Consider the following 142,391-nt stretch of genomic DNA (forward strand, 5'->3'; position numbering starts at 1 on the left):
CCCTAGCTATGGGCATTGCAGTCTGCCCCTAGCTATGGGCACTGCACTTGCTTCTGACTGTAGGCACAGCAGTCTGCCCATGGCTATGGGTGCAGTGGTCTCACCCTGGCTATGGCACTGCAACCTGCCCCCTGATAGGGGCACAGCACCCTTCCCTTGGCTATGGGCACAATGGCCTGGCCAGGGGCACCAAGGAGAAGGAAGAAAAGGAAGGAAGCAAACACTTCCACACATGCATGTTCCACTTCGTTCCCATTTTAAACACCACACTACTTTGGGAAGAGCTCTTGTGGTTTTATCCAAAGTGCCATCACTGACTTGGACTTCAGACACCTTCTCTGAGCAGTCTGAGGAACAACACCCACAATGCCCAGCAAGATGCAATGCCAGAGCACCCAGCACTCAATGGAGTGACAACATCCCCACCCCAACAGGCAGCACTGAGTAGGGCTGGTCTGGGGCAGCCTCAGCTCCCCCCTCACTGGGATCAGCCCTTCAGAGGAAATAGAGCTGAGCATCACCACCCTCCCCCACCTTCCTCCTACTCGGCTCTGGTCACCCTTGCTGTTGCCATCTGCGTGTGAAATCAGACAGGTTTACAGCTGCCTTTTGTACGACAACCCAGGTCCCACCTTCTCTTTGCTGGAAGCCTTAGCTGGAGTGAGAAGTGCCTTCTAATGTCAGCTCATGTCTTATCCTACACACAGATAGACAGGTTCAGGTGGGATTCTCAGCTTCATGCATATGAATGAGACTTGTGCTTCCAGGTCACGCTTGGAAATCCTGCCCTGAGTCCCTGCCTCACACATGCTCTCATTAGGAGGGTCCTGCACAGCAGCTCATGCTGCAGCCACCCAAGTTCACAGAGCAGAACAGGTGGGGAGCCAGGGAAAGTGGGCACACGCTGGGCTCCAGGCACCATGGGCTGGCAGCAGGGCAGCTTTACCCAGCCAAGAGAGCTCAGCTGTGCAGCTCTTGTGGCCGTGCTGTCTCACCTGTACAAACACCTCTCCCACCTGCGGTGCTCAGCGCACCCTGAGCTGCATTCTTTTGGGGATAAAAATACCAGGCCAGGTCCTCAGGAGCCCCACACATCCTTTCTCTCCACCACAGACAGCAAGAACTGGGGAAGTCTTTGATTTCAGCTGGACAAAGAAGACAGTGACAATTTCAGATCTGTCCTTGGTTTCTTTTTATAGCAACGAGACATGTGCAGCGATGATTCAGAGCTGTGGCTCAGGAGATTGCTAGCGCTGCTGTGTACCAGTCCCTCCCAGCTAACGGGCAGCCTCTGCAGACCCTCTCCCTCCCCCTTGCTGAGGAAGAAGAGATGCTCCAGGCCCCAGCTCTCATCTTGCTGGCTGCAGCCAGCAGCCCCGCTTCTGGAGGGCCGGCAGAAGCCCGCCGGTCACCCAGGGCGTTGCGGCTCCGCAAGGATGGTCAAAACATGTCAGCCGAGCTGACACGCAGCGCAGGCACTGCGGACAGGCGCTGCCGAGCCCTGCAGCTCCAGCTCTCCGGAGCACCGCGTTTGCTACGGCTGCAGGGGCTGCCAGCCAACGCCGCAGCGGCCAGCACGTCCAGCCCCTGGAAAAGTCCACCCCTGGCCTCAGAGTGTGTGAGGACATCTTCCCCTGGGGAACACAAGCACTCCTGCAGCCACCCTCTCAAGGAGGAACAAGCCGCAGGTTTCCCCTGCTCTAGGCTGGGTGGGGAGGCTTGAAGGAACCATGTGGCCCTTGATGGAACTGGGCCCTTCTGCTTGTCAAGTGAAGATGTTTGCACTCCATCTCTTCAGCCTCTGCAGACAATCCAGTCTGTGGTCTGCCCCACACTGCCCATCTGAGTGTAGTGGATGAAGGCTCTCCATGCCCCTTAGGGTGAGAGATGCATGGGTGTGCCAGAGCAGAGGGTCGCGTGGGTGTGTGTTGCTGTGCATTAAAGGCAGTGTCACTACAGCTAAAGGAGCTTGCAGTGCTGGGCAGGCAGCATGCACCCACACATACACAGCCTCAGAGCTCCCATCTCTGCCAGCACCAGCTTTAATTTCCATCAACCACAGATAGGGCAGGAGGAGCCCTCCCTGCCACCCAGGCACAGAAAATCCCAGGGCTGGTTTATGGCACTGTCACTTAGATGTTTGTGAAACAACTAAACAAAAACGCCAGCTTCTTGCAGAAAACAAAACAGATTTCCAACAGATCTACTCCACAAGACTGCCCAGGACCAGCCTTCCCTGTCACTGCTGTTGCCTAAGACCAACCTGCAGGGAAGCAACCCTCCTCTCTCTGGTCACAGAGAGACTCAGGGGACAGCTACTGCCTACAAACATCCAACATACTCCAAGTGGCTACTTCCTTGGCTGCACTTTTCCAGGATGTTTCTGGGTCACTTGCTACTGTATGAGGCATTACCTGGGCTCGTGTGAGTTGTGTCACCCCTAATCAGCCTCACAATGTGGCAATAAATAGAGTCCAAGTGGAGACACTTATTTTTCTGCCCCGAAGTCTGGGAGAGAAAGGGCTGCTGGAGCCAGAGCTGGAGCATCACCTGCCTCAGGCTCCCATGCAGCTTCCAGCAATGCAGAGAACTCCAGGTTGTAAGTTCAGAAGGGATATTAACCACCTAACAAATAAATCACTTAGGATGTTAGAAAATAAAAGCAAGGATGGAGAAAATAAAATGGAAGAGGGGTGCTGATGAGAAAAATCCCACAGAAGCTGTAGCAGAGAGGTACAACTGGGCTCTACCTCTGCCTCAACATCTTGTAACACCAGCACCAGAGCAGTTTCCTCCTTCTCTTTTCCCATGGTTTTCCACTCTGCAGCTGTGCAGAAACACAGGGGGCTGGCTGACACAGGAGCCCCCAGCCCCAGGTAGTGCAGGCTCAGGTTGGCTCTGCCAGTCCTGCAGCTTTCCGTGAGGGTATCCAGTGTGCCCAAACAGAGACCCAGGCTCCAAACTGCTCCAGAGCTTCCCTCTGGCTTGCTGCTCATGTTGCTGCTGGCACTGCTGGATGAGCTGCCAGACACCATTGCTCCAGCACAGCCCTAGTGGGACTGCTTCATCCTCATGCCATGTGCATCATCTGCTCCTCTCCAGGAGCTCTGCACTGAGCCCCTTTCCCCACGCAGCCAGGAGCAGGACCGGGCTGACTGCACAGCCAGGGGCCATGATATCCTGCTCTCTCATCAGACCCTGTGAACCACGCTGCTCTTCCCAGAGCTGCGGGAAACATTCCCATGAAATCACAGAAATGCTGGGCCCTGGGGGGAGGAAGGATTGCCCTTCCCTTCCCGTCCAGCCACCGCCGCCCAGGGAGAACTTGCCTTCTGTGCTTCGCTGCATGGCAGCCATGGGGCAGGTCCTGCCTGCCAGACTATGTGGGGCCACCACTGCCTGCCCTGTGGGGTGGCTGCATTGGGGATCCATGGTAAATGCTGGGAGCCTGGGGTAACCCTCAGAAGGTTGGATGAACTCCACTGTGCACAGAAGATGAGCCCAACCCAGGCAGGAGCTTGCACAGCACACATCCAGCCTGCACTCACTGGGATCTCTCCAAGGCTTTCCTTGGTCAAAGCTGCATGACAAAAGTGTCAAATCTGGAATTTTAACTCATAACAAACCCATCAAACCTCAGCTGCATTTCCATGAAGGCATCCAGCTCCTTCCCTGGGCTCACACTGCAGGATGCTGGTGCCTCAGTGCCAGTAGTAGCACCTCCAGCAGAGTCACAGGATTGTAACAACTGTTGCTAATGGGGCAATTTATCCAACCGGGCAGTCAGGTTCCAGGGTGGAAGGTACAGGTGGCTTGGTCCTTCCCACCACTCAGGAGCTTTCCCAAAGGTTTTTCCAGCCATCACACACACACAGAGAGGCATGCTGGCCCCTTTGTCTACAGAAGAATTATTTCTAACTTGAGCAGCATGGAGGTGGCCACAAGGTGAGAAATGCTCCAAATGGACACAGCTTCTGCAGAAAATCCACCATAGGAGATGGGCAGAGACCCTTCAATGGGGCAAAGCCACTCTGCAGATCACCCTCTTGCACCAACAAGGAAAGACTTTGGCATGAAATCATAGTATGTGAGACTACACTGCAGCTGGCCATGTAAATCGTGGAACAAAACCTCCAATAATTATTTTTCTCCCTTTAAAACCACTTTTTTAAATCGATTCAGAAAAAGCACAGTTGTAGTAACAGAAGAAAACTTTAATCTATTAATTATATCTCAAACCCCTTCCTGTAAAAGGAATTGTATGTAACAAGCATCTGGAGAACACCCTTTTTCTGTGCAAGCTCCAGGAAGAAGAGTGGCTCTGCACCTTGGGTGGGCTGCATGCAGCCCCACTCCCGGTCCTGCCCTGGCTGCAGCTCACTGCGGCAGCAGAAGAGCCCAGAGCTCTCCCAGTGCCACCAGTGGCAGCAGTAGCAGAGCCTAGAGTTCACCCAATGCCACCTACTGGGAGCAGCGGCAGAGCCCAGGCACACTCATCTCACCCACTCTGTTTCCCCAGTCAGGCAGTGAGGCTGCAGCGTGTCCTGGGAAGTGTGGCTCTGGGAGGAGGCAGCTCTGCTCTGATTTAAACAGCAGTGACATAGTGGCTTGGGGGGCTTGTCTGTGCCGACCCCTCACCCCCCACACCCTCCCCCCGTTCCCGTGATTCTGGAGGTTTTATTCGTGGTGCTGTGAGAAGAAAAGTTGCAGCCTCAGCCCAGCCATGGTGGGCAGGCAGACAGCCTGCAGAAGGCTCTTTTGTGGCCGCAGCCTCACAGCACAGAGAGGGCGAGCAGGAGCCCCAGAGATAATTTCCTCATTCTGATCAGGGATCAATTGACCACTTGCTCCCGTTTGTTCCCCCCAGGACCGAGGCCTCCAGCTCTGAATGCAGAGCAGTCACTCCTCATTTCCACATGCAGATGAGGGCTGTGAAAGGACTTGCTTTCAAACCAGTATTATTCCCCGGGGTCCCGACCCTCCCCGCCACGTCCCTCACCCCAGCCTCTGTCTGTGACTCTGGGCTCTGTCTTCCCATGGTAACAAAGGTTAGGGGAAATAAAAGCAGAGCAGTTGCCATCTGGGAATCATCAGCCGGAGCCCAGAGGGGAAGGAGCAAGCTGTGGAGATGGGGCTGACCCCACAGCCCACTGCCCGGGCATGCTTCAGTCCCACTGAGCCCAAACTGCACACCCAGAGCTGTAGGCATCCAGCTCCAGGGCACCCACCAGGGCAAGGCACGAAGGGCACTGAGCCACCAACCCTGTGTGGCATGGGCACAACACTTTGTGTCCCACTCGAAGGGGCCAGAGGGAGGCAGAGATGCCATTTGGCCCCTTTCAGCCTGGTGCAGCAGCACTGCATAGAGAGCAGGCACAGACAGCCTGGGATGGCAGTGTATAGTGATGGCTACAGCAGGACCAGACAGTGCCCAGCAGCTCTCACCCCCACCCATACTGCCCACTGCCAGTGCAGCTGCAGACCTGGGGCTGCAACTCAGCCCACATGCCCCACCAGCCTCAACACTGGGGATCCTCTGGCAACGATGGGAGTGGGAATGGTGGGAATGGGCTGAGAATGGAGGGAATGGGTAGGGGAATGGGTTGGGCAATGGAGGCAACGAGAAGAGTGGGGATAGAGATGAGGGCAGGGGTGGGATGAGGATGGGGACAAGAGTATGATGGGGATGAGGATGGGGGTGGGGATGGAGACGGGGGGGGGGGAACGGGGGGGACGGGGCGGGGGAGGAGGGAATGGAGATGGGGACATCCCACAGCTCCACCCTTCCCATGTCCCCTGGCAGGCGGCCGTGGCCCTGAATGGGGCAGCCACTCCTCCCACTCATCAATCAGTTCCTGCTCTGTCCACTTCGGAGCCTGGAAATAAACCCCCCCTGTAAATCTCGGCCGCAGCCGCTGTGTTTCAGTGGCGGAGGGCCCCGCATTCCTGAGTTTCAGGCTGCAGCCACGTCTTCAAGAGCAGAGCCACAAGAGCTTTCTGATGGTTAATTGCTGGCACACTTTCACTGAAAACATGAAACACCCCCTGACAAGCCGTGTGATTTATTACTGCCCACTGCAAAACGGAACAAAATCAATTGGCTATTACCTCACTTAGCGGAGGCTTGTCACCGCCTGGGAGCAGGGTGTTAGGAATAAAAGCCAGGCACGGCCCGGCAGCGAGCCCCGAGCTGGGCTGCTCCACCTGCTCGGGCAGCTAACCCCGGGCGATGCCGGAGCCCGGCCCGGCTGGCGCTGGCGGGTGCCGCTCCGGTGCAGCCACCGGCTCCTTCTCGCCGTGCGGTTATTAACGACCGAGGTGTCAGCGCCATGTGCAGTAAATTTCACGAGAGATGCAGAGCAGTGACAGAATATTTGTTTATGGCAGAAGCGTATCCTGTAATTAATCACCTTCATGCCACCCTTCCCCGCCCGGGCAGAGGAGACCCTCCCTGCCTGGGAAGCCACCCCGCACCAGCCATGGCACTGCTGGTTGGGGGCATGGCAGGGTCCAGTTCCCTCCAGCAGCAGGTAGAAAAGGGGCAGCCAAAGGCCCCGCATGTCTGCACGGACGGCCCTGGCTCTCCGTGGCCGTTAGCCTTGTCTGGGAGGAGGCAGACTTGGCGTGCCCGGTGCAGGCTGCCGAACACCCACGCTGTGGCAATGCTGCTGCAGCCCGCCTCCGCCTGGCATTTCCAACACAAACCAGCAGCTCCCAAAAGTGCGAGGAAGCCCACACACTGCCCTAGAAAACCTCCCGGGGAGGAAGCTGCTCTGACAGAAATCTGCCTGTATTTCCCCGCTGCCAGGTCTCCACTTGGCAGGGAAAGGCAGCAAGGCAGGACCCCACTGAGGGCAAGGAAGTCTCGCTGTGGCTCACCAGATAGGGCTGGCACGTCGGGCATGCTGCAGCTCACCAGACGGGGCCGGTACACCAGGGACGCTGCAGCTCACCAAACGGGGCCGGTACACCGGGGACGCTGCTGCTTGCTTTGCAGCTGGTGCCATGAGAACACAGCACAGCCGGGCAGCCCCAGTGCCACGGCGAAAGGCAGAGCCATGGGCAGGGCAAGGATCTGCTCCAACAGATGGTTTTGTGGTGGGTCAGTGCAGAGGAAGTGTCAGGGACTATGTTCTGGCGTGCGTGGGCACAGCCCACGGGCGGCTGGTGGCAGCACGAAGCTGGCCGTGAGCGGCAGGGGCAGGTCTGGAGGATGTTTCAGGACCTGCGTGGCCTCTCTCTTTGCGTTTCATCGCCTTTGTTTCTTTCCCGAATCACTTGCAGGCTCTTGCAGTCAGAGCGGAGAGATGCTCCTCCCATGGAGCTGGGAGCTGTGCAGAGCAGAACGAGGCTGCATTATTTATAGACTCCGGGTGGATATTTCACACGCGGCCGGCCCGTTCCCGGCATTCCCTCCATTCACAGATCATTAAGTAGCACTTGCTGACATATAAGGCAATGCGAGCGCAGTGCTTACCGGTGAATATTGCCATCCAGCCCGGTGGTCAATGAGATTCAGCAAGTAACCGTCCAGAGAGAGAGGGGACCGCTTTTGCCCTGCCAAAGAAAGCTCAGCTCCGAGCACCCGTGAACTAGTCCAGCAAGAATTTCAACGCAGGGCACCACCACGCCTGGCCCGTGAGCTGCCCTGTGCTGCCTGGTCACTGCTGCGGTGCCAAAGGGGACACAAAGGCCACCTAGGGCCATGAGTATCATTGCTGAGCCCCAAAGTGCTTTTCTTCCCACTGAGCTCACTGCTGTGAGGTGACCCTTGAGGACAAAAGTCCCCCAAAACCTTTAGAGAAGCAGCGTGCAGAGCAGCCTGCCCCAAAGAGCTGGAAGAGCAAAGACAAATCCCAGCTGGTTGAACACAAAGCCCAGCAGGTACAAGAAGGGCTCTCTGATGTGATGGCTTTGTTCAGGGATGCCTTTGATGGTCACTGAGGGGCCTGTGCCGCTCTGACTGCCCTATCCTCATCTCCACCCTGGGTGCCTGGGGCAGCCAGTGGCTCTCCTGGCAGCTGCAGACCTCCACTCTGGGTGCATGGGCACTCTTCCTGCCCACGCCTGGGGGGAAACCAGCGGGCATGGCAGCCTCCGCCTGCGCGGGCAGCGTGGAGTAGCCGAGCAGAGACAATGGCAGGACGTGACTGTGGGGACATCTGTGTCTGATCCAGGAAATGTTTTGGCATCAAAATAGAAGCAGTGGGTTGTCAAAAGGGAAGGGGGAAAAAGAAAAAGAGAGATGTGTGAGCATGAAAAAGATCTGGGATACATTCACAGCCTGCGGCAGAGAGTCGCCTTAGAAGAGGACAAGGCTGAGATTCAGGCTCCCAGGTGGCCTGACACCCTGTGCCCTGGCTGTGCCCCTGTCAGGAGCTAGTCACTCCACAGGAGGCTGCTGCTACCCCTCCAAGGGCTTGCCCCCTTGCCCAGGGACCATCGGTCAGGGCAGTTGCCCAGGTCGTTTGACCCAGCTAGAGCACGAAGGCTTTCCGGTGCACACAAGGTCTGCAGCAGCTCCTGCTCAGAGGGGAGCTGCAGCTGGTTCAGGTCCCAGCTCCAAGCCAGTCTGCACTGCAGCACTTCCATTTCAGTCCATGGCACGGTGGTGCTGCCGCGATGTGAACTGTGGGGCCAGTGGAAAATGGGGCTCTGAGCTCATGAGTCTTATTTTAGCTCCCCATCCTCTCTGGAAGCTATCTCAGGCATGTTTTGGGAATACAGCAGGTATTTTTATGAGTGGGATTTGCAAGGGTATTTTCATCTTAGACTTGGAGACAGCTGGGCCTGCTGCCAGGTTTAGGAAGTGCAGAGGCAAGAAACATAAAACTGGTAAGAGGTAGGCTTCCTACTGGGGCTTATATTTAGCTGAGAGAGGAGCAGGAGCACTCGAAAATGTCCTGCTGGTGCTCCCCATGCCAGACAGTTCCTGGGCTAGTTCACAGAGTCCAACCTCGACCAGAGCCAGGAAAGGCAGAGGGAACATATCTCAGCCCCATGGCACTTGTCTGGCCCACCTGGCACTGCTGAGACCCCAGCTGCCCTCCAGACCAGTGTTCACCAGTGCAGTGGGCATGGTGGTGAACCAGCTATCCCCCATGTGCTAGGGAGAGCTGAGCTATGCTCTCTGCACACTCCTGGGGCTGAGGAAAACATGGGATGGGCCACGGTGAGCAGGACCAGTGCACACCAGGAGAGCTCACCCCTGGCAGTGCAGCAGTACCACACCATATGCCAGCGTGGGCTGAGCCACTAAGCAAACCATGCACTCCTGCACCCTGCGTGCCCTGGGCAGAGGGTTCATCATGGCACTGGGGCAGGCTTGAGGATTAAGTGCACAACCAGTGGTCAACAGCCAGTGGAAACCCTTTGAGGGGCTTCCAAGGTGAGCCCTGCATCATGCACCAGCCTGGGTCTTTGGCCCACACTACAGCCAAGCCCCTGCACAGGCACAGTGTTGGCCCAGCGTAGGGTTGCTGCATGCTTGGGAGGAGCAGAGATGAGCTGCTGAGCTATGGAGGTGCAGGTTCAGCTCCACACTGGCCTCCAAGTCCAGGCTCTGGCTGAATCAGCAGCCAAAATGTGGGGTGCCCGAGGTGCTGTGGGGTGGCAGGACTACCAGCTTGGTGAGGGAACAACAGCTGAGGGCTGAGCCAGAGGGACTGGGGGCCACAGCACCAGGAAAAAGCTCGACCTTGCAGTGACACAGGGAGCATGGTGCCATGGCTGGGGAACATGAGCCGAGCAGCTGCGCTGCGTTTGGCCAGGGGCCGAGGGCCAGGGGCTGCCAGCGGCCAGAGCTGCTCCAAGTCACCCCACAAAGACCCCCTCGGCCAGCACAGCCAGCTTGCTGCAAATACAAAATGCCTTCCTGGGGAGAAAAAAGTGGGGAAAAAATAAAAAGAGAGACAGCTTCAACTAAGAAATAGCCACAGGCAGGTTTTGTTTTTAAAGCACTCATATTTTGTTGGGTTTGAATTGAATTTTGATGTGATTTGTTTCCCTGGAAATGGGCACCCTTGGAAATGCCACCAGCTCCTCCCTGCCCAGAGGGAGGGCGGCTGCTGGCCCACAGCAGGGAGCTGGAGGGCTGCTGTGGAGGGGGTCAGCCACAAGCTCTGCATTGTCTACAGAAGCTCTGCTCCTTTGCCAAAGCGAAGGGGCAGGCAGAAGCCTCCAGAGGAGCACCCACCCCACTCCTGTGCCCAGTGATGATTTTACTGTGCCTGATGGAGGCGAGGGGTAGGAGCTCTGAGAGGCAGAGGGAGAATACAAAGATCTCCTTCCACCTTTTCTCTTTGAAATAAAGCTAAGTGCAATGTCATAGAATCAGTCAGGGTTGGAAGGGACCACAAGGAGCAGCCAGTTCCAACCCCACTGCCATGCCCAGGGAAACCCTACCCTAGAGCAGGCTGCCCACAGCCTCAGCCAGCCTGGCCTGAAACACCTCCAGCCATGGGGTCTCAACCACCTCCCTGGGCAACCCATTCCAGCCTCTCACCACTCTCATGCTGAAGAATTTCCTCCTCACCTCCAGGCTGACTCTCCCCACCTCCAGCTTTGCTCCATTCCCCCCAGTCCTGTCATCCCCTGATGTGCTAAAAAGTCCCTCCCCAGCTTTTTTTCTAGCCCACTTCAGATAGTGGAAGGCCACAAGAAGGTCACCTGGGAGCCTCCTCTTCCAGCCTGTCCTCATAGGAGAGGTGTTCCAGCCCTCTGAGCATCCCTGTGGCCCTTCTCTGGACATGCTCCAGCACATCCACATCTTTCTTGTAATGGAGGCTCCAGAACTGGATGCAGGTATGTCATACCCAGGTCATACTCCAGGTAAGTCATGCCCAGGTCAAACGGGATCTATCCCCCCTCTAGGGCTCACAGACCAGCATTCACTGTGTCCTCCTGAGAGCCTCCTGAACCATCAATACCCACACCAGGCCCCCATGGACCTGACACAGGACCCTGCCAAGCTCCGGCTCCACCAGCACAGGTAGGGCTGCAAAAATGATCACCTGCTAGCCACACAGGTCAGCACCTCCAGCCAGCTCTGCTCTGTCACCCCTGGCCCCTCAAACACCAGCATGTGCCAACACACCACCATCTTGGCAGGCCCCCTGTGCACGTGAAATGGTGGCGGGCACAGCTGCAGCCACCGGCGGTGCCACCGCGCGTAGCTCTGCCGCTGATTGCATCTCGGTTGTCATGCCACTCAGCGCCAGGCGAAGCTAAATTAGAGCAACTAATTGCACCTCTCTCTGAAACAATCAGGATGACAAATCAGTGGTAATCTCTTCAGTTCTAGAGGGAAGCTACTGCGCTCCCTTACGAGGATTAATCAGCTTTTCATCAGTGTTATTACACCAAAGCTGCCTCGGGAGGAGCCCTCAGGCCACACTGGCTGGGATCACACCACGAGGGCACCACAGCTTGTGGCTGCTGGTAGGGAAGACAAGCATTGGCAGGCTGGTGGCACCCAGCCCTTGTCCACATCACCAGGCTGCCAGCTCGCAGGCCATCACACCTCTGCTCAGCACGGTGGAGGCTATGCCTGGTGGGCTGCTCAGCCAGCATCTGGATGCCTTCCAGGCAGAAGGTCCAGGGCTGGGCTCCAGGAGGACCAGCAAGGTGGCCAACACACAGGAGACATCAGGCCAAGGAACGGCACAAGGAGAGACAACAGGACAGCTCTAGCAGGAAGGAAACCAGCACAGCCACAGTTACACCAGGTGACCACTTTGTTTCCCACAGTCCCTAAACCCTTTGTTAGGTTTCTGCAAGCTAATGGCAAGCCCTGAGGCTCAGTCTTGAGAGCATCCCTACCAGAGGGACTCCCCAGTACACAAAATCATCTTGACTTTTGCAGTGGCACATTAGAGACCAGACAGGGACAAATACCTACACGTGTAACCTCTCTTCAGCCTCATGAATGGCAGGAGATACCCTGGCCCACCCTCTGCGAGGGTTTGCGCCACACCTCCCAGGGTTAGCACCACCAGCACTGCTCTGGGGCTGCTCTAGGGAAGTTGCACCACCCCGTTGAGATGCAGCTGTCAGCAAGTAGCACTGATGCCTTTCAACTCTTCATCACCTGCAGTCAGCAGAACAGCGCTCAGCAGCATCCTTCCTTGGCTGATGCTCAACATCCAGAGGACTTAAACCAGGCTCTCCCAGTTTCACCACTGCTGTCTGGCACGACTGTGTCCAAACAAGCCACCTTCTGTTTGTCCAAAGCTAAAAGAGCAGCACTACAGCCTCTTGGCAACCAATATATCAACTTCTGCACCTCCCCCACACTTTGTGTCAACCCCAGAGCGCTCTGCACCCCACAGATGTTAAGACCAATAGTGGTAAAGGTTTAAACATAAACGTTTGAGACCTTGTGCAGCATCAAGCTGTGGTGATCCTTGGCCAAGATACAGGAGGGGAGGACTCCTGAGGGAAGGTGAGCAGTTCACCATACAAATCCATGGACAAAACTAACCAACTTGCTTTTTGTAAACTCATTTCCTCACTCTGAGGCCTCACTCTGGTACACAAGGTCCCTCTGCTCAGCCAAGCAGGAACTAAACACACAAGCCTGAGTGTGGGGTGTGTGAGGAGGAGGGGAGAAAGCCATAGTGCTCGTGTGAAAGCCCCTGGAGACAAATTCCTGCTCTTTCATACACTCAGACCAACAACCCCTGGGCTCACATGGCTCTGCTGTGCCCTGGAAAAACTCTGCGGAGGGCATGTGGCATTTCAGTCCCCTGCTTCAGCTTACACAAGGACAGGTCACATCATTCCCTCCCCAGCACAGCCCTGCTCTCTGGCACAGTGGTTAGGGCAGGGGAGAAGAGAAGCCTGTGCCTGGCCTCTCCTGGGTAGCTGCACTGGGATGGATTTGCAGCACCTACACACTGGCCCTTGCCCAGGCAAGTGGCCATCTCGTAGACCTGCACTTCACATCCCCACCCCAGCAGTCTCTGTGACAGCAGCTGGCTAGTGGCATTCATGCAACTGAGTTAGCCCTTCCAATGTGGAACCAGGTCCCCCATACCAGCACACATCTTGCTCTCTGCACCAGCATGACCATGATGTACCCATCTATGGACAAAGGCTGGCTGAAACCCATGCCTATTCCACCTCCTGCTAGGAACATACCAGGTCTTGCAGTCAGTGGGCACAATCTTTACTCAGATGCAGGTCAGTGTTGCTGCCAGGGAGCCTGCCCAGTGCAGCAGCTCCAAGCAAGAAGCTGCACAGCCACATAGTAGGAGATGGCCCTTGGAGTCCAGGAGACAGCTGGCAACAAGGCTGGCGTGGGGAGCTCTGTTCAAGCAGATGTCCCTGTGGCTCTAGGGTGAATCACCACCTGCAAGGAATGGAGAGCAGATTGGATTAGCAAGACTCAGCCACAGTTATGGACACCCAGCAGCCCCAGTCCCTGCTCAGGCAGGAGAGAGGCTGATGTTTCCAGGGGAAAACACCAAAATTGCAGCCCATTGCTCATTGATGGGGCCTGGGAAGGGTCTGCCAGCTGTGCTGGGACCCCATGGCATGCACACCAAGACTCCAGCACCCACAGCAGCTCGCTCGTCACAGCTCTCCCGTCACAACCTCATGTTCAACAACTCTGTGCCAGCTCTGCCGTGCTACAGCTCTTGGACTCTGCCATAAAAATGCAATGATGCACTTGAGTTATATAAAGATCCAACTCTTGGAGGAGAAAGGGCTCTTGACGTTTCCCCATGGCTTTTTAGGGTGTGTTCTGAATGCTAAAAGCACGGATGGGAAGCGCAGGGGAGGTGAACCAGCCAGGAAACAGAGCTCTGCAAACTGTTAGACTTAAACTGCTGAGAAATGGAGGAGATGGAAAGCTGCAGCACCTGCCTGCCCCCAGAAGAGCCCTAGCACACATTTCCATACCATAAACACACGCTGGATGTGTCACAGCATCATTATTTCACTTTCCCACTGGCACACATGTGGCCACACACCAAGTGTAGCATGCACACAAAATACTACAGAGATATTTAGGTCATCTTTCTGTGTACATACAGAGAACATCCAGGCAGCAACTTTCTAGTGAAGCTCCAAGTGCTGTAGCAGGAGCTACCCTCAAAACCAGCACAGCCCTCTTCACTCAGACCCTCATGCAAGGACAAATGCCTTCCAGTCCTTGCTGTTTCCCCTCTAAGCACCAAACCTAAGTCACTAGAACTTGCCTTGGCATGCATGGTTAACCTGCAGCACGGTGAGCTGCCCACCAAAGACAGCATGGTGAAGAAGTTGGGTGACAAAGCTGTGCCTGCTCTGCTCCAGGTGGACTCACTGCAGATCCTCACAGCTTTACTCGGGACAAGTCAGTTGGGAGCATGTGAAACCAGAGCATGGCTCCTGTGTGATCTCCGGGAGCTTCCCAGTGCATTCCCTGTTCACAAACACAACTCTCCCCTCCTGTGCTGCTGCTGCTGCCCATAACAAAGAGCTTTTCGACCAAAGGAAAGGGTTAACCCCCACGCAGCCATCGCATTGAGTCTTGGAGGTCTGAGTGCTGCCAACTCCTGAAAAATGGCCACCAGGCAAGCTGCTGAGAATCATCAGAATAAGATTGGAAGGTGTCCACATCAATCAATCACTTGTTGACAGATGACTGGAAGCCCCTACTGTGACCGTGGACAGCTGACCAACTCTCAGCTTAACCTGAAGTCTAACATTAGCCTGTTTGTTTCGTGTGGGTGGCTTCTGCGTTATGACCTTAATAGTCAATCAATCTTGCAGTGAGGAGCCTGGCTGGCAGAAGCATTAATTATCCACACTGCTCATGCATTGAAAAGCTTTATCTTCAAAAACTCAGCATCACTTAGGGAGGAATAACAGAACCCAGAACAAGGAAAATAAGCCCTGCCCCAGACCCTCAGTAGGGAACCTCAGTTCCCGGGGCTGCCGCAGTGCCCACTACAGCCTGGGATGGGGGCGCTCAGGGCAGGGTTTGGTCTGGCTGTAATTCCAGGTACTCATTCAGGCAGCACAGAGGCTGCTGCTCCTGCACCAGCAACTGATGGAATCCGTGCCAAGAGGAAGACGAGGGGGAGAGATATAAAAGGACAACAAACACACATCAATTAAACCTTGCAAGCTGTTAGTCACACTAGTTAATAAGTTCTTTCTATCCGTAAAGTGCTCTTAGTGACAAATCCTCTAACTGGCACTCAGCGTTATTATGGCTTTCAAGATGCCTCCGTCTTTCATGTGCAGCTTCTTGTACACATGTGAGTGCTCCCCGTTGCGCAGTCTGTTTACACTGGTTGTGAGAAGACATCATCAAAGCAAACTGAAAGCAACACTAAATGCTTGGGGAAAGCAGAATTCATTCACTGCCGCCTGCTCGGCAATCGCCTTCAGCCTGGTGAGAGGCAGCGGTCGCTGCAGACCGCAGAGGGAAGGAGGGAAATGGGAGCCCGGCAGGCACAGCCTGTTTGGCCTCTGCAGGGCATCCCCACCCACACCTCCAAAAGCCAACATCTCTCTGCCAGCCTTCCACAGCTGCTGCTCTCCTGTGTCACCCATCACCCGCTGCAGTTGGTGCAAACCCTGTGCACCCCAGGGTGCCAAGCAGGCATGCACAGCACCCATCTTCACAGAATGCCAGAGGCTGGAAGGGACCTCCAAAGCTCATCCAGTCCAACCACCCTGCCAGAGCGGGATCACCTAGACCAGATCACACAGGAACACATCAAGGTAGGTTTTGAATATCTCCAGAGAGGGAGACACCACAACCCCCCTGGGAAGCCTGTTTCAGTGCTCTCTCACCCTCACAGGGAAAAAAATCCTCCTCGTGTTTAAATGAAACTTCCTATGCCTCAGTTCCACCCATTGCCCCTTGTCCTGTCATTGGGCATCACCCAGCAGAGCCTGGCTCCACGTTGAGCAGCCAGACTGGAAGCAGAGGCCCCACTGCCATGAACCTGCAGCAGAGGTTAGGTTGCTCCAGAGAGCTGTGCCCAGGGACGGGCAATATGCACGCAACCTGGAGCAGGACTCTGCTCCAGCAGCAGATAGAGCCAGAGAGCCCAGCTGTAACCCCAGCTTGGCTGTGCCATACTCTGCTTTGGCCAGATCTGCTCAACCACCACCCAGCAGCTCTACTGCCCATGCTTTCAGCTCCAAATCTCAATTTCAGCTTCCTTACACAGTGGCCACATCATTGTCCCAGCACTCCTGAGGCTGTGCTGATGGTGAACATGGTCTGGAGTCTTCCAAAACGCAGCACAGCTCAGTGCCTCACTGGGCACAGCTGCCCCTGCTCTGTGCCCCCTCTGTCAGTGTGCCCTGGGGACAGAGGGGTCTGTGCAGCTGAGGATTGAGGTCGAGGTGGCAGCAGTGGCTGGGAGGCCACCAAGCTATCAGTTGCAGGCAACAGTGTTAGATCTCCTGCCCCAGAAGGTCCTCGGTGCAACCTGGCCTCCTCCGGCTGGCTCAGGGCTTCACGGTCGGTGTCAAGTGGCAGCGTTCTGGATTCTGACCTTGTTGGAATTTGCTCCTGGGGGGGCACACACACACCAGTCCATAAAGTTCCCATTAGTGCAAAAGCAGATGTAAGCACTTTGTTGGCAGAGTTCAGCAGCAGGGAAGCCTGCACTTGATCAGTTCTGCCTCACTGGTCACTGCAGTCAACAGGAATTACCACAGAGGCTTTCTGTGCCCCCTCTCCCCCAGCCTACCCCTCTCCAAAATAAGAAGATTTAGAGAAGCCAGCCAAGCTGGGGCACAGCTCCAACATAAGGCAATAAATCTGCATGTGCTGCTGAGGGGAGCCAGCCCCATCCCAGAGCAGGCATCAGGAGAGCAGCGTGGAGTTGCTTGTTGTACGAAACAAATCTGACCAAAGGGATGCTCAGAATGGGGAGTGAGTAGCTCTGTGACAAGGGACTTCATGGAGGTGGGTGGCAGCTGAGATTGGCTTTTGCCACTGTCCTATAAGGACATTAGGTACCTGGCATTCCTGTGTCTTCCATAGCTAAGGACTCTCAGCCTCACCTTCCCACAACCATTGAGCAAGAGGACAGCCAGGCCCAGGCTAGGAACTTGAGCACAGCTCTCCTCAGAATCTGGCCACCCCTCCCTGGGTCTGGGGCCATAACGCCCAGCTGGAGGGAGAGGAGAGGGCAGCAGGAAGGATGGTGCTGGCACGCTGCAGCTGGCTGGGGCCACGCTGCTTGCCGACACAGAGCGGGCTCGCCGGTGCCGCGGGGGGCTGGGGCTCACGGCTCCCCCTCAGCCCCCCGCCTCCATCGCCTCACACCGACATCCACCACCGGCTGACCTGGTTTCAGCCAGTTTTCCTTCATGATTAACACTCTCTGGGCCCCTGCTCACTCTGTTATTCTCACCAAATTAAAGAGCAGCCCCGGATCCTCGTTAGATTTGCTCACACTTGAGCAGTGTCATGTGGTCAGTAGCCCATGGCAATACACTAAATTAAAGGTCTAATGCAGAATCCACCTACAAGCCTGACAACTAATGAATCGAGGGCTTCAGGCCCCAGAGGACCCGCGCTGGGATGAAGCCACTTCACACCGAGCTGGAGCAGAAGTGCAGTCCCTGGGCTGTCATTCAGAAATAAAGAGTTGTTTAATTTTATTCACCGCAGGACACAAACCGCATCGCTGTAACTACAGCTGCTGCGCCGGGGAGCCAGGAGCCACCAATCCTCCCAGCACCAGGCTCCAGTGCAGCTCCTGCCCATGCACCAAAGGTCCTGGCAAACAAACCCCCTGCTTGGGTTCACCGAACTGGGTTTGAGTCCCCAGAATGGATAGGCTGACTCTTGCGCCTAGGGTCAGATCAAACACCTCCACCCATTCCTCCAAACCAGCACTGGCTGCTCCAGACCACACAACTCATCGACCTGCCAACAGCCCTGCCATGGCACAGCTCTTCCTCCACACCAGCACCCTCTGCTTCCCAACCAAGGGCCCAGGAGGACACAACTGCCCAGCACAGCACCCAGCCCTCGTGTTAAGCACCACTGCCTGTGGGCATAAGGCTACACGTGAGAAAAGAGTGATTTGCCATTGGAATGGGCTGCCCAGGGAGGTGGTGAAGACACTGTCCCTGGAGGTGTCCAAGAAAAGGCTGGGTGAGGCACTTAGTGCCATGGACTGGTTGATTGGATAGGGCTGAGTGGCGGGTTGGACTGGATGATCTCTTCCAACCTGACTGATTCTATTCTAAAAAGATGCTGGGTTCCACTTTGGGCTTTGAGGCCCCTCTCTGTCCTCTGGCCATGGCTGGGTGAGCACTGGATGTAAACAGTGGGGCCAACACAGCAGCCACTGGCTCTGCTCTGAAGCATTTCCACTTGGAGCAGTAGTCTGGAAAGGTTCAGGCTGCGTTAGGCAGCTTCAGTCTCACAAAGGTCAGCACTGCTTTGGCAAGGGAGTGTATGCTGAAGCCTTCCCCCTCCCAGAGCCCTGCTCTGTCTCTCACTCACCCCTCACTGTGCCCAGGCCCATGGAGGCTGCACAGAAGGCCACTGCTCTTCACAGTGTATGCCTGTCCCCACACCAGGGGCTGAGAAGCATCCCCAAGGCATGTGGCACAGGGAGGTTCTGAGCATCAGGGTTGGTAGCACTTCTTCAGGCTGTCTCACACTCTAGAGAGCAGGTCTGTCTCCCAGGGAACAGTCAAGTAAGTCAAGAGCAAAACCAGTGAAGGACCACTCAAATTCCCTTTGGTACCCTCTGCACACCGGCACCACCAGGAACCATGGCTGCCCCAGCAGCATGTCAGTGAGCTTCTGAGTGTAGAAGCAAATTCAGACCCCAGCAGAGCAGACTCACCACAGATCCCACAGGAGCATGACTGGAAATACCTATCCAGAGGACACCCCTCTCTCATGATGGAGTCAATCCAAGATCTCTGCTGTGTTTCTCTCAGGTCATCCCAAAGCCAGGAGGATAGACAGCAACAAGCAGCCTGATCTCCAGCAGAAGGGTCACCCAGCAGGCATCACCCACAGCTCTGCAGTCAGTGCCACACAGGGGTGCTCCGGTCTTGCATCTGGAAACAGTTGGCCATGGACCACCTCAGCATAGCCACCAAAAGGCAGAAAAGTTGAGAGCAGCACAGACCCCAGCGGTGGGTCAGAGGGGAAACATCACACCAGTGGCTCTCATAACAGTCACGATGGTGCCCAGGCAGGACAGGGAAGGTCAAGAGGCACCAACACAGCAATGGGCTCAGTCCAGCAATGGGCAAAGGGCTGCAACCCAGCCAGGCACTGCCAGCACCCAGGCCATGTGTGTGGGCATAGATCTGTACTGGAAGCTATTCGAGTCCAGTCTGCCTCAAATCCTTCAATTACTCCAAATGCTAAGACTGTCCAAAATTTGAGTATCCTGGGCTCACCTCTGGAGCTCCATCGTGCCTTTGGATGGGGATGGCCAGAGCCCAATTCAGCCACAGCTGCTGCAATGAGCTCTGGAGGGGAACACCAGTGAGTGTCACCAGTGGAGGTGGCCATCTCCTCATTGCTGGGGACTCTCCAATGCCCAAAGATGCAAATAACTTGACAAGAGGCAGCTCCACTGAAGGTTCCTCACTGACAAATGCAGCTGTTTCTATGACACTTACAAATGTGCACACAATGGACTCCAAGCTTTGTGCCTAAATACTGTCAGCACTGACAACATTTCCATTATACTGGTAAATAATCTGTTTTGCTGCTGCTTAATTGGGAATCAATACAGTGTCTATGTTTAATTACATTTCCCATTCCAGAGTGGTTGGGATCAGTTGGGCTTCTTCTCTCCCTACAGCGATAAGGGACTTTGTATCTTGGTGTTCAGAGAGCATGGGGGCTGGCTGCTGGAGAGAGCATCCCTGAAAGGAAGTGGGGGGAATTAGCAGGATCCTTATGAACCCATGTGAGGGGAGGCCAGGAACACCCTTACCTTTTCCCATCTGCAAGCATCCAATTACTCAGCTCGTCAAACAGCCTGTGTGTGCCACACAGAGGGCTGGGTGCCCAGGTGGAGCAAACCCCATCACAGAGGTGTGTCGAGATTCGGGCAGTGCCTTGGCACAGGTGTGACTGATGATGCCCGTTCCCCCAGGAGCAGTGCCCTCTCCCCAGGGAAGGTGCCAATTCCCTGGCACAGCCAGGCTGGCACGGTGACAAGGTGCTTGCTGGTGGCAGCAGGGTCCCTGCTTGGGGAGGGCCGTGGTGAGCAGCGCAGGAGCGAGCGGTGGGATATAAATAACAATCTCTGCGCTGTCTGGGAGACAGCTGGGTGGGAACTCCTGCAATTACTTGCTTGTAAATGGCAACCTTTACATGTGCTTGACTCGTGACATCTTTACGTGCTGTCTCTGGAGAGCTCCCAGCTCGGCTGCTGGAGTTGCCTCCACTGTGGGGTCGGCGCTCCCACTGCCTCACCAAGACCGCCCCAGCCAGGAGCATGCTGCTATGGATCCTACCTCCCCACCCTGCTGCAGGGCAAGGCTCTGTGCCCACCTCTCCTGCCCTGGTTGCAGCCAGGTTAGCCCCCAGCTCTGGTTGAGAGTAGCCTCTAGCCAGGTGCATGCTGCCACTATCCACTGCATGGTTCAGGCACACACAGCCATGGACCCAAACCTCCCTCCCTGTCTCCAAAGCACAGGCAGACCTGCAGCACATGGAGGAATCACTGTCTCCACTGTCTGTGGCTGGTCTGAAATGCTTCAGTGCATCCCCACAAAGGAGCAGCCACCTGAGAACCCACCCCAGGAGTCACTGAGCTGCAGATTCAGGATGCAGATCTCCAGCCTTTGAGCGAGCAGGAGAACACTCACCAGGGACCCTGCAACAGGAGGACGCTCCCTAGGGACCCTGGAACAACCATACCAGGAGGCTTTGCAGCCACATGGCTCAGCCACCCAGAGCAGCTGCGCAGTGCTGGGAGCAGCCAGCAGGCACTGGGAAGGCTGGAAGAGACAGCGATGGGCTGTACCATAGCCACCCCTGCCAGCCAGGCTGGGGTGAAAGCTTCCTTCTGCTCTTTGCCATGGATTCCCCTCTATGTGTTGGGTGAGGAGGAGCCCCCAAGGCTGAGCCACGTTTGGCTGCTGCTGGTACACAGCCCACCCACCCATATTGCTCCATCAGGGCAAAGCACAACCTTCCACTGCAGGTTTTCTATCCCTAGCTCTGTATTTTAGCCTGACTTTTTTTTTTCCTAGGCAGACTTCAATCTCATTAATTTTAAGACACTCTAAGCTCTCTTTAGCAGCCTCTAACATAATTCTCCTAACTTAAGATACACCAGATAGAAGCAGCCAATCCCATTCGTAATTGTATCTATGGCCAGCAATTCAAATCCACTTCCCCTGATTTAGTGTCCTATTTGTATTCTATCAATAAATGAAGTTCTCAGGACCATATTCCAATGGAAGCAGCACTATGCTCTGGTAGCCAAAGCCAGCAGAGGGAGGAAAAAAAAAATCCATTGCTAAACCAAAATGTCTTGTAGTATATGATTCCTTGACTTATTGTTCTCTCCTCTTCACTGCACTTGAATATTAAATGTTGTATTAATAGCTCACTCTTAATTATCCATGAGTAATGTACTACAGACAGAAAATTAATGGAGGGAAGCACCACAAAAATTGAAAAAGCCTCTCACTATCCCCGACATGTTTTCAAGCTGCCTGTGAGAGGAAGGGAGGCTCAACAGACTGCCACAGGCACAGTCAAGGACCAGTGCTGGGGAAGGGTCTCCTCACCCCTCTGGATGTTGGTTGCTGGGGGAAGGAGATGGTGAGCAGGAGTATGGCAATGACCATGTAGACCTGGAGGCCTAGAGAGGAGAAGGCAGGGGTGATGCTGCCTCTGTCCTGGGGCTCAACATGGAGATGAGTGAGACCAGAGTGAGAAATTTAAGGCTCTTAAGGAGACTTCTCCATAAACACAATTCAGCTCCTGGACTCCACTGCTTAGGAAGGTGTTGAATCATAGAAACACAAAACTGACAAGGATGGAAGGCACCTCAAGGATCATGTAGCTCCAATCATCCTGCCATGGGCAGGGACAGCTCACACTATATCAGGTTGCTCAGAGCCTCATGAAGCTGGCCTTAAAATCTCCCAGGGATGGGAAGTTGAGACCCCAGCTTGAGAAGACTGCCATGGGACTGGGTGGTTGTATGGATTCAGTGGATTCTCAGAGTTAAATGTGACAGCTGACATGGTTTGAAGTGTTCTCCCTCCGGCACCCAAAAGGGAGGACCTCTCAGCTCTGCTGGGACATCTTCCCCTCCCCAGGATCAAGGTCCTAGCTCTGACCCTGAGCTCAGTGGGCAGCAGGACAGACCCACAGCACTCAGTGGCTCCCCAGTTTCATGCAGGTTCACATCCCATGGACACGGACTGGATCAGCCAGGCAGGATTTACCTGGAAATACATCTCAGCATTCACCCAGCTAAATCTCTCCCATGGTGCTCAGCTTCCTGACAGGTCATCCACCCCTAGAAACTGAGCCCTCTAAGATGCTGCCATTGGCACAGACATATGACATGGACCATATGTGTCACCATTCTCAAGGTACTGCCCTGCTCTCAGTGTCTTTGCCTCTGTAGGTGAGAACAGCCACATGCCACGCAGAGGGCAACACCTATTCCTCTCCCACCACAATCTCCATCCATTGGACCATCTCAGGGTCTGCGGAAGCAAACCTCAGCTTTCCAAATCACACTCTTGGCAATACCACTGCCAGCAACAGACACCATGGGGACAGACCCAGCAGATGGACTAACAGACCCTTAAACAGGGAGCCTGCTCTTTAAGCCAAACCAGCAGCCTGCTCCCTGTGTCAGCACTCTTCAGCTGGGCTGTGAAGCTGCCTCCTGCGAGCAGATGACAATTGGCACTTAAGGAAAAGTTACAGCTTGGGTTCTCTTACCTCCATCACCAGAAACACTGCCTGGAGAAGCACTGCACTAGTTGTCTGTGCCCTCATGGGATGCACAGGATTTGAAAGCTCTGAACTTTGTAGAGCTTGTTTATAGAGCTGCTCAGCGCAGGGAATGCTCAACATGGTGTTCAAAACCCAACAGGCATTGCCAAGTTCTCCTTGCATGTCGCAATGTCACTTAACCACTGCCCTGAGCTCCTGGTGCCACTCACAGGGAAGGCACCAGGGCACAGAGGTGAACTGCAACAGGCCCCTACAAGGTCACCCCAAGAGCTGAAGCTGGGAGTCCTCTGAGAACAGCCCAGTTTGAACTGCTCCACCACGGCTTGTGTCATCTCGTGGACTGTACTACACTGAGGGCTACACTGCTGGACATGCCTGCAAAACCACCACAGAGTGCTTCTGTGCCCGAGCTGAGCAAGCACAGCTCCTGCAAGACAGCCAGGGGCTGCAGCAGGCAGGGCCACCGCAGCATCCACCTCTGCGGGTGCAGCCCCAGGGCTGCTCCAGAGGAGTGACAAGGTGAGGTGTCCAATTAAATATCTGCCTCCCATTGCTGGGGCCCTGCAGCAGCCATGAATTATGCAGCAGCTCGCTCCCATGTCAGCAGGATCACAATATTGATGAGTTATCCCGTGTGTAATCTGATCAAACCCAAGATAAACTCAGCAAAAATGGAGTGCAACATGAGCCTCTCCTCTCAATAACCCATCTCCAGCCCAGCCCTGGGAGGGTCTCCCCACTCTCCTGGCCTCCACCAGCCCAGCCCTGGCAGCTCCTCACCATGGGTTGGCCCCGTGTGAAGGCACGGCCAAGTCGGCGGCACTCACCGAGAGCTGTGACCTGCGCTGGGCAGTCGCTGGTGCTACCTGGGGACACTCCTGTGCCATCTGGAGCTGGGGGCTGGTGGTCTCCCGGCGCATTCCACACGTCTGCGTTTTGGCATTTAGATTAATGCTGGAGACAGGGAGGAAGGAGCTGCCCTGTCTCGGGCTGACTCCCTCTGCTCCATCCGAGCGCATGACGGATGGCAGCGCGCAGCTCCCACTCGGAAATGCTTCCAGTTCCACACGGACACGGACAGACTCCAGCTCCCATGACGAGCCGACCACTTTATAATCCTGGCCCAGATGCTTTTGGTAACCTGGGAACAGCTGAAATACATCCCACATGAACACCATGAGGAGAGAGAAAGTACTTGGTGCTTCTGGACATGTCTGGTCACCAAGCCCACACAGAAGGCCAAGGGCTGCGAGATGAGAATGGAGAACACTGCTCCTTGCCCCAGCACCTCCTTAGAGCAGCAGGGACTGGTGCAGCTCACCCCGAGATCAGTGAGGCCACATCACCCCAAAGGCTGCTCTCCTCCTGTTTCTGAGGCATCTCAATAAAGAAGAGAAGAGGAGGCTCAGGGGTGATCTCATCGCTGTCTACAGCTACTGCAGGGAGGATGTAGCCAGGTGGGGTTGGGCTCTTCTGCCAGGCAACCAGCAACAAAACAAGGGGACACAGTCTCAAGTTGTGCTGGGGGAAGTCTAGGCTGGATGTTAGGAGGAAGTTCTTCACAGAGAGAGTGATTGGCATTGGAATGGGCTGCCCAAGGAGGTGGCGGAGTCACCATCCCTGGAGGTGTCCATGAAAAGCCTGGATGAGACACTTAGTGCCATGGTCTGGTTGACTAGATAAGGCTGGGTGCTAGATTGGGCTGGATGAGCTTGAAGGTCTCTTCCAACCTGGCTGATTCTATGATTCAAGTGGTCAGGCTGACACTGGTCCAACAGATGTGAAGATCTGTGATGAGCAGGAGGAGGGAGATGGGGGGGGGACGACGACTTGGGCTGGGCCAGGACCCTCACAGGGTCTTTAGCCCCGCTGATGAGCCTGTGAGGAGGGACAGGAAGGGTGCTGCCTGGAGACATTTGATTTCACAGATGTGTCTGTCTGTGCACGAGGGAGAAACTTTCACAGTTTTACTGCTTCTCAAATATTTTAATGCAAGCCATTTGGTGCCATATTTTGAAGCAGGGAGAGCAGCCTGAGCTCCATGCGCATTAGCAAATGTCTCCACGTTAGTGTAAATACAAGGAGCAGAAAAGCACAGTCTGACTCCTAATCCATATGGTTATTCCAAATAGATTGCGTGGTCTTAAACTTTGGCTTATTAGACTGGATCTTACATATGGAAGGAATTAAAATGCTGGATTTACAGTGCAGGCTAATCAGAACATGTTTAACTTATGATGCCCCAGAAGACCCAGAAGGTCAGAGCCTCCCAGACACCTGGCACAGAGTCTGATTCCACTCACACCGGTGTAAGCCTCACAAACACCCTGGTGTTGCAGGGCCTTTACCGTGGGGTAAGGCCAGGCAGAATCCGACCCCAGCACTCTAATAGAAGCAGGCTGCAAAGAGGAAATTCCTCATTTCCCCCTGACTAGCCCATACAAGCCCAGAGACAATGGGGCCAAGTGTGCACTGCGCAGGGCTCCCGCACCGGGTGCTGGCCAGCTTGGGGCTGCTCTGCCCTGACTCTTCCTATCTGAAAAACTCATCAACCAGCCTACTCCCTTGCCTCCAATAAAAGGTCACTTCGGGGCTTTTAGGACCTTTTTTTTTTCCTTCAAGAAAAAAAACAAAACCTTTATCTCTATTTTTTGGGTTTGTTTTGTCTTTGTAATGCTGCGTCCCAGGGTTGTGAAGCTGTTAAAAGCCAGGTATGATATCACCGGCAGAGAAGCCAGAACTCACAGGAAGATACATAATACATTATTTATTTTCCTGGTAATTTACTCCTGGACAAGGCAAGGCTCATCTCGGGTGCTTTAAAACACACATTTCCACCACCCCAGATGGAAGCACATGGAGCTACCCCACCAAAGAGTCCCTCTTGCAGCAGCCTGAGCCTCACCCGCTTTGGTTTCGCATGGATTTATTCCACTGATGTCGTTTCCATGTGAGTCAGTTGCCTTTTTATTACTCCTCTCACTACAGCTTTCTCCAAAGTTGCTGAATTTCTGGGCTTGGAGAGATGACAAAAGAATACACTGCTCACCCCTTTTCACACTGCTCTGTCTGCTCTCGCTGTCTGACATCTCCCCGCAGGGATCACTTCATACGTTGTCTCCAGTTTGCTTGTTTTTCCAGCGTTGCTTTTTCTGTGAAAAGCTAAATTGTTGGGTTATGAGCACATTTTTAAGTAGAAGGCTTCAGGAGAAGCATTCCACTTTCGCTTCAAACTGGCTCTCTTCCAGCAGCTACCTTTGCTTCCCCTTCTACATGTAAGGAAATTGTTTGGTAGCAGCTTGGGCAAACAGGCGCGCTGCTAAAATGCTTCAGCACGCCTGTCCTCAGACCACACCACCCTCATGCTGAGGCACTAACAACTGATGGGGGGAACAAAATCCAACATTTTAACAAGCTGTCTGCACGCACATCACTTGAGGGCTGAGGAAAAGGAAGGAAGCTTCAGTCCAACAGGTCACTGCCTTCAAAGTCAGCACAAAAGCACAAAGCAGTTGGGCTTTGAGGAGCTGCCGCGCTCGTACCAGCGACATCTCCACTGTGGCTCTGCAGAACCTCAGTTCTAAGGGGGAAAGAGGAATTAGGGGGAAAAAAGTAAGTTTTCACTAAGCACCTCTTACCCTGGTGCTCTGGAATCTGCACAGTGCTGCCAGAGCAGAAGCATTCACTGCCATGTGAGGTTATTTTCATCATTCTGCTGAAAAAATAAGACATGGTCGTCAGTGCCTGGTGCTGCTTTGAAGGAAAAGACACAGCCTGTGTTCAGAGGTATCACTGTGGAAGCCTTCCTAAAATTGTGGGTTTTTTCTTGCTCTGACCAAATTGAGGCAAAACTGACCTGCCAGACCACCTGAAAAGAGGATTTCTTGAGAAAACTATTTTTGGTGATGTGAGCTGAGCTCATAGCTCACCTGGATGCCAGTGGCACAGCTCCACTCTCAGCACCTTTGGTATCCAGTTTGAATCTCCACTTCTGACTGCTACAGAAACCCCCTGGAAACAGGATGGGGCAAAGAGAAGCTCCAAAGGCAAAGCTATGGCTGGCACAGCCAGGGTGACCATGCCCTGCTGACCATGAAGTCAGAAAGCTCCACCAAAAGCCACACCAAATGTCCTGCCCAAATGGCTCCAGAAACGACCCCGCTTCTCCCCACAGATCTCCTAGCTCAGGTGGTCTCACCATGGAGAGCAGGAGCTGCTGTGCCTGAAGCTGCTGGAAAAACCTCACCACAGCCAGTCATTTATTAGTCTCCTTAAGTGCCAGAAAGCATCAGCTCAGAGACTGGAGCATTCCATTTCTCCAGTGCCAAGTCCTGCACAGCAGGCCAGGGGGTGGCTGATGGCCAGGGTGACTGAGAAACAGGACATCCTCACCCTCCTCAGCCTCAGTGCAGACCAGGGGTCACAGCTCAGACTTGCAGAAAGCCACATGCTGGGCTGAGCATCCGACAGGACTTGTGATCAGAGCAAAAGCCAGCACCTCCGTGGAGGCAGCATGACAGCACTGCAGCTGCTCCATGATCCTGGGCACAGGGCACCTTCCTGGGCAAAGTCCTGAGAGCAAAAGTGAAGCCTAGAAGAGTTTTCCCCATGTGGTTCACTACAAGAGGAGCACCCTACCTTCACTTGAAACATCACCAGATGTTGCTGTCAAAGGATGCAGCAGAACTCAGGAAGGCCACGGAGGAGCAGCCATGCGCTGGGTGCAGGCACTCAGCCCCCAAACACAGGTCTGCAAAAAAAGACAAAACTGGAGGCCTGGGGCCTGCCAGGCTCTTCCTTGCTTCAGCTTCTCATTACTGAGGAGCAGAAAATGATAAGGAGAATTTTCTCCTTTGGGTTTTGGGGTTTTTTTTTTTAGGGAAATGATTAAATTGGGATCAGCTTTTCATCCTTCCCAGAAAAAAAAGTGCTCTGTCATCTCGTGCCCGTTCACCTACGCAAAGACAAGATGACATCTCTGGCTAAAGGCCGACAGTTCTGCACCTCCTTGTCACTTTTAACAAGAAAATAATCCTGCAGGAACACTTGGGAAACAAATGGGTGTTGACACTCCTCATCTGCTAGGTGCGTTCTACGGAAGGCAAGAAGCACTGCATTAGCGTTTGACCTCCTCACCTTCTGACACGGGGAGGAAATACAGAGAGAGAGGCTCAGAGAAGCTGATGCTGGAGCCACAGAATAATGAGAGCAGGCAGCATTCAGAGGCAGCAGCTCCCCAGCTCTGTGGGAAGGGAAGGCAGGGCTGGGGCCAGCCTGGGCAGAGGGGCTAGCCCTGCTTTCAAAAGGCACTGAGAGAGCTGCCAGGGGCATGCAAGAGCCCCAAGGACCAGTGGCAACTCTCATGCTCCTTGCCACCTACCACTGCCAACGGCACCTCGTAACTGGTGCTGGAGGCAGGAATCATAGAATCAACCAGGTTGGAAGAGACCTCCAAGATCATCCAGGCCAACCTATCACCCAGTCCTAGCCAGTCAACCAGACCATGGCACTAAGTGCCTCATCCAGTATTTTCTTGAGCACCTCCAGGGATGGTGACTCCACCACCTCCCTGCGCAGCCCATTCCAATGGCTGGACCTGACCAGAAGAACAATGGAACCAATACTGGGATGTTCCACTGCACAGGCCACAGCTCTGACAGCTCCTCAGCGAGCCTGGCACTCACTCACCTTACTTAGAAGGAGGGTTCATTACCAAGTGACCTCATCACACCAAGAGCTGCTTCTGGAGATGAGGCCACAAGGATTGGAAATCCACACCTTAGAAAAGGACCATAAAAGCATTGCCAAAGAACTGAGCACAAGGTCCTACACACAGGCTGCACTCCCTCCATGTGAGCAAGCTGATAGCCTCCCACCACAGCTCATATTTCCCCCCAGCTCCATCCCCACACCATCACATACTGTGCTGAGTGGCTACCTGCACAAGAGAGAACTTCTCTGTCCTGCTCTAAAAATGCTCACAAACCACCCAGCACACTTCCAGCTTCTGCTCTATGTAGCCTGTGGGCAGGAACAAGAAGGACTTCCTCGGCTCCCAGCACTGCCAGCTGCTGCCTTCAGTCTGGGCGCAGTGGATTGCACCAGATAAGTCACACCAACCCCATCTCCTCTGCCCTGAGAAGAGACTACCAAGAAACCAAGCCAAGCTTTGTCTTCTGAGCAGTCAGACACTTCCTCCACGCCTGGGCTGCCAGTATAGGCAGGCTTGCTCTTTGGACACAGCACTCGGATGACTTTTCACGTACGTGGGCACCAGATGGTCTCACTGCTTCCCCGGTCCGGATGGGTACGGCGCTGCTGCTGCTGCCGCTGCTGCCGCCGCCTCGACAGGCACAAGTCCTTGCCTGCAGGAGGTGGGGGCACTCGAGGAACTCGCAGAAATATTTTCCCACCGGTGGCTGTCGGTCTGAGCTAATGCAACATGACAGACATCTCGCTCTGAACAATGTGCTGACATTCAGAGCCCGCTCGCCGTGCTCCAGACCGCGCCATTGTCACCGCTGCGCGAAGGCAGGCGGGGGGGACACATCTCCTCTCCGAGCTGGCTTTCCAGCACCCTTCTGAAGTGCTGGGGCTGGGGAAGGCCTGGCATTCCCTCCACGAGACGGCTCTGTAGCAGGTAGCATGGTGCCCATGGTAATGTCAGTGGGAAGAGGAGGACGGGAGGGCAGGGAGCAGAGCAGGGCTGCCTGAGCAAGGAGGCTCCTGCAGAGCCGCTCTCATTAGCGCCCAGACACATCGGCGGCTCCTCACCTTGCAGAGGCAAACCTGGCCCCTGCCACATCTGCCATCACCCCTGGAAGAGGTGCAGCGAAGCACGGGAGCAGGAGCCAGCCACGTGTGCCTGCCGTGCCCAGCCCAAAGACAACCCTTCCACCAACAGCGCATTCCAGGAACGGCTCCGGGAGCTACCAGCACAACGCTGTGGGAAGGCAGGATGGGAGTCTCTAGGATGGGTACCTCCAGGCTGCAGGGAGCAGGACAGGAAGCGTGGCTGTGCCGCCGAAACCTCGCCAGCTACCCATGCCCTGCTTACACAACAGCATTACACAACGCAGCTCTTCAGCAGATTGCATAAGGACAGGACGGGCACACCTTGAAACCCTGGAGCCACGGCATGCCAGGGCAGCAAACCCATCCCTGGTCACCTGAAAGCACCTTCCCCCCACACACACACACTGCCTACCCACTGACCCTTTAAGTGCCTCTTGGAGGCACAGCCCAGCTCAGCTGAAGAAAAAGAACTGTTCCACCACACGCAGGAAAAAGGCTGATCTGACCCCAAATGACAGTGCCAGGGAGTTGCTTCTTGTTGGACAAAGAAAAGGTTTCAAGCTCCAGAGAATTTAAAGTCATTTCTGGTGGAGCAAGAGGCAGCCTGACAACCCACAAATTCCAGCTTGGTGACAAAAGCAGCACTGTGGTCACCAATAATGCCTGATTTCTACTCTGAGCTGCTGCAAAGAGGAGCACTGCAAGGTGCTGCCATGCAGCAGGTGGGAAATCCTGGTCTGTGTTTCAATCACACCCAGCCAGCCCATCCCAGGTGTAAAAATCCAAGCATCTACTGCACAACACAGCACAAGGAGAAGGCTGCTGGGAAGGATGAGGTTTGAGTTTCCCCCTGGCCACTAACGTTTCCATTTCCTGCACCTGAGCAAGATGCCTGCAGCCTGAGCAAGGATTTACGGTGGAGCTGGCCTGGGAGTCCCTCTGCTTCTCAAGGAAGTATCAGGAAATAAAAGGGCAATTGCATTAGTCAGTCAGCAAGAGCTGAGGGTTTCTGCTTGGTTTCAGATGACAGCAGGTAAAGACATTGCTTGGCTGCAGGCAGCAGCACCCGTGCCAGGTAGGGCCAAGTCCCCCTTGTGTTGAGCACTGCTCAGAACCCGAGCAGCCACATAGCAGCACATCTGTCTTCTGGTAACCACCAGCACCAACGTCAGGTAACTACAACAAGGCTCTCCTTCCCTTGCCAGGTAGGGCAGGTCCCAGCACACACCAGTGCCTCACCTGGGCTCTGCTCCAGCTACTGCTATCTGTGCAGGGGTGGATGGAGCAGAACATCTGCAGGGAGCAAGCATCCCTGTGGAGGTCCTCCCCAGCTGGTGGGCTGGCACAAGCACAGCTACAACTCTACTGAAAACTCCCACTAACATAGGACTTGCCTCTTCCACAGCTGCATCCCACAAGCAGCTCTCAAGCTCTCACCCTCTCACAAGCACTAAAACCAGCTCCTTCTGTCCCTGAGCTCCCGCAGTGGTGGCACAGGCACCCATCAGTATCCACATACTCCTGAGCCCCTGCCCTTGCCCACCCTACAACCTGCTCATCCACACCTGTCCAGAACATGCCTTCCAAGGGTACATTCTCACCAAGTGTCTCAATCCAGTTCTAGCTTTTCTCGCCACACAATTAACCCAGCACTTCCCAGACCCAAACTTCCCTAACCTCCTCCCTTCCTTGTGCCATCCTCCACACAGCTCTCTGTTGGTAACCACACAAACAGTTTCACCCATAGTGCTCTCTCCACTCACTCCTTTCTTATCTCACTCTTAAAAGGCCACCTCCAACTATTCCAACAAAACCCAAGGTAGCCCAATCCAGCTCCTGCTAGCCTCTTCTCTCCTCCTCCCCCCCAGATATAGATTTTATACTTGAACCTACTAAAGTTGGCTGAAAATAATGATAGCTGACAGACGCTGGGTTAAATAGGCCACAGTCTTTCCCTTGGGCCTAATTTAGACCGGATATCAAAATGATATAAAATATCATTGCTCGCCTTCACTCCATCAGGACATCTGCAGACAGACCCACATTAACTCTTTCCTAGGAGTGCTTTGTCTGCAGTGTCACCTTGGAAGACAAAGCACACATTTCATCTGACCTCCTCCTGACCTAAAGCCAAGCTCCGAGGGAGCTCAGGTGCTCCTCAGTGAAGGTGCTGAAGTTCAAGCTCAGCACCAGGCCCTGAGCAGGGTGCACAGGCATGGAGTTTTGAAGGCATCCAAGCATTTTGCTGTGATGTTGTCAAGGTGAGATCACAGAATCAATCAGGTTGGTAATGACCTTTGAGATCATCAAGCCCGACTTATCACCCAACACCACTGGATCAACTAAATCATGGCACCAAGTGCCACATCCAGTCTCTTTGTAACACTTCCAGGGATGGTGACTCCACCACCTCCCTGGGCAGCCCAACATACCCAGCAAACAGCCCAGACAGGAATAACAGACCTTGAAAGGGAGTTCAAACTGATACAATGTGAGGAGGAGGAAAGTGGTTTGCAGCCTTTTCCAGACAGACATCTTACCACCTTTTTTAAAGTAACCATCTCCACCAGCAGCTCCAGAGCCAAGACATCACCGCCTCAGCAGAAGCAGGCACCACATCTGGGCAGCCATCACCTAGTGCTGTATTATCCAGGCACTGTCATCAGTCCTGCACTGGTGTCAAAAGCTCTGGCTGAAGGCTGCTGCTGGACACAGGGCAATCTAGCAGCCTGAAGGCACCATCCACAGCTGCTCTCATCCTTATCAGCAAAAAGCTGATGCTCACTTTATGGATGTAAGCTGCAGCACAGGAGGTTCCACCTCAACACAAGGGGCAACTTCTTGATTGGAAGGGTCCCAGAGCACTGGAACAGGCTCCTCAGAGAGGTTGTGGAGTCTCCTTCACTGGAGACTTTCAAGGCCTGTCTGGATATATTCCTGTGTGACCCAAGCGAGATTGTATGGTTCTGCTGAGGCAAGGGGGTTAGACTCGATCTCTTTGGGTCCCTTCCAACCCCTGACATCCTGTGAGCCTGTGACCTCTGGTGGGTTTCCCCTCAACTAACAAGAATTAGACATCCAAAAGCTGTCCTCAGAAGCTAGTTCCAAGATATCTTATCTTGGAACTTAGCAAGAGAACTATCACACAGCAACCTGCAGTATCCCAAGGAACACCTCCTCTCAAGTGCTATTTCTCTTCAGGGAGCTACTTCAAACAGCAGCAGCAAAACCTTTCAAAGATCCTCTAAATCCATCCTCTCCAAGAGAGTCCAACTGAGGACACACTGCCTCATCCTACCAGCACCACTTGGGTGGCTGAGCCTGCACACCACATGACTGCCCAGCTCAGCACAGCCCTCTGTGTCTCCTGGCTCAGGTCAGGCCACCAGCCTGCATTTCTCCTCAGAAGGAGGTGGACATGAGTCCCTCGTTTCAAGAAGGTCTGTGTTGGAGTGGGCACCAAGCACTCAGCTGGGCTCCAGTCCACCCCACCAGCTCTCTCTGGGTACCCACCACCTTCAGTCGAGTTGCTGCAGGTTTGTGACAACATCCAAAATGTCAGAATAGGGGACAAAAAGAATCTTAGAAGTGAATGCCATGGGTATGGGATGGATGCAAGCAGCATCCCACAGACACGTACCAGCACCATGACCAGCCAGGAGTGGGATCCGCCCCATAGCCAGGCAAAGGCCAGGCAGACATGGCTGCACAGCAAGGCACACATCTACTTGGGCAGAGCTAACATGGCACCAACCTTCAGCTTGGAATCCTAATGGCCTCAGACCCATCAGCCTTCCATAGTATCCCAGCACAGTACCTCAGGATCTCCACGTTTGTGCCTGAGCACACAGCAGCTCAGCCCCTGCCATGTATTCTAATGAATATGCATGTGGTGAAAGAGTCAGAGTCATGCACCTGAGGTGAAGCTTTGCATATTCTAACTTTCTAACACTTAGCTGCACAGTCCCACTTCATTAACCTGACCTTCTGCAGCTCATCTCCAGCTTGTTGGGTTTGTTTCCTCTTAAAATGAAAGAGAAACATCACAGGAGAGCTCCCTGTTTCTATCAGGTGTTCAGGATAGGATCCACAAGAGCCCTCATCCAGCTCTCTCTAGCACTCATCCTCACTGGACCACGGCCAGATCCAGCCCTGTTGTACTTGTCCCCACCTCGCATCAGTCCAAGCTAGGGACAACGTCCTGCTACTGCTAGAATTGTCTGAAACTGGGAAGCCTCATCTTCAGCTGGGTCTGAGTTTGCCAAGGGTTAAGTGATCAAGCCCTAGTTCCTCCTGGCAATTACACTGGCCAGGCTGAATATATTGATTGGAAGCTTTAATCCAGAGCTCGTGGTTATTTCTGAGAAATATTTCCAAGGCAAACTTTCCATCTCTCCCCTCTTCACTGGGCAAAAGCAAAAGTATCCAAGACAACTAAGGACCCTGGCAGGCTCAATACCAGCAGCAGCCTTTTTCTGTCAGCCCATGAGAAAGGGACGAGCTTGCCCACTTCATCTTCCAAATTCTATCCCCTTTCCTTGCCAGCTCTTGGATTTTAGCAGCTAAACTCCCTCAGACTAATTCTGCTTCAAGATGTCCAAAGGAGCAGGGCTCGCCCTGCACTTGCAATTCAAGCTGCAGACAGCATCTCAGCACCATGCCCTTGCCCTGACACACAGTGGCTGGGGAAACACAGACCAGGACCTAGCACCATGGGGAATCACAGAGTGGTTTGGGTTGGAAGGAACCTTAGAGATCAGGTAGTTCCAATCCCCACACCACAGGCAGGAACCTCTTCCACTAGACCAGATTGCTGAAGGCCTCATCCAACCTGCCCTTGAACACTTCCAGTGCTGCAGCCTCCACAGCTTCTCTGGTCAAGCCATTCCAGTGCTTCACCAGCCTTATGGTGAAGAATTCCTCCTTAATGGCTAGCCTAAATCTTGCTGCTGGTGAGAGACACAAAATCAGCCCAGAAACAGCTGCCTTGCCAACTTTTGCCACCATGGCCACTTGCAGGCAGATGTTGATGACTTAGCCCACCTTGGACTGGACTCATTGATCAATGTTGGCAGAGATGAAAAAAATTATTCCTTCTAATTTGGGGTACCCTAAGCCAAAAACCAGGCAGGGAGCTATCTGCCCATAGAAGCCTACCCATGGTGTGTCAAACAAGGCTTTGGTACAGACAGCTGCAACACGAGAAAGAGAAGAGGGTTTGGCTTAGGATCCTTTTGAAAGCAAGATTTTGATTTCCAAAGCTGTGGCTGTTGGATAATGACTGCAGTAAAATGTAGCTCAAGTCCCAGCAGCGCTGCTACAGCTACCACTGACCCACAGCCTCCTGCCGCTGGCTGCACACTCGCAGCCCTCAGAGCTCTCCAGCTCCAAAGGCTCTCAGCTCCCGAGTCCTCAGCGCAACCCACGGAGCTGGCCAAAGCTGAAGGAAACAGTCAGCACTTCAGGGCAAAGCCGAATTCAAAGGAAATCAGCTCATCAGCGCTAAAGCTATAAACGTTAAGCTCGGCGAGGGGACCGTTTGTGCTCCCGCAGGCTCGTAAAAGCGGATTAGGCACCGAGCGCCGCGGCAGGACTCGGCGCTGCCTCTGGAAGCCAGCTCAGGCGGCAGCAGAGCCTCTGCAGCCCGGCTCCGACGCTGCCGCTCCTCCGGGCTGTGCCAGGCTCGGGTCACGGCGGCTTTCCTTTCAGAAACCGGGGGCAGGCAGTGCCCTGGGTGCTGGAGCTGCTCTGGAAATGCCGAGCAGAGGACACCGAGGCCATTCGAGCCCAGTTTTGCCTGCTGGAGCTGGGGTGTACGGGCGGGGAAAGCCGGCTCTGCCCGCCCAGAGCACCGCTTGCTCTGCAGCCCGATGGTGGCTCCTGTGCGCCGTGCTACTCAGGCACTGGTGCCAGGGCTCCGAGCCCCTTGAGGATGGCAAGTGAGGAGCACCCCAGGGCAGGCTGGCAGCACACAGCGAAGCTGCCCATTGCCTGTGGGGCTTCACAGGGAGGCAGAGCATGGCCCGGGAGAGCAGCCACTCTCCTTACCCACAGAAGCCCTGCCTGGGGCCAGACGAGCCCCACCGAGTGTCTGACCCACTTTGCTGGGCTGGGGGCACGGGCTGAGCCCGCTGGCGGGCAGCAGAGGCAGCAGCAGCAGCTGCACCAGGGCGCTGACAGCACACTCCGCTGGGCACCAAGAGAGGACAACCTGCCAGTGTGCCAGCATGGGCACTCCTAATGCCAGCCTGTGTGGGGACAGCCAAATGCCCCAAGTGTCACTGGAGGCACATGTTCGTGGACTGGCACCAGGAGGCTGCTACGGATCTGCCATGACAGAGCAGGGGAAGGGGACAGCAGCCACCAATGCTGGGCACAAGATCCTCTAACCCATTGTGCAAAGAGGAGCCTCACAGCCCCCAGAGCTGTGCCATCTGTCCACTAGCCCCCCACCATGGGCAGCACAGCAGACCCCAGCCCCTTACTGCGATTAAGCTCTTTCAGTGGGCAGGGAGCACAGGGATGCCCCCATGCAGCACCTGCCTCAGCCCGTGGGCAGCCAGGCTGGGTTTATGCCTGGCTGCAGGATGCTCAGTGGCCACTGCTCAGCCAGACAGAGCAAAAGGCTGCCCATGTCACGTTGAAGAGCCCCCAGCAGCAGCTGTGGTGGTTTTGTTCACATCATTGACCATTACACTGTGAGATGTGGAGAGAAAAATGGCACAGCTCCTTACGGGCAGTGCCAAGTGACTGCACCTTGCCCCATGACAGCATGAAATGTACAAGACCAGGATCAGCATCACTCCCACAGCAAAACACAGCCTCCTCTGAGGAGCTGTAGGAGAAACTCCACTGGGGCCAGCTGCAGTGGGAGGGAGAGGCAAGAGATCAGTGTCCCAGGATTCACATGGATGGTTGCTGGAATTCCTAACATCCAGAAACACGAACACAGTTTGCCATCTTATCCCCCAAATGAGAAACCCACCTGTTCTGGAGGCAATGTTAACCACAGTTACTACAGTGGGAAGCACAGGAAACAGGGGCCTCAGCCTGCTATCCAGCCTCATACCCAAGGCTCTGACCAGGGTGAATCACACAGAGTCACACAAACATTCAGGTTGGAAAAGCCCCTCAGGAACACCAAGTCCAACCTAGAAGCCTACTCTGCAAGATTCACTTTAAACCATCTCCCTAAGCACCACATCCAAGTGATCCTTAAACACCTCCAGGGTGGGTGACTCCACCACCTCCCTGGGCAGCTCATTCCAGGCCCAGACCACTCTCTCCCTGAAAAACTTTTTCCTGATGTCCAATATAAACCTCTCCAGACTCAGCTTGAGGCCATTCCCCCTTGTTCTGTCTCCACTTCCCTGTGAGAAGAGCCCAGCAGCAGCCTCTCCACAATGTCCCTTCAGATAGTTGCAGCCAGCAATGAGGCCTCCCCTCTGCCTCCTCTTTTTCAAACTAACCATCCCCAGCTCCCTCAGTTGCTCCTCATAAGATTTGTTCTCCAGGCCCCAAAGGCAAACCTGATGAGACAGTCTCCAGCTTTGGCAGGCTCTGCTGCTGAGCACCTTCCTGGCAGGAGAGCTCAGGACCTGGGTTTGTGCTCCCTACCTAGCAGGGCTGCAGGCTCAGGTTGCACAGAAGCAGGAGGAATCAATCTCTGCTGCAAAGCAGAGTGCTGTGTGTTGCACAGCAGGACGTGCCAGGAGCTGACATCAGCTCCAGCTCCCAGACAGCAGGTCCATACGGCAGGCCAGCAGCCTGCACCTCTCCCCTTCCATGTCCCTGAAGTTTAGATGTTACACCAGGAGCTCTGGCAAGGCAGTTTGATGCTGATGCTGACTGTGGAGTGAGAGGGTTTTCCCCAGCAGCAGCACAAGCAGTGATGAGAACCAGCATCACCCACAAGCCAGGTTCTGCTCAGCTCAGCCCAAGAGGTATGTTTGAGCAAATCCTCTTGCCTTGCTGCCGCCTGAGCACCCACAGGTACCCACCACACTGCCCCACATACACCATGCACGCTCTCAGAACCAAACACAGACCTGTAAAAGACACAAGTGAGGTACCTAAACAGCTGCTCCACCACCAGTGCCCCAGGAGGCTCCTGCAGACACCAAAGAACAGATCCCAGTGCCCAGAGGGGCAGCCTAGAGCATAGGACAGCCTGCAGGGGCAGGCCTTACACAGAGAGTTGCCCACCAGCTGCTGGGTATGAATCACCTCCACGTCTGGCACTGCTGCTTTGCTGCCCTTCCATCCAGCCCAGGCCAGGCAGGCCCATCCCTGGCTGCAGCCACGCTCTGGTGAAGCTGAAGAGCCATCTCTTCTCCAGGCTGAGTGGTCTCTCCTCTGGGAGTAGGCAGAAGAAGGCAACAAACTATTTCATTTTTACTATTCGTATTTGACCTTTTTATATTGTTTGCTTTTTCCAGCATAATCTCCTACAAGCAGGACTCTGATGATTTATAACAAAAGAGTATCTCTGTAGTGGGTGCCTTGCAAGACCTCTCTCCTGCTGCTTTAGAGTGATTTACTTTTGGATTAGCCTCTGATAGAGAAGGGCTCTGCTGACGATTTGCCCTCGTATATCAAAAGGGAAATCCTTAAGACATCACTATAAAACAGCAGGAAAGAGCACCTGCCTGACTCATAAACTTATATGGTGTGGTTTAGTCAGATAGGGCCATCTGCTTGCCTCACACACCCATATGTCCTTCTCTGCTCCCTGCCACCTCACTGCTCACTTCACTCATTCTCCTCCTCCCTGCTCGCAAAGCTACAATAAAGAGAAATGAATCGAATGATAAACTTTCATGCAGATGGGCACAAGCAAAGTGGCCACTGCCTCTGCCCTCCAGCTAACACAATAAATAACCAGAGTGGAGCTGAGGAAATGTGCATCTTGTCTTTGTTAGCTCCACATTATAAACTTTAATGTGCCAAATCCTGCCCCAGCTTACACCCATGCAGCTCAGCAAACTCAGGTGAGGAGGGAAAAGCCCAACGCTTTACACAGATCCTTGCCAAACCCTCAGTGTTCACAGCAGGGGCAGGATCTGTGCTGGAGCCTCTGCTTCATGGCCAATAGAATGGTGCCTAGCCAGGGTCTGGTCATTCAGGGTCCATACCAGAGCTTAGTGAGGGGGAGAAAATACAAGAAGCAGGACCCAGAAGCATGCTCACAGAAGGGCTGGAAATGAGCTCTGCTGCTGTGTGCTGCTGTGGTGGGTCATGCTGTACACTGTGCAAACAAGGGGACACAGTCTCAAGTTGTGCTGGGGGAGGTATAGGTTGGGTATTAGGAGGAAGGTGTTGCCAGAGAGAGTGATTGGCATTGGAATGGGCTGCACGGGGAGGTGGTGGAGTCGCCACCTCTGGAGGTGTTCAAGTAAAGACTAGATGGGGCACTTAGGGATATGGTCTGGTTGATTGAATAGAGCTGGGTGCTAGGTTGGGCTGGATGAGCTTGGAGGTCTCTTCCAATCTGATTGATTCTATGATTTGAAGCCATCATCATCTGCTAGTGGACAACACATAGCCAGCAAGAGAGGCAGTACTACCCAAGCAGGCTGCAGGGTCTGCCTGTCCCCTTGCTGAGGCAGGGTGCAGTGAACTTTTCAGCCTGGAGGTTTGGGTAGTGAAACACTTTGAAACAGCTCCAGGAAGTTGAAAGCTCTCTCCATGGAGGTGGTGGATGCCACTGGCAAGCCCAGGTAAGGGCATTTGTTCCGTGAAGAGACCATGGCTGCAACCAACCAGCTCAGTGGGGCTCAGAGCCTGCTGGGGCTCAAGGAGAAGAGGGTTACACAAACAGTCTTGGAGCCACAGAGAAACCAACCCCTCCACAGCTCAGTGGGGATGAACAACCTCCTGTTATTCACGTTCCTTTTTAAAGCTCCTCTTGCTTTTTAATTTCCCCAAACCAAGACTCTGGGAGTTTGTTTTCCCCTCTGCAACACAGCAAAGCAAGCCAAGGTTGTTCTGGCTCTCTGGAGAGCTGCCTATAGCCTGGATAAAGAACCTGCATGAAAAGACCACCCAAGGGACTGGGAAAAGTGGTCCCCACAGCAAAGAAAGAGGCATTTTGTTTAGAAAGGCTGAAGCAAAGACAATCACCCGAAGCAGAAAAACAATGACATGAAATCTCCTGCTCAGCACTCCCCTGCCAGAGCTCTGAGCAGGAGCAGCAGCCAGCAGCGTGCAGTGCCGCAGGCCGAGGAGCTGCTGCATCGAGAGGGCAGCAGGGAGGGCCCGGGGGTGTGTGGGCACATGTATGTGTGTGGGCATGCAGGAGTGTACATGTGGGTACCAATGCATCCTCATGGAAAATAGGTAGCATCCATGTCCCTGCCCAAACACTTTACACTGCTTTTCCCCGCAGAGATTCCACACTGCTGCTCCTTAACGCTGCTGAGCAAAGCACCCCAGCCAAGCAGCTGATCTCCGAGCACATCCAACCCCTGCACCACTCACTTTACCTGCAGCTTGCCCACTGTCTGCTCCTGCACACCCAGCAACAGGCTTGCACAACCCTGCGGGCAAGCAGCAGCCTTCCCAGGCACCCCATGCCCCCTGGCACTGCTGTCTGACACAGCCAGGGTGGCACCCAGCAGTCAGAATCATAGAAACAGTCAGAGTTGGAAGGGACCACAAAGATCATCTAGTTCCAACCCCCCTTCCATGGGCAGGGACACCCTACCCTAGACCAGATTGGCCACAGCCTCATCCAGTCCTGTCCAGAGGTACAGAGCAAAGCTCAGGAACGGAACTTTCCCACCCTGCTCCACACCAACCTCCAAGGTCATCCTGGAATTCAAAGAAATTAGAAGTGGGAAAGGCACCACATTAACCTCCTTAATTTTTCATTTCTGACACAGATTGTTTTCTCCTCATTTCAAAGAATTTCAAGTTAATGTCTAGAGGGCAGGAAAAAAAATCCATTTCCCAATACTCCTGCTGCAGCTTTTTCACCCATCGACTGCCCTTCCTGGTACAATCACTGGGACATTGATTTTTTTTTCTTTTCCTTTTTTCCTTTTTTTTTTCTTTTCTAGAGCATCATCCAAAAATCTATCAATGCAGACAGCATCTTTGAAAAAAACACCCCTCAGCCCAAGACAAGCTGCTTCCTGCATCCTTTAGCCCCAGAGCTGCAGAACAGCCCCTACCTGGTGAGGTCCTGGTGTCTATGGCAGCACAGCAGGGACTATCACAGGATATTAGAGGTTGGAAGGAACCCAAGGAGATCATCAAGTCCAACACCCCTGCTACAGCAGGACCACACAGTCTAGCTCTGGTCACACAGGAACACATCCAGACAGGCCTTGAAAGGCTCCAGAGAAGGAGACTCCACAACCTCTCTGGGTAGCCTGTGCCAGTGCTCTGAGACCCTTACAGTAAAGTTGTTCCCCCTTGTGTTGAGCTGGAACCTCCTGTGCTGCAGCTTACACCCATTGCTCCTTGTCCTGTCCCAGGGAGCAGTGAGCAGAGCCTGTACCCCCCTCCTGACCCCCAGCCCTCAGATGTTTATAGACATTGATTAAATCCCCTCTCAGTCTTCTCTTCTCCAGACTAAGCAGCCCCAGGTCCCTCAGCCTCTCCTCATCAGGCAGTGCTCCAGTCCCCTCCTCATCCTTGTAGCCCTCCACTGGATCCTCTCCAGCAGATTCCTGTTCCTCTTAAACTGAGGAGCCCAAAACTGAAGGCAGCATTCAAGATGAGGTCTCACCATGGCAGACTATGAAGCACAGCTGGCAGAAGGGCAGTGTCCCACTCAGGAGTGGTGGATGGGGGAAGTGCGAGGACCTGGCTAAGGAGTCAACGAGGCTGCTGTACACCCATGACTGCAAGGAGCAGTGCTCAAGGACCACTGCAGCTCCCAACTCACCAGGGGACAGCCTTGGCCAACACCCTAGGGCCACAGCCTGGTCCCGAGGTTGTAACTTGCAACCCTGGATTCACCTTGAGAGCAAGACACAGAGAGAGCTTCATCCCATACCTTGCTTTGGGAAAGCAGCAGCATGGGGATGGGCACGGCAGGCAGGAGGCTTCTCTGTCCAGGCAGCACCCTGGATGGGCAGAGCACGCAGCACAGGCTGCCCCAGGTGCCCTGTACAGCAGAGCTGGGTGCTGGCGAGCCTGGCAGAAACTGCCTCCTATTACTATGCTAAATAAACACTTCACTCAACAGTCTTGGCACCTATTAAGCACCTGGGAGAGAGACTGTCTCGTGTTGTCCAAAACACTCTTAATTACTGTTTAATCAAGATCTCTCCCCCTCTAGAAAAAAAAAAGGGGGGGGGGAGGGAAAAAAAACCAGCAAGGCAGCTAAACATTTGCATGCATTTTCCACTGCAATCACATTACCCATCTCTGTGACAAGCGAGCTCTTGGCAGTGCTGGGGAAGAAGGAGCTGCCTGTGCAGGAGCAGCGCAGCGCTAATCCAAATAGCCTTGGGTGTCCCCTTCCGAGGTAAGGCAGGGAACCGGCAGGATTTCCTGGCACGTGGACTAATGCTATCAAATGCTCCTTTCATTTGTTGTTGACACGTGTATAACAGTTGAAGAATCACTAAATAACCTTGTAATATCTTGATTTATGGATTATTCTTCCATAGGAGCAGCGCGGGGTAGGGACAGCAGGCGCTCGGCTGCTTGCTGCGGCTCTGCTGGCACAGCTGAGCTGGATCCCTGCTGTGAAGCACCCGCAAATCCCGAGCAGCACAGGCAGGGCTGAGCCGCAGCGCGGTGCTGGGGAGGGATGCCCAATCCCCCTTGCTTCCAGAGCAGCCGATGCACAAAGCCCTGCGTGGGTGTTCAGGCACAAATCCCTTCCCTTCATGTAAACCAGCTCCTGAAGCTGGATTTTCTCTAACTGCTGCCCAGCGACCTGCAGCTACATTTCCAGAGGCCAGAGACCCGAGGAGTGCTCGTGGTGCAGGTCAGGTAGAGCCAGCATCTCCATCCTGACCTTCTGGCCAGTGCCCATCATGGGCTTGGGGTGTGAGAACACACAGAGCAGAACCTCCCTTTGCCCCCACTTCACATCCAGCACAGGCTCAGCTCTTCTTTGAGATAAAGGGGATTTGTCCTGATGGATTTAACTGGCAGGCACAGCACTCAAACAGCTCTGGCAGAAATTAATTTATACCTGAGCAGCATGAGGAAGAGAAGGCCTTTGGAACAGCATCACTGTGTGCTGGGGCCAGGTCCTGAACGGGCAGAGAGAGCTCAGCTTGGGGTGCACTACCTCCACCACAGCTAGAAGCACATCAAGCAGCCCTAGTCTGAAAGCTCAGAGAAGCAGACCTGGCAGGAAGGTGTCCAGGTCCTATCCCCTCCCTCCCTGCAGAAGCACTGGTGGCACCCCATGTTCTGCACCTGGTGCATTATGCTGACTAATGACAGTCACCCAGGGATTGGTGCTGGCGACCAATTATCCATGGCATGACTTTGCTTTCTAAACAGCTGCCAATCTTCCTGCTGCACCCAGGGTATCAGGCGAGATCACCCACCCCGAGCTTCTGAGTAAGGCAGAGCAGAGACATATGTTGATAGTGGTAAAATCAAAGGCACCCAACAATAGTCCAACACAAATGCCCACACTGCATACAAAGGAGCAAAACTAGAAGTGGGTAGATTCAGATTGGATGTTAGGAAGAAGTTCTTCACCACAGGGCTGGTGAGACACTGGAACAAGTTGCCCAGGGAGGTGGTGGAAGCCTCATCCCTGGAGATCTTGAAAGCCAGTCTGACTGAGGCTCTGAGCAACCTGTGAAGTGCCCCTGCCTGTGGCAGGGGGCTTGGAACTAGATGATCCTTGAAGTCCGTTGCAGCCCTGATAGTTCTATGAATCTATGGTCTGTACTGGAGCAGAGTGGACAAATGAGCTCCCCAGAACCTTTTACCCTGTAACTTCACATTCAGAAGATTCAAAGCTCTTGATGATGACAAACTCTGGGGAAAAGTCAAGAGTTTTCAGAGAAGCTGTGCACAGAAGTTTGTTTCTCCAGGGCACACAAGCAGGACACAGGCACAAGGATCTGAGTACACATGAAACACAATTCATCATCCCATTTTTATGAATGGCTGAATTTCTTCCATTTCTTCTCCTCACCCATGGGACCACCCTCATTCAGACAGCAGGCAACTGGATACACATCCATGTTCAGGTGACAGCTACCTGACCAGAAGCTGCATGACTGAACCCAACAGCAGGCATTCAAACAAAGGGAGCCTGCGCCAGTCCTCCTGTGCACACCAAACCAGGCTAAGATGATCTCTGTTTGCAACCCATTTACCAAATAGGTCCCGTGGTGAGCATGTGCTGACTCTTGATCTAGGGAACACATCCAAGGGAAGCAGCTGCCAGAGGCTTCGCCGCGAATGAACGCTGTGTGCTAAAGGAGTCCCTCGCCCGACACGGAGCCGAGAGCTGGCTGCGAGGTTTAAGTGGGGACAGACCAAAAGCTAAAGCTCCCTCTCCTTCCTTCTGAAGAAAGCCACGCATGGACACAAAGAGCAGAGGCAGCAGCTGGCAGCAAGTCCCAACCTAGAACTGTCCTCCACAGCTCGCACAAACCACTGCTGCTGTCCCTGGAGAAGCCTCCTCAGCCCCCAGGCCTGTCGAGCTGGCCAGGGTCCCTGCACTGGCTGTGCAGCGCTGCCGTGTCCCTGAGAGCCTCTCCTGCCTCAGCCCAGAGGAAGGATGGACTGACCTCCACCAGCAGCCACTCTGACCAACAACCCCTCCAGCCCCTAGGCAGCAGAGCTGTGACCACCAACTGAGCATCCTCCTACTCAGGCACAGCTCAAGGACAACACTGTGCCCTCTGCACAGAGGCAGGGAGGGGACCCTGAACCGGCACTAACAAACCTATTGAGGAAAAACTTTGGAAGGGCTTAAAATCATCTTTTCTGGGGAAATAGATCCGTTTGAAAAACAAAACCTCCAATCTTTCTTTCATGAACAGGGAACAGAGCCAGGAGGTCAGGGTCCTGCAGGCAGGAGCATCAGCCACCAGCCCACCTCCTCGGCCCCCCACCGATGCTCCTCATCGCTGCTCCCCAAAGCTTTATCGCCACCGGCAGAGAAGCACTGAGAGCAATGGGCCAGTTGCTGCTCTGACAGTTAAACAGACACATTCCACATGTCTCCAGTTGTGAAATTAGCATCTGACTTTATTGATTTCTCTCTCCCTCTCCAAAAACCCCTTTTCTCCAAGATTTTGAGAACCTACAGCGAGGAAGACAGCAACCAGCCCGGGTTAGGCAAAAGCAAGGCCAGCAAGTACATCTGGATAACTTTTAATGAGAATTACTCATTTTCATATCCTCTTTCCATTCTTCTGGCTGGGAGCACCAGACACCATGCAAACAGCCTTTCCTGCAGTGTTTTCTTGGCACACTAGGGTACCAAGGGTCTTCAGAGGAAGCTCTGAAAGCACTCATGGGCCACGATACCCTCACATCTCCTCGACGTGCACATCCCAGTCAAAAGCCAAAGTCTGGAGTAGAAAACATTTGTACATTGCCCACTGGATTACTTAGGGCCTGTTGAGCAAAGTCCTAGCACAATAGTGTGGTAAGGCCCTTAAGCATGCTGTGCTTCAGCAGCATTCCTTGGCCCAGAAGAGCACACCAGCAGTATGAGACGTGAACGCTGGCCAAGCTTTGTTTCCATGTTCCTGTCTCCTGAGCCCATGAGGAACATCTGGTTGCCTGCCTTCCATTGCAGAGGGTGGGCATGGGTGGGTCTCCACTGACAGCAGCAAGGCTACAGCTAGCAGCACACCCCAAGCAGCCTATTGATCAACACAAGATGAGGCAAGACAAAGGACGTGCTTGGAGAGGTGCCTGCAAGACTTTTGCCATGCTGGCAGCAGAAGCAAGGGACACAGAAACGAGGATCTGCCTGAATGTCAGCACTGCAGAGCAAACCCAGATAATTCAGCCATGGCCTGAAGAGAAAGTAGCCACCCAGCTGCTCCTCTCCACAGACTAAAGCAGGAATAGGGAATTTTGCTGCATGACACTTCCTGGTCCCTGCCAGGACACAAGCATCTGCTCAGAGGGGCTTCAGCCACAGGAAAATTCTGGAGGCCCCAGCATAAGAAGGAACTGTTGGAGTGAGTCAGGGGAGGGGGAGGCACAAAGATGCTGAGAGGGCTGCAGCAGCTCTGCTATGAGGGCAGGCTATGAGAGTTGGGGATCTACAGCCTGGAGTAGAGAAGGCTTGGAGGAGACCTTGGAGTGGCCTTCCAGTATCTGATGGGGGCTTACAGGAGAGCTGGAGAGGGACTATTTATAAAGACTTGTAATGACAGGACAACAAGTAATGGGTTTAAGCTGGCAGAGGGAAGATTGAAAATGGATGTTAGGGAGAAGTTCTTTGCAGTGAGGGTGGTGAAACACTGACAGAGTTTGCCCAGGGAGGTTGTGGCTGCTCGCACCCTGGAGGTGATCAAGGCCTCAGGTTGGACGAGGTCTTGAGTGACCTGTTCTAGTGGGAGGTGTCCCTGGCTATGGCAGGGGGTTGGAACTGGCTGAGCTTTGAGGTCTCTTCCAACCTAAACCAGTTTATGATTCTATAAAGCCCTTGGGCTCACAGTGACCTGAACAGGCAGGCAGGACCATTACCCTAAAACCCTACCCTGTGTGCTTGGTCTTAGAAAAGTTCAGGAGGTCCCTGCCACAGAAGTGTCACAAAAAGCTGCCTGTGCAGACCAGAGACCCAGTCCTGCTTGAGGAACATTCACCATGCAAGATTCCCATCACCTAATTTGGGGAGGGCACCTCTTGGACACTCCTCTCACCCAGGGACACAGCAGCAGCCAGGGCACTCTGCTTTGAGGGTGTTGAAGCTCCACCTAGGTTCATTCCTGCTCTTTGAGGGTAATGTACCTACATTACATAGAGACAGCAAGAGCACACGTGTCTGTGGCCCTAGGGGAAAAAAAGACTCCTAGAAAATGAAAGATCTTGGTCCTGGGTTGTTCTACAAAGAATTCATACAAAGCAACTCCCACAGTCAGCTTATCCGATGGGAAAGCCAAGGCATAATTCAGAGGGAGGTTTGAGGGCTACAAGATCTTGGCAGGAGACACCAAATCTCAAAGAGGTTTCAGACACAAGCCTGCCCCACTTTTTTTCCACTGAGGAACTCGGGTGGTTCCCCTGCCACGCTGTCTTCTGCATGCCTCATCTGCAGGGGCCCCCAGCTGCGGAGCTGCCGGGACTGGGTGTGCGATGCCACCTCCGTCCGCTGCGCCCTGCTCGGGGCAGAAATCTCACCCACCGGCGCGGGGTGGGGAGGGAAGGGCACTGCCCTGGCACACCTCTCCACTGCCGTGGCCAACCAGTCTGTGCAGGGTCCTCAGGGGCAAGGACTGTGCCAGCAAGTGACACGCTGGCTGCAGGCTCAGCAGCTCCACGCAGCTGAGAGCCCGGTGCAGAGGGAAGCCTGGATTAGCTGCTGGCACTGTAGGAAGCGCGATAATAGCAGCAGCAGAGCAGCAGGCAGCAATTGTGGAGCCTGAGCAAAATCCCTTGTTTTCACTGGCTAGTTCTGGTTTCATGTTTCTGATCTTTTAAACATCAGGCACTCCCTGAGCTGGGCCAGCAGCTCCCTAAGGCAGCTCTGCTCCCTGCCAGCAGCCTGACCTGTGCCAGGAGGCTTCCTGCACTCTGCCAGCTCCAGCCCCACGCGCAGGGGCTGGCAGCTTCCCGCCGCAGCAGCAGCTGGGCCCAGCTCCCTGGCCCAAAGCAGAACATACCCCTCTCCTCCAGCCAAGGCTCACAAGAGGCAGAGCTGCTTTTCCCAGCCTCTCTCTGCAAGCAAACCCACGAGTGTCCCAGACCAAGGCATGGGGAGGACTCTGCAACAGCGAGGCACAAGACCAGTGTAAACCAGTGCCAGCCATGCTTTAACACATGCTCTGCGTTCAGCCCAGACACTTAACCACACTTTTCCTGGCTGCTAACGCTGACACAGACCTGCCTGTCCCCCCCCACTTCCAAGAGAGAAGGGAGCCTGTAGAAAACAGAATCCCACTCTGCAGCCTGGGAGGAGCTGGGTGTTGCCAGACAGCGATGGGAGGTCACATGGGCAGGTGAAGGGTTAACAGGTGTCAGTCGATGCCAGTCCACCAGGCAGCCAATATTTCTATCAATAAATTATGCATCAGCATCTAGCAATAGTGACCCAGCAGCCAGAGCTATTTAAAACAAACCAATCAATGGTATTAACGTAATCCCCAGGAGAAAACAAGACACCAGCACAGGGCTGGGACAGGAGCAGACCAGGCCAAGGAGAAAGGGACCTTTGGCTGAGAGAGCAGGCAGCTACAGGGGACAGAGAAGTCTCAGTGCCCAGGGGCCAGGCAGGGGCTCTGGCTTGAACAGAAGCCACCTCCCTGGACCTTGCACTGCAGCCACAGGACAGGCTGGCACCGAGACCACCAGCCTGGCTCACACAGCAGCTGCCATGGCCTGAGTCTGTCTCTCCAGCCAAAGGCTTCCCATGCACAGAGGCAAATGGGCCACAGCACAGCAATGGCTGCTGGCCAGGGCTCTTGGGCATCTCTGCATCCCATCAGGTACATCAGCCACCAGGGCATGGAGCTCCCCTTACTGAGCCTTCATCTGATGCTCCTCATCTGATTTCTGTTCTTCCAGAAGAGAAAAAGGGTATCCCTGGTGCTCATCAGTGTGAGGAGATGTTGATAAACATCAATCCATGCCCTGCAGGCACCAGGTCCTGCAGTGATGATGCCAGGTGGTGAGCAGAGGACAGCAAGGCACAGACCTCCCTAGCAGCAGGCAGGGGCTAGCCAAGAGCCACACTGCCCACCCAAGAGCAACCCAGCACAGAGGGCTTAGGCGCTGCTGCGAGGTGAGTGGTCCCAAGGGAGGGAGGACAACCACAGGTCAAGCACAGCAGAGCACAGGGGCAGAGCTGCACTCTCCACCAGCCATCCCCACATGCAGGAGCTTGCCTCTGCCTGTCACCACTCACCATCCAGGCACAGAGGTGAAGAGGCAGTAGGGCAGGGTGATGAAAGCAGCCAAGCTGGAAAGGGCAGGTCCAGGACCTTTCAAACACCCCTTGAGGTGCCACAAGGCAGGAAGAACATTCACCATTCACTCAGATCTTCACACACATCGCTGACATTTACTGCTGCTAGACACCAAGAATCACATTTTCCCTGTTCAGCCAAAGCATTCTTGGCTGCTTTTTATCCTTTTCAGCTGCTGGAGCAGATCTTTTACCCCATCTGATCAGCAGATAAGTCCTACAGGGGACTTCTTTAGACATCTGAAAGAAATCCTTAGATAAGGGCAGGCACAGGATTGCTTCCCCTCTCCTCACATGGCTCTGTGGTGTCCCCAGAGCACAGCCCACCGAGGGAAACACAGCAGGCATCAGATGGCATCGTGCTGGGTGTGCTGCTGGGCACAGGGCTCACGTGTAAACAGAGAAGGTGTCTAGAAATTTCAGGTCTAACATTTCAGGATCCTGCTCTACCATTCTAAAAGATTAAATAGTTGGGGAGTTTACACTATTTTGCACCATTTTCAGCAGTTCTTGAAAGCTGCCAACACTTTTGCCCTGCCTGCTCAGCAAGAGGACAGCTGGGCACCACATCTGCTGGCTGCTTGTCGGGAATAAACATCTTCACCAGCAGCCTGAAGCAGAAGGGGGTTGTTTTGCTGCTGTAGACCCGTTGAACATTGCCCAGCTCATCAATATAACATCCTTAAGCATTTGTCAGCTGCAACCAAAGCCAGTCATTGTGCCCAGGACAGCCCCAGCACTGGATGAGTCATTGGTCACAGGCCTGAGACATCTGGGCACAGCACTAATCCCAAAGGACATGTCTGCTCCTGATGCTGAAGTCCCTGAACCTTGCTTTGAACAGTTGGTTCCTCTTCCAGTCACATCCAGTTGGCAGCTGTCACTAGTGGCATCCCCCAAGGATCAGTGCTGGGCCCAGTCTTGTTGATTATCTTTATTGATGATCTGGGCTAGGGGATTGAGTCCAGCATCAGTAAGTTTGCAGGTGACACCAAGCCAGGAGCAGGTGTGGAGCTGTTGGAGGGTAGGAGAGCCCTGCAGAGGGACCTGGACAGGCTGCATGGGTGGGCAGAGGCCAATGGGATGAGAATGAACAAGGCCAAGGGCAGGGTTCTACACTTTGGCCACAACAACTCCAAGCAGCACTACAGGATGGGGACAGAGTGGCTGAGAGCAGCCAGGCACAAAGGGATTCTATGACTCCCCTGGCTTAAACCAAAACAGCTCCCAGGTAGCCCTCTGGCAGGGAGAGCAGAGCACAGACCTGCAGAGCTGTATCACCAGCACAGGCAGCTCAGCCTCCAGAGCACCAGCAGACACCAAGGAGCTGTTGGCAGCTGAGCTCCCACCAGCACATGGTCTTTGCAAGCAGCAGAGCTGCCAGGGCTGTGCCACAGGGAGCAGCGGGCAGCAGACCCTGCCAGAGAGCATGTCCCCAGCCCTTGGCCCAGGGCAGCCTTGGCAGGTTTCCAGAGCAGACCAACAGCTTCCACCTCACACTGTTCAGTAACACAGCAGCTCATCTCCTGCCCTCCCCCGACACCTGCACCCCTTCCCGCTCCAAGCCCATAGGATGCCCTGCGTGGGCACAAACTGACATCAACCCATGCCACAACTGATTCTGGCTGCAGGACCAGGGCCACAGACCACCATGGGGTGTTGAACCCTGCTCATCACCAGCGCTGCTCACCACACATGGATAGCAGGACCTGGAGGGACAACAGGGACAAAGGAGGGGCCACAGCCCCTGGCTGTGGTCAGGCCCCAGGAGCACGGCCCCCATGCAGGAACACAAGAGCTCACCAGCCCATGCACAGAGCACACTTCATGTGCATTCTCCATACTAATAAATGGGGAGAGAAGGATCCATAAATCTGTGAGCTGCCAATTTGCCCAGGACGAGCTCTTTTACTGGCTACGCACTAGCACCTTTTACAGCCCATTAATTACTTTCTCTAATAAAGTTTGACAAAATGATAACTTGCCCATGAAAAGTGTTGTAATAAATACATTTTCTCTAACTTTGGACCATTCTTGCATGTCTGCCTCATAAACCCCTCCCATGGTTCAGTAACTCACAGCCAAGGAGGGGGCCATGGTGTGACACCCCAGGTCACACCAGCCACTACAACAGCACCAACATCATGACCAAGTCAGTGGGGCTCCTCCTGCAAACTGGGCAGGAGCCAGCCCTGATCTGCCAAGCACAGCATGCACCAGCCTGGGCTCTTCCCACTGCACACAAGAGCTCCTGCTTGCCCAGCACCCAACAAAACCAGCACTCAGAGCATCTCCTTCATTCCCCACTTGTTGGGCCACACAGGAAGCCTCTCTCATACTCTAGCAACGTCTGTGGCAGGGTTAATCAGATGCATCCCCTGCAGCACCAGCTCTGAGCTAAGGAGGGTCAGGGTCTCCAGAAGCCCAGCATGCCATCACCACCTCCAGGAGGCCAGATACCTGGCTTCCAGGTGTGCTCCTCTCCTCCCACTTCAGCCCAGGTGCCAGGAAGCATCACATTACCCAGCCTAGTGCTCCTGGCTCAGGGTGTCACCACTCATATTTCCTTCTGTAGGGGAAGCCACAGCTGAGCTCAGCAGTGAAGACAATGGCCAGGGCCGCCCTTTTCCAACACACAAACAGGAAGCAGTAGGCACAGTTTAAGCTTTCAATAATTCCAATTATAATCTAAAGACTTTCTTGTGATTCAGAGGGACAATTAAGCTTTGCCTCACCTCCTGACACAAATTCACATCTGTCCTCTTACCAAGTCAGCCCTGCAAATGTGAGCAATGGAGACTGGCTCCAGAGCTGGTGACCAGCACAGCTGGGCATCACTGCAGCCAAAGCTGGTGACCAGCACAGCTGGGCATCACCGCAGCCAAAGCTGGTGACCAGCACAGCTGGGCATCACTGCAGCCAAAGCTGGTGACCAGCACAGCTGGGCATCACTGCAGCCAAAGCTGGTGACCAGCACAGCTGGGCATCACTGCAGCCAAAGCTGGTGACCAGCACAGCTGGGCATCACTGCAGCCAAAGCACGAGGCATGGCTGCCCTTGCTCCCTCTCCTGCCCTTCGCCCTCACCTGAGGCCAACCAGCCAGTACTGCCTTTAACCCCAGTGCTTCGCTCCTCGCTATCACCTAGAGCACAGTGCTCAGAGCCACCAACCTTGCAGAGGACCACAGCAAGTGCCACAGCTCCTAACGAAGGCCTGAGCAGCCCATGCCATGGTGCCCCAGCAGGCCCTGGCACATGCCCATGCTGCAGGCCAGCCGTGCGTGCACTGCACAGGCTGCGCTGCACCCCAGGGCTGCTTTCCCTGTTTAATTAGTTGAGTGACTCTGCTCTGCCCAATAAAATCATCACCCCCCTCAGCAGTGCCATGCCGTGGAAATTTATGATCATAATTTAGAGGCTGAATTACCACTGTCAGTACCTGTGCCATATGAATTACTCAGTCGTATTAAATTCAACTGTTGATTTTGCAGGGTTATATGAAGCGGGGAACGCTTACAGCCAATGAAATAATGGAGGAGAAAGAATTACAGCCAGGGAAGTTACACTTGCAGCTCCAAGCGTCCTGGGCACAGCCCAGTGCCCAGCTGAGGGCTGCCTGCCCACGCAGCGAGCTGTGCCAGCAACGCAGGGGCTCCCCAAGACCCTCAAAGTAGTGCCAGGACTTGCCTCTGGTCCTCTCTGGATGCCACAGACCATGCAGCCATGCACGGATCAGCTGTCAGAGGAGCAGGATCTGTTCTCAGAGTTAAGGAATTCCATCAGAGGCCTGCGTTGGCATGAAGACCTCCTTCCACTTCTGAAAATGCTGTTCCCCAGGGCATGTGCTGTGATAGGACCTTTCTGTGCACACACACACAGAGGATTTGTTGGTTTCCAAAGCCTCAGGAGACAGCTCAGGCACACTCAGTGCAGTCCTGTCTGCACACCACTGCAGACCTCGGAGCCCAATGTGACCATCCCAGTCCAGCACTGACCTTATTTCCACAGACATACTTCAGAGGAGCCACTCAGCCATTGTTTTGCCCTACAACATCAGAGCAACAAACCTGAATTCCAGACAGCCCCAACACACCAGCTCCAGGTCTCCACATCCTAGAGCTCACTCTGGCAGATCAACTTCACTTGCCTGGAGAAGACCCAGTCTGGAATCGTGCAATGCCACATGGAACAAACTAAACCCTTTTTGACTTGACAGCCTGAATGCAAAGCAAGCTGCTGGTGGAGTGATGGCTTTAGCAGCAGGTCCAGCTCGCAGAAAGGCAGCAGCTCTAACGCAGAGACAAAGAGCAGTGGGCATTTGGGCAGGCAGCAAGTGTCAAGCAGCTGCTGCAGAAAGAAGAGTCCATCGAGAAGAAAGGACCATAAGCATCTCCAGTGATCACCACTCACAGGGAGCAGAAGCTCCAGCAGAGCGATGGGGAACGAGGCTGTTCTCCCTCATTTAAGGCAAGTTGGATTTATAGCTTGCAGTGGGGAGAGCTGCAGGCAAAGGCAGCTGAACCAAACGCCAGAGAAAGCACAGCCTTGCAGCTAACGACACTGGGCATTCCATCCAGCCTCTCCCAGGCCCTGCCCCTGCAATCCCAAGGATGCCAGCAGGACCCTCCTGTCCCACCCTGCCACGAGTCCTTGCCAACTCTGTGTCAAGGCACAGGAGCTGCTCCGCTGAGAGCCTGGCAGTGCCCAGAGTGACACACTCACTGCTCCCTGGGAAAGGTGTGGGATCTCAAATCTATGTACTTAAGGCAAGAAGTGTGCATCTGCTGAGGCTCAGCATGGTGGGAACTCTCTGACACACACACAGGACTTGCTCTTCCACCAGAGGCACAGCCCTGAACCTGGGGCACTTCATTATGACCCTGAATCTCTTCCTGTTGGCAAAATCATTTCCTTAAAGAAAGCAAAATGACAGAGGAGCCTTCCCCCCACCCCCCCTCCATTACTGCAAATTCTGCTGGGAAACTTCACTTCGTACAGATCTCCTGATGTCCACCCAAGACCTCTCCAATCAGAGGGGGAAAAAAGTGCCTATGAAAATTCACGTGCAGGATTTCGATCAGGCACATTTCTCTGTGGAGATAGCCTCTTTTTTGCCAAGATAATGTCAGAAACTCTACACAAATCATCACAATTTACACTCTCCTCCTCTTTAGTAGGAGGCAGCCTCTGCCAAATCAAGGGCTAATATATCACATTATTTCTAGTAATCCAAGGGCTGCCTCCTGCCACCAGCTTTATGAAATACCTATGGCTTTGATTCATTGATTCCTGCCTCACCTTGTGGGTACAAAAGCTTTTCTCTTGTCTTGTACAGCCACCAGTTTAACACCTTCTGCACTGTGCAGCTTGGCCAACAGCAGCCCTCTGCTCTCCGAGCCAGCATTAACCCCTCCTGTGCCAACACAGGGCCACATGGACCGTGGGAAGCCTGCCAAGGATTTACTTCCCAGAAACAGCTTTTTCCTCTCCTTCCACAGGAGAGCACAGGCACAGGCACCACTGTCGTGGCCAATGCAGCCAGTTGTGTTTGAGGAAACTGCAGAAGTGAGTACAACTGGAGGGTGTTCTGTCACCACTGTCCCCTGCCACCACCCTACTGCACCCAGCATCTCTCTCTCCCTTGTAAGAGCGAGCAGACCTCAGCACAGAAACCCCTCCTGTTCTGGCCATGCAACATTGAGCCTGGCAGCAGCAGCTGTCACCAGATACTGGATTGCCTCCAAACCTTTTTTCCCCAGCTGCACATAGGCAGGCACTGGAGTTGCCTCCATGAACCCAAAGCAGCACACCAAACAAAAGCAACTTCCAGAGAGTCACACTGAAAGGCAAGAACCAAATGCAGGTGACCTGAGCACCCAAATACCCACTTTGGGCACCTCACAGAGCTGCCAAGGCCTGCAATGCTGGGCAGAGCACAAGCAGCAGTGGGCATGGACCTCAGCAGATTGCTTAGCAATCCCACTTCTGTGCAGCCACCAGTCCCATCTCCTGGGGAGAAGGCAGACAGCAGAAGGAACTTCAGTAACCCAGCAAGCAACTGTCTGGCCTTGGAGTGGAGAGTCGCAGCCAAAAGCATTTGGGAAGAGGGTTTAAGATTCTCTGACCTTTGCCAGCAGGGCCTGCAGAAGTGGTGCTCAGTGCTGTGAAGCAGAGCCTCCTGCAAGAATCAGCCAGGCCTTGTGATGGAGACAGCTTTAGTATTCCAGCTGTGCAGCTCAGCAGCACCCAGCAGATCGAATATGCATTGGTAAACAGAGCTTCTGGAAGCAGAGAAGTTATCAAGAGGAAAAGCAAATGCTTACAGCAAACAGTAAGCATGCTGGAGAGCACAACTGCAATACAAAGCACGTCCTGCTCCTTCTGACGCCAGCTCCAGGATGACTAATTCTGTGCGAGGATGCCAGTCACTGGAAGACCTCAGGCGCCCTTCTTCCACAACACTTAGAGCTGAAACAAAAGCAAGAGGCTGTCTCTGCCCTGCAGAACTGACGCCTGCAGAACCAGGTGCTCCTTTCTCCCCCCAACACACACGCAGCCAGACCCATCTCTGCCCACTTCACACCGACTCAGCACTCACCTTTGGTGCAAGCACTCACCAGTGCTCAGGAAGCTCCACTCGCCATCCTGTCACACCTGTGGGATGGGAACAGCCTTATCTGTGCCCCACATTCACAGCAGCAGCAGACTCGAGCCCCCTGTCCAGCCCTTCCCCAGACTGCTGCTTAATCCTTACGATTTCAGACTGAAAAGCCAGGGCCAGTGGGGAACAGCTGCTGAGGCACTTCTGCACCTTCTGCGAGCTCTGTGCACGGAGAAGGAGTTCTAAGAGAACATCAGGGAGATATATGAAGCACACAGGTGATATCTTGCAAGGAGGGGCAGGGCATCCAAATTCAATCAGGATGGAAAGCATCCTCAGGTGCTGGCAAGGACACACCCCTCCATCAGCTAAGCTCCCTGTGACTTGCTGCCAAAAGCCCACAACAGGCTTGCAATCAGCTTGAGCTTTGCCACTCCAGCTTCCCCTGGCCCTTGTGAGGACTTGGTCACACACAGTTATCAGAACAGGTTGCCTCAGCTGCTGCCAGAGCCAGCAAGAGCTGTTCCTTGTCCACATCTGGACTTCAGATGACCTCATGCCTGGGAAGATCCAAATCACACAGGTTTCTTGGCATCTAGTTGCCTGTGGACTCACCATGCCCGGGTGGTCCCTGGATGTGCTCACTACTTCCCAGCACATCTGATTCCACCTCCTGGGATGAAAGCATCTACTTGCAGGGCCCTACCAGCCCCAGACTCACTCTTTGGCAGCACAAGTGCCTGGGAGCCTACAAAGGGGGCATTTTGCATATCAATAACCGAGTGCATGACAATGCAAGCTGCAGGAAGAGAGAGGGAAAATCTGCTGGGGGATGTTCAGCTGTCACATCCAAGGGAGGCTCTGACCAAACCCTAGGGAGGTTGGAACCAAATCCTTCCCCTCCAGAACTCAGGTTGGCTCCATGCAGCCCTTCTGCCTAAAGGTGGCTTCCCCTTGGAGAGAAATGAGGGCTCCTAGGTGGGAGGAATGTGGAGAGGAGAGCCCCAGAGGGGCCCTTCCACTGAAGGACACACACCACCCCATCTTCCCCATTCCCAGTTCACCAGTGGCAGGGTACTGCCCTGTGCACACCCTTCATGCCCACCAGGAACCCCCTGCACCGTGCTGGATCCAGAGCTCAGCTTGCTGCTCCCCAGCTTTCCCTGTGCTCAGCCAGCTGAGGGCCAGCACCAGCACACCATGTGCTCCTCCGCCTTGCCAAGGCTGAAATGCTCACCAGCCCGATCCTCTTCCAGCCTTCCAACCCCTCTTCCTCCACAGATCAGGTTGCAACCTGGCAGCAGGGCTCCCACACTAGCAGGCCAAGAGCAGGCAGCATGCTCAGTATAGCTATATGCTCAGGAGAGAGGGCTAAAAATCCCTCAGCAGTTTCCTAGCCCCTCCAGCAGGACTCTCCTTGCTGTTGAGAACTTGAAGGAAGAGGAGTCAGGCCTGAGTCCAGCCATGAAGAACCTATTCTCTCACCTCCTGCCCTTTCAGCCAGAAATCTGTAAAAGCAAAGCCCTCTCTGCTCTTCCTAAAAGAGCTGTACCCCTCTAGCACCTTGCTGGCAGCTTTTTTTCCTTCTGCTTTCCTATCCAAATGCACTTTTCCCATCCACAGCCAAGCAGCACCCTGGAGAGCAGGGAAGGCTGCTCACACTGAGCCCCAAGTGAATCACAGAATCATAGAATCAACCAGGTTGGAAGAGACCTCCAAGCTCATCCAGTCCAACCTAGCACCCAGCCCTAGCCAATCAACCAGAACATGGCACTAAGTGCCCCAGCCAGGCATTGCTTGAACACCTCCAGGGATGGTGACTCCAGCACCTCCCTGGGCAGCTGGCAGAATGTGTTTAGGAAGCACTTTGTGCACTTACAGTCTTTATCCAGGGTACAAATTCAGACTCTCTTCTTTTTTGGAGGAGTTTTGTTGTTGATGATGTTGTTTGGTTTGAGGCTTTTGTTTCTTTGGTTTGGGTTTTTTGGGTTGCTTGGTTTGGGTTTTTTGTTTCTTTGGGTTGGGTTTTTTGGTTGGTTGAGTTTGGTTTTGATTGGGGTTTTTGTTTCTTCGGTTTGGGTTGGTTGGGTTTGGGTTTAGGTTTGGTTTTGTTTCTTTGGTTTGGGTTTTTTGGTTGGTTGGTTGGTGTTGGTTTTGGTTGGGTTTTTTGTTTCTTTGGTTTGTTTTTTTTACTTGGTTGGTTTGGGGCTGGGTAGGGGTTTTTATTCCACTGGTTTGGGGGTTTTGGTTGGTTTTGGTTTGGGGCTGGTGTTTTGTTTTGGGTTGGGGTTTTGTTCCTTTGATTTGGACTTTTTGGTTGGTTGGGTTGGGTTTGGGTTGGGTTTTTTGTTTCTTTGGTTTGTATTTTTTTGGTTGCTTGGTTGGTTTTGGTTTGGGTTGGGTATTTTGTTTCTTTGGCTTGGATTTTTTGGTTGGTTGGTTTTGTGTTGTGTTGTGGTTTTTGTTTCTTTGGTTTGGATTTTTTGGTTGCTTGGTTGGTTTTGGTTTGGGTTGGGTATTTTGTTTCTTTGGCTTGGATTTTTTGGTTGGTTGGTTTTGTGTTGTGTTGTGGTTTTTGTTTCTTTGGTTTGGATTTTTTGGCTGGTTTTGGTTTGGGTTGGGTGTTTTGTTTCTTTGGCTTGGATTTTTTGGTTGCTTGGTTGGTTTTGTGTTGTGTTGTGGTTTTTGTTTCTTTGGTTTGGATTTTTTGGTTGGTTTTGGTTTGGGTTGGGTATTTTGTTTCTTTGGCTTGGAGTTTTTGGTTGCTTGGTTGGTTTTGGTTTGATTTTGGTTTTCTTTGTTTTGTTGTGGATCAGAGGATTTTATTCTACAGAATAAAATGAAATCCAGGGCCAAAATTTTCTCTGGTATCTCATGTCCAGTAGAAAGGTTTCCCTCTGTTCATTATAATCTTCAGTGTAACTTCTGCTCTGCAGCTCCTTTAATCACATCAGATATGGGAACAGAAAAATGGCATTGTTCCTTGGCCACGAACAATGCCATCCGTGGAGCCATGAGAAAGCACAAGATGGGTATGAAAAAGGCAGGCTCTTGTCTCTCCATAATCTCTTCTACAAACTGACAAAAGAGGGTTTTGTATGGAGAAAATTGTCACATACAGAAACAAAACAAAAATAGAGCATGCGAGCTGGGACCACTTTTATCTGGAGAGGCACCACAGGGAGATATGCCAAATGTGATTCAGTTTAACAAGTTTAGCCCTTGAGAGACAAGAGCAGAGCCCCCGGTAAGAATGAGGAGGTTAGCTGGGAGGGTCAGGGGTGAGCGAGGCCTGGCACAGCCAGGGAGGGGAAGTGACCCTGAAGACTGCTGCTCCCCTTGTTACGGGGCGAGGAGCTCCAGCATGGGGCAAAGCCTGTGGAACAACAGCCCAGCCTGGGTGGGGATGAGGTGCTGAGGGCATGTGGCTGTTGGTGTGTTAGGTTAGCCTGTGCATGGGCTCGTTGGCAGTGCAGCAATTAATGTACATAATCAGACACCAAGGCTCTTGCTCTCCCATCCATAACAGGCAGCTAGCCATGATGAACTGCAGAACCCTTTGGGGAGACTCTGCCCCCACAGAGGCACCTGAGCAAACACCCCCAAGCTGCTAAGCAGCTGCGTGCAGAGCACCAGAGCCTTTGGTAAAATATCACACAGGCACTCACGCGTTTGGGACCAGCCCTCCTGCCCCCCCCCCAGGCTCTGCAGGTAGCTGAGACCCAGATCAATACAACTGCGAGACCCTCTGAATGAAATCAATGCAGCTGAACAAGCATCTAAGTCCTGGTGTCATCACATTATTTATTCCCCAAAGTCCCCATCCCACTTCAGAGGAAGCACTCAAGCACGCTCCCTGTGCTCTGCAGCATGTAAATAAACCAGAGGCTGAGGTTCTGCTTCCCAGCATCCGATGGGATAATGAACGGTCAGCACCAAGTGCCCTGCTGCCCACCACCAGTTTGGAACAAGCAGAGGGAATGGGGATGGGGGCTCTGGAGCTGTGCCCCAGTGAAGGTGAAGCCAGCCCCATTCTGCAAGCTCTCCTCACAGGTCCTGTCTCCCAGCTCCTTGCTGGGATGTCACTCCACTCACTGCCTCCCTTCAAGCCACTCTTAATTTATGAAGTGCTTTAAGAGATGCAGTCTGTGCCCCAGGAAAACAAGCTGCAGAAAAAAGCTCTGTGGCCCTGGTGGCCCCAAAGCATCATCCAAATGTCACATCCAGGCCCAACAGGCAGCAGTATGGAAGCAACCAGGGCTGTCCCCCACCACGCCTCCAAAGAATGGGTGGGATGGGCAGAACTGGAAAGGTCACACCTTCCTGTGTGGAAGCACTGCCTGCTCACCTGCCCCATCCCCAGTGCCTCCAGCTCAGAAACTGGAAGCCAGCTGGCAACAGGCTCAGCATTGAAGGGCAGTGAGGACCCACAGCTGCACCCCCACAGCAAAGGTGGCTGTTGGTGTCCAGGTGCATTGCCAGCAGGTTAAGGGAGGGTGAGGGATGAGTCCTTGACCAGCAGCTGCTGGCCACAGTGTGATGGGACAAGTGGGCACCCTCCACAGGCAACACTTCGGGGTGGAGAAGACTAAAGTGATGCAGGGGCTGTCCCCTATCTCTTGCACTGAGCACAGCTGCAGGAATGTGCCAGGGCAGAGGATTGCTCCTCCCTTTCCTACACTGTGCAGAAATTTGCCTGCAATTACACACACACAAGATACTTCTGTAATATTTGCTCATCTGCTTACAGCTGCAGGTTACAAAGCTGGCAACATATGGGTGGGCCACTCACCCAGTCTGGGAAAGATCAGCCCAACCAGAACAGGGGCAAAGCAAGCAGGATTGAAAAGCACAGCAGAACCAACCCCAGGAGAGATGCTAGCACTGCCCAGCCTCACAAATAAGTGTGTGTGGATGCTTCACTGACAGCACAGAAAGAGAAAGCCACTGGGAAAGAGAAGCCTTCTGAAAAATGAAGGGATGGGAAACTGTCATGGGAACAGAGGGAGGAGCAGGCCAGGAATAAACCCAGGCTAGAGAACAGCAGGAAGATTCTAGCAACCAGAATGAGAATGTTCCAGAACAAATGCCACTTTGGCCCCTTCTTTCCATGCAGGCTTTGTGTGGTTTGTCAGTGGAGGATACAAACCCAAAGCAGCACAGAGGGGACATGAGGGCCTAAGGACCCTCTAAACTTGTTCTTACCACACCTCTCTCTCTCCACCACCTCATCCTGCCCAACTTTTCAGCCCCATCTGCTTTCCTTTCTAGACCCCTGTGCTTCATAGAGTCACAGAGCTGCCTTGGTTGGAAAAGACTTTTAAGACCATTGGGTTCAACTATTAACTCAGCACTGCCAGGTCACCACTAAACCATTTCCCTCAGCACCACATCTACACAGCTCTTTCAGACCTCTCCCAGGATCCATTTCCTCTTCTTTTATTGCTTGTTCCATGCAAGAAGAAACTGACCCCACCTGGCTCAAACCTCCTTGCAGGAAGCTGTAGAGTGCCAGGGATGGGGACACGACATGCTCAGGAAGAGACTGGGACCAGGGACCAGCAATGAAATTAGGGGGGGAATCAGCATGAACCAGGGACATGGCCAGGATGTGCTCAGGCTGGGATGAACAGACTGTGCTCCACCAGTGGCAGGAGGCCCCAATAGTGCTAACCCCACCATGTGTGCCCAGACCCCATTGGCACAGCCTGGTTCCACTCAGCCTGGCCACTGCCCACTGTGCCACGATGAGCAGGCACTGTCAGTGACGCAGCCCATCACAGAGCTTGTCAGCAGACAGCTGGGTGCAGGGGGCAAGGTCCCCCCTGTCACCAGCAAGACCCCTCAGCACCCAGGCTGGGCCAGTGCCAGGGTATCAGTGCCAGGGTATCAGTGCCAGTACCAAGGCAAGCCACGTGTGAGTCCCTCACTGTCCCCAACACCAAGCACCACACCTTCATCTGACAAAGGAGAAGCCAGAGCATGGCTGGATGAAGGCTGTAGAGGAGAAAGAGAGCAGAGCCAGGGCCACTGGGAAACAGAATCCATCTGGGACAGGATAACCTGACCTCTGGAGAGTGTGGGGGGATGGCGAGGTGATGACAGAAGAGCCTAGAAGAGGCATTCAGCCTCACCATCTTCTGGTGGAGAAGTCCTCTCCCTCGGTTAGCACATTTACCCCTGGGCATCCACTGAATGCCACGTTTTGGGAAGATGGATAGGTCAGACAGAAACATCCATGGCTCCCCAGAGGGGAGATCACCCTGTAAATCTGTCTGTCTGGATGCACAGACTGTGTTCAGCACCAAAAAAAAAAAATACCCAAACCAATTCCCAAGTGTCTTAAATGAATATTGACTGATCCCGAGAGGCTGACAGACACTGCACGGGAGGAAGCCTGGGAGAGGCTTTTGCCAGCTTTTAGCAACAGAACTTCCCTAAATATCAGGAGACATTAAACAAAAAATCAATAAAAATTAAAAAGCTCCTCCTGGCTGCTAAGGTATTTGCAGAGCGGAGAGATGATGGCAGCCACTGCAGCACTGCCTGCGCTCAGCCGGGTGGGTTTTCATTACAGAGCCCTCCAGCATCTCATTACTGTCCATCACGAGGGCTCCAGCACCACGACCAGACTCATTTCAGCAGTGTGAGCCTCACTCTGTGCTCCCTAATGCAGCTGAATTAATGGGGGGAACATCTCGGGGAACATCCTCACCAAAGAGAGGAAAACAGTAACATCCTCTGACAGTTCTCGGGCAGCAAAGTGAAGATTCCCAAAGGGGGAGAGAAGTTCAAAGAATCTCAAGACCTGGTGGGGCAGGGCCCTCCTGAAAGACTGCTCCTGACATGCCTTCCTCTCTGCAAAAAGATCTCACAGCTTGAGCTTCGGGAGCAGGAGGAGCATTTCCACTCTGCAGACATGATTCCACATGAAAAGAAGACTGTGCAATGTCAAACTCTCAGCTCTGCAGTGAGAACAAAAGTAAGATGGTTAACAAATAAAACCCCACAAGTGTAAAACACAAACACGGGGACAAAATTGGAGTCACACGGCAGGTGTAAGAAAAGAGTCCTCTGTTAGCTGAGGGACAAACATTTACTGTCATTAAGAAAAGCATTCAAATTAGAGATGAAAGAGGCAGGCTGCTGTCGGTCTCTTACTCTCTACCTGCATTATGCTTTCCCAGTGCCATGGAGAGAACTCTGGGGGCTCAGGGCCACTGCATTAACCAAGCAAGAGCCAACTTTTAAAGTTGTTGTCTTTGCTCACTGGGCAGTTTCTCATAGAACAGGGAAAGAAATCATTAAGTGTGCAAGGGCAGAGTTTGGAGCCAGAGCTTCCAGCACCCAGCCCCCCAAGAAGGCCAGCAGGAAATGTCTTTGATCTCAATGGCTCTTGATGACAAGGGACATCAAATTCACACCTTACCACTTCACTGGTGGTGAGGACAGCAGGGCTGGAGCAGCAGGAGATTGCTCCACTGCATTTCTATGACATTTGTGGGACAGTCTGGCTCTGCCCAGTGTCCAGTTCTGGGAAACATCCCACTCCGATCCCTCTTTCTCCTGAAGGCCCTTTGCAGCTCAAGCAGTTCCTCTCTCCATACCTGTGTTGTCCTACCAACCAACACAAAGGGGGGAAACAGCTTTATTGTCCCTGGTTCTCCCAGCAGAGCCAAGGCCCATTGCAGTAACTCCCATGGCATTCATGGCTTTTGCAGGACCTAGTCACACAGCCCTTTCACCCTTGTGCAGTGAAGCAGAACCTTCCCACTGAATTCACCAGACTCCCAAGTGTTCTGCTCCTGGAAGGAACAAATCCCCACATCTGCAGGAGAAGAGCTGCTGCCTCTGGTTGCAGTCCATGGAGAATGGGATGAAGGACTGTGTTGTATCCCCCACTGCTGAGAAAAGAACCTGCAGGATCACAGCTCCTGAGAAGAGAGGACATCATGCAATTAAAATCTGGTCCAAGGATGAGGACCCCACTAGATTTCATCGATAACATCCTAAGTGTTACTCTTCCTGATGGAAGAAGCAGGCATTAAGATGCCAGTGCCAGGCAGGCAGCCTGTGGATACAGAACACGATGGCAGCAGTGCTGTGGCACAGGCAAGCCCCTGGGGGACTCAGTGCAGAACTTTGCACAGTTTCCTTGGACCAGCTGCAGCCTCCTCCTCTGAGCCTTGCACATTCCCCACATAGAAGTTTCCTCTACACTGTCTGCAACTACCTGAAGGGACATTGTGCAGATACTGCTGCTGGGCTCTTCTCACAGGGAAGTGGAGGCAGAACAAGGAGGAGTGGCCTCAAGCTGGGGCTGGGGAGGTTTAGATTGGACATTAGGGAAAAGTTTTTCAGGGAGAGAGTGGTCAGGGCCTGGAATGAGCTGCCCAGGGAGGTGGTGGAGTCACCCACCCTGGATGTGTTTCAGGGTGGTTTGGATGTGGTGCTTGGGGCTATGGTTTAAGGCGAATCTTGTAGAGTAAGGTTATAGGTTGGACTTGGTGATCCTGAGGGGATGTTTCCATCCTGGACGTTTCTCTGATTCAGAAACATTCAACCTGGATGTTTCTGTGATTCTTTGGAGGAGCTTCTTAGCAGCCCCACAATCCACCAGCTCACACTTGCAGGATGTGAGCCAGACTGCCTGCCAGCTCCCTTCTCTGCCGGTGGGATGTAAAGCAGAGCAGCCTCCACACGTGGTTGGGAGCACAGCGAATCTGCTCCAGGGGTGGCAGCTCTGGGGGTGCATTTCCATAGCTTGCATTTCCATAGTGTCACGCTGGCAAAGAAAGGCGAGCGCCGGGGGCAGACTGGCTCAGCAAGGTTGAGAAGAAGGCTCTTCTCCACCAGCCTTTCAGATACAGAGGTCGCAGGCTTGCAAGGGTCAGCAACCCCTCTTAATATTCACCAAAGCAGCAACAACAAAGGCAAGCTGGGGAAAGGGAAGCGTTCCTGTGGAGTCCCATCTTCACTCTGGACACCACTCTACAATGAAGTTATTTCAAACCGCCCATGAGTTAAGCTATGGCTTTCATCCCAATAGCAAAGTTCCTGCTGAGCTCTGCCTGCAAAGGCACATCAAGCAGAGACACTCCGATGACATCTAACCTCACCCTGCTCGCTGCAGCAGCCGCCTTTCTCAGCCAGGCTGGTCATTTAGATAGCACAAGAGAGTGTGTATCAAATGCAGAACATTTAATAAGACCAGCAGAAGGTCAACAGCTCTGCCTGAGCAGCACTTGAAAAGCTCCCATCTGATATAAATGTTATCTTGGACATCAGCAGTGCCTGGTAAATAAAAAGGCAAGTTCCACCTTCCGGAGCAAATTGCATGAACGATGCTCAGCTTTGATGCTGATGATTCCTAGGAGGCAGCTCTCTCTTATTTCCCCTTCATACACCTGGGCATTAACCAGAATGCCAAGGTCACTTATTGCTTTCTCATCCAAACAATCTGGATTCTGTCTCCCTGAAATCATTACCACGTTGTGACAGCAGCTGGGGAGCCCAAGGAGGGCACTTCCCAGTGCTGCTGAGCAGCTGCCAGGAGCACGCAGGTGATCCGAGCCTCGCAGCAGCCCAGCCACCACCCTGGGCAGCACAGTGGGATGCCAGGGCAAGCACAGCATCCAACCACTCCAAGCACTTTCAGGTTTGTTGCTTTTGTGATGTGCAAAGCTCTTCCAGGTGCTGACAGCAAGTAACACCTGTGCTGTAACAACAGGGTGTTGAGCAGACTGCAGAGGGTTTGCACCCGGGAGTATTCCCTTCCCAAACCATGTCCCTCTAGAACCAGAGGTGTGCCTGTCCCTAGAACAGGTCACCCAGCAGTTTTCTTCCCTGAGTTTCCATCACACATCAATCACTGCAGAGAGGGACCTGGCCAGCCCTCCACAGCCCCAGCCCACGCCAGATCAGACAGAGAGTGTGGGCAGCCCCCACACCCTCTGCTCAGCATGCCTCATGTCACCTACTGTGGGCTCTGCACTAGCAGCAAGGGCTGGTCATCAGCAAGAGCTTTGTACCACTCCGGTGCCTTGCTGAGGCAGGCAGAGCTGAGAGAGCACACGAGGAGTTAAGTTTTCCCTCACAAAATGTGTAAAGATGTGGTCTGCACACTTGGTGAGCTGCAACATTTGTGGGCCAAAGCATTTTGCTGCATACTTCTGAAATTATTTGTCAGAAAAGAACGTCAATGACATAGAAAATGAGTTGCAGATGTAACCTTTTCAAGCATCAATAATAACTTAAGACATTTGAAACTAAATCTTAACTCACCAGTGACTACATCACACAGGGCAGTTTCTGAGGAGAGGGTGAGCAGATCAGATGCAGAGCTGTAACAGATCCCAGCGACGGTGCCCTGCCCCCTCCTCCTGCTCTCCCACTTAGCAAAGAACAATTCCATTCTGGCATTTGCCAGAGCTGCTTCCCTTCCTGGGACCTTTCCTCCTGGTTCTCAGGCTGCTCCTGGACCCAACAGGCACGCTAGGGTGGGAAAACAGGCTTCTAGACCAGGTCCAGCAGCCAAGGCCCACAATGTGCTGAAATTAGGATGGCCAGAGTGCTTCCTCTGAGGACCGACACCAACAGTCTTTGCGAGCACCACCGGGCCTTTAACACAGCCTCATTCACACACACCCCTCTCTGCCACAGCAGGCAGGCTGCACTCCAGGCTCCCCGGGCCACGCAAGTCCTGCTTTCTCAGGCACGGGAAAGGTGAGGACCCCCACCAGAACGCAGGGATGTGCACAGCATGTGCAGAGATGCATCCCTCCAGAGCACAGAGCTGTGCACACAGCAGCAGCAGCAGTGCTGCATACAGCAAAGGACGTTCAGCTCCGTGTGCCGGCGGCATGGGCACATCTGCAGGCAGGAGCTCTCCTGCTGGCTCCAGGTGCGATGGAACCATCACTGCTCGTGGTCTCCCAGCACGGTCAGATAGCCAGCACGGCCACCACACTGGCGTTTCTGCCATGAATATCAGCACTGCATCCTCAGAGGCACATGCTTAAGGAATTTAACCACTTTAATACAATGGGCTCAAATTGCCAAGGAATGTTTGTGCATCAGTGTGAAATCAGAAATTCGGGGAGGGGGTGCTTCAGCTGTCAAAGGCCAGCATCAGGGGGCTGACAGAGCAGACAGTGGGAAGCTGGCTTGCATTTGATACGCATCAGCCCATCAAACACAAACAGCCTTTCAAGTGCTAAAGGCCGAGCCAGCCCCGCTCAGGCTGCAGCGGCCCCGCGGGGTCCGACCCGTGCTGGACCCAGGCAGCTCCCCCGGCCTGATCCTTCCACATAAATCACAGCAAAAGGGATACTTCTTAACAGCTCAAATTGAGATGAAACACCTCCATTGTCAGGCCAGCGGCTACCCGTGCCGTCCCCCTGGCCGTCTGCTACTCTCGAGAGGAGGCTGCAGGATGCCCTGCCTGGGGATGTGCTGGCCACTGGGCACGTGTGGATGGATCAGCGAGCCAGGGAGCAGCGTCCAGGCTGACCTCCCACCCAGTCAGGCCAACAACTGGGCCAGTTACCATCAGTTAATGCCTGGACAGCAACAGACTCCTCAGGGTGGAGAGCAACAACCTTACAGGAGGCCTACCCAGAACTGACATCCTGCTGGGGTGAGCAGACATCAGTCAAGCATAAGCATCATCATCATCTCCATGGACATCACTCCTGCAGCCGGTGCCCGTTCAGCTTGGCAGGGCTCAACTGGGAAGCAGTGAGCATGCTCCTACTGCATCTCTGCTGCAGGGGAGCCACTGCCTGAAAGAGATGAACTTAAATTATTCCAGGGAGGAAGAAAAACCCACCAGACCTTGCCTTCAGATTAATCCCCAGCCCTTCACCCAGAAAAGCCTCTTCCTGCAGCCCCCTCTGCTGAGCCTGTGCCAGCACCTGAGCCCTAGCCCTCGGGCACTGACTGCCCTTGGGGCTTTCCCAGGGCTCCACAGCCCTCTGCAGCAGAGGGGATAAATAATGGGATAAATAACAGATCCCCAACACGTGAAAGACAGGGTTTGCTTACAAAGCAAGCCCCCAAATAATGAGGGGAGGAAAAGGAAGGGGGGAACACGCTTGAGTGCCCCTCACAACCACCTCCAGCATGGCACAGTGTGGCTCAGCCGAGCAGGGTGCACAGCAAATAATACCCATTCTGCTGTGCTCCCCGCCCCGGCACCGAGACCCCTCGCACCAGGGAATGCAGGGGAACAGATGGATTTTCCATGGGAAGGATCTGTGACTGCTCCTTCCAGTCAGAGGCGTCAGCCCCGCAGAGCCATGTGTGCAAAGCATTAAACCCGCTCCTCGTCCGGGACGGCTGCACCAGGGCTGGGATATCCCAAAGGAAATGCCCTCTGCCTGGCACAGGGTGAGCAGGCAGCGGTTCAAGGGGCCACAGCTGGGGCTCATCGTTTCCATGTACCCAAACAACCAGGATTTTCCTCTTCCAGGTGCTTCTTGTCAGCGAGGTGGAGGATGGTAAACTGTTCAATGGGAGGAGACGGCAGGGATCGCCACAGAGTGGGTGGCTGCAGCAGGGCTCAGCAGCGTGGGCCATGATGCAGTGTTGGGCTTGCGAGGCTGAGACATCCGAGGGGTTGTTCTTACCTGGCATCAGCCACCAGGGCTATTCGAGGCTGAAAGCTGTGCGAGGAATATCTGAGCCAAGGGACCAGCCACTAACAAGGGAGAGCAGCAGGGTTGCACCTCACCTCAGCAGCAGCAGGGAACCTTGAGGGTCTGTGGGCTGAAATAGTTTGATTTAATTACAAACACAAGACACCTGTCTCTGCCTTCATTAGCTTGGAAATTGAAACAGCTTAAAGCAGCCTGGAGAGCAGCCCCTGCTGCATTTGCTCCTGGTGCTGCTGGGAACGAAGGCCACGTGTGGGTGTCTGATGGCTGAAGCCATCACTTGCTTTCGCTGCTGTCACCGCAGAGCTGCAGCAGGCAAGGGGCACAGCACATAGCCTGAGGCTCTGCCAGGCACACGCAGAGCACTGGCACTGCTGTGACCCAAACCCAGCCTTGCTGTGACATGTGGGAGCCCAGGTCCCCCCAGACCAAAATGCTCATCCCCTGGGAGCTGGCAGGACATGCAAGTGGCCATCACTCACAGGAGTGCACACAGAGCACTGCTGGTTCTGTGGGCAGGATGCTGGGATCCCACATGGGATACCTGGTCCTGTTCCCAAAGGACAGGATTTGCTTGGTCAGGGCATGAACTGCTCTGTGAAAGGCCTGTAGTGTACCACAGGGCACATCACCTCCTGGGGACTACCAGGCAGCCTGAGACAGCATTATGGCAGGCAGGGAGAAGGAACCCGAGACAAACTCATGGTTTTTCTGGGTTTCATCCCAAAACACATTTCCTTGAGCTGAGTGACATTCTGAGCAGCTTGGCACATGGAGACTTGGGAGCACAAGCCACAGAATTCAGACCATTTCAAGATGTAAATGTTCTAATAAACAAACAAACCAGAAGACCTTTCTAGTGTGAGAGGGAGGCAATTTCAGGGCCATATTCCCAGAAAAGCCAAGTATTTCCTGAGCAGGCTTTCCATTCAGACAGAAGAACAAACCAGGTTCCACAGCCTACAGCAGCCAGTGGTGTAACTTGCCCTGTGGACATCGTGCAGGAGTCTCTCCAACCTTTCTCTTCATCCCAGCATGGTGCAGAGCACGATGCAGCTGCTGCCACATCAGCCAGAGACTCCTGGGGCGCCTTTGGGGCACAGAGGATGCAGAGAAGGGTTGGCCTGCATGCAGGGACACACTGCTGCTGTGGCAGCCCTGGCATGGGTCATCTCAGGAGTCCCACCTGCGTTCTCACCTCCTGGCATCCCACACACCACAGCCACAACGGGCATGTCCAGGGCCGTACTCCTGCCATACTGTAGGGGTGCCTATTTACTTGGGAATCATATGTTTTCTGCCCAGGTCTTCACTGTATTCAGAACAGTTACTTAGCTTCAATAAGCCCCTTGTTAAAGCCTTTTCCCTTCTGTAATCTCATCAAACTAACCAAAAGGAGTTTGTTCTGAAATAGAGTCCCATTTTGTACCCGGGCTCCCTATGGGCAATCTCCCCATGCGCGCTTGGCCCCTCCGCCACAAAAGGGCTCTGCTTGTCCTGGTGCTCACAAAACACTGCGTCTGTTTGGGTTAGTCAGCAGGGGGTTAATGAAAAGCCCGGCCCTGGGGACTCCCACCTTATCTGCAATCATGAATTTATTGAAGAATGTGTTAATGTGCTGGATTTTATTCATCAGGGGTCAGGGCTTTTCAAATTCTTCCTCCCAGCTCCCTCTCTCTCCATCCCTCCCCAGCAAGCTCACAATGCTGTTTAAACAAAGGACTCCCAACACAAAGAGCAAATTTACACAGTAAAGTTTTCTTGCGAGCCCAGAGCAGAGTCTGGAAGAATTCCAGCTTTATAAAGAGAAAATGGGGGGGGGGGGGGAGAGAAAGAGAGAAAGGGGGAAGGGAGAGAGGGGCATTTTGCAGAGGATAAAAGGAAATTGAGAAAAGTTCCCACCTCCTGAAGCTCAGCGCTGAATATTCTCCACCAGTTAACCCTGATCGCTACAAACCCTGGAGGATGTTTCAGCAGGACCTGAGCCCTCCTTAACAACAAACCTGGAGAAGGAGGATTAAATCAGTGCCTTAACACCTAATTCGGGGTAGCGTTTCCCTAACTTCTTTGTGCACTAATAACATCTGTGCCCTAAGAGGGCACAGAAAACCTTAACCAGGCTGTTTGCTCTGTGCCACTTTTTCAGGTGGTGACACAAGCAAGACAGAACAGGAGTAACAAGGAGAAGCAATGCCTTGTTGGTGGCTCCATGTCCAAGGCCAGGGGAGAACGTGATGGAATCCCTGCTCCCACCTTCTGCATCCCACTCATGCACCACCTCAGGCCATTGGTTCCTGCCAGGAGCTCCCCTAGACTCTGCCAAGGCACAACCCCCCCACTGCCTGCTCGCTGTAGAAGAAAAGCAGTGGGATTCCCACCACCAGCTGTACACTCAGCAGGCTCTTCTCCTCCTCCATCACTTCAAACACTGTCCCCACCGACAGCTGGGGATAAAAGGTTGTTTGGTTGGCTGTTTTTGTTGGTTTGTTGGCTGGTTTGGGTTTGTTTTTTAACCTAGAAAGCTGAGATCCCCCCTACTGCTCTGTCAATTTTAGTTGTGCTGGTCAGAGCTCTGGGATTTGGAGAACAGGGAGCAACCCTGCACTAATTAACCAAAGATGACCTAAATGATTTTCTTCAGGTCCTGTCACCTCCACTTGCTGCACTATCATTAATAAGCTTGGGTAGCATTTCGGGGTGTAGAGTTCAGAGCAGACAACCCTTTCTTTTCCCACCTTTGCAGCAGGCACAGCCTTACTGAGTTCACCTAAGCAACAAGGTCTCAGAGATTTTACAAGCAAAATAAATGTGGAGTTATTGGCTATAAAGCTAAAACTGCCAGGGAGGCTACAAACTGGTCCCCAGGCAGGGGAGTAAAGGCATCATGCAACTGGAGACTTGTGGAAATAATTAATACAAAAAGAAACCCATCCTAATTCCATTTCCTAACAAGCTTCTCAGCCAAAAGGATGTCAGTGACCCAAATCCTCATTCCTGTGTTTATTTACTTTGGTTTGCAGGGAGAGCAATGCTTTCTGTCAGCAGCAGCCTCTCACAGCTGGCACAGACCTGGGCAAAGAGGGGCTTAGGTGACCCTGGAGTCACACACAGTGACAGCTGCTGCACTTCTGCCCAGCTTTTGCTCTGCCCTGGCTTGGACAGGCCTGCTCCTGCCACAGCCCAGAGGCTGGGTGGGAGGCTCCACACGTCCAACATCTCCTGGCTAAACCCACCCCAGAGACGTGCCCAGGGCTCTGCCGCGTAACAGCTGCCCTACTGCAAAGCACAGACACTGGCAGTGCCAGAGCTGAGCTGCCACACAGCCACTTGTGTTCCTGGCTCTTGGCATTGCAGGAGCCACAGAGGAGCTGGGCAGATCTCAGCACACAGGATCCAGCTGCGCAGTGATGGATCCCTGGCTGCTGAACACACAATGCACAGCTCCTCCGTGACAGGAATGCCAAAGCCTGGTGCAGAAAACAACTCAAAGGACATAATTAAATCAGTTAAATGGCTTGGGAAAAGAGACACGGCCACAGTCAGCTCTCAGCTCTCAGCACAGGCTCAGGGCACAGGGACACACGATTAGGAGAGCAGGAACTATAAAAGCTTTCTGACCAACTCCTTCCTCTTCTTCAGTTAATAAACCATAATCCTGCTAACGTGGATACAGAAACAAACCTCTGAGAGCAGAGCACTGGGACCAAGGAGTGCCTGGGGCAAGCAAGCACTATGCCAGCATCACCAGAGGCCACCAGTGTTACCAGATGACAAGCAAAGCCAGCACAAAGAGGAGGAACCCAAAGATGAGTTTATTTTCATCAGTTCACACGATGCACAGCGAACAGCAAGCTCCTGCTGGTGTCTCGGATCCAGGAGCTGGGAGAGCAGCATCACTGGGGCAGGAGGGGCAGCTCCAGCTGCTGCCAGCAGCAGAGGAGACTTGGCACTGGAGCAGCTCTGGCTGTGGAGAACAGACCACCTTGTGAACCCAAGGGTTAATGCAGCTTACGGCTGGTTCTGCTGCAGCAGCTCACACAGTGAAGTGAGCAGTGCTGCTTACAGTGGTGCTGGGAAGGGCTGCTCAGCCACAGCCATGCTGCAGAAAGGTCCATCCCACCCAGACAAGCTCCAGAGCCACCAGTGACAAGAGGAGAAAGAGAAATGCTGCAACAGAGAGGAGGACACAGCAAAGCAGGTGGGACAGCCTCAAGAACTCCCAGACAGTGCTTGGGCAACATGACTGAGAGTGGAGCTGCACCGAACATCTCAGAGACTCAGCAGCCGAGAAGGTCCCAATGATCATAACTTATGTGGCCACCACCATCATGCTGCAAACGACTCTGAGAAGAGAGGTTGGGAGCCACCAGTGGGGATGAGGAACACCAGAAGCTCCCTGATGTCAGACTGGTTGCTGGACAAGGAGAGGGAGCAGGTCTCTCATCTTCTGTGGGTTTTCCCTAGCAGAAAAGGAACTGCACAGCAGCCAGGAACACGGGTTACAGGGGTTATGTTTCTCTCTCAGGATCAAAAAGAAGCCCAGACTTAAACAAACACCAACAAAAAAGTAACTGCAATAATCTCAACAGGTTTGAACTGAAAGCTGGGGGAAACCATGCAGGCTACTCACAACTGCATGGGGCAAAGAGCAGCCAGCGTAGATCCACCTCTCAGAAGGCTGCGTGGGGAAAGGAAGGAAGCAAGTGACTTGTGGAAGCAAGAATTACAAAGTATCTAACAGATAATTGCCACGTTTAACAACACAGAACGTTTCAAATCAAGCCAGCTTTGGCAGCCGCAGTTGCTCAGTCTCTGCCTGTCACCGCTCCACCCTGCCAACAGCGAGGGCAGCTCGCACCCCTGGCAGAGCACCACTGCTCACCCCATGCTGGCCCCCTGCGAACATCCAAGGCAGCCTCTGAAAAACCGAGCGAAGCTTCTCCCTCCACAGACTGGAAATGGCTCTAAATCCAACCTCATTCGCTCTTCCCTTTGCGCTCTACAGTGTTAGCAGCCCATGGAGAGGGAGAGAGGGAGGAATGGGTGGGTGGGATGCAGCCTCCTGGCGCTCTGTGGTACCTGTGAGGTACCAGATGCCAGCCTAGCAGCCAGACCACGGTGGGGCAAACACAGTTCGGTGCTGTGTAGGGATGTAGGGCTCACCCCAGTACACTGCACCCAACACTCAGGGCTCTGCTCAGCTTTCTGAACCCCAGCCCTGATGAGAGTGGGCAGCCAAAGACAGGGCACCACTTCTGTGTCCTGCCTAGGATGGAAGACACGGGAGGTTTACCCTTCAGGTCAGAAACACATCTGAACGTTGTCTGGGATATTGTGCTGCTTTTGCCTTTTGTTTCCCTTCTCCCCCCTCCCTCTGGAGAACACCATCTGACATTTCTCCTGAAGGATTCCTTGGAAAGCTCACAGGAATGTGAAGGGATTACAAGTCTGCAAGTTGACTAATAGAGATAAAGAGATTTTTAAGAATCCTGGTAAGAGCTCTTGCTTGTTTACTTTTTACTCACAGAAATATTGCCAGAAGTGCCGTGGAAGATCCAACATCTGGCTCACAACAAGGCCAAAAGGAACCTACTCTTGCAGCAGAGACCCTCCAAACCCAGGGAGGAGCCTCCTCAGAATCCAGCTGCTGCTCCCAGGGAGGTTTGTTCTCACTAAGCCCTGTTCACTGCAGATGGGGCAGCTCAGAGCCCCTCTGGGATTTGTTGTTTGATGTATCACAGGAGAAATGACTACAGCTAACACGTTTCTGATCACTCTGGTTAGTTCCAACCTTTTCCATCCCAGCATCCATCACCATCTGACCCAAAGGGTGAGAGGCTGAATCTGGCTCTAAGGCTGCCCAGGCAGAGACATCAGTAAAGCCCAGGACAGCCCAGAGCAAACAGCAACCCCAGACTGCCACCCAGCTCTGCTACAGCAGGTACCCATCACCAGGCCCAGGCTTCAACCTGGACATGAAGAGGTCATTTCACTTCACCGTGGGGGGAGGATAAAAAGGACCTAGTGCAAAAATGACCAAGCATGGCATGAAATGTACAATAGCCACCATTAACATCATATTTATTGTTATTTAGTTGCTCAGTAAAACATATACAGATATGTACAATATGCATGAATACAGAAGACTGCACTTTACATATTTAAAAAAGAAGAAGAGAAAGAGGAACACTCAATTTCATGAGCTGTTGTCACAGTCTTCCAACCAAGCATTGAAGAAATGAATTTAACAAGAATGCAAAAAAAAAAAATAAAAGGAAATAAAAGGAAAAATAAAAACAAAACAAAACAAAAACAACAACAAAAAAAACCCAACCCAACAAAACCAAAAGGAGAAGGAAGGTTACAGGATTGCCTAACACACAGCAGGGGCAAGGTCTTGTATTTTACATGTGCAATAACGTTCTCAGTTGGCGATGCAGCACGGATTTACCAGTGTTCTCAGGTGGCTTTTTTTTCTTTTGTTGTTGTTGGGTTTCATTTTTGCTCTTCCATGAACCAAATTCAGTACAAAGAAATCACATCCTTTTGCTTAAGGCTGTTTTTAAAGCTGTAATGTTCTCGGAGAGTGATAGAGTTTGGAACTGCTGGAAATCGCAGCCCGCAGTTCCATCGGCTGGAATCTGCGAGCGGATGGACACAAAACCACTGTTTTAATAGAGGACTTCTAAGACAAAATTAGACTATTTCCCTCATTAGCCTTGAGCAAGAAAGGAGAAACAAATCTATAGAAATGGGCTATGCTCTCACACACCATCCAGCCAATGGCCAGGAACCCAGCGGAGAAAACCTTACACTGCAGCGTAATAAAAATCATCAAAATGGACCAGGTTTGTTTGTCTGTCACTCCCCACACAGTGCCCACCACTGCCAGGTCGCTGCCCTGCACCCTCCTGCTCCTCACCAAAGGGGTGAAGGTTCTGCCTCACCCTCAGTGAGTGGAAGCCCAACACCGGTCCCCTCTTTGGGAAGGGCAGGTGGCCTCTGAGCATCCCCACAGACATTCAGTGTCCAGGTGATGTTCATTCTCTTCTGCCTGTGCCACACAACAAATCCTTACTGATGTGATGAGAGTCACCACAACCAAACCAAGGGTAAACTCCCTCACTGCTGCTCTGACAGCTGAGCTGGAATGGCAGAGGACCAGGGAAATGGGATCCAGAGCCAGTTGCCAGGAGCAGGTGATAAATAAGGCCTGTTCTCTCCTTGCTTTGGCAAAGGGAGATTTTGCCACTCCTCCCAATTTAAATGCAAGAAGTTTTGCTCTGCTTGTTTATGTGCTTAACTTCAAGGATAATGCCTTAACGAATACCAAAGGAGATGGGGAGCAGGGGCAGGAGACATCCAGGCTCCACAAACCTGGCACCTGGGGCCAGGCAAGGCAGAAGTCTCCACAATATGGGGAAGCCACATTGGAGCTGTTGCCCACAACACGAAGATTGTGCATATCTTAATGGCACATTAACCACAGGTCTTTGACTTCTTGGTTCAATATCCCTCTCTAGAAGCCCAGCAGGACGAGCAGCTGCAAGCTGACGTTATTCTAGCTCTGCGCAAGTCACCTGGGGACACATAGCTCATAAAATGTCACCCTGTTGCACTGGCTTATCCTCTGAAGTCAGCCAGCACTGAGCTGTGCAGCTCAGCAACACAGGCTGTGGGCAGCAGCCAGACCTCAGGGACTGCTCAGCCCTGCCACCAATGTGCCTTTGACCCAGATCGGGCTGACACTCTTTGTGCCTCAATTTCCCTCTCCACAAGAGTGCAACTTAGTTCCTGCACTACAAACTTTTACCTACAGCTTCCAGGACTACTTCAGCTGGAGTATTGTGTTGGGCATAAATCACTTCATGCTGGGCTGTGCTGGTGCTTTATGTCTGTTAAAAGAAGACAGAAATCGGTGCATTCAGTGCCGAAGAGTGGAGAAAACAAGCACAGTGCAATCACTGCAGGCCACACACACTCCGTGGCAAAGCTCTAGCTCTGCCAGTACCAAACACAGCAGGTCACGAGCATGACAAGGTACTTGTCCTGCTCAGCCCACGTACCACTCCTGTCCTGGTCTTTGGCCAAAAGCTCAGGTTGGTCCTGGCTCTGCTGAGTTGCCCCATGCAGAGCTTCCTTTGCCCAGTTATGATGTCACTTGAAGCAGGCAGGACCAAACGGATAGGAGGTGAGCAAAAGAACTCTGTGTGACCGTGTTCCTCAGCAAAACTACACGGACAAAAAGGCCCAGAAGACAGACAACCATTGTTTCAAAATAACTAGAAGTCCCCTTCTCCCACTGCCTTGTGGTCTGGCAGCGACAGCCATGCTGCAGCAGAAGTGTAGCAGCTCCTGCACACGTCCCTTGCCTTCAGAACAGCTTGTCCTGCCCTCCTCCTGTCATAGATCTAAACCCGAAAGGATGCCACTGGGCTTGAAGAAATTGCTTCCACTTTGTATTTTTATGAGCAAGTGAAAAGTCCCAAGTGAATGAGAACAACTCCAGAAGAGCAACACAAAGCGCAGAGAGCAAACCAGGAAAAAAGGGTGGGTGATAGCAACTGACTCACCACATTTCTACTTGAAGGAGGATTTCTCTTTAAAAGAGATCTGAAATGGCTCATGCAGCACTCACTGAAAGGTCTCTTCCCGGTAGCACAGGGTGTGCATCCCTGACCTCAGGAAGCCTGAAAAACCTGTTCTTGTGAATGCAGCAGGAAAAACTCAAAACAAAGAAGCAAACCATGGGGCTGACTGCAGCACAGGAATGCCACCAGACCATGAACTCTTCCTAAATGTTCAGCTGCAAGCACTGAAACACCGTATCATATGTCCAGGCATGTGCTTGCTGGGGTTTCTCCAGGGCCCGCCCAGACACAGTGGGAGCTGAGGATGAGACTCATCCTGCACAGACCCCTCTCAGCTCAGCCCATGAGTGCTCTGCTGGACAGGATTTAAACACATACTTGGGTGCACTGGGACTTTAGAAGTCACAGGGAAAGAGGCATCCTCCAGAGTGGGGGCTGGCACCACTGTTCTGGTATCCAGCTGGGGACAGTGATGTTTTACTGCAGGGACAGGGAGGACCTTGAGCTTTTGGCTGCACACACACTGCCAGAAGGTACAACACATCCCACCCTCTCCTTCCAAACAGGTGTAAGCAGCTCCACAGCCAACTGCTCCAGGATAAGCAAAAATCCTTATCGTCCTGGCAGCTCCAACTTCAATGAAAAGTAAAATGTTACTGAGAACCAGGGTCCAAAACCACCCAAATCTATCCAAAGTCACTGACCAGACCCATGAGAGGAATTCAATCCATGCACGGTTAATAAGAGCACATTCAGCTAACATTTCCAAACACCAAGAGTCTCTCTGAAGCCACCTCTGACAGAATGAGGGGTCCAGACCACCCCATGCCACTGGCATTTTAGGCAGAACTTCCTCACCATTGGTGTCTAGAGAGAACATTGCTTCAAAATAATTTAAGGGCCCAGCACAACCATCAAAGATAAAATACAAAGCAGTCTTCAAACTCCATCCCCTGAGGAGGGAGGCGTTTTGTGAACTCCTGACAGCAGCAGTAAATAACCCTAGAGAGGCCAGCCTTTATTTCCCAGCTAAATCCTACATCTCCAGCCACGATGCTAAGCTGCAGGGAGCAGCGGGAAGGGAGCTGCCCCGAGCTGGTGGGACGGCTCAGAGGACACACAATAATGGACAGCCCAACACAAAACCACGGCAGCGCCGGAGCCTTGCCTCAGCCCTGCCTCGAGCTGGTCTGCTTCCAACTTTCTTCTCAAATGAGCATTATCTATCAGGAGCAGGAAAGTCTGGTTTTCCTTTCATTGTGTGCATCCAGAAACACTGTTCCTCAATGCGTGGCAAAAACGGGGCCTCGGATGAGAGTGGGGGGAGGAAGTGGGGGTGGGAGGAGTGTCTAATGTGGGGTCTCCCTGCCCTGGCAAACTGGGAAATGCTGAGCCAGGACGTACAGCCTTCCTTGTCCCACTCTACTTGGGCTGTCCCAGATCACTGCCACCATACCAGGAGTGCCGTGGCAGGGGTCAGGGTGCCCCAGGATCCAAGTGTGGAATGATGAGCTCTGTTTCTGCTCAACAGTGTCTTCATTCAGCTAAAAATGCTGCCTGGCAGGGCTGCAGTGAGGGTGGCCACAGGTGGAGACAGACCCAGACCCAGCCACATCCTGAAACAGCATACACCACGGTTGCCCTTGGTGGGGGTTTCCTCCATCAGTGCTGTAGGAGCATCGCCAAGACCAGGAGGCTGGAACCACACTGGAAAGCATCCCCTGCTCCTTCTCACTAGCAGAGAGAGAGAGCCTGGGTGTTTGGTACAGGAGATAATGACTCTTAATTATTTAGTAAACTTCCTGTTAGACTTACTTAGACAAACTTCCCTGGCTGTCCCTGAACTAGCCCACAGCTGAGCTCCTCTGGGCTCAGGATAGAACTGGGACCAGGGTTCCCACCTCATGGGGACAGGCAGAGAGCAAACAAAGCTGAAGGCAACCAGCAACAGAACCCGGTTTTCTGAGGGAAGGGCAGGTTCCTTGCCTGACAATCCAGCAGAGCATTAACTGTTTGGTTTGTGTGCGACTGGCAGGAGCTGGGTGCCAAGACAACACAGGATATGACGATGAACCATTTCACTTTAACCGGCGTTTATTCCTCAACTGCTGTTCTTCAGGACCACCATGGCAATAAGCACTGACCAAAGCAAAATTAAACAAAACAAAACAAAAAGGAAAAACAAAGCAAATGAGGAAGAGGAGGAGAAGGAGGATCTTTGTCTTATTATGACATACGTGACTTGGACATACGCTGAGATGAAAAAGGAAAAGGCCTCATCTAGTAATGTATGCCAAGGTTACAGAATAATGGGAAAAAAGTGGTCTAGCAGGAAAATCTTAAGCAAAAGTGTGCTAACTGCAGAAGGGTTAACACTGGTAACATACTGTGGCAGAAGATTAAAAAAAACTTGAGGTTTACTTTAAATTAACCCTTTCCAGTCCATATGCCACTAAGCAGGTACCAACCTAGAAAAATAGTCCACCTAGCAGTAGCGGCCCTTTGAAATTAAAAAGAGAGAAAAAAATAATTTCTTTTGTTCAAGTCAGGGCAGCCACAAAAGTCCCAAATCTGTTGGAGATGTCCGAGTGCAGGGACCTCCACGTCGGCACGGCAGTCCGGCCCTTCGCCTCGCCCACGTCGTCCGTGCAGTGGACCGAGAGGCACTGCAGGTGGCTGCCCGTCTGCGCCGCCGCCGCCGAGGTCTTGCTCGGGGGAAGGTCGTGGGCTGCAAGGGTTCACAGAGAGAATGTTAGCAGAGCCACCCTGCCACCCCACCCCGTCACCTCACCGTGCCACGCCGCCCTGGTCGCCTCGCACACGGGAGCAAGTGCGGCCCCGTGTCTCTGCGCCCACGTCCCGGCTCCTGCACCCACCACACCCCCGCCGCGTCCATCGCTGGCACAGCTCCCTCTTTCCAACCCACAGCCAGGCCCCTCCAGATGGTTTCAGACTGTGTCAGAAAACCACCAAAAATCCTTTCTCTCAAAGGCATCTGTTTGACAGTAAACCAGCAACATGTTTTAACACTGGGAGTGTGCACATGGCCATAGGGTGAGGAGTCGAGAGCACAAGTACTCTGAGGAGCAGCTGAGGGACCTGGGGTTGTTCAGCCTGGAGAAAGAGGCTGAGAGGGGGACCTCATTGCTCTCTACAACTTCCTGAAAGGAGACTGGAACCAGATGGCAGTTGGTCTCTTCTCCCAAGGAACAAGCAATAGGACAAGAGAAAGCAGCCTCAAGTTGCCCCAGGGGAGGTTTAGGTTGGACAGGAGAAACAAATTTCTTCCCCAAAAGGGATGTCAAGGCCTGGCCCAGGCTGCCCAGGGCAACAGTGGAGTCCCCATCGCTGGAAGGGCTTCAAAGCTGTGGAGATGTGCTGCTCAGGGCCATGGGTTAACAGTTAGACTCAATGATCTCAAAGGTCTCTTCCAACCAGAACCACTCTGTGATTCCATGACTTACTCTGTGTCCTGGATCACAGCACCATCAGGAGTTTTCACACCCTGTGCACCTTCCACTATTTGCAATCAGTGCTGAAATTCCCCCAAGCATGAAGTTGTCTCTGAACCCCCTGTGTCCTCCCATGTTCTCCAGGTCATTCCCACTGCCCATCTCTCACAGACACAAGCCTTCTCGGTCACCTCTTTTAGTGGAGCACCATGATAATATTTTTCTTACACTTTCTTCCTTTAAGCCTTTCTATGACCTTTGGTTACTGTTACTTTCTGTTCATCACAGAAATTCAATACTTTAACTAAAACATCCTAAGCAATGTCCCAGGCCTTTTACCTCTGGATTTTGCGGTTAATATGAAGAGCAGCTAAAATTGTTCCTCCCCAAGGAATCTACCACAGACTCACAGCAAATGTGAATGCTAAACCTCCTTAAGCCCCTTTCTCACATCATCTTTCTCCTGCTCCACACAGCCCAGAAGCACAGGTTTACCACACACCATGGCACAAGTTGTGTTGGCCTCAAGCAACCACTGCACCCGACACAAAACAGGAACTGAAAAGCTCCTTACACACCCACAGTGATGATTAAAAATTATCTTAACATGCTCTGAAAGTCCCTGTTTTAAACTGGAAAGTGTCTTTAACACTTGGTTAGAGGATGGCAGAGATGCTCATGTCCCAGCCAGGACAGTGACACCACACAGATGCCAATGAAAGGTGGGGACACAGCACTGCACACCGCAGTAGGAGGACAGGACTGCGGTGCTGCCAGCCCAGCCTGGTGCTGCTTACAGCAACCATCTGCAGAACCCAGAGCGAGCTCTGCTGTGCTCCTTGGCCTGGCACCGTCATGCTCCAAGGCTGCCTTTCTGTGGGAGGCTCTCCCTTGCTGCTCGAATGGAGAATCCAGCTCCGCCAGGTCAAAGACACACATGTTCCCTCAATGCTTAAGTGGATCACATTCCCCCACTGCTTGTGCTGGGAGTTTTGGGTCACTTTTGATAAATAAGTAGCCCTGAGGAGCAGGCTTCACCACAGAGCAGAGCTCACCAGCCTGCCTTTCCTCCAGCACTGGGAGTTTTGCTATTCCTTCCCATTCACTCTTAGACTCATCACCCTCAGACTCTTTCCCTCCCCTGCATGGTCTCTGCCTGTCTCTGAGGAGATTTTACCTCAGTGACAGGGACACCGTGAGCTGGTCCACAGGCAGCACACTGTGGACACAAAGCCCTGGAAACAAGGAATGCTCCACTAGCACAGGGCTGGTGGCTGCAGCAGCGTGGACCAGTGAATCCCAGCTGAGGAACACCACAAGGCAAACAAAAGGCTCCTGAAGAAAGGCTGTTTGATAGGATGTTCCATTCAAACTCACTGTCCTGCGTGGAAATACACCTGAGTAACTCTGGGTTTACAGAATGGCTAAAACTGAAATGGGCTTGTGCAGAGAGCTGGGAAAGGGAAACGGTTTGCTTATTTCTGTCTGCCCACATCCTTTACGCTGCACACAGTGCCCAGTATCTTTCTTTCTTGGGTCTCCCTGAACGCACAGGACATGCTGGTCTCGGCACAGGAAAAGCTAGCGCTTGCAGATTAGTCTCTGTGACAGCAGCTTTCTTCCTCTGCACACAGAAAGAGGAAAGAGTCCCCTTGCCAGACAGTTGCAGGAGGGGCTGGGCAGCTCAAGGGTGTTTCTGTGTGGAGCAGGGACTACAGGGCTCCAGAGCATCCCTGTGGCTGAGAAGAGGCAAAGGCAGAGAGTTTCCAGCGCAGCACCCAACGCTGTGTACGCCCCACCAGGATCTCAGCCAGAGCTCCACTGCTCTGACAGTGATATTAGCAGCAGCTGGGCAGACACCACCAACACCCAGGACAGATCAGATCCTCAGCTAGCAAATAAGTGAAGAAGTTCATATGCCAAAGACTCTACACTTATTTACTTGTAAATCATCAAAATTACTGCTCTGGATAAAATTCATAAGCCAAATTCTGACAGAGGAATCAATGCAGAACCTGCTTTGCAGTGAGGAACAGAATTTGATGGCCTCAGACGAAAACCCATCGCAAATGAGGCAAGCAGGACCTGATCCTAAGTGTGTGAAGTTGATGCTGATTGCCACTGTCCACACAATGCCAAGCTCCACACCGCTGAGCGGGAGCTCAGGCTCTCATGGTCTATTGTTAGAGCATTCAGACCCAGCACAAAGAGGATGAGAGCTGCGGTGAGGCTTGCACTGGCAGGAGCGTTCCCAAAGCCAGTCTGGAGGGATGCACTTTGTGCCATTTACTTTTTCCCAGTATTTCTGTCTTGACCAAGGCGTGCTGCCTTTCTGGAATAAAAACTCCTTTATATTAAGAACTTTACATTGTGCTGTTCCACGTGATGAGAATGGTGTTCTTAAGCAGGAGCCTGGTGCCTGTGCAGAACAGCAATGCTCCCCAGCAGCCCTGCTTCACCAGCCTTCCTTGCCAGCTCTGCCTCCTTCCAACCAGCACTGCTCCCCCCCCAGCACACCCCCTCCTGCAGCACACCCCCTCTGGGGTGTTGTTAGCAGAGACTGCTGGGACTCAGCAGGTTAAAACTAGTCAGGTAATGCAAGATGGTGTCACCACGTCACTGCCTGGCAGTTGCCAAGTTTCAGATACATCACTGTCACTCATGAAGCACACCTCACTGAAAGCAAGGAACCTTCAAACAAATGATGTGCAAAGCATACAACTGCCTCGATTAGCAACTGCTGCAGGAAATTTCTAAGCGCTATTTATAACAGCAATACCCTCCTAGTAAGAGCCATCCTCCAGAGCCAAGATCTTGAGATGGTCTGGGTGGAGACTTCCTCTCCAAACTGAAGGATGTGACACACCAGAACCTGGGACTGATGCAAGTACGGCTCCTCGGTTCACAGGACAGTGTGTGCCCCTTGAAAACAGAAAATGCTGGAGCAGAGATAAGGCACAGCTCATATAAGTACACAACATTTCAAGATGGAAGGCATGAAACTCAAAGCCATGAAGTGACCAAAGAGGGCCTGGAAATGGCACAATCACGACAATATCTCACCTCAAAAGGGTGCAATTAGTGCCCATCCTGCTTCAGTAACTCCCATAGGCAAAGGCAGGTACCAAGCCCAGGAGCACAGTCACCTGCAGAACAGAAGCCACCCAGCTACCCACCACAGTGGGTTCTGGCATGCAGCACTTTGGCAATACCTTCTCACATCCCGTAGCCAGGTGACATTGTGCTGCCCGAAAACCAATTACTGAACAAGACTGAGCTTAGATTTCCAGCACAGGAAACTATCTCTTCCTTTCACTCAGGTTATAGCGGCCCATCCCACCATGATCCCGTCCAGAGCAGCCACCCACACTCCACACTTCAGGGGAAGGTAGCTCTCAGCATGCCAGCCACAGCAGCAAAAGCTCTGCAGTGGCCACTGAATGCCCTGGGAGCTCATGCAGGCTCTGATCGGTGTTGTTAGCTCAGCCTTGCACAGGAGCATCCAAGAGGCAGCCACCACAGCCGGGTGGCCATGGCAAGGGACTATTTGCAAACAGGCACTAGAACAAAGCCCATCCACCATTTCACAGCCCTTTGCCTGTGCCCAGCCAGCACTGCAGAGTTTGTTCGCTCCAGTGAAACCCTTGCTTTAGGTAAATATTTCCAAGCGTCTCTGAGCTGTGAGCTGACGCTCAGCGCTTACAACACCACACAGAGCCGAGGGTGAGGCTGGTCCCACACAGCTGGGACAGACACGCCAGGCTGCAGACAGACAGCTTCGCATGCACTGACTGGAACAGCCTTTTAAGGAAAATACTACTAAAGTTTGCTTTCAGTTAAAAGCTCCACTGAAGGTCTTTGCACAGGCTGTGCCCTCAGGAGCGGGATTCAGGAGCTGCAGCTGGCAGAAGAGCAGCCTGTGGCACTCGCCCGGCTCTCTCCCGTGCCCCGCACCCTCCGCCCTGACCTCGCACGTTTCGGAAGCAGCTCTTTCGTTCTGCTCTACTTTGCAAAGGCACGCAGCCTGCACCACAAAAAAGGTTGCTGTTTGTTTGTTTACACAGCACGGACGGCAGCCTGGTAACTAAGCCCAGCCTGGCAACTAATCGCCCCAGCCTGGCCAGCAGACTTGGTAGCCCAACAGCTGGGCCGTGGGGACAGCGAGGAGCTCTACTCCACCACATAACCAGCAGACACCACAAACTGCTTTTGCACATCAGCCAAAGGAAAACACACTTCTCCCCGGAGAGGTTAGATCCCAACACTCTCCTCACCATCCCTGCGGACTCCACATGTACACACTTCCAATCCCTCCAGCTTCCTTCTCACCCCTTCTTGTTCCTCAGCCCATGTTAAGCTGCCATGCAAAGCCTCTTCCCCCATGTAGCATCTTCTCTTAACTGCGACGACGCTGCCAAGCACCATGCAAACCCAGGCGTGCCCCCATTCTGGGGTAAACTAATCCCGTTAAAGACAAGTTCACCTGCAACCCTCGCACGCGGTGCATCCTCTTGTGAGAGGAGATTAACTGGGGGAGGGATGGTGTGTAGTCAAGGCAACCACAGATGCCACAGGAGGCAGCAGAACTTGTGCTGCTCCTCAGGTGCTGCTCATGCCATTCCTCTCTTTCTTCCCTTAAACCACCAACAAAAGGGACGGGAGGCAGTGACAGGCAGGAGCGAGAGCGCAGTCACAGTCTGGTACGGGTCTGGTTGGGAATGGGTTCCACTCCACATTTCAGCCTTCCTGCGAGATTGAAGTGACAAACAGGAGGTGAAGATCCCTGGAACGGCTCCTTGCCCCAGGGCTCGTCCCTTACACTTCCTCACTGGCTCTGACACAGCCTCGGCCGCCTGCGCTGCCCAGGGTCCGGCCGCCCAACACGGCCCTGCCGCCGCCGCCCTCGATGGCCAGCCGAGCGTGAAGCCCCCGGACTGCTACTGATCTTGTTAAGGCTAAATCAGAGAATCTGGCCAAAATCACTGTATTCCCTGGTCAGAGATCAGCTTCCCCTCTAACCATCTGATGACCGCTCTTAAAGGAGGTGTTAATAAGGCTCCTCTTCACCCTGTGCCCGTTAAAGCGGAGGCCGAGCTACCATAAGAGGGAATAGATTTGAGTAATGATCTCTTATGAGGCAGCAAACCTACATATAGTGTTTAAAATTATTCCCTTAGGACAAGATGTTTTTCACCAAATCTCCCACATGACAGTTTGACATATTGGTTCAGGCACATCGCTCTGCAGTTGTACACAGCACACAATCCTCTTTTTCAGTTTTCAAGAAAAATAAGGTCTGAAAACATTTCATGTTTCCCTGCACACTGGACCTAGTCTCTACAGATTAATTTACTCCTAAAACATCCTATTTTTTTAAACACAACTAGTTGGTTTGTGTTGATAAGCAAATGAAACGCCTCCTCTCTGGCTGCTGCACTGACAAAACCCTGGACAAAGGCACTTCGAGTACAAGGGAGAAAACGTTTTGCATTTGTTTATAAACACAAGCACAGCCCTTGACACCTCCAGACTCCATAAACTTACACCACTCAGTTCTCCCCACCTCTGGCAACTTGTCCCCCACTTTGAGCTGGATCCATCTCTTCTGTTTTTAATGCCCTGGGGTGCAGAGGCCGTGTCTGGCTTCGGACTCTGCAGCACCAAGCAGCCAGTCCCAGATGCTCCACTACTGGACCCTTCCTGTTCTCGGGTCCTTCATTTACTTTGTGTAATCTGTGCCATTTTAAAAGCCCACAAGAACGTTACAGGAGCTGACCTCCCCGCTATGAATAAGAATAAAGTAAGTGAGCAGTATTCATGGTTAGACTGAAGAGCTGATGTCAAGGACCCATAATGATGAGCACAGTCGAACAGGGACCAGCCAATCCCCCCCTCTGCTACCCAGGAGCGCTGTGTAGATACCTTGACCCCAGGGTATCAGCCTCATCTCACTCATTAACATTTCAAGCAGTCATTTGGCTTGGTCAGCCCATGGATTTATGACCGAGACCCAGGCAGCTGAACTCTGCTGTGAAAGCCTCTCAACAAAGGAGGGAAGGCTCCTCGGTCAAAAACGTGTGCACAGCACCGAGCCCTGTCCCACAGCACCAATATATCCTGCAAACCAGGGCTGAAGCCTCTGACTTTCACTGCACACAGCCAAGACACTGCTCACTTGAAGGCAAGCGTGGCACAGCTGTCCCTGCTCACTTGGGCTGGGAACAGCCCACCCAACCTTAATGCCGAGTGGTGCCCACCTCTCCATCAGGCCTGGGAACATCCTCAGAGAGCCTCTTCCTCCACGGACAGCATGATTAATAGGAGGTGCCTGTGCCTCTAAGGAGAGCATGTATCAGCCCATCCTGCAGAGATGTTTATTTTGCTCTCAGTGGTCTCAGAGCTAGCATGGCTCTCCATCGGTGCTCGCTGCTTGCACAGAATGTAGATGAGAGGAGACACAGAGGGCTTGCTGCGAATACATATTTTCCTTTTTTCTCCCCGACCTCTTTTCATGCTCCTGTTTTCACCAGGAGCAATGGAAGGATGCACACACCACGACGGGGAGGCTGCCCAAACCCACGGCAGCATTCGGGGTTTGTTGTTACAGCTGTAGGGTTGCAGTCAGACTGCAGTGTCCTACCCTACAGCTCCAGCACCAAGCCGGGACAGATAACACTCCAGGACAAACTCAAAGTGCTCACCACATTCCAGGGTCTGAAGAAACTGGTGACAATACCCTAAGTAGGTAAAATGTTAGCCTTATGAGTGGAAAAGGTGGCAGTCATCTTCCAGATAGCATGACCTTGAAGATGTAGAACGAAGGATGAATGGAAGATAACAACGTTGCTGTTTTAGAACACAGGTTCTCTCCAGCCTGCTGGGAGGAGATGAGACAGAGGGGACATACAGTTCCTGCCAGCAGGAGAGAACACCCATCCCTGGCTACACAGGGAAGTGAGGAACTGCCTACACCCATTCGTTTCTCTGGAAGCTGCTGTTAAATTGCTGCTTTCCAACTCGATGTCTCCCTGGGAAGAAACACAAGCCCTGTGACAGAGAAGCCAGAAGCTCCTTGCCATGGGACAGAAACAGCTCCTGTGCCCTTCTAGACAGCCACAGGGACAACAGACTGTTTTTAACTCATATCCTTCCTCTCTTCTGGCTACATCCAGTTCCTCTTTTTGGTTGAACACATTAACTCTCAGGCTGCCTTTACTGCAAAACATGCAAACCGCAGCAGGAATTCTGCCTGCCCCCAGCGAGGAGGCCAACGTCAGGGGTTTGGTCCTCACGTAACAGAGCATTCTTGCACACTGGGTTCCATCACAATGGCAGCTGCAGTGCTGCTTTCTGCTCCTGCCTTCCGCTACCCAGCTCAACCACAGCTCACCTGCAGCAGCCACTGAAAGCTGAGCTACTGGCAGCCAAACTCAGCCATGGTCTAAGCCAACCTAACACAACTGCATGGCTCTGAAGCACCCGTCAGGATCCCCAGTACCATCATCAACGTTACGCTCTCCTAAGCTCTGCATAGTGTGAAGAGTTGAGACCCTGCTAGTGAGAAAAGCTGGCTTTAAAACACCAAACCAAGTTCCACCACCAATCAAACCGTTCCTGCACACTTCCAAGAGAAAACAAATGGAAGGCTGAGAATTGCTGCCTACCCCAGCACAAGCCTACTCAATGCTCCTGACATTCATACACTGCCATGCAAAACCAGTGATTCCTCTGGGAACTTCTGCTCACCTTGGAAAGGAGTAAACTGCCTCAATCTTGTCCACTGGCTCCATCAGACCTAGCACTGGGTAGAAGACTACACATGGCTTCTCCTCACCCTCCCTCTGAAAAGGCTGCAGCTGTCTCAGCAGTGTCCCTACCTCTGCATCCGGCTGGTAACATGAACAGGAGAACTCCACAGCAGGGCAGAATACCAACCCCACGTTTTCTCTGCTGTTGGTGTACATCACTCACCTGCACCACTTAGATGCTTTGAGCCTATTTTCACCGAGGGTAGCAGCCCACACATCCATGATGAGTAAGGAAACGCTGGGGTTTGCACCCAGTACTTCCAACTGTATTTCAGACGCACGCAAACGATCACGCAGCAGCTTACGCACAGCTCCAGCCCGTGTGAAATCCAGCTCTCAGCAGCCAGAGTGCATGAGCAAATCAAAGGCTTTTCAGAGGATCCAAGTGGAATTTTTTGCCTGCACACATGTCCTAGGATATTATTCAATACGTCCTCATTTAACCAACACTAGTTTCTGGGCACTGCCCTCTATTATTTCATCTGACAAAAGATGTAACTTAGAAGTTCTCTATCAAACTGCTACCTGGATACTTAACAAGGAGCTGAGCTAATTCATGGTGACCAGTGTCCACCATTTCCCTACACGGGATTGCCCCACAGAACTGCCCTCTCCTGTGGCATCACACATGGCTACCACTGGCCAAGAGCTCACAGTCAGCCTCTGACAGTGCCAGGCTACTTTCCAACAGTGTTGGGCTTTACTGATCCCAAGTTGTTTATTTCCCATTAGGACGGAACCTTTCAATGTGTGTTAGACACTGAAAATGGCTGGAGCTGGTCCGAGCTTTGTCTTCCTACTGCATCACCACCAACAGTCTGACTCTCAGCCAGGGGATGGTGCCTGACAGAGCAATATCTGCTTGAGCCAACAATTCACTTCATAACCCATCCTAACGTTTCATTAAGTGCCACTGCTGCCCACTTCCTCTTGAGGACACACAAGTCCAAAGTACCAGCATCACCTTCAGCCCAACACAAGTCTCACCATGCAGAGCAGGCCTCCAAAAAAAAAAAGGATGGAAGTGCCCACTCATAGCAGCAAGGAAGTGGGTGCACTGGTAGAGTGTGAAACAGCAAGGAATAGATGGGGATGATTATGCACACAGGGGGAAACAGGCATATCCCAACTTTCTCATCATATTTGTGCAAGAGGTTCTACAGAACTGTTGGGGGATAACCAGAAATGACACCAAAAAGTAGGATATTTAAGCCCTGCACATTATACATGGGAATCTCTATTTCACTTAAATGAACTGAAAACAGGATGAAAGAAGAAGATTCCCTTCAAAGTACTCTGTGGTCGTTTAGGATGTGAATTAACCAAGTGTAAAGCAGGGAATCCACCTCTGAAACACCACCAGGCTCTTGTGAGGCCAAGGCTGGGATACAGCTGGGCACAGACTTTTGTGTGTTTAGTGCCTGGTTCCCAAAGAAATCTGCAGAAGCCATGCCCTCATATCCCAAAACCAGATGACCTGCACCCAGCTTGCCTGCCAGGGCCAGGGGGGTCCTCCGGCTGCCCACCCCTCCCCAGCTCTGCGCAGCTCCTGGCGCTGCCTCTGCCCAATCTATAACTCACAATTACGAGACCGTAACGCAGAACTGCCACAGGCAAAGTCAATCTCTCCCAGGGGCCTCACACATCTGAGGCTCTTGCACACCAAGAAATGGTGATCATGTGCATTAATGCTGTGGGTTAAACCACACCACTTCAAGGATATTTGTGAAAATACAACTGAAGTTTACCAAAGGGCAGACAGGAAGCCAGAAGAAACAGCATCCAGGAGCCTCAGCTCTTTTATCACATTAATTTATGGCACTTCCTTGACATACATCCCACTCCTCTTTAGGATACCTCCAACTGCAGTTTGGTGTTTCAAAAGCAGCGCTTTGTATGAGGAGAACTTGGGAAACAGTGCCCTAGAATCAGAAGCAGCTCAAACAATTTCACTGCTCAGAGAGTAAGAGAAAAGCCAGAGCAGAGACTCAAGATCACGGCACCCACCAGGATGTTGCTCAAACAGCCCTCAGGACACCGAAGGCAAACCCACAATGCTCCTGAAAGGATGGTTTTCAAGCCATGGTTCCTAAGTCCCTTGTAATTCATGGACAGAGTCTATGCCATGGACTAGAGACTATGAAAAGTAGCTGCAAAAAGCAGAACTGTCAGGAAGCCCAAGTTTGCTAGAGATGGGTCAAACTCCCTGCCAGAAACGTAGAAGTGTTTGCAAATCAGCCTGGTAGCTGATGCCATCAATCCAAAATGCACTTCCTGGGTAAAGTCTTGCCAGGTCTTTCTTGCTACAGAAAACATCCAAATTCTTGTATACCCCTGAATTTATTTTGGTCACAGAAAGAGGAAGGCAATGGTGCTGCTATATAACAGACTGAGAAACATCCCAAAAAGGCAAAGCAAGGTGTAGTGAGTCAGCTGGAGGGCCACAAATAATGGGGGACCGAGGGTTTGTTTGGAACAGCACGCATGAAAATGAAATCTGTCTGTGAAAATTAAATCCTATCTGTCTGAAGGATAAGCAAAAAAACATAAATCATCAGATCGAAGAAACAAGGAGCCCTGTGAGGGAGGAACAGCAGCAGGGGAAATTCACCTTAGGCACAAAAAAAAAAAAGCAAATCACACAAAGAAAGGAGGCTTTCTCAGGTAGGTCTGTAAGTGCCACTATTAGGATAAGAAAAATATAAGCTCATCTTATTCTTCCAATTGTCACATCACTGTGGAGAGGCTTCGCCCAATTCTCAGAATAGCAGCAAATCAGGAGCAAACAGCTGCTCAAGCAAGAAAGTCACGGGGAGGCAGACTTCCACTGCTGCCACGCAGAATTAACTCCCAAGTTTCTCAGGCCACTAAATCATCCAAATGGACCAGTGCAGCACAGCAGGGGCAGCCTCGTCCTCACACCCCAAGCTGAAACATGGGCCTGTGTCCCCTTCCTGGCTATGTGCTCGCTTGCTTTATGACCTACACCAATTTCAGTTATCCTTGGGAAATGGGATAAGGGCAGACAATTAGCCTAGATGCCTGGGCTCTGCCCTGTGGTGCTCAGGGAGGGAAATCCAGAAGCACATATTCCCCCTGGCAAAGGCAGGGAGAGGGCACAGGGCTGAGAAGCACCGAAGTGCCAGCACGACGGGGCACAGAGTGTGCCTGGGGATGTCACTGAGACGACTCTGCACAGAGCAGCCTGTAAGAGGCTGGAATTCAGTCCTGTGACAGCCACTGTTAGCCTGCTGCAGATTTGGTCAGTGCAGAAGCTTGGACCACCCTACAAGAAGAGCAGGTCTCTTTGTTCACCAGTCTCCAAGAAGGAAGGTCTCCAGTGGCATCAATGGTCTCTCCTACTGCTCCACTTCCCACGAGACAAATTAGAGTGAGCGGTGGAGAGAAATAAATGCATGGACATAGCCCTCGGTGGCAGGAGCACAGGGAAAGCTAAGAGGTTCCTCACCTAGCCTCAAGGCATGTATGAGGGGTGCAAGCATCCCCCTGCTATAGACAGCAGGGTCCATGAGAGGGGAACACTGGCACAAATGCCCTCATCCTTCCAGTCACAGAGGACACCTTTCCTTACCTCAGGTGAGTTACAGCAGGGATGTGCTGTGGCACATTTATCACCCCCACTCACCGCACTTGTGTGGCACAGAGTCCTGTGGTGGGAGTGAGCTGATGAGGCAACAGCTACATAACCTTCCCATCTACGTCGGCTGCAAGACCTTTAAAGCTCCTGGAGGCGGCCAAAAGATCAGAAACAAAGCAGCAAGACCCAGCCCCTTTGTGAAAAGACTCTGCAAACACAACCCAGAACTCACAAGGGTGACAGCCGCCTCACACCCTCACCCACCCTGCCGCTGCAGAGAGGCGCAGCAGCTCCACACATCAAAGTTCCGCAAATACCCAAATAAAGCCAAATATGACAGCCTGAGGACTAACTCGTGATCTCCACCTGCAGCTGTCCCAAGCAGGGCACTGTTTGCACTCCTGTCAAATCAGGCAAGATTTGGCTCTCCAGCACCCACTTTGCTACCATAACACCAATACAAAGAGACCCAACAAACAGAATCCACCACCCCAGCACTGAATCTTTCCTTTCAGCCTCACAGGCAGGGCAAGATGCAGGTCGCACAGCTCAAGTCACACAACCACAACTCTCACCCAGCCCCAGCTACCCTCTTGGCATCATGTGGCTGTAAACCACCACCGCACTTCTGCAAGCCTGCAGGATAGGGAGGCAGTCTGCCCAGCAACACAACTGGTTATTCTGAAGGCAGAGGTATTCAGACTTGTCCTTAGTTATCTTCTGAGTGGCAAACCTTGAATCATACCTCTGCTTAAAACTGTCTCTGCAACCAGCAGCATTGCATCCCTCCTGGATGAACACTTTGTTTACCAGCAGACGTGCCAAGAAGTGGGGGTATCAGCACTGCCACAAATTATGTTCTCCACTGTCCTTCTGGGGTGGGGACCTGCACAGCCTCATCCTCCCGTGGCACAGCTGCCAGGGCAGACAAAATGCTGGGTGAGATGGCAGCAGGAACACACCACCAAAGGGGCCGCAGGGTTGTCTGCACGGAGACCGAGCTCAGTGTCTTAACGTCCCCACTTCGTCTCCAGCCCTGCAGGTCTTCCGGAGCAGAAGGCAACCGTACTGAAGGAGTTAATCTTGCCTAGAACAAACCTATCTCCGGTTTCTCAGAGAGCTAAAGGCTGCTGGAGCTGGGCTGCCTGCTCCCTGCCTGCCCTGCCTGCAGCCTGACCCCTGACATTTCCACCCCGCTTCTCCCTGGCATGGAAAACGGAGTCATAGACAAACAAACAGGTTGGGAGGCAGAGAAATGGGAGAGAGGAGGAAAAAGGGAAGGTTTCTCAGATTCCTTGCAACAGCTCTGTTAAATACCAACAGCCCCACAGCCGTGGGTGAGGGGCTGGTGTTCATCAGAAAAACCCTCAAGTCTACAGCCAGACATCTCTGTTTAATTATTCCTGAGAGGGTCCCTTCCCCCTTCTGCTTCCCAGAGAGGTTTAGAGGATCCACAAGTTTAAAGACACAGCGAGTCCTTTTTAGCTCTTTTCCTCAGACAACAGGAGGGCAAGAAGCACCTCTGCAACCACAGCCAGGATTTACAAACTCCACATCAAAGACATCCACTCATGCCCATCTTTGAGTGGTGCTGAGCCCTCTGAAGCAATGCATCCGGCAAGTCACAACAACCTGCCGGCAGCACACACACAGAATCATAACCAGGCAGAGGGCTGCAGACCTCACAACTCACCTGGTCCTGAGGTCTCCTGCCGTTCTCACAGAACACTCACTTCCCAAGGGACAAACCTGTTCAGTGCTTGATGCAGCTCTACTGCCCCCCATTTTCATCCAGCTTTCTCAGCACCCCGGTGGCACCAGCACCACTCAGTGATGAAGAGATCACATATACATGGAGCAAGACGATTTCACTTTTGCTCCTGGGTGCTTCTGCTTAGCTCTTAGCTCAGGAGGACCTTTCATTTCAGCAGGTCCCCTGCTTCTGGATCCAATCTGAACATTGTGCTAGCACAGAGCCACTAACCATGAATAGCCCCAAAGCTGGCACATCCCTCAGCAGCCGTGGGATAGAAGCTCCACTTCCAGGGCGCCTGCATCCCAACACCCTTGCAGAGCTGCAGCACGCCAGTGAGGAGTCATCATGACAGTAATGGAAGCTCTTTTCCCTGGATAGAGGACAGGCCACCAGTACACATCTTATAAACCAAACCCCAGCTTCCAATGGAAGTGGTCTTGACGAACACTTGGCAAGGTTTTGAGGTCTTGCCAAGGTTTAGAAGTCTGCCTCAACAGACAGCAAGGCAGGGAGGGGTCTGGCAGCACAGCCCTTTAGTCCTCCAGCACAGCCACCTTAAAAATCAGCATACAACCACCCTCCCATCTACTCCAGCAGCCAACCTACCAACCAAACTCCACCCTGCTGGTGCTGGCAGCGGTGCCCCCTCCACTCCCTTGGCAGTCCTGCCTTCTACACTCCCACACAGCCACCTCCTCACCCAGGAGCTGGGATGCCGATCAGCAGAGCTGCTGCCACGGCCCCAGTCTGCTCTCCTTCACAAACGGTTTTTAATTTTCACATATATTGCTTTAAAAGTTGGCCACGAGAATTCATCCTTCCCTCTCTTCCTTCTCCTGTGTAAACATTAATCCTCATTTTGATGGTTAGTTCATCACTTATCTCCCCCATTTGCTTTTCCAACGTTTCTTTTTCTAAAGCTTTCCCAGAGCAGAGAACAGCCACACACAACATGGGGAAAAAATCTGGGTTTTTTCACATTCTATTTTTGGTAAAAGATTAAGCATTATTTAATTTTCCAAAGCCTTTCTTCCATTCTCTCTTCCCCACCGCCCCCAAAACTTGTTTAAAGCTGAACAAACTGGTAGCAGAATTACAAGAAATTTCTTCCCTTTTTTTTTTTTTTTTTTTGTATGGTGTTAAGCTGCAATAAAAGCAGCAAATGAAAAGGTGGAAGAAAAATCTCTCAAATAATTCTTTCTGGTGTGATCAGAAGCAAAAAAGAAAAGAAGAGGAAAAAGAAAGGGGGGGGGGGAATTTTGAAAGTCTAAGTTCAAATTGTGAAAGAAACCTCTATTTCACATCAGCTTTACAAGAATTCCCAGGAAAATAAAACTGAAAACCAGTTATTTTCATTAAGATCTATATTCTTAAATACCTGTTTCAACAGGCTCTGTTTTAAAGAAGCACTGGGATGGGGGACGAACCGCAGTGAACTGAGAGATGTCTCTTGTCTACCCAAAAAAAAAATCATGCAATGACAAGAGACAATCCAGAGTATAATCAAAGACAGAATCTTGACATGTTCAAAGAGAAAATTATTGTAACAGCAGCGATTTGAAGATGAGAAGGGGTTTTTGATAGAAACAATGGCCAATAAGATCTTCGCTGGAAGAAGCAGAACTCAAAGGCAGACCCTAGCATGCAGCCTGCCTGTGCTCCGAGCACCAGCAGCAAAAGAAATTCACAAATAAAAGAGTGAGGTGCAAGCAATTCTTACTGGGAGTGGATCCAGGCAGCACTCTGGCTCACACTGGGCAGCAAATATTCCTAGTGACAGGGACCTTTATCCCAGGGCACAGAAGAGCGCACACAGACACCCGAGAGCAGCCTCCGATTTAGCAACCTGTGCTTCGTGCTCCTTCTCACACACAGAGTTCCAAGTTCCCCAGTAGTAAGGTGGCTGCATCACACCTTGACACCTGGGTTTGGGTCTTCCTACCTGAAGAGCAGAAGAGCCAGTGCTATTTGGTGACCTGTACTGCCTAGTAGGTGGCCACCAAGACCTCCGTCTCTGCCCCACGGCATCAGAGCAGGTGAGCAGGCTGAGTGCCCCACGGCACTCAGAGCAGGCTGTAACTGCTCAGCAACGTTTGCCTTCCAGAGGTACTTCCAACAATCATTTTTGTGGGTGTTTGGGGTTTTTTTTAATTTCAAATGTCATCCTACACAATGCCTCCAGAGCCACAGTCCTGTTACCACAAAGCTTGCAAGCGACAAAGAACTGCACTGAAATATTTACATTTTCAGTATTTGCTACCAGGGAGTTGCACATTTGGCTGTAAAAGTAGCAAGCTGCAATCGGCACTGAACGACCATGATTCACAAGAAGTGAATCACAAAAGGGAAATCTTCGTGGCTGAATAAATAGCTGTTCTGTAACCCATCTAATGAGGAGTGTAGTAGTTTTCTATCTTTGATTGGAAGGCTATGGGAAGGTGGCCGTAAGTAGTCAAAGCCTCACTGACTCTAAATACCCCTTCCCAAACCAGAGTGTGGATTAAGCTCAGTATTAGTTTGGAGCAAGAGTCAGAAGGAAAACAAATGGGTGCCAAGACTCTGAAGTCACCAAGGTGTACGAACCCAGAGCTGTTTGCTGAGGGAGCTGAGAACACTCTGTGAGCAGTGAGTCACAGAACGCTGCGATCCATTCCCAGTGACCTGCAAAGCGTGGAGGGGAAGGCACTGAAGCCATTTGTTACCCTGAGAACACTGCTCTGAAAAGAGCAACGAAGCAGAGACTGGTGCAGTGTGCACCCATCCTTGGGTGGCACCAAGCCCAGTGTGTGCCCACCCTCTGCCAGCACCAAGCAGATAGCAGCAAACAAAGGGTTACCTGTCAAGGAACATCCTCGCCCCAGAGCAAACACAGAGTCCCTGTCTATTGAGTCTGAGTGGATCACAGCTGTCATCCCAGACTGAACCAGCCTGTCAGGCCAGGAGCTGTCTCTGCTCTGGTCCAAACCTTGTCATCCTGCAGTGAGGTTCACACCAGCAGGGTTAGAAATCCTCTTGTTGTCTGGGCTCTACCTCACCCAGGGAACAAGTGTGTAAGGTGATTTCCAAGTGTTTATTTGGCAGATCCTCCCCAGCTTTCCAGACAAACCAGCAGATATGAACCACCACAAACTCATCTCTGCTGTGTTGGAACACACTCGGACAACAGGTGAGGCAGCAGTAGCACCGACTGCAGGTGTGCAGGGAAGGAATACCTGGACAGAAAGACACTGAAAGCCTAGTGCAGGGCACCCATGATAGCCCAGCCAGAGCTTGGGTTTCACACAGGAGTCCAAACCCCCGATTTTGGGCAGCACCAGGGAGACAAGCTCCAGTGCTCCAGCAGAACTGCTCTGAGAAAATAACTCCTCATATTTTCCCTCTCTTCCACCTTTTGAGGGATATCCCAAGCACGGAGATCCTTGAGGAGTCTGTCACAAAAATGAAGCACAGGGCTGCTCAGTGCTGCTGCCAAAGGAGATCTGTAGTTCAAATGTGCTCCACAGAACTCCTGTCTGTGCTTCACTGTTGCAAGTGTTGCTTATACAGGGGAACCATTTTACTAACACTACAAAAACATCAAACTATTTATCTAATAAAAGCATTTCCCACTGCCACTCAGCAGTAAATAGCTGCTTAAAGCAGGAACTTTTCTCTTAGCCCTACTGCTACAGAACAGTTCTGTTCTCACCTTTGTACGAAGCTCCTTTTATTAAAAGGAAACTGTTACAAAGCTTGGATTCAAGTTCTGGAGTGTGTTGATGCTGCAACTGCTCACGGCAGGGCACTCTTGCTGGAAGGAAAGTAGTACCCTCAGCACCACTGCCCAGGGCAGGGTCAGCATCACTTATCACTGTCAGAGCTGCTCCTGCTTCTCATGGAGAGGAAGGAGAAATACCCAAGGGAGCCCTGCACTCATGGAGGCAAAGCCAGCACCACCCTGCACAGGACCTGCTTGAGAAGGAATGGCTCCAACTGGAGACAGCAAGGACACACCAACACTGCAGACAGGTAGAAGTCACTATCACCACAGTCACCTCCATGTGTGCTCCTCCAGCCCATGCAGTGTGGCATGGGGACTAAACCTCAGAGACAGGCAGCTCTCACTTTCCTTCAGTCCCACTGGCTGAAAGCACCATGGGTCATGCCCCTCTGGTGAGCTCAGCACCAGGGTGGCAGCAGCATTTGCTGCTCCTGGTGTGGCAGGATGTGCCAAGAGCTGCCACATGTGGGCCTTCCGAGGAGACATCTCCACCACAGTGTCACTACCATCACAGAGCAGGACCCCTTCTTGTAATGAGACACTGATTTACTTTCTAGAGAACATGGACCTGTTGCAAAAAAACACCTGTGGAGGTGGCTGCTGTGTCACACCATGATTAGGGTCCCCACCTCTGCACCACACATGCAATGATGAACCCAAGCTGGGTGATGCAGGCAGCCATCACAATGGGCTTGGCCATTCTGGCCAAAGTGCCATATTTGTGACTCCACTGCACAGTGGCCTCAGGCTAAGCAGGAGGGCAGAGCTGACACACACACCACAGACCACCCCACCAAAACTCACACACCCAGCAGTGATGGGTGACAGGTTGGACTGAATGATCTTGGAGGTCTCTTCCTACCTGGTTGATTCTATGTCACACAGGCCAGAAGTGACCCATGACATGCACCCTGCAATGGGATGGAGTCACATCATGGCTTGATGGCTCCTGAACCCCACACACATTTTCCATCAGTACCCAGAGAGCCCACACCAAGCTGTTCCGGTGGGAATGACTAAGGGAGGAGCACCAAGGATAAAGAGAGATCAATTTTGCTCTGAAATTTTAAATGAAGCACTCCTGTTTTGGAAAGAATTTCATTAAGGTGAAAATATAAGATAGAAGTCCCCATTTAGGGAGAATGTGCTATTAATTCTTAGCAATGTATGTGAAAAGGAAAATTGCATTTTTATCTAAATGGGTTTTTCTGCATAACCCATTCACAGTCCTCTTTTACAGCTCAGTAATGGGAACTTTTCCCATTTCTATTTGGGCCAGACCACGGCAGAAGGCAGCTTTCAGGAACACTTCAAACAGAACTCCTTAAAGCAGCTCCAAGAGAAGGTTTGCAGAAAAGAGGAGAAAGGCCAGTGCAACACATCTGAAAAGGGAGGGGGAAAGGAAAAAGGGGGAAAAAAAGGGGGGGAAAGGGGGGGGAAATGGGGGGGAAAGAGGGGAAAAATGGGGGGGAAAGGGGGGAAAAATGGGGGGGAAAAATGGGGGGGAAAGGGGGGGGAAAAGGGGGGGAAAAGGGGGGGGAAAAGGGGGGGAAAATGGGGGGGAAAGGGGGGGGAAAAGGGGGGGAAAAGGGGGGGAAAAGGGGGGGAAAAGGGGGGAAAAGGGGGGGAAAAGGGGGGGAAAAGGGGGAAGGGGGAAAAGGGGGGGAAAAGGGGGGAGGGGGAAAAGGGGGGGAAAAAAATGCTCCATCTTAAAGATGCTATCCAAATTTTTGAGTTGTTGGGTGGGGTTTTTTTTCCCCCCCCCAAAGGGACAAGAGGAGGTTTGGTCTTCCCACTCTTCCTCCACGTGTGAAGCATAAACAGCTCCTCCTCAGCACCGTGCAGACCCAAACGCGTACGGAGAGCAAAATGGTGCCATGTAATATCCCCTTCAGAAACGGCACAGGGATCTTCTCAGTTATCACAGCCACTATTACATACAATGAACAAAAAACCTAGGCTATGAAAAAACTATTTTTATCATCATAAACAAATGCTCCTTTCTCACTACAAACAATTTCATACCATTCAAACTGAGTATAATCCAAACAATCATCTCAAACAATTGACACTCGGATACGTTGCCACCAGGCAACAGGAATCGAGTCATGGAAAAGCGAAAGCAGGCTCAGGACTGAACCAGGTTTTGATGAGGTCTGCCTAATCCAGCACAAATAAAAGCAAACATAAAATCTCTAGTTTTAAAAATTCTTAATTTAATCATCAAACACCCCAAACCCCAAATAACCACAACACAAACCCTGCAGCAGCCTCACAAACACCTGAACTGATTCTCCAAACACTGGTGCAGGGCTCACAAAAGCTGAACGTTTTCTAAGCGTTGCTCATTTGACATTCTTCACCCCTGGGTTTGTTGGAGGGTTTTTTGGTCTCCTTTGCTGACTTTTATTTGCTCACTTCCAAAAAAAAAAATAAAAATTAGTATGACACAAAATTTTATCTTTCAAAACAGACACTGGAAAGCGCAGCAGTTGTAGAAACACAATTGGACAATGAATCGTTTTCTACTCCCTCTACCCAGCCACACTTCTCACTGCAAAGCAGTAATTACAGAGATCTACTCCTACCACAAGCTCTTTCCAAATTTAAGGCCAGCACCCAACCCTTCACTACACTCAGCAGACACAGAACCCTCATTGTATCACCCTCTCTCTCTCAAGTGCACAGTTCTCCAGCTCCCCAAGCTCCCACTTGTCTGATTCAAGGAAGATTTTTTCATCTGTTCTGTTCTGTAACTGAAATATTTGAGCAGCGTTGAGATAAACCACTCGAGACAAAGCTACACAAAACACACGAGGGTTTGGGTAATTAATTGCAGTAACAGTTGATGGCTCTGTTAAACCCCCATTTCTAAAACAGCATTTGTCAGCCCAGCCCAGTCTCGGGGTGCTCAGGCAAGTCCAGAGCACAGCAACCTCCCTCCCTGGGGGGAGCCGCATGGCTGCCACCGGCACCCCCACTGCTGCAGGTCCCATGGTCACCTCAGCTGAAGCAGGAGGACCTGGACACAGCATGCTAACTTGACTACTCTACAGGACAAATGGCTGTGTCATGTACTGTGTGACACTACTGTCCATGCACAGAGTTCAGAAGATAATGCAAATAACCAGGGCCAGTCCTGAGCTCCCTGCAGCCCCTCCATCCCCAGCACAACTGGTACCCGCTTGCAGGCAGCCACAGCCAGTTAGCAAATGACAGCAGCAAACTTCCCTCTGATGGCAAATAACAACAAGGAAGCAAAACGAAGGAATGTTTTGCTGTTCTCTCTTTTTGTGGTGATCTGCCTATCTCCAAAACAGCTTGGGTGAGATCTGAATCATACTCGAGACAGCCCTATTTATGCCTCTGCCTCTAGAAGGACAGAGCACGGAGAGCTGGGATGCTGTGGCTGTTTCTCCCAGCAGAAAAAGAACAGCATGTGCCTATATTTAGAGGTAGAGAAGGGAACTGCAGCATCGAGGAGAGGAAAAAAAAAAATTTAGACCAATTTTATCTTCAAAACAAAAAAAAAAAGGCAAGCACTTGTTGGCTTTGGTTTGTTTAAATCAAGTATGTGTTGCAAGTGTTTGACCCTACATCCAGCAACAATAAAATCTGTTCCATCATAAAATACCAGCTGCTTTTGCACTTTGAACGATAATGCTATTTTTAAAGCATTTCAGAATTACTGACTCAGGCTCTGGTATTTTTTATTACAATTAGGAGGGGATTTAATTTTTTTTCTGCTAGACTAGAAACAGGCATATTGATTGTTTTCTTGCTTTTCAGAACTGTATTTGGGCTGCTCTTCAGAAGAAGGTGGGGGGAAGTTTTTCAGCTTAATATTTAGGATTAATAGAAAAAATAGAAAATGAGCAAAAATACCTTTAACATTAGAGGCAAAAAGTTATCTGTCTGCCTCACATCTCTAAGGGAGACTCAGTTTTTCTAGCACTATTACATCAAGGTTTAGGTCGTATCAGACAGCTGCGATCTACCCAAGAGCTCGATCCTCGGAGTCAAGGCCTGGATAGGTAGAATCACCCTCACCTCTCCCTGAGCCCAGAGCAGAGGCAAGGAAAGTAGAAGAAGGAAGCCTACTCATGGGGACACTTCAACTCCAGTTTATCTGGAATAGCTAATAGCAAATCCACCTCACATCAATCTTCTTAAGTATCGGTTTCTTTTCTGCTGCTCAGACTGAGAAACGCCTTTAGAAATGCACTCTCACACTGGACTGGGCTATGTTGTTGTTTCTCCAGTAAAGCAGAAATGCCGCATCAGGACCCTACCAAACATGCTGGAGGAACAAGTAATCAGCACACCTTTATCCCAGTACCTTTCAGTCCTGGCGTGACAGCTTTCGTGGGATACCCGAGTTCCCAGACTCATTCCTGGGGACACCACTGTGTACCCCACCTGCACTCTTTGCCGAAGTCCAGGTGGCACCACGGTTGTTCAGCCACAGGGATGCTGGCAGAGCCTCTGAGGGAGGGTCACTGGTCCCTGGCAAACCAGCATCTGTATGGCCGAACACCGCCTGGTTTTTCTCCTTTGGGCTCTAAATCTTTAGCAGTGGGAACGTCTCCCAGGTTTCTACAGCACCCAGCCAATTTATAGTGCAACAGATATGATATTAATAATAAAAATACTAATAGAGTGGGACTTGACTACAGACTCCACCGACATCTACACCAAAGACAGACCCAAGTGTCCATCCATGTGATGGCAATGACTTGACCAACTGTGCCATCTAGCCATGAGACAGCAACGCTCAGGCAGAGACTGCCTCTCCACCCATTTCTACACGAGAGACGAGCAGAGCATCACTTCCAGCCGTGGACAGGGGAGGGAAGGCTCAGTCCTGGTCCCCAGGGACCTCGCCCTGTTTGCGATGCGTTTGCATCTGTGTCTCCAAGACATCCCTCAGCTACAGCCTCCTCTGTTTCCCAGGGCTTCTCTTACCCAAGACCAAAAAGGTTTAAAATGTCCTTAAGAGAAGAAGGTAACAGCCACCCCACTACCAAAAAAAAACAAAGCAACATAACAAATAGGGGAAGATTTTTCTAGGAAAGAGATCCTAAAAATTTTGACCAGATAATAACCCCAGCCCAGCCTTCATTTCCTATGCTAATAGATCAATTTGCATCTTTCTAGTAAAATGGTTTCAGGCTACATCTAAAATGAAAAAAAATAAAGGAAAAGTCATGCCTTTCTTCTTAAACTGCATTTTGGGAGAGGATTAAGAGGAGGAAGGAAGGATATGACTGTTTCCAGGGCTTTTCAGTCTATTTGCTTCACACAGCAAATTAATATTCTCACTTTTAAATCAGGAGTATATTCTTAATTAGGGTATGAAATGTTTTAAAATTTCCTTCCCTTTACAAATGGCTGCTTTTTCAATTAGCTGTGCTTCCTCAGCCTCGGGATGATCTTTCTATTAGCAATACAAATGCTTCCTAATATTTTGTGAATACTAATTCACAAAATTAATTAAATGCAGACTTAACTCTGAAAAACATCTATTTTAGCAACAAAAAAAATAGCAAAAAATCAACCCAAACTGTCTCCCAAGTACTGATCAGTTGCAGCTTTTCTGTGATCAAAAAAAGTATCAAGTCCTAAAGGTCCAGGTCAGGACTGAAGGGCAAAGAAGAGAATTAAAAGGAAGAAAAAAAAAAACAAACCACAACAACAACTCAGCTTCCTCATCTCACTTTTTAAATGCTCCAAAGAGGGATTTAAAACAAGTAGGCAGAATTTCAGGGCCACTCGAGCAAAGTGGCTGCACCAGCTCACACCACATTGAGCAGAGCGAGCACAGTCCCCTTCAGAGCTCACACACAGGTTGGGCTTAAACTCTAAACGGTATTTATTGCAATGTAAAAAATCCATCAAAGCAGCACTTAAATGTAACCAGATTGCTGCTTACCAAACCAAGAGAGAGGGGGGAAAAAAAGGCTCTTTAGGCAAATCTTAAAAGCTAATAAAAATTTAGAGGGCGCGGTGTCACGCGCAGCGTTTTTATGTTCAAATACTAAACAGGCACAAAGAGATTTCCTCAAATTGAAAACAAACAGACATAAACTGCACAACTAAAAGCTCCCAGCAGAAGCAAAGTGTGTAGAAGAGGAACGATTCATGCTCAGGAGCTCCCCTTGCCTGGTACGTACGAGCATCCTGGGGAGGGAAAGCGCGAGGCGTGATAGAACAGTCGTCGCCTAACGGAGCAAGGCAAAACTTGGGAAAACCTTATCCAAACCACTCCAGGATGGCTCAGCCTCATCCTATGGGTGATGGACTCTAGGCTTTGAGTCAGGTGCCTCAAAAGGGTGCAAACCCAGCACACCCAGCTGCTGAGTGCCAGCACTCTTAGGGTAACACTTGCTCTGTTAGAAAAAAATAACCCAGCCATGGAGAGGAGAGTAGAAAAGCAGGAACCACACTATTTTTTTTTTTTTGCATCAATATACAGAGAAAAAGAGAATAATTTGCACTGAGAGGTGCATTTCTAGATCAGCAAGTATCACAACTTATCACACTAACCACGGAAAACGCATCCCCGCGTACGTACACCTTTGTCATTTGCCAGGAGAGGAGCAGAACGTGAAGACTTAGAGGATGCTGGGGGAGACAAGAAGAAGGGGTGCTGATGAGGGGAGCAGCAAAGCAATATAATTTCAGATGTTCTCTTTGAAGTATTAAGAAAGTCAGCTTGTAAAAATTAACGGATTAGACCACCAGCTGTTCAATTCTCAGCTTCAAATTTAAAAGGTATTTGACTTGGGAACATTGGCAGAGAATCCATAAAAAAGATATTTAAATCTGTTTTTAAAAAATAAACGTGTTTTTTTTTAAATCTTGGCATTAAAAGAAATCACTGAAGATTTGTAATGTTTTAACTCATCCAAGACAAGTGTTCTGCAAAAGAAAAGCAGCTAACCACAAAGAACATCGGGACTTTTACATAAGCCAGTCGCGTCATCACCATGTGCAAATGGTGCTAGCTATAGAAGAGCAAAAATTCAGATTTAAAGATCAGGAAAGTCGGGGGTGGACCTTAAATTTCCTGGAAGATTGCACAGCTTCACCACCTTCATTTCCACATGGTTCCCTGCCCTGGGTCCCTTACCCCAGAACTAGTGCACAAGCCATGTTCCGAACATCGCTCATCAACAGCAGCGCTTTCTAAAACGCCCTCGAATAAGTGGAACGAGAATAATTCTGTACTTAAACACCACCACTGACATCTTAAAAACGTCTTGCTCACCCTAAGCGTGGAATTGACATGGGCAGACTTCATTTTTTTGGGGGGCTTAAATTTTCCAGTGGAAAACCCAGAGCAGCTGGACAGAAAGTGGGCTGTGGGCTGGAGCAGCGGCCGGGGTGGACAAGCCAGTACCAACAGACAGGCCAGCACTGAAGGACAAGCTGGTACCAGTGACAGACAGGTTGGTACCCACCGCCTGACTCCCATTCTCCACACCATCTGCACATGAAATGCTCCAGCCTGAGACATTAAGGACCCCACAAAGCACAGTTGGTCTTGTTTCTTTCGATACCCGCAGTGTGCTCGAGCAATTATGCAATTAAACTGTTTATGATATTGCAGTAAATTGTGTTCAGCCACCTGAAGATTCCTCTCAGAGCTGGCTTTATGCTGGCTGTGGATCCTCGACTCACACTTGCATCTAATAGAAACACAGGAGAAACCACAGACGAAAAATGTACAGCAATTTGTCTGGTACTAAAATTTTATGTGGCCACATAAAGACATTTTGCTGTACCCAGCCCTCTCTCTGCTTCAGAGCACGGCAGAAGCTGGGAGTCAGCTGTTACAAATAAAAGCAGCCCGTATACTTTTAGGTTAAAAACTTTTGTTTAGTGCCTTATCCTCTGCTCTAGACAAGTCACAACAAACTGTATCTGTAGGCACTGCTGATTAATAATGTTTCTCAAGCAAATAAAAATATGTTTGCAGTTATATGACTGAGCATTCCACTACTCACTGGTAAAAAAACCCAGGTACTGCCTGTTAAAAATTAAGAGCAGACACGGTGTAACACATCGCGGATCAGAATAAATCTATGCTGTCATCTAAGCTCATATATAAATACTAAGTCTAATTCATTTCCTTTCACACAGCATGGAAAGACCTGAAGCACATTCACACAGTGATTTCAAGAAATACATCCCCAAAGCCCATCTCATGCCCTCCCTCACACAGCCTGCACAGAACAGCCTGGTTCAAACTAACCTCACTGCTGAACCTGCCATTAAAAAGCCACAGACTTGGGTAAAATAAAAAAAAGAAAAATCAAATCAAATGCAAACACAGTTGGACTGTCCACTACAGGTGAATCTAAACACCAAAAATTAACAGACAGAGGGATGGACAGGAAAACAAAGTGGCGCTGGTGGTTACTGAAACGCCTGTAAATCCACTCACTTTCGGCATTAAATATCTCAGCGTGCTACAGCAGCAACAGCAAACAGTGCTGAAAGCCTTGCCCCTTGCCTTCTCCAATATTTGCCGTGAAGGTCTACAAACAGACTGCTGCTGAATGTTTATCAAACAAAGGAAAACAGTTCTAAACAGGACCATTTTCTAGCAGAAAATACTCAAAATTGCAGTGGGTCAGAGTAAACAATAGAGTATTGCTGTCACTCACATCAAGCCAAGCCAAGCAGGGGCAACCTCTCCATGTTTTGTTTTTTTCCCAAACAGGTCAGAAGAGTTTAAAAGATCATTTAAACCCAAACCTAAAGCATCCTGAACTCTCTCCCGCAGCATGCAACATGAGCGTTGCCTCCTCCAAAAGCTGCGATCATTTATTAACGATGTGTGCTTCATATCTTGAGGGGCATCACCCAACTTCTTGGCAAAGGCAAAAGTCTTTTTCATTTTTTCATCTCCCCACTAACCGCTAAAATTCACTGTGTAAGTTTGAACAGCCCTTTGAAGCAAACAAAGCAGCGTCGGGAATCGCAGACCCACGGCTGCAAAGCGTGTTGAGCTCCGTCAGTGAACTCCGACAGCACAAACCCCCTCCACAGCACAGACACCCCCCCACACCAAGCACAACCACCACCGCCCCCCGGCACAAAGCACTCTCAGAGGCATTTAAGAGAATGAAACACCTCACAGGAGCTCTGACAAGCTCGCTCCCAGCGAACAAAACGAGTCCCTGGGTAAAGCCTCTCCAAAGAATTTTGCAGTGTTTAAAATGAAAGCAGGCAGCAGAACACCCCGGGAAGAGAAAGAAAACAAAGGCTCCCGGCCACATCTGGACTACATCTGACCTTTGTTAATGCCTTTAGTGGCGGTGTGCAGAGGTTGCCCACTGCTCGGGCAGCAGCGCTGCCCGGCTGGCACGGTCGGCGATGAGGAGGATGTTACAATGGAACACGAACAAAACCAGGGAGCGCTGCACGTGTCCAGCAGCTCCGGCAGACCCGCGGCCGCCGAGCCACTGAATATTCGCCTTTTTCTCCTCTAAGACCCTGCCTTCTTCCAGGTTACACACCAACATCTTCACCTGACATCTGCAGCCCGGGACCTTCAGAATTTCAATTTAAAACTAAAAGCAAAATCCCACCAGCACTTAATTACTGGGTTTCTAGAGAATTACTAATCAACATTTCACTGAAGGGGAAACTGCTCTGGTTCAGCCAAACCAGGCAAAGGAAAACCCATTAAACTTGCCTCGGGCTCTTAAGTGAATCTGATCTGGTTATTCTTTGTTAGCTAGAGCTGTGGTGCTGGAAGTCAACACAACCTCTCTGGACTCTATTACAATATCTCACTTCCAGCTTTAGCTGCACAGCAGAAGGGAAATATTGAGTTCTAGAAAGCATTTATTGGGGGGTGGGAAACAAACTATCAACCACTTCTCATAAAGCATGTCAGTACAAGAAATGATGTACCAGAAAATACTCCTTGCAGAAAATGGCATTTCAGGGAAGAGTCACATCCAGCCAGCAGGAAAGATGTTAATTTCAGACACAAAATGTGAGCGCACACGCACCAAACTGCCGCAGACACCTACTGAATGGTGTAGGTGTGTACGTGTTACACCCGCAGCACCCAAAATAACATCCCTGCCTTTAAAGCTCCCAGCTCACACGGACTGCTCTGCTGGAGATACCAAATCACTCCGTGCCGTTGTGAGAAAAGAGAGGCGAGCTACATGGAATTAGAAAAGCCATTCAGCAATTCAAACAAGTTGCTTCCCGCTGTGATTTGGGTGCTAAAGGAGCATTTGAAAAGTTCCCGGTTCTGCTGTGTCTCAGGGTGCCAGCCCATCCCAAAGCAGCACTCCTTGGCCAGCAGTGAAGGCAGAGTTGCAGCCCTAGCTCTGTACTGCAGGAGAGCAGCGGGAAGTGGTCACCACGCCCCACCAAGGGGGACATGTCTCCAATGCCACCAGCCCTGCCCGAAGCCCACTGAGAGGGAGGTGTGGATTCCATGCCATGATAGGGATAAATCACCCAGTACTTCCCTTCCTGTCAGGGCAGGTGTCATGAGAGGCCCACCAGCAATGCCTCTGTGTGGTGAGGGAACTGGAGTCTAAGGACTCATCAAAGCAACTGCACACACCAGGAAACAGGGAGTGCTTCCCCGGCGCAGCAGCAGCGCGCTGAGGAGCTGCTGGCAAGCGGAGCAGCGCTGCCCGAAGCCTGCCCATCAGCCTGCCTGCGCTCACCAGGGAGCTGCTGCAACAAACGCCGTGGTGTGAATCCCTGACCACTAACAAGGTTTAAAACCTCAGACACTGGATAAATAAAGCCGTTTCTTAATCACAGTTTCAAACACTCGGAGCAACAGTGTCGGAAAGTTAAATGATTCCCTCTGGCTGAGAACAGGCTGTTCTGCCTCACCTATTGTATCTTTATCACTTCCAACAACAGTTAAAGTAAATTCTCTGCTACTCTCTATGAATTTCCTCACCCCAGCCCAATTCAAGCGGCTAAAGTGTGAACCGGAACGAGCGCATCGTGGTAAGACTGGTTGGCTATTCTACGTTAAGCCTCTGAAATACTGAAACATCTCCTTATATAGGAACACCGATTAAAATGGTTTTCCTTCCAAGTGATGAACTGTTTGAACAGCAACACAGTGGTTATCGCGACCAGAAAGCAACTCCTTATTTCACTGGCTGTTACCAAGAATAGCAGTGATCAAAGTGAACGTAGGAGTGCGTTAAAGATGTTAAAGAGAGCACCACTCCATGTGACACAGACACACAAAATATACATCCCTTTAAGCCAAATTACCCTTCTAATAGATGTGCTGCTCAGGATTAAAATCACTGCTCAGGATTTTTTTTTTTTTTAATCCATGAAATTAAGATGTATGGAGTAAGTTACTCATTTGACTCTTATTTCCATGTACAGCACGGCGTGTAGATGTGTGTATGTGTGAAAGCGCACACGTAAGCGCGGCTGCGTGTGTGTGTGTGTGTGCTGTGAGAGAACCTATAGATGTGTTCGGGTCTGCCAAGGTAGAAGTGACAGGAACTGTGATTTGTGCTAACTAGCTATTGATCCAGTCAGATCTAGATGTTGTGGACAAGAAACAATAAAGGAGAAGGGGCCAGGAAGGATGCTGTGTGCAACTCCATTTAAAAATGGAAAAGAAGGGCCCCAAACAAACCAATTTATGTCCTTGCCTGGGTGAAGCATGGAGAATGCTGATGGGCTTCCTAGAGTCTGCTGTGCATGCTAAACACTCCCGCCTGAAATGAGAGTCTCCTGCGCCAGGCATTAACCATGAACAAAGAGACAAACCGTGGGGGCTAGGATTCACGCTTCAGAAAGCCAAAGCTGGAAAGCCAACCAGAACTGGGGTTAGGAAACTGACCCGTTTCAAACCGGCTCCTTTCTGATTTTCCCAACACCTTTCGTCGTGAAATCACTGAACACAGAGGACATAAAAAGTCAGTGTGTACCACCAGACGTAATGGAAACAAACTAGGCTAACAGGAGCAAAACGTCAACTTTCCCAGGCACAAATAATGAGCTGATGCTGTGTACGTTACACACCTGTACCTAAAGCACACCGAAAAATGGCCTGCGTGCGTTCGCCCAGCAGGTACACACACGTGCATCCATTGTAACGTTTGCACAGTCAGCCAGTTTGGAAAACGGGGCTTTGATAAGAAGAAAAAAATAGAAGCCAATTCCATCTGTAATCATCTTTATCTTAAATAGCTTTTATAATAGAGAGCTTTCCATTAAAACATTTTTCTTTTCCTGAGCTTGGGGAATTACGATGCCCTCTGGACACAGGGAAGGATCAAAAATGACAACTAATGTTGAAATTAAACATCTGTCAATGAAGCAAGTTTTATACCAGCAGACCAAGAGCCTTAATTTTAATTGCCTTTCTATTAGAGAGTTGAAAAAAACAACACCCAACAACAAACCCAAAAACGTTAAGAGCCTTTTAGTTAAGTATCATGCTGCTGGCAGGCTCTTAGTGCAGGCAGGGAAATACCTGGAACTGAGGGACAGCCTCACTGTGACCAACACAAATGTGCTCTCAGGGCTTAGGAAAATCTCTCTAGCAGTCTGGGGAAAATGGCTGGAGGGCTCGGCCTAAGCGGGGCTCTGCCAAAGGCTCCTCCTCAGCAAACTACACCCAGAGGAGCGCCACTGGAAGCCCCTCTGCTCAGCATTCCCAAAAGGCTGGAGCCACTCTCCAGGAGGGACAATGAGGATGGGGCTGGTTGCAGAGACCAGCAGAGGAGCAGCTATCACCCAGGGCTGGCTGGACAGCAGGCACTTTGTCCCTGCTGCTGACCCCAGCAGAGCCTCCTAGCATCCCACTGCCCTAGCCTGGCATGGGAGGACTCCCAGCATCCACTAAGGTCCCCATCAGGGGTGGTGCAGATCTGGCATGTGCTTAGTACTCTGGTGCCACAACCCTGTCACCTCCCCTTCCCAACGTAGCCCACTGTCCCCCCGGTGTAGGCCAGCACCCGCACCGGATGACCAATACCTTCTTTGCTGGGGTTCGGGGGCTTGGGCTTCTCCCAGGGTGCCATGGGTTTGTCCTCCTCCTGACCCTCCATCAGGGCCTTCTCGCTGGGCAGGTACCAGGTGGAGTTGTGCTCCGCCATCAGGGAGTCCAAGTCGATGGTGCTCATGGCGCCCTTGACGCCCTCTGAGCAGCAGCTGCCCAGGTCACTGTCCCCGTTCTGCCCCGTGCACTCCCCCTTCTTGCTCTTCAGCCCCAAGGGCTGGTCTTCCGAGATGCTGAACTGCTGCCGCTGGAGCTGGATCTGCGCCTGCAGGATCTCCAGGGGGTGGATCTCGTCCTGGGCTGAGGTGCTCGTGGGGGTCCGCACCTGTTCCATGCTCGGCGTGCCAGGATGGGTGCCCGCCGTGGTGCTGAGCCCATAGCTGTCGGGGGTCGAGGTAGATGTACTGAGGAGGCCGAGGGCCAGGGGCTTCTGTCCGTTGAGAAGTGCGTGCTCTGCACGGGGCAGCTTGGGCGAGCCGCCCAGCAGTGGGCTGCGGGTGGGCTTGGAGGTGGCATTGTCGGAGCTGGAGGACACCTCGTCCTCGTTGCCGTAGCTGGTGCTGACCTCGTCAGGAAAGTCCACGTGAGGGGAGCTGCCATCCGACTTGGTCACGCTCTGGATGCCACTGTCCAGGGAGGACATCAGGTCAGGCTGCTCCCCCAGCAGCAGCTCACTACCCTTGCCCCAGGAGGGCGAGGTCAGGGGCTTGTCATGGGGGGTGCCCCCACCACGCTCTGCACCCGTGGGCCCTGGTGGGCCCCCTGCTGCTGCCGGCACTGCCGGCTGCCCCGGGCTGACACCAGCCCCACCACCCTCTGTAGCTGAGAACTTCTCGAAGAAGGTGCCAGGGCTGACGTGCCCACTGTCCCGTTTCCGGCGGCCCCGCCCCCGCCCGCCACCCGCCTTCCCCTCGCCACCGGCTGCCGGCTCCAGCGCGTAGCCGGGCGAGAGGCTGCTCTCAGCGGGCAGCAGCGGGGTAGCGCCGGCCGCCTTGCCCGTGCCACCCCCACCTGCTGGTGGCCCTGCTGGGAAGTAGTCCGGGGCAGCAGGCGGCGGTGGGTCAGGATCGGCCTGGCTGAGTTTGCGTTTGGCCTCAGCTGGGCTCTTCTTGTTGAAGGTGACATTGAGGTTGGGGGCACCCAGGCTGGCGATCATGTTCTGGCAGGCAGTGGAGAGGGCAGCCAAGCAGCTCTGCCCAAAGACGTTGTCCTTGCTTGCCGGCTTACTGAAGGAGCCCAGCGAGAGGGCACCTAGCTTGCTAGCAGCAGGGCGTGGTGGCGGCGGTGGGGGAAACTCAGGTGGGGGTGGTGGGTAGGCACCTGGCGAGGCGCTGAGGGCTGGCGCAGCCCCATGGGCCGCCGGCTGCCGTGACGCTGCTGCAAAGGAGAAGCTGGGCTGGGCACCAAAGTCAGCAGGGCCACGGCGCTCAGAGGGGGCACTGGGCAGTGCCACTCCACCGCCCGGCGACTGCAACTGCGAGAGGCCACCCATGGCAGGCGCAAAGGGCGGGTGGACACCAGGCGAGGGCAAGGCCTGCGCCGGACCCTCGCCTGCCATCCGCAGCGGCTCCTGCAGCCCCAGCCCACCGGCGCCCGGCCGGAAGAGCACGGCTGCACCACCCGGCTGCAGGCCCAGCTCATGGGGGGCCGCCTCAGCTGGCAGCCCCGGTGCTGCCATGCGCCGCGGTAGCAGCTCCCCGGGCGGCGGAGGCCCTGCAAACCAGGCGCTGTCAGGGGCTAGGTGTGGTGCCGGTGGGTCAAAGCCACGGCCGCCGCCGGCCTCTCGCTCAAAAGCGGGTGGTGGGAGGCCACCAGGTGGGCCCACCTCGCCATGGTGCCCCAGCTGCTGCAGGCTGGGCGGCCGCAGGCGCTGCTGGCTGCGCGAAGCCATCTGCTTCATCACCAGGGCCGCGTTCTGGCGCTGCGCCAGCGCTGGGTGCTCGGGGCCGCCGTGCGGCAGGGGCCCCCCAAAGGCCTCTGGTGCCGGCGGGGTGAACTCGCCTGGCAGGCCGGGGTAGGCCGTTGGAGAGAGATGGCTCTCCATGGCCGGGCCATGCATGCCACTGCCCCAGGAGGCGCAGCGCTCGACGCCAGGGTTGCCGGGGAAGTCAAACCGCGGCCTCTTGGCGACGCTCACGTAGGGGGCATCGAAGTGCTGCAGTCTTTGATTTGGTGGCTGTTGCGGAGGAGGGTGCTGCATATTAAACACGGGGTCGGTGTAGGGATGCATATTCCTGTTCTCCAGTCTGTGAATAGGGTATTCAAACTGTGCATGCTGGTTCTGCATTATGGGCCCATTGTCCTGCAGGTTGGGGTTGGGAGCGTTGGCTTCTGTTTGCTGTTGCCTAGGGATGGCTGGCGGGCAGGAGTTCTGTCTGGCCAGCAAGCCCGGCGGCTGCTGTGGTGGTTGCGGCGGTGGCGGCTGCTGCTGCTGCATCAGCGAGTGCCGGGCGCTGGCCCCCGACTCCAGGCTGGTGGACATCTTCCGCGCTCCCCCGAAGCGCTCGAAGAAGACACCGTGCTGCTGCGGTGGGTGTGCCTTGGCCACGGCCATGCCCGGTGCCCGGGGTAGGGCGGGTGCTCCCGCGAAACTGCCGCCCGCCGGCACCTGCCGTCCGCCGCCGTAGTGAGGCAGCTGCCCCTCTGGCTCCGACGGCGAGAAGACGGGCAGCTCAAAGTGGCCGCCGGGGCCGTCGCCGGGGTAATTGTATTCCAGCGAGTCCACGCTGCCCTGCGCGGGCAACCGCCGCTGCTCCAGGCCGTGGGGTTCAGAGGACCCGGCCGCCGGCAGCCCGTGGAAGGATGCGGCGCGGTTCGGGGACTGGTCGAGGGGCAGGCAGGGAGCCGGAACAGCGTGGCTGGAAGCACCGGCGCTGTGGTGCTGGAAGTCAGGTAGGTTCCCGGGGCGCTGCTGTCCGAAGCCCTCGCCACCGCCCTGGCTCTCGGCCATGTGCTCGTAGCCGTCGGCGAACGCCGTCTGCCCGCCCAGTGCGCCGCTGTACCCCAGCAGCCGGCCGCCGTGCACGCAGGAGGCGCCGGGGTCGGGCCCGAAGTTGCCACCGAAGTGCGGCGGGTGCTGATGGGGGTGGTGGGCGCCGCCGTGGCCGCCGTGCGGCTGCTGCCCGCCGAAGAAGCCGTGCACCGGTGGCTGCATCCCGCCGCCGCCGCCGTGTAGGTCAGCCGGGCCACGGCCCGGGAAGCCGTACGCGTCCCCAGCCATGCTCATGTTCATGCCCAGCAGGGGCGGTTCGCCCAGAGCGCCTAGGGCCGGGTCCACGGCCGGGGCCGCCGGGCCTCCGCCGGGGAAGGCCGGCGCCTTGAAGTGCGCGCTCATGCTCAGTCCGGGCTGGCCGAAGCCCCGCTCCGCCTGCCCGCCGCTTCGGCCACTGCTCTGCGGCTCAAACTGCTCCAGCCCGAACATCCTGCGCGGCTCCTCAGAAGGGCATGGCCGCTCCGCTCCCCGCCGCGTCGCTTCGCCGTCCCACTCCGTTCCCCACCGCTCCGCTCCGCCGCCCCGCTCACATCCTGCCGCACCGCCGCCGCCGCGCCGCCGGCACCGGCCGCCCGCCCGCGCTCACCCGGCGGCTCCGCCGCTCGCTGCTGCCCGAGAGCCGACGGGGCGGCGCGCAGCCGCTCATAGGCTCCGGCGACCGGGAGCTGCGCGCCACATCGCCGGCCCGCCGTGCGCTGCCCGCGGCTCGCAGGGCTCCGGCGGCGGCGGTGGCGGCGGGGCCGGGGCGGCGGAGCCGGCGCTGCGTGCGGGCGCTGGGAGGGCTGCGCCGCGCTCCCCGGCGCGCTCCCTCGCTCTCAGCCGGCGCTGGCGGAGCAGCAACAAGTTTTGCATTTCAGCGATGAATTTCAGCCATCGGGGCTGCGCCAATGAGCGCGGCGCGGCCCGGGGCGGGGCTCGCCGTTAAGGTGGCTCCGCCGCGCCGCTCGGCCCCGCGCCCCGCCCGCCCCGCGCCGCTCTCTCTGGGCCGCTCGCCGACGCCGGCAGCGCCGCTGTCCCAGAGGCACACGGAGTGCGGGCAGCCGGGCAGCTGCGGAGAGCTGCGGGTGCCGGCGGGGTGGGGCACCGGAGTTTGGAACCGAGCGGCGAGCCAAGGGACCGTACTGCAAGCCGAGCACGGCCAGTCCCGCACTCCTAGCAACCTCGAACTGCCTGGGGCGAAACTCGCCCGAGAGGCGCCGGCTGGGAAAAACAGCGGCTCGGTGTCCCAGCTGTACCTCCGGGCTCACGGACCCCGTTCCGCGCCCAGTCAGTCCCGCCCGAAGCTGCTGCGTCCCGATTTAGCGGGAGCGGAGTTGTTAAAAGCCGGGGCTGCCCGAAGGGAGGAACGTCCATCGGGTTAAACCGCCGGCGGGAACAGGCGCTTCAGGTGCTCCACGTGTCGATAGTCTAAAAAAAAAATACCCAAACCCTAAAATTACTCAAAAAAAAAATTTTTTTAAAAAAAGTGGGATCTATAAATAAGTGGCCGGGAAGGTTTGTGTATGGCAGGAGAGTTTAAAGGGATTTTTTTTCTGCAGGATCAGGATGCTGCGCTGTGATTAAATATTGATTTTGTGTAATTAGTTTTCATGTGAACTATCCTCCTTGCTGATGGCTTAGAGATTTCAGAACTAGAGAAGAAATGGAATTGGACATGGAAATTATTACTTAGCAAAGTGACACAGGGGCCGGGCCGGGCGCCGGGACTGGCACCGGGGCAGAAAATGAAGAACGAGCGGCCCGACAGAGGCACAAAGAGATGCAAGGAAAAGCCTCGCTCGTTCGCTACGGGAGCGACGGCCCCGGCGAGAGAGGGAAGGCGCGAACCACCGGCCCCTGCGCTCTGGTCCCGCGGAGCGGTGGGGGGACGGACCGACAGCTGCGCCGCTCCCCGCCGTGGGTCGCGGGACAGGGACGCCCCCGGGGCTCCCCGCCGAGGGCTGCGCGGCACGGACGGCTTTGGAGTAGGGACGCCTACGGAGCTCCCCGCGGAGGTTTTAGGTCCTGGGACGGCCCCAGGGCTCCCCACCGAGACTTCGGAGCAGCGCAGCCGCCGAACCCCACCGCTCCCCCTCTGCGCCTGCGTGCGCGCCGTCGGTGCCGGCTTTTCCGAACGGGCACAGCGCCCCCTGGCGCTCGCCCCGCAGGCACAGCTCAGCCCCACTTGGTGCGGCTCGGTTCGGTCCGCAGCCCCGCAGTCAGAGGGGCTGCCGCTCTGTGCCCCGGGGCCGTCCCAGCGGCGGACAACCGGTGTCGGTGGAGCGGGCCGAGGCCCGTGCTCAGCGCACACATATACACTCCACCCGCCTCGGAAGGACGGGGCCAGGTCCTGGGGAGAGGCGGGACCAGCTGCCCGGGGCCGTTTCAGGGCACAGTCCCTCTCCGCCAATTACACTCTCCGACCCGTCCTGCCCACCACCCCGGGGTGCTCTCTTCTCGCCCAGCGTGGCTCCGGCAGGCGTTCGTGCTGTCGGGTCAGCCGGTCGTCTTCGTGCTTCCACAGGGCGAGGCGCAAGTGAGCGGCGGTCCCGCACCGGGCAAGTCGGTGAATAATGCGTGGCGGGTCCTCACTGGGCCGCCGGGGCTCAGCCCCGCTCCCAGTTACGGGATGGAGCTTTCAGGAGCAGCGGTGACACGTTTTGACTGCTGCTGTGCCAAGCTCCATCTGCCAGGGCAAGCTCCGGACACCAAGGACCTGCACAGTGCAGAGGGGCCGGGGTTCACCCATGTCTGCCGTGGCAGGCATTCGGCTCCTCACCTCAGCCTGTTACTGCGCTGAAAGGGTAATAACTTCTTGTGTAAAGCAGCACTCACTTGGTATCCAATATTTTTCTGGCCTGATTGGAAAACTGGATTATTTTTCAAAGAGAAGGAAAAAGACTGGATCAGGTCTTAGAGTGCCAGCCAAAGCAGGAGCACCACAGAACACCTGAGAGCACCATAAATCAAAGCAACATCAGTGTCTCGGTGCCTGTTCTGCCAGCATAGAGGCTCTAGCTGGTACATCTGTGCCATGGGCAGGGTGTGCTCAGCCCTTGCTGGCACAGACTGGTGGGTGAAGTACCGACTTGTGGAAGTAACACCCCTTTATCTCAGCTGGAATCCATCTTTTTTTGGTGGTGTGTCCATTGTAGAGTGGCCTAGAAAGACACTTTCTGTGTAAGACACCAAATGCCAGTTGGACAATCTGTCTGTCGCGAGTATTACTGGAGGCGATAACTGACAGCTGTAAGCATGCTGGGGTTTATTTGTAGGTGATCTTTTTTATCACAGCTTCATTGTCATGTCTATATCCAGGTCCTTCTCTGGGGAAATGGTCTGTTCTCTGTGCCACAGATACAACTGAAGTTGTACCACAAGTGGTGTGGAAGAACATTGCTCCTGTAAGGCAGATTTCTGCTGCACTAAAAGGACCCCAGGCAGTCTGAAATTGCAGGTCCTTCCTAAAGCAGAGAGCAGTGCCCTTCAGAGATACCTCCTACCACTCTGGCTTTCGCAGAAGGGACCAGATGCTTCAGAAAAAGATGGGGTTTACTGATTTAGATTGATCTTTCTTTTCCTAGACAATTCATTTGGCCCTCAAGCACACACACACTGGAAGAGCAAAGTGATGCTGCAAAGGAGATCATAGAGGGATAGAAACTTCCTTAGTCTAGGAGCTGACCATTCAGCATTAACCCTCTTCTCTCTATTTTTGGTTTGTGCCCACCAGCAGGAGCCATGGATGTCCCTGTCCAGGCCAACAGCTAGCCACCTTGCCACTCACTTCTTCCACACCCTGCTGGCTCAGGCATCACCATCTCTAGGAGCAAGTTTTAAGGCTGAAAGTTTCATCATAATGACTCACCAGCAGCACTGCCCAGATGCAGCTCAGGAGCAGTGTGTAGCTGGCCGATGGCAAGCATGGAAATTGTGTCAGCCTAAATATTTTGACAGTGGAAGCAGTGAGGTGATGGAGATGGAACGTTTGTACCAGCTGCAGCTTCCACAGGCTCCTGGTGGGATTGAGTATCAACACTGGCTCAAACATAGTGTCTAACCTGGGACATGTTCTGGGCTAAGCACAACCTGGGGCTGCTACCCTGCCTGTACTTCCCAGCTCCTGGCACAGTGCTGGGAAGCATCAGCAGGACTGTGAGTGGCACCCCCAGGAGCACTTCAGTCACCAAGGCTCAGCATTGCCCAGCCAAGGAGAAGGATGCCTCTCCCACATTGAACAGAGGAGAGAAAAATGGATTTTACAAACCATATTTTTACTTCTAATCTTTAGGGCTTGGTCATCTTGGAGGAAGCAGGGAAAGGCATTATTTAAATAGCTGTAGCTGCAGGGGATTATTTTCTAAATTAACAATAGTAATTGCTCCTGCCAAATCCAGAGTTGAGGGGATTCATTTATTTCGCCTCTCAAGACAATAGCACAATTTGGGGGTTTCATGTTGCCAGCTCTGAAAACCCAATGGTGGGGCTGATGCTTCAAAGAAGAAAGAAAGAAATGTAAAATAAAATGAAATGAAATAAAAAAAATCATTCAAGCAACATCAATTCATCAGGCTTGAATTCGGTTCCTTCCTTCCACTGTGCCACTTTTAACTTGCACTGAGAAAAAAAGTTGCTGCTCAGCAAAAAAAAAAAGGGGGAAAAAAAAAAGGGAAAAAAGGGGAAAAAAGGAAAAAGGAGGAAAAAAGAAAATGTCCTTTTTAACAAAATGAATGCATCATACATAAAACATCACGAACCATACAATTAGTAAGCAAATGTAAGAGTTCAGCTCAGTTCATAATTATTCAGCAAACCTATTCAGAATGATTTTTTTCCCCTCCTTCCCCCTGCAGCAATCAACTGTGTGGGCTCATTACCACCGAGCAGCTAACGAAGAAACCACCACATAAGCCGTACAAAACAAGCCCATATGCTAGAAAACCTTCAGCCTGGCTAGCCACAGGCAAGAAGGCTTTTAAAGCCTTCCAGCCAGCAAAGCCACATCTCACTTTTCTGTGGGGTTTCTACCCCCAGCTCTACAAAGCTGCCATTTAATTCCTGCGTCAGGCTTTAGGTATATAAATTGTAGCTGCTAACTAACCTGGGCAGCGCTGGGCAGCGCAGCCATCTGGAGCAGCGCACAAAGGCAGCTGGGTGCTGCTGCCGGTTGCATGCAGCCCGAGCTGGGGGTCCTGTCTTGACCCAACAGGTACTCTGAAAAACAGCTGATGGCTGGTTGGTTGTTTTTTTCCTAGCTGTGATTTTCACTCCTAGCAGGGATATTGGGTGAAGGAATGTTCTGAAGGACAGGGCTCAAAGTCTGGTGGCTGACCTTATGGGGAAGGTTGTCGCTGTTTCTGCCTGGAAGAGTCAGGAAAGGCAGTGAGTGGACACAGGCAGCAGGTGTGTTGTGGCAGTTTGGTGCTGACTTTATGGGGAAGGCTTTCACTATTTCTGCCTTTCCCTGACTCTTCCAGGCAGTGAGTGGACACACTCAGGCAGCAGGTGTGTTGTGGCAGTTTGGTGCTGACTTTATGGGGAAGGCTTTCACTATTTCTGCCTTTCCCTGACTCTTCCAGGCAGTGAGTGGACACACTCAAGAGGCAGGTGTGTTGTGGCCCCTTGAGCTAGATTCCTAGCTTGGACATAAAAAACCTGGAATATTAGAGTCTCTGAGTGGAGAGGTGAACATTCCAGGGACAGGCCATAAAATGGCAGCAATGGATTAGTTAATATCATTTCATTGGAGCATCAAAAGCTTTAGGTCTGGAAGCACAGCTTGGATCTTCCCCTTTGCTGCTTCTGCTGTGCCTGTTGCTATCTTCCCCTGTTGCTACTTTGGCCACTGCTTTGCTGCTTGACCCCATCCCCATCTTCTTTAAAGTTATTATATTCTGTAGTAGTTCATTCTCCTTACACTGTTATAGTTTGAACTGTTAAAAAAAAAACCTATTTCATTTTTTCTGACTTGTAGTGAATTCACCTGTGGAGGGATCCACTCTACCCCCTCACACGTGTAAAATGACCAGACAAGCCTGGCAGCACAGGGAGCATGGAGCAGGATCATGAAGGAAGATGCACTTCTGGAGGAGAGAATGGTTGGTTGTACATACCTGCTTCAGCTCCCAAAAACAGCAAGGAGTTTTGGGTCAGGAATGGCTCTTTTCTGTCAGAAGTGCAGCTCTCTGGTCCGGTTGCAGGTGAAGGGGTGGTCAGCCAGGGACATGGGCTCCTGAGGTCTGCTCTGGGGACAGGGACACCACTGGCTCCCTCCCAGGGACCACTTTGAAAGGCAGTGTGTAAAAATACCTGGGGATCCAACATCCTTGGTTGCTTCTTGTCCTTCCCTGCTGGAATATGTCTGGAGGTGACTCGTTTGTAGCTGAGATTAAAGACGAGTTCATCTGTAAAACTCCAGCTTCTGAGGAGTTTGCCTTGCTGCTGTGAATATTTCATGCTTAGTTTCACCAACAGCGTTGTTTTCTGGAGAGTTTGAACCAAATTCCTTCAGACACTTGACTGCTTCCCATTGTAAAAAATGCATAACTGAGTAATAAGAGTTGAGGGACTAAAACTGTTCCAGTTGCCTCTTGCAAGCAGTTGGCAGCAGCTGCAGAATCTGGCCCTTCACAAGGATTTCCCCATTTGTTTCTTCTGCAGGGTGGTGCCTGGTTTGGTTTCTTTACATCTCTGCATGTTTCTTTTTCAGGTACCTCTCTAGGGGAGGTGAAATCTGCACAACATTGGTACATTTCCCTCCCCCCCCCCCCCCCCCCCTCTGCAAACAGCTTCATTTGCATCAATTCAATAATCGGGTCTCATTTATATCAGTTAGGTGAAAACCTTTACAGCACATGAGGCACTTGGCTGCATGGGTTGAATGCATTCAAATTTGTCTAGTTTAGAGCACTAAAAAAAAGAGGATAATGCTAAAATAATGCAGCATTGAGGCTGCATGGTTAGTAACAAGAGGGAAAGGTAAAGTAAATGTTCCCATCTATGCTAATTGTTTTACAGCAGACCCAGTGCACCTCTTGGGCTAGGACACAAACCTTAGGGTTACACATTTGGGGTTTTGGGAGGAGGGAGGTTAAGAGAAAAGAAATTAGATCAGCATTACACAGGCTCATAGGATGTAAGAGGTTAGAAAGGACTCAAAGAGATCATCCAGTCCAACCCCCTTGCCAGAGCAGGACCACACAATCTAGCTCAGGGCACACAGGAACACATCCAGACAGGCCTTGAAAGGCTCCAGAGAAGGAGACTCCACAGTCTCTCTGAGGAGCCTGTGCCAGTGCTCTGGGACCCTTACAGCAAAGAAGTTCCCCCTTGTGGAACCTCCTGTGCTGCAGCTTCCATCCATTGCTCCTTGTCCTATCCAAGGGAGCAGTGAGCAGAGCCTGTCCCCACCTCCTGACCCCCAGCCCTCAGATATTTGTAAACATTCATCAAATCCCCTCTCAGTCTTCTCCAGACTAAAAAGACAGAATTAGTTTGGCTGCAGAAGTAGTAAAAGTTTTATATTTCCTAAAGTAACTCTGTGAAACATCCATAAAACAGTAGCCCCCTGAGCAGGTAAACAACATTGAGCCTTCCTTGGTGTTTCATGATGGAGTTTGTATGATTAGCTTTAGTCTGTTGTTTTCTCAGACTTGGACCAGGTGGGATATATGTAAGGTTGGTGGAGCAGGAGTGATCTTGGAGCATCTGGGAAGTCTGGCTCACAGTGGGTGATGCCAGCAAAGCCCTGATGTTAATTCGTTTTTCATCATCTTACAAACTGAGCTTTTGTGAAAGGAGAGATCCAGAGGCTATTTTGTGAAGTCCTGATGACTTCATTTCCCCCTTCATGAGAGCATTCACCTTAGTGCTTCCTCTTCACATCCTGAAAGCCCATGACACTTCACACGCTGTGTTTGCAAGCCTGTCCCCTCTTGTCACATGCAAGACCTTGTCCCTCTGCCCAGACAGAGCAGAGCCGCACTGGAGCAGCTGTGGGGGCTGCTGGATGTGGGTCGAGATGCTGCTTACCTAGCATGGACCAGATCAGCCCTTCCTGAAGAACCTCCCACAGGCTGTGTCAGAGCATTCTACCCTGTCCCCTAACGCTGATGCTGGCAGCGTTCCCACCACCGGCCCTCAGCTCTTTGCTCACACTCCTGTTCCTGGGGCATTTCCTGCATAAGGATCCCAAACTCCCAGATGCTGGCAAGGAGCAAGCTGCACACACTGTGGGAGAGTGCAAAGCTTGGGGAAGGGGCAACCAGAATTCAGAGCCATTAGGCAGACTCCTTTGCTGCTGTGGTGGTTGTTTAGCACACTGCTTCTCAAGGACTTGCAGAACAACTCACATTGCTGAGCCATTGCTGAACCAAGGCTCACACTCCTCACTTGTCCAGCTTAAAAACCCTCACAAACTGGTGAAGAGCTGTCCTCAAGGCAGTGGGCATCCAGTCTGGTAGTGGCACAGTGGCAGTGCCAGCTGGCAGCCACCACCAGTGGGATGGGTAGGGCCAGGACTAGAGACAGTGCCCCTATAATTCTGTCCAGGAATTCTGGGCCTTCACACAGGGATGGACTTCACCTGCACGGGGCTGCTGCATGCACTATCCTAGTGCACCTCAGTAATTGGGCCACTCACTCCAAGAAGGACATTGAGGTGCTGGAACAAGTCCAGGGAAGTGCACTGAAGCTGGTGAAAGGATCTGGAGAACATGTCAGGTAAGGAGCAGCTGAGGAAACTGGGATTGTTTAGTCTAGAGAAGAGGAGGCTGAGGGGAGACCTTCATTGCTTTCTGCAGCTCCCTGAAAGGAGGTTGCAGTGTGGTGGGTGTAGCTCTATTTTCCCCAGTATCAAGTGAAAGAACAAGAGGAAATTACCTGAAATTGTGCCAGGGGAGGCTTAGGTCGAAGATTAGGGAAAATTTCTTTCCTGGAGGAATCCTCAGGCTGCAAAAAAATGTATGGACATGGCACTTTGGGGCATGGTTTAACTGCTGTGGTGGTGTCAGGCCAATGGCTGGACTCAATGATCTTAGAAGGCTTTTCCAGCCAAAGCAGTTCCACGATGCTGTAACTCCTGTGGAAGAAGCAAACAAACACCTTATGCGGAACAGTAAGATGCAAACATTGGCAGCGGCAGCAGCCCCCTCCGGGCTCCCCACCACATGCACAAAGGGTTAAAACTCTCCTGCCATCCATAACCACGGCTTCTCCCAGCTCACATGCCCCCCTCAGCATCTCCTACAAAAGCCTGATTTAATCCTGGCCGCAGACAACTCACATTGTGCTCGCAGACTTCCAGCGCTGTCAGGCGATCGGGTTTCCAGCTCATATCCCAGGCACAGCCCAGGCACCCAGTGGAACAAAGACTCCTTTGTTGGGGGGTGTGGGGGGGGGGGGGGGAGAAATCCCCTGAAGATATTAGCAGTGCAAGAGAGTTCAAACTGTTAAACGATTCAAATATTATTTAATGAACACGTTTGAAACGAGGTCTCAGGGCCCAGAATGCTTTTTAGATCATCGTTTACAAAAAGCCTGCCTCTTCCTTTACTTCTTCATGAAGTTGTTGCTTTCAGGTTTTAATTACAGCCACTTCCACTCCCAGGCTTTTCCAGGGACCTGCCCTGGTGATGCAGCTCAGTGCTGGTCTGTGGTGCTGGCTGGCTGGTGACCACTGGGTGGTTGAGAAGTCCTTATGGTCACAGCCCCTTCATTTCCCCTGAGCTGCAGTTCTGCGGCTGTAAGAGACAAGGCACGCAGTGAGCTGGCTGCAGAAGACCAGCACCAGGTTGTGCTGAAAACAAGCTTCTAAACTCAGGAAATTCGCTAAATTAAGGGATCAAAATTTACCCCAGGAACATGGGACCGAGGCTGAAGTCTGAGTGGGACAAAAGAAACATTTTGCTCCTTTGAGCACCTTTCCGTGCTGCAGCTGTGTTCAGAGTATGGTGGTTGTAACACTGCATACGTCCTGGCACTGGCAGGAAGCACAGCAGGAACAGAATGCTCCTGACACCACCACCACCATTCGAGGAGCTTCTTCGTCTGGCAGCAAAGGAAGTGGCAAACCAGAGTGGCTCTGCAGCTGCAGCAGTGCCACTAGGCTGTCCTTACAGAACCATGAAGCCAGTGAAACTCGCTGGTCCAAGAGGAAGGCAGACAAGGGAATGCGCTTGCAGAGAAGAAAATACCTTTCAGTCTCTCATGAACATGGCAAACTAAGTTCATCAGCTACATTACTGCATAGCCTTTGTCAAGGAGCTCTGCCCTACAAAACCACAGGCCAGTGGTGACAGAAGAATCAGCTCAAGAAGCAACAGACTTCACTCTCAAACCCAGTGAGTCCTGAGCAGCCACTGCTAAGCTGCCCCAAACTTCTTGCAGCCTCTGTCCAAGGATTTTCACCCCCAGTCAGGCACTCAGGGAAGGAAGCATTCACAGCTGTCCAGCTCCCAGCCCTTTGCTCACTGCAGTAACTGAAACTCTTCTTGAACACGTCCCCTGTGCCTGCCTCAGAAACTCTGCTGAGCCCTCCTCCTGCCAGAGAAAGGCAGCAACAGTTGTACAGCACAGAGTGGACAGAAAAGCCTTTAGGACTTCATCCACCAATATGCAGTGGAACAAAACACAGTTTGAACAGCACCTTGGTCCAAACCCTCCCACACCTCATGAGCAGTGGCACCAGAGCAGTGCTGCTCACCCGTGCAGCCAGCATGAACATTTCAGTTTCAGTGCTCAGTCACTTCCCACCAAGCAGGTATGATTTAGCCATACACAGAAATGTCATCTGCTCTGACCACACATCGGCCACAGGTTCATCCTCTCAGCCAAAAATAAGACACGAGCAGGATGGAAAGCCCCACAGGGCTGACACCAGCACCCACACATGCCTGCATCTACCTCCAGGCAGGGCAGAGCCACAGCAGCCTCCCTCAGGATGGCCCTGGGGACAAAGGCTCCAGCCACCTCCAGTACTTCCAACTTGCTCATCAGAGCAGTAGAGTCTGCCCCTCCCTGCCCCAGCCTCTCCCCAGCTTTAAGAGCTTTCTGTGCCAGGACATGCAAAATACCAGAGTCCGGTCAGAAGAAAAGCAAAAGGAGAGAGACCTCCCGAGCACAGCAGGGGCTGGGGGAAGCAGAGCTATCTGTGAGGCATGGGAGTGCCTGCACAAGAGAAGGGACCCAGCCATGGGGAAGGGCTGCACAGTGCCTCAGCAGCACTCATTTGCTTGGCAGGGTGGGACGGGAAGAAGCTGCTGATGCCAGTTAAAGCTGAACAGCGATGGCAAACAAAAGGACCCAAGAGTAGAGGAACTTGGCCTCTGCCAGGGACCTGTTCCTGCTGGAGTGGAGTGGAGCCTGACTGGCAGCAGGGCACCACACACCCAGCTGCTGCTGAGACCTCTCCCCAGGCAGGCCTACACCAGTCAGTGCCCAGTGTCCCTCCCTGATCAATCCTGAACAGAACCCACTCCTCCTCTACACCTTCTTGCCTCAGGGAGCAGAGGGAGCTGTGGTTCACAGGCAGCGCCTGCAGAACCAAGCAGGCTGGCAAACAGGTTGCAAGCTTGTTACAAGTTCCAGAGCGAATTTCTGCCTCCTGACAAGCCTAATCACACCATTTCAGTATCTAAAGTGAGGCACGCACTTAGCCCAGCTCTTTGAGGTCAGGGTGTTAAAACCCATCTGTCAGGCACTGTGAAAACAAAGTGGGGGTGAGGCCTTCAGGCAGCGCTGCTCAGCAGCTCTGGGGTTCAAAGGATGCAGAGCAAAGAGGTGGAAGCTCTTGCACATCACCACCAGACCTGACGCTGGTTCCTCTGCCCATTCAACAAGCTGTGCCCATCTGGTGCCAGCTTGCTGCCCGGCACGTGGTCAGGTGCTGCAGACACGGAGGGTGAGTGACAGAAGCAATGTTAATGCTCTGCTTTGGCTGGTGGATGTTGGCAGGTGACAGCAGGGCACTGAGAGGCTACAGGTACAAATCCACCAGCAGCACAGAAAACAGAAGCTGCATGTGGCAAGGGAGCACTTTTAGACCGCTCCATCCACATCTGGAGGAGCAGGAGATGTAGCTCCTGAATGCAGCCAAATCAACAGAGCTTTGGGAAATGCAAAGTTGTCTTACCAGAAGCATTTTCAGACAGCTCAGAGAGGACTTAAAAATGAATGAGGAGGGAAAAAAAACAACACGCCCAAACTTGGCAGATCTTTTCCTGACAGTTCTCAGTCCACACACTGAGGCAAAAGACAGAAAACATTCCCCTTTCTTTTCAGTGATTAAAGAACATCCTCCAGAAAGAAAAAAAAAAACACCAAAAAAACACAACAATTTCCTTACAAATCCCTTTTAGACCACACTTCTGTGATGGATTTAAAAGGTTACTGCTGGAATATGGTTCACAGCAGTCTATTGCAGTGAATAAATATCACGTTTACATATCCATTAGAACACAGCTACGTTGCACTTCCATTACTTCATGTTGGTTTGCCATCTGGAAGCTAAACAAGCTGTGTAGTAAAAGAAAGGGATTCAATTTTGTGCTTACCAAAAGGAGCCATACAAGTTGGGATTTATGGCAGGCGGTTCCACAGCCTCAGCAGGCAGTGCCTGCCCATGGCCAGAGCCGTGCCACACGGGAGGGCACTTCACGCAACCACGGGAGCTTGGCTGCACCAACCTGCCCCTTACAGGTGCCATTTCCCACAGCAGCACTGGCTCAAAGAGCCACCTGGAAAAATGTATTTAAGAAACCACAGAATCATATAATCAACCAGGTTGGAAGAGAGCTCCAAGCTCATCCAGGCCAACCTAGCACCCAGCCCTATCCAATCAACCAGACCATGGCACTAAATGCCCCAGCCAGGCTTTTCTTCACCACCTCCAGGAATGGTGACTCCACCACCCACCTCCCTGGGCAGCCCATTCCAATGCCAATCACTCTCTCTGCCAACAACTTCCTCCTAGCGTCCAGCCTAGACCTCCCCCAGCACAACTTGAGACTGTGTCCCCTTCTTCTGTTGCTGGTTGCCTGGGAGAAGAGACCAACCCCCACCTGGCTACAGCCTCTCTTCAGGTAGTTGTAGACAGCAATGAGCTCTGCCCTGAACCTCCTTTTCTCCAGGCTAAACAACCCCAGCTCCCTCAGCCTCTCCTCATAGGGTTTGTGTTCCAGGCCCCTCACCAGCTTCGTTGCCCTTCTCTGGACACCTTCCAGCACCTCAACATCTCTCTTGAATTCAGGAGCCCAGAACTGGACACAGCACTCAAGGTGTGGCCTGAGCAGTGCTGAGTACAGGAGCAGAAGAACCTCCCTTGTCCTGCTGGCCACACTGCTCCTGAGCCAGCCCAGGATGCCATTGGTTCTCTTGGCCATCTGGGCACACTGCTGCCTCATCTTCAGCTAGTCTCTACCAGTACCCCCAGGTCCCTCTCTGCCTGGCCAGCTCCCCAGCCTGTAGCACTGCTTGAGGTTGTTGTGGCCAAAGTGTAGAACCCTGCACCTGGCCTTGTTAAATCTCACCCATTTGGCCTCTGCCCACCCATCCAGCCTGTCAAGGTCCCTCTGCAGGGTTCTCCCTTCCTGTTTCACCCTTGAGGGTTACATGCAGTGCCAGGCATGGCCAAGAGCAGCTCCACTCAGTTTGTATCAGGGTTTGCATTAAATATCCAGAGACAGTCCCAGGATCTTGTGTCTCCTTACTCTGAGCTTTCCACCAAGAACCACCCTGCATGAATAGTGCTGCCCATCACCATGCAGCTGCCCCAGAGAAAGGCACCGTGAAGGCAGTGGTTGGAGTGTCACAAAGCCCAGGTCAGGCTGAAGTCCAGGGCCCAACCTCCAAGAGCAGGACAGCCCCAAACTTAGCCCCCCCGCCACAGTCCCCAGCTTCCCTCTCACTCCCCTTGGCATCACTGAGCCATGCACCAACATCAGCATCATTCCAAGTGCCTGATCCTCAGATGCTGAGCCAGTGGCCATGAACTGCCCAGGCTGAGGTGTCTCCGCTTGTCCTCTCCTACTTTATGCCACCCTCAAGGAGCTTTACCTGGTGCTGGCTGCAGGCTTCCAATGCCAGACCAGGCACACACATCTTCCTTCCTATCAGATGTGCAGCCCTCTGTCTATTGGTCAGGTAAAAGGAGCATCCTTCCTGCTCACAGACCCCCTGCTGAAAGCAGAAAAGCAACTGCTCAGTTCGGTCTGCTGCTACCCAAAGCCAGCCCACATCCTGCAAGGACTGAGCCATCCTACCCCAGCACAGAGCACATCACAGTGCAACCAACGTGCAGCCAGCTCTGTGCATTTTACATTATCTACTCCACCTTCATGTCTTCTCTCCAGTGTCCCCCAAAGCTTTGCTTGACTGCAGGGGCTGCAGTGCTTGCCTGTCCACCCCTGCACACTCCATACTCACACGATCTTACCCTAGCACGGGTGGTTTTGCAGGTGTCCTCGCTGAGAGATCCACAAGTTCATGTGCCACTTCTCAGGGTGTTCTGCCACAAGCAGCTGCTCACTGCTTTAGTCTACAGCTCCTGGAAACCAGCCTCTGCCCAGGGCAGGGCAACTCCACATCCCAGTCCCCTGGGACCAGCTTGGCAGTGCTGAAGTCTCCTCCTCATAGCTCCTGATCCTCCCTCGCACAGGCAAGATGCAGGATCAATAGCAGCTCTAACACATGAAGGCAGCCAGAGACGACAGCGCTGTAGAGCGAGAGCGCCCGGCACAAGTGTTTGCAGCAGGCAGCCTGGCAGGGCAGGGCAGGGCAGGGCAGGGCAGGGCAGGGCAGGCAATCGAACACACAACAGAAATAAAACCTCATCTCCCTGCTGCGGCCAGTGGCCAGGTTCCAGCACAGGATCTGCTGCTCAGCTTGAAATCCTGAAACAGAACAAAATTCCAAATAAGCTCTTCCCTTCCTCTGCAACACCCAAACACAGGGTTGAGCCCACAGCCACTAGAGCACATCCTCACAGTACTTCATCACCCTTCTCATACAGGTCAGTAAAACTAAATGCCAGCTCACAAGCAAACTGCAAACACTGACACCTGAGACAAGAGACAGAGCATTTTATGATCAAATTTATTTAATTAAATGTCATTGACTGTTTTACTGTAGGTCACACCAGAGACTGCCAAAGTAAACTAAACATTTTACATTCACTACAAGATTCTCTCAGATTTTTCACAACTAGTCCAAAACCATGAAAGCTGCAGGGTCCCTTTCCCTCAGTGTGCCATGACTCATGGTAACGCAGCGGGACTCAGGTCCCAGCACCTAGCACCCAGTTCCCTGGTGTGCAGCAGCCCTCCTGGCTGCAGCACCTCTGAAACACACAGCAGAGGCCGTGTGAGTGTGTGTAGGTCTCTGTGTATTTACAAAACCAACCTCCTGCTGGTACAGATGACAAATAGCCATTTAACTGCTAATCCAGAAAGGGGTTAAAAAACAACCGATTTTGCAGCAGGGTGGGCAGAAGGGACACAATGACCCAGGCGAGGTACTGATGTCATGTGCTGGCAGAGGTGGCCTGGTCTGGCAGGTCATACACAGCAGACCTGGCACCCCAGGGAGCTCAGAAAAATTCTGTCACTGCCTGTAACAGAAATGGGATCAGTTCTTCTGCAAGCAAAGCAAGTCCAAAACGATTCCAAAATGCTTGATGTAGAGGAGGTTATGAGGGTGGAGGCTTAAGCAAGGCTTGCCCCATTGAGGCTTCTGGAGATGCTGGGAAGACAAGAGGCATTAACAGAACTTCTCCTAACAAGTGTCTGAAGACAAGAGGCATTAACAGAACTTCTAACAAGTGTCTGAAGACAAGAGGCATTAATAGAACTTTTTCTAACAAGTGGCTTCAAAATAATTTGCTTCTGATCTAGCAAGTGTTTTGATAAAATACATCTTAAGATATGCTCTGAATACTTCCTTAAAAAATGCTGAAGACCTTCTCCTTATTTGAGGGTTATATACAGGAGGTCTTTGTTACCCCCCGCCCCCCCCCCGTTTTACTTTGTGTCTACTCACTAACATCAGAGAAATACATCAGATGCTACGGTTTCAACTTCCATGGTATCTGAAAGCAGACATCACTTCTAAAGTGTATTTTCAACATGAAAAGAGAGAGAAGATCACAATTTATCCCACTGCTCAACCTGTGTGAAACCAAAACCATTTGCATAGCTTCTGGAGAGCAACTTCACCAGTAGAGGAGCGGCTGCAGGGCAGGGCTGTCACCCCCCTGCAGGGCCACCAGGCACGAAGCGATGCTCCACAAGCACTGTCAGTAGCTTTGCCTGAAAAACAGCTTCTGGAAGGTTTCGAGTTGCAATTATTTTACCAATCACAAGCCATTTCTCCTTCATCTTGCCAATTTTAATGAAGAAAGAAAACCATTAGCATTTCCATGTACAAAAGTCCAATAAAACATGGTACTTTTTTCCCCCCTCTTAAATCAGTGAATGGGTAAAGTTTGGCTTAAACTTATCCAACAGTAAAAGTTTCCCAATTCCACTCATAGAATTTTTCCCCCTCCTTTTTTGTTTTTTGCTTTGACTCTAGGATAATGACACCCCAGAAATAAATAGCTATAAATACATTCATTGTTCCTATTCCAAAAATAATCACATAGGGAAGACACAAAACTGGAATTAACCTCTTCCAATCGGTTCCTTTACAGTGAGCCAAGGGCAAGTTAGAGCAGAGTTACTTGGGACAGGGAGAGAAAAAAAACCAAGTGGGAGATCAATTGGTCCAAGTGTTGACATTCATGAGACATACCAGTTAGCATAATTCCGCAGTTAATTCATCCTTTAAATGACACTACTCAGTGATTTGTTTTATTTGCTTCAGGAATACATAATGAAAGCAGTTTCCTTGGAATCTGGCTGAGGACAGGTGAGTACCCTGGAGACACGGCAACAACCCCTTCAGTATGCATGTGCGTATATAGAGTTATATACAAAGAATCATGCATCCACACACACATCTGGAGAGCAGCACTGCATGTGACGGGCAGCTCCAGCATCATTCATCATTGGCAGCACTTGTTCCTCTGACCTGGCCTTGATTACGTAACTGTGGAGAAAGAAAAGGCACAACTGAGGGTTAGCAGGCTCAGAGAGATCCAAGGAGGCTAAAGATTTACTTTCATTAAGCTCCAAGGAGAACAGGGCAGGGCGGTCAGAACAGCACCAGGATGGAGCAAATCACCAAAGCAATGCAAGCCCTGCCAGGGACTGGCAGTGTGGGTGTCACCCTCACTGGTGGACAGCAGCTCCAGTCTCTGAGGAGCCTTATGCTCCAGCAGGCCTCTGGGGATCTCACCAGCAGCACTAAAGTGGTCACAGCAGGAAACACCAGCAGGAGGCCAGTCCTAAGACCTGAGACTGGATGTGGTGCTTAGGGATATGGTTTAAGGTGAATCTTGTAGAGTAAGGTTTTAGGTTGGACTTGGTGCTCCTGAGGGGCTTTGCCAGCCTGGATGTTTCTGTGATTCTGAGGCACTGGACACCAGCAGCCAAACACCCACAACTATGGGGCCACCTGTTTCCCACAGTGATCATTTTAGCACAGCTCAGTGTTGGTAACTGTCTGTATGGAACTGGGTTCCAACAGTTCACCCTTTGAAGGTGACAGTCCACAGCTTCCCTACATCACGTGGACCAAGGCCACAAAGCACTTTGCTACTGAGTGTGTAGCAAAACGATGCCCACTGGTTTTTCTGATCCGTGCCCAGAAGACTGCCAGCAGGCTCCAGAGCCCAGTGCCAGCACTGGGACGCTAACAAGTCCCCTGTGCTTTGGGTGTCTCTCCTCGACAGCACCAAGAACCAGATTTTGTGGCTAGCACCTCAGGCATTCTGCCACCAGACCAAGCTCCAGTGCTCGCCTGCAGAAAAGGTCTCTTATGGACCCCGGGCACCACAGCCCATCACTAGCTGTTGATCACCACGAGGTTATCAAACAGAGGGGGTAAGCTCAGGAGTGCCATCTGGATACACATCCATGTAGATGAGAATTCCTGCCAGCAATTCCCGTCCATCAGAGCATTAACCACTTTTGTCCTTTTCCCTCCAGCAGTTAACTTACACAGCTTGATTTGCCTCAGAACCTACAGAGACCTCCTCTAGACGTCAGCAGCCAAAGTGCCTCGAACGGAACCCTTCTTACGCATCTAAACGTAAAATAAAACTGTGAGCTACCACACACAGAACCTACAGTGCTGTTGTTAGTAAGAGAGAAGTAATGACCAACATCGGCAGGGCTGCTGCTCCCTGGCCAGGACCAGCCCCAGCTGAGGTTTTTGGAGACGAGGCAGATACCATTTCTGTTTGGAGAGGAAGCCTGGGAACTGCACAGCAGCTGTGGCTGCTACTCCTGGCGCGGTGCTCCAACGCGGAGCCACACTGCTCAGATAGCCAATGTGGATTTCCACCCTCACAGAGACATGAGGTAGGGCAGTCACAGTGCTTTGGCAGGGGCAGATGCTTTTCTACTCTGCACTGATTAGCTGATGGGTGTTTAATGAAGCAGGAGCTCCCCTCATCTCCAGAGGTCAGGTACACAAGCGAAAGAAAAACAATGAGAAAACAACAGGCTGGGATAGAGAAACTCTGGAAGAGCACTGATGAGGATTCAGAGAGTAACAAAAACAGCCCCAAACAAAACAACAAAAGCAGAGATCTTGACTATCAAAATTATTTTCAGATGAAGAACAGGACCAACAAAAGAGGAGAAATGTGCACAGAATGCCAAGATTAGTTCAAAGCCGGAAGAGGAAAGGGTGTTAATGAGGAAGGGCACAGCAACAGAAAGCAATGTAAGGAAATGCAACCCTGCCGGTGACATTGGGCTTGCTGCTGCAGTTGCTTAAGCAGCACTGAACTGCACAGTGCAGCACTGTCAAATGCTGCCTGAATCTGCAGGCTGGAAGCACGAAGAGATTCTCATCATGTCAAGCAGACTATCACTAAGTGCTCACCTCCAAGAGGTCCTGGCCATAAAACAAAGGTTTTGTGCTACACTTGAGGTTTAGTGCCAGTTCCCGTGTAGCACAATGGCTGAACTAGTTGAGTATAAAGCATAAATACAAATTATTTGGGATAAAGTTAGCCTTCATTCCATGTGGTGGTGACATTTTTGCTACTTCAGCACAACCCCCTTGGAACTGCACATATTTAGAGGTGTTTGTAGCTGGCCTTGTTGTAACAGATGAGAAAAGCCAAAATATTTTACCAGTGGGTCCTCACTCCTCTCACATTCCACAACACACATAGAAAAGCTGTGTTAGTGTAACTGACCATACCTTCCTCTTCTGAAATACAGACTTTTTCAACAAGCAATGCACTGAAGCTCCTGATGCTAATATCTTACCAAAGAAATGGTTTGGAATAAACCATTTGCCCTGCTTTGCAAAACAAGAAAATAGGAAACAAACACATCTGGCATTTGATAAATGTTACACCCAGAAACATGCAACTGGGGGGGGAGGGGAGGAGTTGGTTAGGGTGAAAAAATTAAAAGCTAAGAAAAATAATTGAAAAGGGTTTACTTACCAGTGAGAAATGTGAAAGAGCCCCACAGAGACACAAAAGAGCAGCTCTCATGCACACAGACCTGCCAAGCCCTGCTTACTCTCTTCACACAGACCCTGTACGCGCTCCTTGCCCTGCCACCATCCCTTCTCTGAGACTGAGTTTCACTTTCATTCCACATAAAGAACTACGAGTGAGCAAGAGAACCCTTCTGATAACAGAATCAGCTAGAGAGGAAAGTGATAACCCTTCCTTCTTCAGAGACACCTAGGGAGAGGGGCCCCTACGAACAGGTTCTGGCATAGAGTGGAATTAAAGAAGAAATCCATGAGGTTTGAGAAATCCTCCTGCCATAATCAGAACTACCCAAAGAGCACAGTGTCTGCAGGAGTGACTGAACTCAGTCTTTCCCAAAGCATACTCTGGGGTCTGCCAAAGCAGACAAACCCTTTAGCTTATCTGAAAACAAGATTTGGTTCTAGCAGCAGAAAACATCTTCCTACAAACACACACACAGAGCAGCAGAGAACTTTCCGATCCAGAAAACATCTCTACACAGTGCAGAATGGTTCCACAGAGAGAGTGTGTGAAGTCCAAACACATGAGAGCATAACAAGTGGGGACAGAGGAGCTACACCTAGATCTGATACTGGGAGAAAAGGTGTGCTGGGCACAAACCACAAAATGCACCTCAGAGCCACGCAGGTCTAACACCAAGCAATCATCTGAAGGCGTCTGGCAGCTGTAATGAGCTAAACCGTGTGAAAAAGCAACTTACAGCTGAAGGAAAGTGCCAAGCTGAATGGGTTTGGGACAGAAAGCCATTAGGAAAATGGGAAGGAAATATAATTGCAAATCCAAAGACTGCAAAAACCTGAAAACAACATTAGAATTTAAAATGAGACAGGTCCATGCCAAAGGTCCTGCTCTGGCAAGACACTAAAGGAGAAGGCACCAGCTCAGCCGAGGAGAGCATACCTATCCCTGTTACAGGCCAAAACTTCTTGACTGCTGGAAGGGAAGAGTTGAAACTTGAGGCTGCTACTCATCTTGATGGAGGAGTAGGAAAGGTAGGGCCTTTCATGGAAAGACAAGGCTCCAGACAAGGCCCTCAGCCAGAAAGCACTTTGGTCAGGAGAAATTTCTGCACCCCGACCGTTTCTGAGCACAACTCCAATTTGGCCAAGCCTAAGCCAAGCCAGCCCTTCTCAGAGCACTGAGGCTGCAGTCAGAGACTCTCCCCTCGGATTGTGACAGGGCCCAAGATAAATCTTCTGAGGGCTGAGCCCTTTTTAGGTGAGTGATAAGCACATTTTGGAGCATCATCCCTAACCCTTAAGCGAGCTGTACGATATAGAATCAGTCAGGTTTGGAAGGCACCACAAGGAGCAGCCAGTTCCAGACCCCTGCCATGCTCAGGGACACCCTACCCTAGAGCAGGCTGCACACAGCCTCAGCCAGCCTGGCCTGAAACACCTCCAGCCACCTCCCTGGGCAACCCATTCCAGCCTCTCACCACTCTCATGCTCAACAACTTCCTCCTCACATACAGTCTGAGTCTCCTCACCTCCAGCTTTGCTCCATTCCCCCCAGTCCTGTTACTCCCTGACAGCCTCAAAAGTCCCTCCCCAGCTTTTTTGGCGCCTCCTTCAGATCCTGGAAGGCCACAAGAAGGTCACCTGGGAGCCTCCTCTTCTCCAGACTGCACAGCCCCAACTCTTTCAGTCTATGCTCACAGCAGAGCTGCTGCAGCCCTCTGAGCATCCTCCTGGCCCTTCTCTGGACACTCTCCAGCATCTCCACATCCTTCTTGGAATAGGGGCTCCAGAACTGGATGCAGTACTCCAGGTGGGGTCTTAGCAGAGTGGAGAAGAGGAGGAGAATCACCTCCCTGGCCCTGCTGGCCACACTCCTCCTGCTGCAGCCCAGGCTCTGCTTGGCTTTCTGGGCTGCAAGTGCTCCCTGCTGGCTCCTGCTGACCTTCTCGTCCAGCAGCACCCCCAAGTCCCTCTCCTCAGGGCTGCTCTCCAGCCAGGCACTGCCCAGCCTGGATTTGTGCTTGGCACTGCCTCAACCCACATACCCAGATGCAGGACCTTGCACTTGGTCATTAACTCTGTCATCCTGCAGTGTACTAATGGTTGTGGAGACCCAAACAAATTAGATTAAATCTCAGTTTTGAGTTCCTGCCTTGTTTATTTTGACCAAATCCATGACACTAGCCTGTGATGTCCCTCTGTCTCTTAGAGGGAGCAAAGTGCCCTATGGATGAGTTGCCTTCTAGACATCAAAGCCAGATCAGGCTCTGTGTACTTGGTCCTCACAGCCAGTAGAGCATGAGCAGTGGCACCATCTCAAGCCCCTTGATTTTACTGATTTCATTTTTCAAGTGAAATTCTCACTCTTGCTGTGCTCATCACGATGAGCTGTCATGGGACATATGGAAGCTTGCTGAAGCATGTTTGAAGAAAAAAGGTAATGAGATCTAATGATGATTAGAAATGAAAACAGAGCAAGACAGATGATGGAAAAGCAAGGTGACAGCTCTGAACTCTAAGTGACAAGTGGTGAAAAGGGACTAAAAGGGACTTTGTGCAGTGGGTATGGTACCATAAATAGAGGTGGGCAGGGCAGACATTCTGGACCTAGTGACATCAGAAATATTTACCTTACAGCCACTTCCACACAACACAGTATGCAGAGGCTTGAAGTCCCTAGGTCTGCACAGCAGAATCACTAAAGGGACTGTGGCCTTGCCCAACACACAGAAGAGGGTGGAGATCCCACAACTCACATCAACTGTCAGACACATCCACAGGGAGACAGCACACAAACATGAACAGAAGAAAAGCTCTCTTACTGCTTCCAGCTCCTTTTGGGTTTCATCCTCCATTCTCCTTATGTCTTCCATAGTCAGATCAATCCACTTATCAATCCAACAGAACAGCTGGCGATGGAAGTTGGTAAATATCCTTTTTTCTTGCTTTAAGATAAACAAACATTAGACAAAAATGCCCACACAAGCCAGTTTCATAACAAAATTAGAACCAACATTAAACACCAGCAGGTTTTACACAGCTTTCAACTTAGGAGAAAAAAAACCAACAACAAAACAAACAACAGAATCAAAGAACTCTCTTCCTGCCAAGTGCTCCTGCTTACCATTTCAAGTGTTAAACCCACATGATGCAGACTCTTTGGCTTATACCTTTGCTTTTTTTAACTTGGAAGGTTGTTGTAGTACTCTCAATGATGCTCCATTGCTGATAGATCAAGACACAAACTTACACCTTTAGTTTTTTAACTTGGAAAGTTACCCCAGTACCCCAAATGAAGCCCCATGTCTAGCAGATCAGGGCACAAATGTATGCCTTTGATCTTCTAACTTGGAAAGTTATCCCAGTACCTCAAATGAAGCCCCATTTCCAGCAGATGAAAGCTGTACTTGCTGCAGAAATGAACAGAACTTGTTTGACTGTCAGCAAGAGGAAACTTCATCACTGTTTCTGCTCAGAATTCCACCCCAACAGAGCACCTCCCTGCCCACGTCCAGCCCCACCTTCCCAGCAACACCTCATTAGCCAGGAGGAGCACTCACCTTTTGTATGAAGTTCTCAACTTTGTTCTGCAGCCCCCACCACTTAAATTTGATAGTCACCAACTTGTAAGCACACATTTTGGGACACTCTTCATCAGTTGCAAGCTCTTTCTGTATAAGGATAATGGGAGGGAGATTTCTTTTTTTTTATGTTTAAAAAACAGAGTTCAAATTAATTTATCAGCCAGAAATTACAAGTCTGAGTATTTTATTAGACTTAGGGTTTATATTATTCAATAAAATAAATCATTCTAACTGTAAAATACCATTCTAAGTATTAGAATTATTCTAATACTTGGAATTCCAAGGAAATAGTCCATCCCTCTGCTCTGAATGAGAGTAAGAGAGATCAGAGAACAATCAAGGTGACACCTGTAAGACAATTCTTCAACGATCCAAACATAGCCACCTGTAAAAACCTCTGTCTTAACATGGGTTTCATGTTCATGCTGGCCACTCTGACCTCATGAAAGGACACTGAAGCCTGATTACAACAGCCAGCACCTAATTATTTTGCACTTTTGGGTCTCCTGCACAAAGGCCTTTGCAGTCTGAGCTGTACCAAGTGCTCAGTACAAGGGTGGAAAACACAGGGACTAGAACTGATGCAGGTGATGAGAAGCACGCAACAGCCCCTCAAGGTTTGCTTCTCGGCAGCACAGAACTTGAGTTCATTGCCATCCTACTCTACCCACACAGCCATGGGCATGCACTCCCCTCTCCTGCAGTTGAAGGGTTTGTTTTTACCCAGGTGGTTTCTAGTGGTGGGGCACAGCTCACATATTCATCTTTGCACAACCAACTACAGAGCTTCTGACTGCTACAGTGGAAAAAAAAAGAAGGGAGAGAACATCTTTATCATCAACAGAAATGAGTGTTCATGAGGCCAACTCAAGCTCCACTTGCCTGGAAGAAGCTCAAGGATTTTGTGCAAGAGAAGGAGCCCCAGAAGAATGAATGAGTGAAATTCAGGAGACACCCACTCTCACCCCTGTAATTCCTGGCCTTTTGCTAGAGCTCCTACATCTCAACAACTCTGCAGTGACATCATACACAGATTTTCCTACAGGTCATGCAGTCAAATGTACATAATAAACCCATGAGAAAGTCTCTTGTAAGTTTATCATGAGGTTACTGCATGCCTTGTAAAAGGGGAAGTTAAAGAAAGGAAGGAAAAAAACCCTCAACAAACCTCAAACCAGAAAAGGAAGCTGACAGAAGCTTAAAAAGTAAAGAAATAAAAATCTGTATGTTTGGCTTGAGCAACAAGCAACTGCTGTAGGAAGTCCACAGATTTTTGTCCTTTATAGGTGCCACAAATTTCTAAGTAGAAATTCTTTACAGCATTTTTAAAGTGGATTTTTTTTACCCCTGAAACGGACAACTCCTGTTGGTCACACACAGAGCAAGAAGCCATTCTGTGAGCTGTATCTGACATGTCCAAATCTTGGTGAATCACACATCCATTGAACACAATTTCTATCACAAGTGCTCATCACCCAAGAGCACTGAAATAAAAAGCAATTCTCCTCAGGAGACTGATGTCCTGTTCATGAGCAAAACCCAAAGTGCTGCTGCTTGGTGCTCCCCAACAGCACACAGCTGCATCCAAGTGTCACTAAAAGTACTGAGCTAACTGGAACACACAAACTCAATGCTGTCAGGTCCAACATTCAATGCTCTCCTCACCATTTTACAGCTGTTTTTAAGAAGCAAACCAGTAACGAGCCACTTTTCCTGGGTCACACAGGCTCAAACAGGCCACTCCTGCCTCGGCTCTGTTTCCTTCCTGAGCAGGAAGGAACAGCAAACTTCTAGGGCAGGATGTTTCCAGCAGTTTACAAAACCAATCCCTGTGACAATTCTGCCCTGAGAGTTAGAAAATTTAGCTCAGGTAGCAGTAATACTGCAATAATGAGAGTCTGAATACATGGTTGCCCTCGTGGTCACCTCCACAGTCACAGAATCACAGAATGTCAGGGGCTGGAAGGGACCTCAAAAGCTCTTCCAGTCCAACCCTCCCTGCCAGAGCATGATCTTCTAAATCACATCACACAGGAGTGCGCCCAGGTGGGTTTTGAATATCTCCAGAGAGGGAAACTCCACAACCCCACTGGGCATCCTGCTCTTGTGCTAAGCTTTCACACTGACAGCCACGTAAGAACTGGTAAATGAGCAGAGGACGTGGAAAACTGATCTCCCAAAGCCAACCAGATCACACACCCCAGGCTGACAATCTCAAGAACGCAGCAGATGTGTCCGTGCAGGCACACACAGAGGCACAAAGGCCAGCAGGGTGCTTTATCTTACTGAGGGAAGCACTTGTGATGAAACACTGGAGAGGGTTGTGTGCACTTTGTACCCACACAAGTGAAAAATGCCTGCATATCCCACAGAGGAAGGTGAAGACAGGCTGAGGTTTAATTGCCACTACCTTCTGCTGGTGTTTTGTTAAATCTGAAGGTGTACACAGCTGCTACCTCTCACCTTGCTCTAACAACACACAATTATAAGCATTTAAACATAAGGAAGTTTCCAACTCAGTTTTTGGCATTTTAAGTCACCTCTAGAGGCCACCAGAGCAGGCTGGTGACTTTCATGGAATTCACCACTGTATATTCAGATGTCAGTCTTGAGTAAGGATGAAGCTCTCCCATTTAATTGGCAGTGCTTTGGTTTTAGCAGTGTTTGAGCCGACAGCATGTTGCCTTATTAACACGTGGAACTGTAGCTGAATACAAACAAGAACTGCATTCCAGTTCTGCCTTCTAAGACTAGCACTGCTTGTGCTAGTCCCTAAGGAACTGAGAACTCTTTCCTGCTGACAGACTTCATGAGGTTGTAACACCAGTTCTCAGTACCTTCCAATTTGGCCCCAAAGGTCCTCTCTTCGTCTTAACTGACTGGAATAGCGCAGGGTCCTCATCGGCTTTGTAGTCCTAGAAAAGAAAATAAACCAGAGAGTCAGAAATAAATCCCAGACTCAGTATCCCACTGCATTATGCTCTTGATCTTCTGAGTGGTCTGGAGCAGGGCAGATAGAGGACATTTGTCAGGCTGGCTCAGGTTGGTGCTGAACACTCCATGCTCGTTACCTGTGCTCATATTGACATTGCGCCCAGGCTGCCTGTGGGATCAGAATCTTCTTCTGCCACACATTGTGTGACATGAGCACTCTCCTAGGGGGTCTGCAAGAGTTTGAGGGGAAGGCAACAGTGCAGAAAGCAGTGTGCTAACATTTTCCAAGCTGCAATGTATGTCTGCTCCTGAGAAGGCAGAAAAGCAGGGGAAGGAGCCACAAGTTTGCAGAATAAGAAATGAATCAATCTTACAGCCAGAGGCAGCAGCAGGCTCAGCACAGGGCACAGTGAGTGACACTGCTTGGCAACTGACACCACTGACATCATGTACAGTGGGGTAAAAGCTAACAGCTGCTAACAACAAATGCTTCCAACAGATCTGTTTCATTTCCTGATGAGGAGGACGAAGATGATTACTTGATGAAGATGCTACTTTGGAAATAAGGAAAGGATTAAAAACTGTGACCTCAGTCACTGCTAACACACCAGATTTAAACAATGCATGGAAAACATCAACCTGAGAATGAATACCCATGCAAGGAGAACTTAGTCCTTCCTACACCCATTCCACAAGGGAAGCAGGGGTAGAGGCAGCAGCAGAGAGGGTTTTACCTTCCCCCACATCACTGCTGGATAAAGTACACTGATGTGGTCCAGTCTGAAAATGTCAATGCTAGTAAGACAAACCCACAGGGGACTGGATGAACCACTCTGCAGGTGATTATGAAGTGCATGCAGCACAGGATGTATAACCAGACAGTACCTCTGTACCAGCTTGCAAGACCTAGGACTAAATCAATTTCAAATCCCAAGCTCCCATGACTCTAAAGTTGCCACTACAAGAACTGCCACCACTCTTCACAATCCTGTAATATTCACTAACTGGGACAGAAAGGGAGAATCAACAACTACAAGAAGCTTACACAAAATTCATACACACCTCATGACAGCAGCAAGGCAGCCAGAGTGAAACAGATACAGAATCACAGTGTCATTTCAAGTTGGACAAACCCTTAAGATCATCTGCAGCAAAAGCAGCACGGCCAGCAGGATTCTGCCCCTTTACTCTGCTCTTGTCAGACCCCACCTGGAGTCCTGTATGCTGCTCTGGAGCCCCCAACACAAGAAGAACACGGAATTGTTACAGCGAGTCCAGAGGAGAGCCACAAGGATGCTGAGAAGGCTGCAGCAGCTCTGCTATTAGGGCAGGCTAGAAGAGCTGGGGCTCTGCAGCCTGGAGAAGAGAAGGCTTCCAGGAGACCTTAGAGTGGCCTTCCAGTATCTGAAGGGGGCCTACAGGAAAGCTGGGGAAGGACTACTGACATGGTCTTGTAATGACAGGACAAGGGGTAATGGGTTTAAACTGGCAGAGGGGAGATTCAAACTGGATGTTAGGAAAGGGTTCTTTGCAGTGAGAGTGGTAAGGCACTGGCACGGGTTGTCCAGGGAAGCTGTGGCTGCTCCCTCCCAGGAGGTGTTCAATGCCAGGTCGAGTGAGGCCTTGAGCAACCTGTTCTAGTGGGAGGTGTCCCTGCCTATGGCAGGGGGTTGGAACTGGGTGATCCTTGAGGTCCCTTCCAACCTGAACCATTCTATGACTTTACTATCTAACTCCACAAGACACCAAAGATGAAATACCTCACTACAAGCTACCATAAGGCACTGTCAAAAACCTGCAATAAAATGGTTCCGAGTGTGCTTATAAGCACAGAAATGTAACCTCCTGCAAGTATCACCATGTGGAACCTACAGAAAATACTGGATTAAAACCCCCAAAACTTCAGAAGTCAGCATCCTCTCCTGAAGCAAGCTAACCAAACCCCAGGAAACAAAGGCTCTTTCTCCACCAGAAAGAGCACTTCCACACTCCATCTATTGCAGAAGCACCAATGCTCTGCCACGTGACTGAAGTGAGATGAACTTGGTGATTTCTGCACTTCTATTGCAGCCTCCTTCCCAAAAAAAAGGAAGCTAAGCAAAACCATCACCAAACACCACAACTTCCAAGTAACAGAGTGTTCATCCCAAATCCTCCACATATTTCATGTTAGAAATCACATTCACTAACAAACCCTGTGGTGCTGACACACTGAGCACTCCTCCAGGCATGTATGTTATGGTATGCACCACACAGACACACTGTAGGGTGCAAGTCCTCAAAGGCAGTGATCAGGACACTTGCTAAGGTGAGAACTTTGCTTACTTGGGTTTAACACTTCAACCTCCCTCCATCTGCCTGGTTTATATCTGGAATTACTGAATGGGACACCAAAGGGCCACCAAGTCCATGCCACACTGTGTCATCTGCAACCCCACCTCTGCCTGCACAGGCACAGAGGGAAGAATCAACCCTGATCTTATATTTAGGACTCATTTGAAACACCCTGGTGGTGGGGAAATAATACCTACATCTAAAATATAGGAGTGAAAACAAAAATCCCAGGAACATGGACTGAGTCAGGGCAAAGCTGTCAGTGCCAGAGAACACACACAGAAGCTCTGAACCAAGACCTTTTAGGACTCAGTTAACTCAAATCCTGTTAGAGACAGAAAAACATGATCCTGTCTAGATTAAAGTCTGGATGGATAAGAGAGTGTTGTAGAAACTCTTCTCAATGCATAAACCCTACCAGCATGCAAGGAAGAAGACTGGACTAGAGCCAAAGTGCAAATAAACAACACTTCTTTGCAGAGTTTAAGGAAAATATCTGTGCAGCAAGAGCTTAACTCCTGACAGCAACAAGTCCTTCTTAGGAAGAAAACCAGGCAGCTGTTGGAACAAATATTACAGCTTAAACCCCCTGAAGCCCTCTTGAAAGCCAGACAGGCAAAACGTCATCATCACACAGCAGCAAAACAATATAGAAGAGCTGAAAAGCATTTCAAAGGAATACACAAATACCATTTCACAGGCAGATTCTGCTCAAGTTCTCCACATAATATGCATGAATGCAACAAATTGCTATCAAGTAGTATTTAGAGAGACTGTGAACCACAGACAATGAGGTGATGATGGCAACAAACCCAAATCCAGGTTGCTTCTTTACACTGCTCATTTGTAAGACCTATTAGAATACAAACAGCACTCCTGACAGCACAGAGTTGACTCTGCCAAGGAGCACAACACTACAGAGCAGAATG

General features: G+C 52.0%; 2 protein-coding genes and 2 long non-coding RNA genes across 10 annotated transcripts in view; all 4 read right to left on the reverse strand.

The window, feature by feature from the left end:
• Positions 1-11,716: 11,716 nt before the first annotated feature.
• LOC135188612 (uncharacterized) lies at positions 11,717-55,654 on the reverse strand. Of its 7 annotated transcripts, XR_010307759.1 has the most exons (6): positions 55,411-55,645; positions 27,575-27,686; positions 26,575-26,651; positions 25,986-26,098; positions 23,764-24,087; positions 11,717-13,351 (listed from the first exon to the last, which is right to left on the reverse strand). It is a non-coding gene; the product is annotated as an uncharacterized LOC135188612 (long non-coding RNA). The 7 variants fall into 7 exon arrangements; XR_010307758.1 differs by lacking the exons at positions 11,717-13,351; positions 23,764-24,087 and having other exon boundaries at positions 25,678-26,098; positions 55,411-55,466; positions 55,567-55,654; XR_010307762.1 differs by lacking the exons at positions 11,717-13,351; positions 23,764-24,087 and adding an exon at positions 26,866-26,947 and having other exon boundaries at positions 25,678-26,098; positions 26,575-26,648.
• Positions 55,655-62,470: 6,816 nt separating this feature from the next.
• On the reverse strand, positions 62,471-68,172 carry LOC135188878 (uncharacterized). Its single transcript, XR_010307878.1, has 3 exons — positions 68,043-68,172; positions 67,030-67,196; positions 62,471-63,347 (listed from the first exon to the last, which is right to left on the reverse strand). It is a non-coding gene; the product is annotated as an uncharacterized LOC135188878 (long non-coding RNA).
• A 5,945-nt stretch (positions 68,173-74,117) lies between these two features.
• Positions 74,118-113,726, reverse strand: MN1 (MN1 proto-oncogene, transcriptional regulator). The gene is made up of 2 exons (XM_064168141.1): positions 110,038-113,726; positions 74,118-79,388 (listed from the first exon to the last, which is right to left on the reverse strand). Exons 1-2 carry the CDS (start codon positions 113,480-113,482, stop codon positions 79,201-79,203), a joined length of 3,633 nt encoding a protein of 1,210 aa, XP_064024211.1. The 5' UTR covers positions 113,483-113,726; the 3' UTR covers positions 74,118-79,200.
• A 14,382-nt stretch (positions 113,727-128,108) lies between these two features.
• The window catches only part of PITPNB (phosphatidylinositol transfer protein beta), a 25,625-nt gene continuing 11,342 nt past the window's right edge, over positions 128,109-142,391 (reverse strand). Inside the window, exons 8-11 of the mRNA XM_064168133.1 lie at positions 139,032-139,109; positions 136,171-136,281; positions 135,433-135,555; positions 128,109-130,114 (exon numbers count right to left, since the gene is read on the reverse strand). Coding sequence (XP_064024203.1) covers positions 130,064-130,114; positions 135,433-135,555; positions 136,171-136,281; positions 139,032-139,109 — 363 coding nt within the window. The 3' untranslated portion in view covers positions 128,109-130,063. The remainder of the gene's footprint in view (positions 130,115-135,432; positions 135,556-136,170; positions 136,282-139,031; positions 139,110-142,391) is intronic.

The sequence above is a fragment of the Pogoniulus pusillus genome, chromosome 30 (assembly GCF_015220805.1).
Source record: "Pogoniulus pusillus isolate bPogPus1 chromosome 30, bPogPus1.pri, whole genome shotgun sequence".
In the NCBI taxonomy this organism is placed as follows: Eukaryota; Metazoa; Chordata; class Aves; order Piciformes; family Lybiidae; genus Pogoniulus; species Pogoniulus pusillus.

Bases quoted from the DNA above. Each gene is read 5' to 3' on its own strand.
- MN1 (XM_064168141.1), bottom strand. From the start codon at position 113,482: ATGTTCGGGCTGGAGCAGTTTGAGCCGCAGAGCAGTGGCCGAAGCGGC. The intron at 79,389-110,037 runs GTATTGGTCATC...GAACCCTTGCAG, and splicing joins CCCGAACCCCAGCAAAGAAG to CCCACGACCTTCCCCCGAGC.